This window comes from Rhincodon typus, chromosome 36 (assembly GCF_021869965.1).
Source record: "Rhincodon typus isolate 14 chromosome 36, sRhiTyp1.1, whole genome shotgun sequence".
In the NCBI taxonomy this organism is placed as follows: Eukaryota; Metazoa; Chordata; class Chondrichthyes; order Orectolobiformes; family Rhincodontidae; genus Rhincodon; species Rhincodon typus.
This window is the reverse complement of record NC_063367.1, coordinates 20,647,323-20,773,998: the sequence shown is the minus strand read 5'-3', so window position 1 is coordinate 20,773,998 and position 126,676 is coordinate 20,647,323. Positions and strand designations below refer to the sequence as shown.

Genomic DNA, 126,676 nt, shown 5'->3' with positions numbered 1-126,676 from the left:
AGAGTTAACGTTTCTGGTCTGGTGAAGTAAGGGTCATTGGACCCGAATGTTAACTCTCTTTTTTCCCCTCACAGATGCTGCCAGACCTGCTGAGCTTTTCCAGCAACTTTGTTTTTGTTCCTGATTTGCAGCATCTGCAGTTCTTTCAGTTTTTATTTAGTATTGAGTATAGGATTTGGGATGTCAATATTGCGGCTTTACTGGACATTGGTTAGGCCACTTTTGGAATACTGTGTTCAATTCTGGTCTCCCTGCTATCGAAAAGATGTTGTTTAACTTGAAAGGGTGTAGAAAATATTCACAAGGATGTTGCCAGGATTGGAAGGTTTGAGCTATAGGGAGAGGCTGAATAGCTATTTTCCTTAGACCATCGGAGGCTGAGGGGTGACCTTATAGAGGTTTATAAAATCATGAGGGGCATGGATAGGCTGAATAATCAAAGTCTTTTCCCCAGGGTAGGGGAATCCAAAACTAAGGCTATACCCTTAGGTTTAAGGTGAGTGGGGAAATACATGAGACCTGAGGGGCAACTTTTTCATGCAGATGGTGATGCATGTATGGAATGAGCTGCCAGAGGAAATGGTGGAGGCTGGTACAATTACAACATTTAAAAGGCATCTGGCTGGGTACGTGAATAAGAAGGGTTTAGAGGGACATGGGCCAAATGCTGGCAAATGGGACGAGATTAATTTGGGATATCTGGTTGGCATGGAAGAGTTAGACCAAAAGGATCTGATCCCATGCTGTATGACTCTGATTCAATAAGTTTAAAGCCAACATACTCACCATGCCACGGAGGTTGGGGGGAGGGGGGTGGGAGCCAGGACAACTGCAGTTTGTTAACTGATCATAGTTGACCCTTCTCCATTCCCAGTGGTATTTAGAAATGTTTGTTCCCCTAGAATTGGGGGTACATGTCTTTGCATTCTTCTGAAAAATTGCATATCTTGAGTTCTGCTGACCATCTCCAGTCTGTACCCCTCATTCCTTCAAGCAGTGGTCATCATGGGGAAAACTCATTCTGTACGTGCATTGCTGTATAGTATGGAGAATGATCTTCATATTTGTTTTATTTCCTTGGGTTTGCAACAAAATTTCAGGTCCCTCTCCTCACTGACCCAGCAATCCTTGGGTGAGAGTACAACTCCTTCTAAATTGACAAATTCTTCATACAAGACCTCCATATTAATTTTTTTGATTATATGCTAGATTGTCACAGCAAAAGTTTTCAAAGCATTTTGAAGTGCTAATTGAGACATTCTATTGTTAAAATTGTTTACAGACATGTCATACAACAGTTTAAGAAATAGCAGCGGGAGTAGGCCATTCAGCCGCTCAAGCCTGCCTTGCCATTAACAAAATTGTAGCTGATCTGCCCCAGGCCTCAACTCTTTTGTACCAGCTCCTTCTAGCCCTGTACTCCACAATACTTCAAAAACCTACCTCCGCTTTCAATGTTTTGTGATCTAGCCCGCACAACTCTTGGGTAGAGAATCTCAGACATGCACTGTCTTCTGGGAGAAGAAATCCTTCACATCTCTGTTTCAAATTAATATCTCCCTATACTGTAATTATGTCCCTTAGTTCAAGATCTCCCCACTAATGGAAACATCTTCTCAACATCAACCCTGTCACACTGCCTCAGAATTTTGTATGTTTCAATACGATCTGCCCTTGTTCTCCTAGCGTCCAAACAAAGGGTGAACCTGTTCAGCTGTTCTTGATAACTCACCCCCTTCAACCCAGGGAATCAGCTGTGTGGGAGATAGTAGGAACTGCAGATGCTGGAGAATCTGAGACAACAAGATGCAGAGCTGGATGAACACAGCAGGCCAAGCAGCCTCCCCACCCTTATCTGCTTTCCAGAGGGACCACTCTCTCCATGACTCCCTTGTCCGCTCCACACCCCTCCAGCCCCACCACACCCGGCACTTTTCCCTGCAACCGCAGGAAGTGCTACACCTGCCCCCATACCTCCTCCCTCACCCCCATCCCAGGCCCCAAGAAGACTTTCCACATCAAGCAGATGTTCACCTGCACATCTTCTAATGTGGTATACTGCATCCGCTGTACCCATTGTGGCCTCCTCTACATCGGGGAAACCAAGCGGAGGCTCAGGGACCGCTTTGCAGAACACCTACGCTCCGTTCGCAATAAACAACTGCACCTCCCAGTCGCGAACCATTTCAACTCCCCCTCCCATTCCTCAGATGACACGTCCATCCTGGGCCTCCTGCAGTGCCACAACGATGCCACCCGAAGGTTGCAGGAACAGCAACTCATTATTCCGCTTGGGAACCTTGCAGCCCAATGGTATCAATGTGGATTTCACAAGCTTCAAAATCTCCCCTCCCCTTACCACATCCCAAAACCAGCCCAGCTTGTCCCCGCCTCCCTAACCTGTTCTTCCTCCCACCTCAAGCCGCACCCCCATCTCCTACCTACTAACCTCATCCCGCCCCCTTGACCTGTCCGTCCTCCCTGGACTGACCTATCCCCTCCCTAACTCCTCACCTTTACTGGCTCCATCCCCGCCTCTTCGACCTGTCTGATTCCTCTCCACCTATCTTCTCCTCTATCCATCTTCTATCCGCCTCCCCCTCTCTCCCTATGTATTTCAGAACCCCCTTCCCCTCCCCCATTTTTCTGATGAAGAATCAGCTGTGTGAATCCCTTTTGAACTGCTTCCAATGCTAGTACACCCTTTCTTCAATACCAGGACCAAAAATGTGTACACAATTCCAGGTGTGGCCTCACTAACCGTTAAAGTTGTAATAAGACTTCCCTATTTTTAAACTCCAAACCCTAGCAATGAAGACCAGAATTACTTGCTATACCTGTTTGCTAATTTTGTGTCTCATGCAAGAACACCGAGACCACTTGGTGCTGTGCTTTCTAGAGTTTGTGCATTTAAATAATAGTCTGCTTTCTGATTCTTCCTACCATAGTGTGTAACTTCTCAGCTTCCTACATTAAACTCAAACTATTTATATATTTTTTTAATATCTTTATATATCCTTTTGCATATTCATTCAGGTCCTTAATACAATGTGCCTTTCCACGAATTTCATATGAACAAGTTTGGAAACATTTCACTCTCCCTCCATGCTATTACCTCAACTATTGTGTGCTCCTATCCAGTATCATTCAATTTCTTTGCACAAAAGTCACAAAGTTGGTAACCCCTCACTTTTCTGATTATACCTGTTAGTAATTGCTTTGTGTGGTCATTTGCTGCAAATCTTTTGCGTTCTCTACAGGTTCCTAAATCATGTCACTAGTTAGCTTCTGTACTGAAGACACTGAGCGAGTCGGTCTCAATATGGTCAGTGAATTATTTCTGAGCATTGCAGAGAAAAGCAAAGTAAACCTCAGCCACTTCACTGGAAATCCCCTCATCCCCAGAATTCAGGCCACTCCTCCCTATCTGCACCCTGAAAAGTGCTTGTCAACACTTCTCCAGCACTTCGGCACCCTGCTACTTAGGGAGAAAAGCAATCACAATATTCCTGATAAACCTCAATTAAGTCACACCAGTCCCTCTGCTGTATACAGCTTGCACACAAGCTAAAGCAAGCAATGTTTTCTGCAATAACACCAAGGTTTGCAAAGTACTTGTTGCTTTGTGCAAACTTAGCCAAATATTTGGTTACAATAATGAGCTTTCAAGCATCTTTTAGTTTGTGAATGCTGTGTAACTTTCCATCTTATCTCAGGACAGCGGTTGACATGGGAGGTCATATTACTCAGCTCTGAATGAAAGTAAACTTTTAATTCTGTTACTGCTGAAAGTTTCTTGCCTATCACTGTAGACACCAACAGTAAATTTTGAATCGACAGCAAAACACAGGATGCTGGAGATCTGAAATAAAAACAATGCTGGACAAATAACTGATTCTGCAGAATCTGTGGAGAGGGAACAGAGTTGCTGTGTCTTTTACTCTCACTCTCATGCTCGTGTTCCAGTTTTTGGCCTGCTGCATTGTTCCAGTGTTGCCTATTGCAAGCTGGAAGAACAGCACCTCATTTCTGCTGAGAGATTTTATCGCCTCAAAAATAGAGATGGCTGGAAAAGCCCAGCAGGTCTGGCAGCACTGGTGGGGAGAAATGAGTTAACGTTTCAGGTTGAGTGACCCTTCCTCGGAACAGCAGAGATGTTGTCTGACCTGCTGAGCTTTTCCAGCAATCTCTATTTTTTTGTTTGATTTACAGCATCTGATGTTCTTTTGACTTTACAGCCTTCTAGACTCTGAGTTCAACTACTTCAGACCATGAACTCTGTTCCCCTCCTCCACTCAACCCCCATATCTGTATCTTGTTTCATTCTTAAATAGCATAAAACATTTCCACCTGATCGGTTCCAAAGTCACATTGGACTTAAGATGCCAATGTTGTTTCTCTCTCTTTCTCCATGGATACTGCTAGACCTGCAATATCTCATAACAAAGAAGAAAGAATTTGTAAACTGCCTCAAACACGATTGGAATCAAATCAGTCCATTGCTTTTGTGTATTCTCACCTCAGATACTATGCAGAAGCATTTAGAATGTTCTTGCCATGTTTATGCCTTTGTTTTCCTACACATCAAGGCTTTACTCAAAGAGGAGTCACTATCGATTTCTTTAGGGACTTAGCTTGCAGTCAATGATTCTGTGGCAAGAGTGGTGTCTCAGCATGGTTGACTTTATGTAGTTCAGCAGCAATCGTCCTATGACTTTTAGGTAATTGAAAAGAAAAGAACTTGAAGTGATTACCATCAGATTTGAGGGTTTCCTTTGTGTTTTACTGAGAAGATGTGATGATTTATATCTTCCTTTCCTTGCTGCCTGACAGTACTATCATATTGGCACATCACACTCTTCCTTCCTGCTTTTTTGCTCCAGAATCAAATCCTTTGTCCTTTCAGGATCGAACAGCATATTGATTTGGTGAATAGTGATGTGTGTCAAGTTGCAGGTGTAATGAGGGCAACACTAATATCTTTTACCCCAGCAGGGTAGGAGCACACTGATGACCCTCAAATTTGATGGTATTCACTTCAAGTTCTTTTCATTTCAGTTACCTACTGTGCTAAAAGTCATAGGACGATTGCTGCAGAACTACATGCACAGCACTGTCACCAATGATCATAAACGGGTGAGGTAATGCTGAATCAATCAGGTGATTCTTCAGAGCTGGGAAACCCAGCCTCTGGATGATTTTCTATCCATTTCAAATCGGCACTCGATGCTCACAACATGAGCAGCCCTTCTTCTGGTTGGGCCAAGCATGAGACTGTGGCTGCAGCAGGAAGCTTCAGAAATACACAATGCCATCCAGTACCAGAATGGCCAACTGTGGTGAAATCTGGTACTGTACGCACTGAAATAAAAGGAGGCACGTAAGAATATTAACTCTTCTTCTGTCTCTAGGTGTACTGTCAGACCTGTTGAGTATTTACAATGCTTTGTTTTTATAAAAATGGCCTTCTGAAACAGAAACCTATCCAAACCTTCGCTGTGCTTAACCTCTCGGTCACCAAGTTCTGTTCACCTATCATCATGTGTTCATCAACATACAATGGTTCCATATTCAGGGACAACATGACTTTAAAATTCTTATGGAACATCTAACATCAATGATTTAGATTAATAGTGAGTGGTATAAGATTTACAAATGATATTAAAGTAAGCATACTTAATATTTGAGGGCTAAAAGAAACAAACAAAATGATAGAATGGGCAAGTGAAGTGGCAAATGGAATTAATGCAAGTTGATACATTTTTGAAAAATGAAAGTAATTATACTTGGGCACGTTAGTCTTGTGGAAAATTTGATGGTTGGCGTTCACATGGATAAGGCTGTCAAAAACAAACTAAGAATACTGGGCTTTGAGATAAGTGGTTTAAAATAAAATCCTAAGATACAATGCATGATCTGTACAAAACTTTCTTAAGATCACAGTTTCTGTGCTGTGCAGTTTGGGCTCAGTATAGGAAGGAAGTTGATCCAAGTGACAGTACAGTCTAAATTTGTTCAAGATACTGTCTGATATGAAGAAATTGAAAACTGGGTAAAAATAGCTTTGTTTCAAGACGTGGAGGTGCTGGTGCGGGACTGGGGTGGACAAAGTCAGAAATCACATGACACCAGGATATAGTCCAACAGGTTTATTTGAAATTACCAACAAACCTGGTGGACTATACCCTGGTGTTGTGTGGCTTCTGACCTTAACTACCAAGGAACAGGACAGAGTATCAGTCGGCTTCATAATCCAATAAATGAGTGATCTTGAACAGGCAAACTTTTTTTTTGGGAAGGTCAACTATAGCAAAATTCGACAGGAACTGGGGAATGTGGATTGGGAGCAGCTGTTTGAGGGTAAATCCACATTTGATATGTGGGAGGCTTTTAAAGAGAGTTTGATTAGAGTGCAGGACAGACATGTCCCTGTGAAAATGAGGGATAGAAAGGGCAAGATTAGGGAACCATGGATGACAGGTGAAATTGTGAGACTAGCAAAGAGGAAAAAGGAAGCATACGTAAGGTCTAGGCGACTGAAAACAGACGAAACTTTGGAAGAATATCGGGAAAGTAGGACCAATTTGAAACGAGGAATTAAGAGGGCTAAAAGGGGTCATGAAATATCTTTAGCAAACAGGGTTAAGGAAAATCCCAAAGCCTTTTATTCATACATAAGGAGCAAGAGGGTAACTAGAGAAAGGGTTGGCCCACTCCAGGACAAAGGAGGGAAGTTATGCGAGGAGTCAGAGAAAATGAGTGAGATTCTTAATGAGTACTTTGCGTCGGTATTCACTGAGGAGAGGGAAATGACGGATGTTGAGGTTAGGGATAGATGTTTGATTACTCTAGGTCAAGTCAGCATAGGGAGGGGGCAAGTGTTGGGTATTCTAAAAGGCATTAGGGTGGACAAGTCCCCAGGTCCGGATGGGATCTATCCCAGGTTAATGAGGGAAGCAAAAGAGAGGAAATAGCTGGGGCCTTAACAGATATCTTTGCAGCATCCTTGAGCACGGGTGAGGTCCAGGAGGACTGGAGAATTGCTAATGTTGTCCCCTTGTATAAGAAGGGTAGCAAGGATAATCCAGGAAATTATAGACCGGTGAGCCTGACGTCAGTCATGGGGAAGCTGCTGGAGAAGATACTGAGGGATAGGATCTATTTACATTTGGAAGAAAATGGGCTTATTAGTGATGGGCAGCATGGTTTTTTGCAGGGAAGGTCATGTCTTACCAACTTGATAGAATTCTTTGACGAAGTGACAAAGTTGACAGATGAGGGAAGGGCTGTAGATGTCATATATATGGACTTCAGTAAGGAGCTTGATAAGGTTCCCCATGGTAGGTTGATGGAGAAAGTGAAGTTGCATGGGTTCTAGGGTATACTAGCTAGATGGATAGAGAACTGGCTGGGCAACAGGAGGCAGTTGTACTGGAAGGGAGTTTCTCAAAATGGAGAACTGTGACCAGTGGTGTTCCACAGGGATCCGTGTTGGGACCACTGTTGTTTGTGATATACATAAATGATCTGGAGGAAGGTATAGATGGTCTGATGAGCAAGTTTGCAGATGACACTAAGATTGGTGGAGTAGCAGATAGTGAAGGGGACTGTCGGAGAATGCAGCAGAATATAGATAGATTGGAGAGTTGGGTGGAGAAATGGCAGATGGAGTTCAATCCAGGCAAATGCGAGGTGATGCATTGTGGAAGATCCAATTCAAGAGCGAACTATACGGTAAATGGAAAAGCCCTGGGGAAAATTGATGCACAGAGAGATCTGGGTGTTCAGGTCCATTGTACCCTGAAGGTGGCAACGCAGGTGGATAGAGTGGTCAAGAAGGCATACAGCATGCTTTCATTCATCGGATGGGGTATTGAGTACAAGAGTTGGCAGGTCATGTTACAGTTGTATAGGACTTTGGTTCGACTACATTTGGAATACTGCGTACAGTTCTGGTCGCCACATTACCAAAAGGATGTGGACGCTTTGGAGAGGGTGCAGAGGAGGTTCACCAGGATGTTGCCTGGTATGGAGGGCGCTAGCTATGAAGAGAGGTTGAGTAGATTAGGGTTATTTACATCAGAAAGACGGAGGTTGAGGGGGGACCTGATTGAGGTCTACAAAATCATGACAGGTATAGACAGGGTGGATAGCAAGAAGCTTTTTCCCAGAGTGGGGGACTCAATTACTAGGGGTCACGATTTCAAGGTGAGAGGGGAAAAGTTTAAGGGAGATATGCGTGGAAAGTTCTTTACGCAGAGGGTGGTGGGTGCCTGGAATGCGTTGCCAGCGGAGGTGGTAGAGGCGGGCACGATAGCGTCATTTAAGATGTATCTAGACAGATACATGAATGGGCAGGGAGCAGAGGGATACAGATCCTTGGAAAATAGGCAACGGGTTTAGATAGAGGATCTGGATCGGCACCGGCTTGGAGGGCCGAAGGGCCTGTTCCTATGCTGTAATTTTCTTTGTTCTTTATTTAATATTAAAGAAAGGACATAGGATAGACAATTGAAATATTTCTTGCATAAATGAGAATCTGTAGAATGCATTACAGCCATTTGGAATATAGAGTCACTACACTGGCTTACCTATTATAAAAGCGAAAAACTGCAGATGCTGAAAAGATGAAACAAACAGAATGTGTTTGAGAAACTGGAGAATTTGTAGAGGAGGTGGGAGAAGGATCTCCTGGAATCCTTTAAATTCTAAATGGATTAGACAGATTAATTGCAGGAAGGATGTTCCTGATGACTGGGGAATCCAGAACCAAGTATCACAGTCTAAGGATATGGAGTTAACCATTTAGGACTGAGATGAGGAGAAATTTCATCACCAAAGAGTGAGAGCTTGTGGAATTCTCTGCTGCAGAAAGTGGTTGAGGTAAAAACTAAATGTTTTCAAGAAGGAGTTGGATATTGTTCTTGGGGCTAATGAGATCAAAGAGTACGGGGAGAAAATGAATACATACAGGGTACTGAATTTAATGATCAGCTGTGATCATATTCAACGTCAGATCAGGCTCAAAGGGCTGAGTGGCCTATTCCTGTTCCTGTTTTCTATGTTTTTAATTCATCAGATTCGGCAGCAGCTGTGGAGAGACAAACAGAAGTAACATTTTGAGTCCAATATGAATCTTCACAATGATGTCCCTTTCTGGTCCTGTACTGTTTCGTCTCGTATCCATAAGGATCTATCTTTGGCCTGCTCCTGTTCTCATGTTCATGTTTCCCCGTAACAGCATCATTCTAATAGACATCTAGTTTCACCTGTATCTTGACAACACTGAGCTCTACCTTACTAGTACCGCTTTCAATCCCTTTATGTCTCTAAATTGTTGGACTGATTATCTGCATGAGCAAAAATGTCTTCTAATTAAATATTGGGAAGACAGAGACCATTGTTTGCAAGCCCTGCCAAGAACTCCATTTTCTAACCATTGACATCTGCTAGAAACTGAGGCTGAACCAAAATATTCACACCTTTTCTAGACATATTTGTGATAATTTTATAACATCAACATTATGACTAACAGTATCTGTTTCCACCTCCGTCCTTATTTTTGAATCTCTTCAGGGCCCCATTCTACCATTTTTATAATGATTCTACAATACTTTTAGCAGCACTTATTGAATTCTGATCTCTTATCTCCTATTTTAACTCTTCTGCCATCAGGAAGGTAGTTATTGAGGCCACAAGTTCAAACTCCCTTGCTTTGCTCCTCCTTTAATGTTTTCCTTAAAACTTACCTATTTGATCAAGTTTTGCATTACCTGCCATGACATGCTTCTAGTATTTCCTAATGTGGCTTGGTTTTGTTAAGTGTGTTTGTGAAGAACCTTGGGATACTTTACTACATTAAAAGTTCCATATACAGGCAGAAACAATACAGTGTGGAGCTGGAGAAACACAGCAGGCCAGGCAGCATCAGAGGGGCAGGAAAGTTGATGTTTCGGGTTGGGACCCTTCTTCAGAAATTTTTGTTATAGGAATATTGTGAAGTAGAAAATATAGGCAAAAAAGAACAATCTATGGATCAAGGATCCAAACCACAAGGGAAATTAGGTGACTTTCTAACACTTAGTGTTTGGTTTTTTGACAATTATATCATGTTGACTGCAGTGATTCTCAATTCAGTAGCTGGTCAGTTAGACCTAGGTCTAGGAATGAAATAGAAGTTTTTCTCTTTGCAGAGTCTGAGTGTTATTTAATTTCCATTCTGTGCATTAGAAGGGAATCTGGCTTGTTTGCAGGCTTTTGGAGGTCTGAGAGACCAACTCCTCTGTCTCCTCAGTTCTGTAGCAAATTGTTACTTAAAAACAATCCAAAATGCTGCCGCTGCAGTTTCTCTTCCATCCCAAATCCAAAGGCACCTGATGCTAATTTGTCTTGTGGAAGTATCAAATCTAATGTCAGTAAAATTGCATGTTCTTATATAGCCAATGAGTGAACACCACACAGTTCCACTTTTGTTTTGAGTCATAAAAGAAGCAACTGGTTCTTTCCCCACAGCACTGCAGTCCAAACCTCATTCATATTGCAAATAAAATATGATGTCCTTGCATGCCTCCAAAGCTAAAGGGATGAAATGTCGTTTTTAAATGTGCTCATCACAAGGTAAACATGATGCGCATACAGTAAATAAAACATAATTACATTCAGTAACCCCAATTCATTCAATATGCAGGATTTGTAGAATTTCTTGTTACTTTTCTTCATAACATTTCAACCTGTTCCAGCATCATTGTGTTCTTAATGATGTGTCTGGAATTACAATGACGTGAACTGATAAGCTCCATCAAAATAATCTCTCGTTTCGAATTTTAAATTTTTCTACTAAAGCCAAAGGATTATAGTCAGTGTATATTAATGTTTCTTTGTGGCTGTGACAGACTTAAATTTCAAAATGTTTAAGAGCCAGTAATAATCCCAGAGTCTACTTTACTACTGTTGACTACTTCTTCTGATATCGGTTCAATTTCTTTCAAAAAAAAGTACCTCACTGTTTCTCTATTCCCAATTCTTCATTTTACAGTTAGACTACACCCACCCCAAATCACTAGCACCAATTGCCATTTTAAAAGTTGTATAAAAGTTCGGGGTAGTCAACACTATTTATTCAGTAGAACTGCCTTCAGCTTCTCAGAAGCCATTTGGCATTCTTGACCATATTATCTTTTGCCTTTGTTTTTGTAACAAATCTGTTGGTTGACTTAATTTCAAGTTGCAAATACTGAATTTGTTTCCACCTGAGCTGGGTCAGGTTGATAGCACTTGAGTATGAATTAAAATCTCTTGTGTTTTTAAGCCTTACCCCCAGGATTTAAGCGTATCATCCACGCTGGCACTCTAGAGGAGAAGCTGATGGCCTAAGTGGTATTAACACTAGCCTATTAAACCACAAACTCAGCTAACATTCTGGGGACCCAGGTTTGAATCTCACTGCAGCAGATGGTGGAATTGGAATTCAACAAAAAAAAATCTAGAATTAAGAAACTACTGATGACTGACTGTTGGAAAAGCCCATCTGGTTCACTAATATCCTTTTAGGTCAGAAGTCACATGACACCAGGTTATAGTCCAACAGGCTTATTTGAAATTGCCTGACGAAGGGGCTGCACTTGTGATTTCAAATAATCTTGTTGGACTATAACCTGGTGTTGTGTGACTTCTGACCTTGTCCAACTCATCCAATACTGGCACCTCCACCTCACAATGTCTTTTAGGGAAGGAAATCTGCTGTCTTTGCTGTCTCTGGTCTACGTGTGACTCCAGTTCCACAGCAATGTGGTTGACTCTCAATTGCTGTCTGAAATAGCCTAGCAAGCCATTCAGTTGTACTAATCACCACAACGTATCAAAGAAACAAAACCAGACGGATCACCTGGCATCTGTCTAGGGACCGGAAAAAACAACAGCAAAAACAGCCCTGTCGACCCCGTAAAGTCCCCCTTACTACTGACACCTGGGGGCTAGTGCCAAAATTGGGAGAGCTATCTCACCTACTAGTAATGGCATTGTGGGTCAACCTACACCAGCTGGACTGCAGTGGTTCAGGAAGACAGCTCACCACTGCTTCTCAAGGGGCAATGAGGGACAGGCAATAAATGCTGGCCAGCAGCGACACCCACATCCCACAAATGAATAGATAAAAGAAAAGTTTCAGTAGTACAGTATTATTAGAAATACTGTGTTTTTGTTCAGGAAAGAAATGGGGAAACTCCATTTCTTTGGGTGGACGTTTCACATCATCTCATGTGTCTCTAGAACCACCTTTTTGTTCCTGTTGGCTTATATCCAATGTAATGGTCAGGGCAGCCTCAGAAAGGTCATAGATTAACAACCCTTTATCTTAATGCTGTATTTGGAAATTTAATGCAAATTTACTGCGTAAGTGACTGCATTTCAAAAAAAATTGGTTTGTAAAGTGCTTTGAGACACCATGTGGTAATTTCCTACATAAATGCAAATTATTTTTTTTCTCTCTAAGCCAGAGCAACATAAATATTGGTGTTTAGTGAGTTCTTAATCTTTCTTCCCTTGAGGAATTTGTCTAGGAGGAAAACTTGACAATCTAAACTCACTCCCTTTAATTTTGATGGTAGACCATTGGAGACCTGATGACCTGATTAATTAAAGGAAAACACCAAAGTTTTGTTTATATTTCTAAGTAAAACTGACAGTTTAATTTTTAATGAATTTATTTCTTATTAGAATCTTTTGTAAACAATTCACAGTATAAATTTTGGTGTTCTGAACGTTAATTTAATCTTCGTGATGACCCAAATTCCATTCTTTGTCCAGTTAAAATTTTTTTAAGTATGATAAATCTTTGTAACTGTTGCAAATGCTCTTTTGTTACTTATCACATCAGGAACCTTCAAAATCTTGGAAAAACTTTCTACCTTTAACTTTCAAAATCCTGATGAAATTCTTCCTTTACTCTGACATTTCTGCTCGTAACTGAAGCAAATGATATTTCTCACCACTCCTGCATGCTTGGAAAATTATCTTCATACTGTTAAAGTATTACCTTGGGCCTAGCATTGGTCAGTACACACTGGTTTGAGCTTTTACCTTCTAAACCTAATGCAAGGGGTGATGTGTTCGAGATGTCCAAGGTGACACAGAATAATGACAGCTCACTTGTCTTCTAAAATGGAATAAGTCATTTGTTTATTTATGTTGTTAAAATACCAAGAAAAAGGAGCAACACGAAGCTCCTTACCTTCATGGGTTACCTTCACAACACAAATAGAGACCCAACAACTCTGCCAAGGCCACAAGTGATAAAGATGTGGCTCTCAAAACTCCTAACTTCCTGATTTGAGAACTGCTGTATTGCATATTACTACAGTTCTCTTTGCTAAATCTTGGAATTCTCCATTTTAATCTGCCCAATAGTAGATTCTCTCTTAACTACTTCTAAGTCCCACAGTCTGTTGCACAGCACTGGAAAATGCTCTTCCCTCCAGGCATGTACCAGCAGTAAAGTTTATTTAACTCAACTTCTTAAGTACAATACTTTGGCAACTGTGCTTAGTTCTTGTTAATTCTGCTGAAAATTGAGCTGGAGTCTTGGTGAATGTAGAAGCAACAAAATAGAATGAAATTAATCAGGATTCCATTCTCCTAAAGGTATGCACCTTGCTGCACTCTGGTTTCCTCTCTAGTCTTATATCTTATCTAGTCTTAGTTCTAATGGTATTTTTGGGGTTCGAGTCATGGAGCAACAAACTTAATTTTTTGACTTCATCTTTTTGTCTAAATTTAAAACTGCATTAAGAATATCAATACTACCTTTTTACAACCCAAATCCACTCATCAATTACCTCTACCCCTCCCTTTCCAACTGACCCCATGTCATGTAAGAACAAGAGATGCAGCATCTTCATTTTTACTACTTCTCCTCACTGTGCAATGGTTTCCATGCACTTGTTTCAATTTAATAATAATACTTGCTGCTCACAACATAGTTTGTTGTATGTTCAGTAGACTGAGTGTTTGTTTTGTGAAACACCTCTATTTGGTTTCCAAGCATGATTGCGAGCATGCAATCACTAGACAATTTAATTTTTCACCATGCTTTCGTGCTGAACTCTCTGTTAGCATCCTACAATGTTCCAATGAAGCTCAAGGAACAGCACTTCACTTTCAGTTCACTATTTTACAGCTTTCTAGATTCAACATTGTGTTCTACTCTCATTTAATTTCCTTATGCTGCATGTTTCAGTATTACTCATTTTTCTCTTTTACTTTTGGGTAGCAACTATTGTTCATTCTACATTGACAACTCCAGTAGGCATATCTTCTGTTTCTTTTCTGATGAATAGTCATTTTGGCTTTGCACTAGCAACTCTAGTCATTTCATTTTTCTGTCTTCCACCCTATGGTAAATTGTCCCTTCTGTTCTTTTTCCATCCTCACCATTCCAGTTTTAATATGTTTTAAAAATGGTATGTTTCTAATTTTTCCCACTTCAGTTGGAAAAAGTCACCAATCTGCAGAATTCACTTTGTTTCTCCCACAACAAATGTTGCATGAGCTGCTGACTCCTTCCAATATTTTCTGGTTTTATCCCATACTCTGTCTCCTGTGTCTCATTTTTACCCTATCCTGTGGGATTTCTCCTGTCTCGCTTCTCAGACTTAAACAAAGCTTCTCAACTACCAGTAAGACTGGGCTACATTTTTGACAGACAGATGAGAAGGTTTCCTGTATTTGAAGACTGCCCTTGGTGCAAAAAGCCAGCTGGAGTGGACATCATATAGATTCAAGGGTGCGGAGTAGGCACTGTGTGGGAGGAGGGAGCTTTGCCAACTTTCTGTTTTTCTAGACAATTGTTAGCTCATACCAGTCCTATTAGTGTTGGAACGTTCAGGAGAAATGAGGAAATTGTGTGTCAATGAAGTACATTTCTAAGTCTGATCAGCTTATTAATTTATACTGACATGTCAGCTTAGCTCAGCTGGTAACACCCTTGAAACTGAGTCAGAGGATTATGGGTTGTGTCACAATAAGACACCAATTTAGAAAATTGATCTGTTATATGAATCTGGAAGCAAACAGAATGTTTCACATGATTACTTTCTGCTGGCCTCAGACAGGTTGTGTGGACTCAGCAAATTCATGTCCAGTTTGGAATTTGAGTGTTCTCAACATTACTGTTCTCATTGCATGATTGTCCAGCTGAAGAATTTTAACAACAAGAATTGACTTGGAATCTCTCCCTGCTGTGTCCCCAAATCACCACTTTAAAAAACTTAGATAACAAGGTGTACAGCTGGATGAACACAGCAGGCCAAGCAGCATCAGAGGAGCAGGAAAGCTGACATTTCGGGTCAAGACCCTTCTTCAGAAATTAAAAAACTTTGAAGGGTCTAGGCCCGAAACGTCAGCCTTCCTGCTCTTCTGATGCTGCTTGGCCTGCTGTGTTCCTCCAGCTCTACACCTTGTTATCCCTTTATTGTCTGTTGGGATCAAGATTCATCCAACCATACCCGCACACCTACCCCAGCTTTTAAAATTACCTTCTGCAATCTTTCCTCCCGACTAGATTGCTTTTCTCTGACCACCTAAATTCTGATTTGACATGTCTTCAATCTTTCTCACAACATTCACATGCTCAACTATCAGCCTTGACCTTTCACCTGGGATTTTGAATATTAAAGAGTTTTAATAAGGTGTGGGAACAAGGGAATGAGAAGTTCATTGAATTCCCCGGTACATGATGTCAGTGGGAAGCTGGAAATTCTTATAGAGTCCTCTGTATAAGGATATCACAGAAGCTTGAAACAATTTTATTTCATGTTAGAAGTGGACTGTGTGGGAGGTTAGCTGGTGCAGAAGTAGTGTCCCTACATGTGGGCCAGAAGCTCTTGGTTGAGTCCTATACTATGACTTGTTTGTTGAAAATACATTTGTAAAGTGGCCAAACAGGTTGATTTATCAGCCTGTAAATCCTTCCCACATGCCTGATGGCAAATAGTAAAAGTAGGAGAGTTTCCGAGCTCAGTCATCGTGCAGAAAGCAAGGACTAGTTACTGCAAAGCTTTGCCCATCAGTGTAGCCAATCTCTGGAAATGTGGATGTATAAAAGCCAGATGGAAGTGGCCTGTGAACTTCTCATAGTGAATGTTAGATCCAATTCCACCAGCCTAGCGTACTAGCCATACAGAGAATTACATAGATTTTACAACAGGCCATTCGGTGTAACAAATTTGTAGGTTTGCCCAGTGTGAATCTTCTTCCACCACTCTGCTTCAAATCCTATCATCATATCTTGCCATTCCTTTGTTCTCTTTGATAAAATTTAGACTTTCCTTAAAAGCAACTCAGCTATTCATCTCAACTCCTTGTCACAATGAGTTCCACGTTCTTATCATTCATGACGAACATGTTTCTCCCAAATTGTCTACAGGAAGTTTTGGTGACAATCTCATATTTATGACCACCTGGATTTGGTTTTCAGGTTAATGGGACTGGGACTGGGACTGGTCATGCTAACAACAGAAAGCTGTTAAGACTGCCTCCTCCCACTCAGTACCTGCATTGCATCCATGAATGTGTATTATGCCCACAAGTGGAAAGCTAGATGTAGTTTGTAGTTTTGCTTGGTTTGACCATAGATTGGTCTGAGAAGGGAGTAATATTTGAGCAGAATCACTGACTAATTCTGAGTTTGAGCCTGGGACGTGCTTGATGAAGCTGAGTATTTGGTGACTTTTAGCCCATCTCAGTAGCCTTTAGTCTTTGTCTGCTAGTTTTTGATGCCTCTCATTCCAACAATGGCACAGCTTGAAACCAGAAAGCACAGCTGTCATAAATTCACTTTTTTAAACCTCTTCGCCTCATTATCTCTCTTTCAAACTTCAAAGCCTCTTCTCCATCCTCCTTTGGCTACATATTTGGATGGTTTGTGGTTGAACAGCCACTTGTGTGGGTAACTGTTATCACTGTTTCAATTGACCCCCACTTAATTCAAACAGTGGCCAAGGCCCATTCTGCTTTGTCCATGAGATAATGGACGAACTTGATGTAAACCCTGTGGGTTTTCCTGACCTTGATGTCTTCAACTAGCATGGAGTATTTGCTGACATCTCAGATTAGTATCCTCACATTGTATTTTTTTTCTTTCTTCATTCACGGGATGAAGGCGTCACTGGCTAGGCAGCATTTATTGCCCAGAGGACAGTTAAAAGTCAACCACATTGCTGTGGGTCTGGAGTCACATGTAGGCCAGACCAGGTAAGGATGGCAGTTTTCTTCCCTAAAGGGCATTAGTGAACCAGATGGGTTTTTCCAACAATTGACAATGGATTCATGGTTATCATTAGATTCTTAATTCCAGATATTTATTAAATTCAAATTCTACCATCTGTCATGGTGGGATTCAAACGCAGGTCTCCAGAACATTATCTGGGTCTCTAGATTAACAGCCCAGCGATAATACCGTTGTCTCCCAGCCCCTCCCTGTCAAAGAGCTATCTTGGGTCACATTTCCATTTTGTAGTTGCTAGCAATGCACTCTGTTCCTTTTTTGTGTGTGTTAGCGACATTATGTTCCCAGTTGCAATTAGCATTACAAACAAACATATTCACAACTATACTTCTCTCTCACCCTTCCACCACTTGCGTAGAGAGTAAAAGTGTATTGGTACGTCAATGCATAGATGCAAAGCCCCCATTACTTTCCCACACAGCAATCTCTACTCATAAACTAACTCACAGTATCAGCACTTTGAGAATTGTGCTTTGAAAATGTACTGACTCCTCCCTTCCCTTTCTCAATATCCCTGAATCTATTTCTGGGGAGAGGCTGGCCACCACTATCCATTACGAAGCCACCAACTCCTACAGTTACCTCAACTGTACTTCCTCACACCCTGCTTCCTGTTAGGATTCCATTACTGCCGCTTTCTCCATCACCATTGCATCAGTTCTGACGACACCACCTTCCACAGGAAGGCATCAGAAATGTCCAAATTTTTCCTCAAATGAGGATTCCCTGCTACCACTGTGACAAGGCCCTGAGCCATATCTGACACACATTTCCCATATGTCTGCCTTCATCCCTACTCTTCCCTCCCACAACAATAATAGGGTCCCCATGGTCCTAACTCTCCATCTACTAGCATTCGTATCCAAAGGATTATAAGCCACCGTTTTGCTACCTCCAGTGGGATGCCACCACCGGACACACATTCCCCTACCTCCCTGCATTCTGCAGAAACTATTCCCTCTGGGACACCCTAGTCCGCTCCAACACCTCCTCATGACACCTCCCCATGCAATCACAGATGGTGCAATGACTGCCTGATTACCTTCTCACTATCCAAGGCTACAGACACACCTTTCAGGTGAAACAGTGATTTATCTGCACTTCATTCAATCTAGTCTTCTGTATTCATTGCTCACAATGCAATCTCCTCTATGCAACCCCCCCTCATTGGGGGTTTGAAACACAGACTGGGTGACTGCTTTGCAGAATACCTACATTCTGTCCACAAAAAATGACCCTGAACCTCCAGTTGGCTGTCAGATCAATACACCATTGTGTTCACATGCCAACATTTCTGTCTCGGGCCTGCTGAGTGCTCCAGCAAGGCTTAAGGCTAACTAGAGGAGCAGCATCTCATTTTCTGCTTGGGGATCTTATGGCCTTCAGGGCCTAACATCAAGTTGAACAATTTCAGAACATGAATACCTCCTTCCATGTTTGTTACCCACCCCCGCACCCAAGGTCCTGTCATGAAAAGGATTGCTTTTAGCACAGCCAACCTATCACCACCTTCTCTTCTTCCCTGGCTTACTATCAAAAGTTTATTTGTCTGCTTTCCTATTTTCTCTCTCTGGGCCCAGTCTCCACCTCTCTGCTCATTCCTCCCTCACCTTGTCATCAGCATAAATACCATTTTTACCTAGCTGCTAGGAGTTTTCAAGAAAAGTCACTAGACATGAAATATTAACTCCATTTCTCTCTCCACAGACGCTGCCAGACCTGTTGAGTTTGGCAATTACTGTTTTTGTTTGCCACAGGTCCAACACCAGCTGCCATAGTTCCTGGAGGCTTGCCTACTTACCCATCCTGCCTTTGCTTTGGAGTGGTGCTCCTGACACTTATAGAACTTTTTCGTGTCTCTCTCATGAACAAAGGTGTCTGTAGTAACTAGAACTAGGGAACACATTTTAAAAGTCAGAATATCTCACTTGAAAGATGAAGATTGTATTTTATTTTCCTCTGAGCAGTGAAGGTGGGGTGCATTGAATATTGTTAAAGCAGTGGTAGATAGATAATTCACTGCCACTGATTTGGGGAGGTGATGGCCTAGTGATATTATTATTGGGCTATTAATCCAGAGACCCAGGTTCAAATGCTGCCACAGCAAATGGTAGAATATGAATTCAATGAAAATCTGGAATTAAGAGCCTAATGATTTCTATGAATTGATTGTTTGGGAAAACCCCATATAGTTCACTAATATCCTTTATTTAAGGAAACTGCCATGCCTTTTCTGGCCTACATATGACTCCAGACCCACAGATATGTGGTTGATTCTTAACTGCCTTCTTGGCAATAAATGCTGGTCTAGCCGGCGATGCCCTCATCTTATGAATGAATTAAAAATTTAAAAACCAAAGGGCGTCAAACGTTATTGGTTGGTGGAATGTGGAGTTGTGACCACAATCAGATCAGTCATAATTTTATTGAATGGCAGAGCACAGGCCGAATGACGACCTCTTGCTCCAAACTGGTATGATTCTTCCTGGACTATGGCTACATAACAAATGTGTTCTTGTCATGTCTAATCTGCACACACAATAGCTGCAAGTGCAGTCAATCAGTCTCAATAAACCTGCTGTGACCTGTTTTAACACATCTCTCGGGTCGGTGAGACCTGAACTGGGCCTTCTGACCTGAAGGTAAGGACACCACCACTGAGACATATTACTCCTGTTTGTTATACACGATTAGTCAATGTTGATTTTGGAAAGCCAATGTTTTAAAAAAGTTTTGCCAAAAAAATTCAAAATAATTGATACCATGTGGTGGCAGCTTCTCAACATAACTTCCCTTCCAAAGTCTGTCTAAAAATGTGCGTGAAACATTTTCAAAAATCGATGAACTGATGTTGGTGCAGCACGTACAGGGTTAAGCCGACGTACCGAGGTTGGTTTAAAATTCACACTTTACAGTCGAGAGGAAGGAAACTGGGGCAGTGAGCCCGAGATGCAGCCGACGTACGACACAGAAAGGAGAAATAGGGACAGCAAAGAATAAACTGAAAAGGGACCTTTTCTTTCGAGGGGGTTGGGATGGATACCGAATAAAATATTTCAATGTTTGAGGGACTAACCAATATAACTGATCAGGAGGAAGAATAATTCCCAGGAATTTGGGAGAAACTCGCAGGAGCTGCTACCTCATCAGTTTCAGCCTTTGGAGTTTAATATTGGTGTTCGAACAAGGTTTCGACTGTCAAACTGGATCATTTTCCCCAATAATATTTCCATTTCGCCAATTACTTGAGGAAAAGAGAAATTCAGTGTAACGAAGGAGTTTCCTATTCAACTCTCGGGAATCCATTTCCGGTAACTTCACACGGTTCACTTTTTTTAAAATGCTGCGAGCCAGTCTACCATAAGTTATGAGAATAGGCAGGGCTAAGTGACTCCATGTAGGTTTGTAGCGTTTTATTTTCCCTGATGCAGTCCTAGGCTTTTGTTCAAAATTCTGAAATGTCGAGTGATACAGTTCGTAACAACTTGGAGCCAAAATCCCTGCTCATGAAAATAAGTATTAATTATCGGTGTAGATATAAAGGCTGTCGTTGAACTTACTAGAAAGTCTCTGAAAACATACACCTGGTGCTGGAAATAATTAGAATTATTTGAAGTGACAAGTGCTTGCTGATAGGGATACTTATGTAAAAAGCTCTTTCATATTTTGTTTCAATTGAATTTTGATAAAGTAATTTATGAGAAAGGACGTCCATTATAGGCAGACTGAGGCTAGTAGAGCAATACAAAGCTACGTTGTAATGTTTCGACATGTCAACTAAAATGCAATCAGTGTATATGAAATTTGCACACTTGAATTGGAAGATTAAAACATGGAAATGTTGGCAATATTATTCAAAATGTTGCTTATGTCTGGAGAGGGTATTTTCTGCACTGTTGTCACAGCTGCTGCCTTTCAAATGTGAAATTTCACTCTTACCTGTTCAGGTGGATGTGAAATATCTCACAGCATTACTTAAAAGTAGAGTGTTCTCTTGGTGTCTGTACCAACATTTATCCATCAGCTAACATCACTGTAGACAGGTCAATTGGTCATTCCTCATTATTGCAGATGGAAGTTAATGGTGTAAAATGGCTGCTTTGCTAATGTATAGATGATTGCATTTCAGAAATATTCCAATATGTCTTAAGCACGTTTTCATGGCAATGTGAAAGATGTGAAAAGTATTGTGTATATTTAGAGATAACACAGTGTGGGGATGGAGGAAAACCGCAGGCCAGGCAGCATCAGAGGAGCAGGAAAGTTGATGTTTCCAGTCAGGACCCTTCTTCAGAAGAAGGGTCCCGATCCGAAATGTCAACTTTCCTGCTCTGATGCTGCCTGGCCTGCTGTTTTCCTCCAGCTCTACACTGTGTTATCTCTGCCTCCTAACATCTGCAGTTCTTACTATCTCTGAGTGAATCGTATAAATTTACATTTGTTGTAGTTTTGTTGAGCTGGAGGTATTGGCATATTGGGCTTGTCATCCAGAACCCAAGCTAATGTTCTGAGGAAAGGGGTTTGGATCCCACCATGGTAGATGGTGTAATCTAAATCAAATAGGAAAAATCTGGAATTAAAGTTAGCCTACTGGTAACCATATAACCACTGTTGATTGTCACAAAAACCCATCTGGTTCATTAATGCTCATTAGGGGAAGGAAATCTATTGTCCTTATCCAGTCTGGCTTGCATGTGGCACCAGACCTATAGCAAAGTGGTTGACTCTTAAGTGCATGAAGGGCAATAGATGGTGGTATAACCAGTGAAACCCACAATCTGTGAATGAATATTCAAAGAGGAAGTACAGCTGAGACTTGCCAATGGAAAGGCTGTGAGCTGACAGTGGAGACTCTCTTTTCCACATTGCTGCAAGCCAGCAGTGTAGGGTGAAAATGAGAAGTAAAGGGGTACACAAAAGCGGAAAGCAGGCTAACTCCTTTCACCCACATCCTATTGAACACACCTGTTGTTGAGTCAGAATTGACCATCACAGCACAAACCAACCTCCCCACAAAACTGAGGAAGGCTACTCTAAAACTGGCAATGTATGATGGGGAGTGGTGTACTTAAAATAGCTTTAATATCGTGAAAATTCTCATGTAGTTAATCACTTTTAATTATTCTCTACTCACTATCCATTGTCAGAGCTGAAACCACCAGATTTTTACTGCAATGTTACAAAAACAAACTCCTGTCTTGTTTAGATGATGTCAAAAATCACACAACACCAGGTTATAGTCCAACAGGTTTAATTGAAAACATTAGCTTTAGGAACTCTGCTCCTTCTTCAGGTGTGGGTACTATACCTGAGGAAGGAGCAGAGCTCAGAAAGCTTGTGTTTTCAAATAAACCTGTCGGAGTATAACCTGGTGTCGTGTGATTTTTGATCTTGTCCGCCCCAGTCCAATACCAGCACCTCCACATCATTGTTAAGAAGATGGTTTTTACCCTAATAGTCAACTCTCTGTTAAGAGTTGCATAATAGACCAGACTCTGCCACATTTGCTGCACATGAAGTTGGGTGGTCTGAAAAGTTGCAGTATTAGTCTGAACCGGTCCAGTCAAGACAAGACAAGAGCACGTCTGAGACAGTGAAGTTGGAAACTGCTCGGCCTTTCCCGGTCCCTAGCTTTTATGGTCCAGATCTTAATATAATCTAACATATTAAATAATCCTTGTCCTGTGTAAAACTTCTGATGTAATATATTTCACACATTTATTAAAATTAAATGTTTTTGGCTTTAACTAAAATGTACACAGAATATTATTCCTGTGTAAGACTATTGCTGGGCAGGCATCTTATTTGTAGATATATGGCAGCGAAGAATGTCTAACAACTGATTTCACCTTGTTGTTAAAGTACACCAGCAATACTTTGGGTAGTACTGCAGGACTGCTGCGCTGTTGGAAATGCCTTCTTTCAGAAGGAATGTTATGTCGATATCCTGGCAGTCGTCTTGTGGATGTAGAAGATCCCATAGAGAGCACTAAAAGTTGCTCTCTCAGCATTCTGGCCAAGACTCATCCCTCAAACAACATCAATCAGAATTGACTGGTTTTTATTTCATTGCTGTTTGTGGAATCATATGCACGATTTAGTTGCTACACTTCCCACAGAGTAACAGTGACTATACATCATAAACACTTTATTGGCTGTGAAACACTTTGATTCATCCAAAGGAATAAGATTTATTTTCCTTCCTTTCACGTTGACAGATCTTGAACATTGAACCACTTTGTTCTTTCATGTTCTTAAACTTCCCTAACCTTATCTGGCCTATATATCACTCCAGATCCACATCAGTGTGGTTGACTCTTAGCTGTCCTCTGGAATGGTCAAGTAGGGCACTCAGTTCCAAGGTATATAGGGATGGACAATAAATACTTGGCTAGCCTACGATGCCCACATCCCATTAACAAAGAAAAGAGATAGACGAGACCTTACTTGAATTTCTCATCCAATGGACGGTTCACTGACAACACATTGCATGGAAATGCAAGCTTTATTTATGCATAAATGCTGAAATTAGTTTTGAAACACAACTCATGATTCCAAATCAAGCAACTGACTGGACTAAGCAGCTGATTGTAATAACAATGATTGAGAATTTTTTTCTTTTTATTCATTTATGGGATGTGGGTGTAGCTGGCTGGCCAACATTTATTGCCCATCCCTAGTTGCCCTTAAGAAGGTGGTAGTAAGCTGCCTTCTTGAATCACTGCAGTCTATGTGCTGTATGAAGACCCACCATGCCAACAGGGAGGGAATTAAAGGATTTTAACCCAGTGACACTGGAGGAATGGTAACATATTTCCAAGTCAGGATGGTGAGTGGCTTGAAGTGGAATGTGCAGGTGGTGGTGTTCCCATGTATCTGCTACACTTGTCCTTCGAGACGAAAGAGGTCATGAGTTTCAAATCTGCTGTCTAAAGAGCCTTGGTGAATTTCTGAAGCACAGAAAATGTAGATAGTGTGTATTGTTCCTGTGCATCAGTGGTGGAGTGTGGTTGATATTTGTGGATGTGGTGCCAATGTCACTAAGATGGTCACTGTAACCAGATGTTGATACATTTCCATTCAGTTTGGTAATTGGATTGGTTTTAAGACTAATTTGGGCTAACTTTCATCTTGGTGCTGAGGGAAACTATTTCAAATCATTTGAAACTTTATTGAAGTGTTTCATTCATGAATATGCTTAGTGATTCGACTGAGTGCAATCAATGTTAATCTGAACGTTCCCCAACCGGAAATCATGGATGCACCGGGAGATCCACTCCCTGCTGAAGTCCAGGTCTGAGACTTTCAAGTTGGGCGACCCTGACCTATTCGGGAAATCCTGGTACGACCTTCGCAAGGCTATCAGGGATGCCAAGAGGCAATGCCAAACTTAGTTTGGAGATCCAGTCTAACCACATGGACGCCTGCTGTTTGTGGCAAGGCTTATGACATAACAGGCTACAAAGCAAAGTCGAATGGGATCACAGGCAACAGTACATTCCTACCCAATGAGCTCAATGCATTCTACACTCGCTGTGAACATGAGTGCAGTGAAATGATTTCACCTGTTTCATCAGCCTCGCATGCAGTTCTGTCACCGCCGCAGATGTTAGATCAGCCATCTTAAGAGTGAACCCACAGAAAATGACCACCCTGGATGTGGAGACTCCAGCCATACACACAGATCCTGTGCGGACCAGCTGGAGAGAGTATTTGCACAAATCTTCAACGTCCCCTCACCTGCTTTAAGAAAATCACTGTCATCCAAGTACCAAAGAAAAATCATGCAGTATGCCTCAATGACTACCACTTGGTGGCTCTGACCCGCATAATTATGAAGTACTTCAAGAGGTTGGTCATGGCTTACGTCAACTCCAGCCTTCCAGCTTTCCTTTATCCCTTGTAGTTCACCTACAGGTGCAACAGGTCGACAGCAGATGCCATCTCCCTGACCCTACTCTTATCCCTGGAACGTCTGGACAACAAGGAAACCAATTTCAGGCTCCTGTGTATTGACTACAGCTCCACCTTCAACACCATAATTCCAAACAAACTCACTTCCAACTCTGGGACCTAGGTCTCTGCTCCCCGCTCTGTAATTGGATTCTCAACTTCCTGACCAACAGACTGCAGTCAGTGATAGGAGACAACACCCCCTCTATGATAATTGTCTTTTTTTTTATTTGTTCATGGGATGAGGGCGTCGCTGGCCAGGCAGCATTTATTGCCCATCCCTAATTGCCCAGAGGACAGTTAAGAGTCAACCACATTGCTATGAGTCTGGAGTCACATGTAGGCCAGACCAGGTAAGGATGGCAGTTTCCTTCCCTAAAGGACATTAGTGAACCAGATGGGTTATTCCAACAATCGGCAATGGATTCATGGTCATCATTAGATTCTTAATTCCAGATATTTATTGAATTAAAATTCCACCATCTGCCGTGGTGGAATTTGAACCCAGGTCCCCAGAACAGTATCTGGGTCTATGGATTTACAGTCCAGCTATAATACCACTAGCCATCACCTCCCCCAACCCCCCATCCTCAACACTGGTGTCCTGCAAGGCTGTATACTCAGCTCCCTACTATACTCCTTATACATACGACTGTGTGGCCAAATTCTGCACCAACTCCAAGTATAAGTTTGCTGATGACACCACTGTTGTAGGTCAGAACTCAAACAATAACAAGATGGAGTACAGGAAGGAGATAGAGTGCTTCACGGCAATGGTGTAAAGACAACAGTCTCCATCAACGTCAGCAAAACGAAGGACTTGGTCATTAACTTCAAGCAGTGGAGTGGAGGGCATGCCCCTGTCTGTATCAATGATGCTGAGGTCGAGATGGTTGAAAGTAGCAAGTTCCTGGGAGTGACAATCTGTCCTGGTCTACCCACGCTACAGTCAAGAATGCTGTACTTCCTCAAGATGCTAAGGAAATTCACCATATCCATAAAGACTCTTACAAATTTTTATAGATGCACCATAGAAAGCATCCTATCTGAATGCATCACAGTGTGGTATGACAACTGCTCTTCCTAAGACCGAAAGAAACTACAGAGAGTTGTGAATACAGCCCAGTCCATCACGCAAATCAGCCTCCCATCCATTGACTTTGTCTGTACTTCCCACTGCATTGGGAAAGTAACTAACATAATCAAAGACCCCTCCCAGCCTGGTTATACTCTCTTCCATCCCCTTCTATCAGGCGGAAGATATAGAAGTTTGTATACACTAACAGATTCAGGAACAGCTTCTGCTTCACTGTTATCAGACTTTTGAATGGTCTTCTTCAATGTTAATGTTGATCTCTCTCTATACCTTTCTTGGCAGCCATAACATTGTGTCCTGCACTCTATTCTGTAACCCTGTTGCACTCGTATAGTATGATTAGTCTGTAAAGCACGTGAGACAACACTTTTCACTGTCCCTCGGTACACATGACAATGTTAAATCAAATCAAATCAAATCAATATGGAACTTTAAAGCAATGCAATAAAGTAGTTCATTCAACTAATCACCCAACAACTTCGACTGGCCAGTGACGATCATCCCTGCGCAGCTGGCAGATCTCAGATCTGCAGGGCTAGAACCTGCCTTTTGACAATATTGATGAATCCACCAAATGTGAGCTATTGTCCTTCAGTTGCTGCCAGATTCCTATCATTCCTCCCTTACATTTTCTCTGTTTACTCCCTTGACTTGACTTAATCTGTACTGTTGGACATTTTTCGACTTTTCATCATTTCCTCCTGTTTCTCTTAAGCTCCATATGCTTCATCCTATACACTCCCCTGTTCCTTACATCCTTGATTTGATTAAATGAAGCTTCATTGCTGCATCTCTGACTGTATCCCCATTATCACAACATTGCCTTAATTCTTCACCTCCCTCAATATTGGACATAGAACTTTATGCATTCAAATTGTGTAAGAACATAAAAATAGGAGGAGGAAGCTTTTACCTCAACACCTACCTTGCTCTATTCCCATACCCTTTAATATCCTTCGTACTCAAAAAATATATTGACCTCTCTTAAATGACTAGGCCTCCATATCCCTCCGGGATGGAAAGTTCCATAGAGTCACGTTTCTTGGAGTGAAGTAAGTCCTGAATATCATAGCCCTTTGATGCTGTGCCTCTGGTTTTAAACTCTCCAGACAGAGAAAATAGTCTCTCAGCAGCCAGTCTGTCAACCCCTTAAAACTTTACATGTTCCATTCAGATCCAAACATCATTTAGACTGACACTTCACTGCAGTAATGAGGAAGAGACTTTTCTGCAGACTAGCAATGAAGTTCATGTCCTTGGTCTCGTGCCCCTCTCTGCTCTGATTACCCAGTAGGAGATTAAACATCCAAGGACAGTATTTGATAAGCAAGAAACAAAAATAGGAATTGCTGGAAAAGCTCAGCAGGTCTGGCAGCATCTGTGGAGAGAATTATGAGCTTTTCCAGCAATTTCTGTTTTAGACCTGATTTACAGCATCCGCAGTTCTTTCGGTTTTTATTTGAAAAGCAAGAACTGATACTCAGGCCTTCCTTCAACCATCATTACCCGTAAATAATAGATTGACCAATAGTCAAAAAACAGGAATATTTCACAAATAATATGGCTGACAATATAACAGTAATTTACCTCCCAGCTTCACCCCTCTGTTACCCTGTTCAGCAATGACGTCCAGCTTAAGAGTATCCTGTCCCCCTCTGGAACTTTTTTTTGAATTCTGTTCATTTTTTATTTGCTGAATACTTTTGCAGCCTGCAGATCTGTGCAGGTTGCAATTTCTTAAGCTTAACAAAAAAAGGAAGTGAAATGTGCTGATTTTATTGAAAACTTTTTGTTGCCACTTAGGAATGAGCTTTTTCATTTTAGATTTTAAAATCTTTCACTTTATTCAGCAGATATTGTATCAGAAACAGGAGGTTCAAACTCCATTCTTCTAACCATCTCCAATCAGGTTCCAGTTTGCAGATATGCTACACCACTCACCTCATTTTCCATGTGCTAATTTCCAGGAGATTTCTGGCTTATTCCTCTGGGAAAATTTGAAATATTACATGAAAAATTGCATTGTGTTTTTTGTTAGTTCGTGCACCTTTATACTTCACAATTGACAGAATTTTAATCCAAGAATAAATGACATTTGAGTTTTCAATTGACAAATTAAATGTCATCACTTCCTCAAAAATTGCTCACTCTGCTTGAACTTCCCCTACAATTCCCAGAAGCTCTCTACCTTCTCCAAACACCATTCACGAGTACTGTACATACTGTATCTTTCCCAGTTTACTATCAGCAGTACTCAATTGATAATACTCTCACCACTTTGTCAGCCCCACCAAATTATAAGATTCTAAGTTCAAGTCTCACTCCAGAACAAATGGAAGTGCTGCGCTGTCACTAGACATGCTGTCTTTCTGATGAGACATTAAGCCAATGTTCCATCTTCTCTCTTCTGGATGCAAAAGATCTTGTGGTGCTACTTTGGAGAAGAACAGAGGAGTTCTCCATGGTATCCTAGCCAACATTTATTACCTCAATTAATGTCACAGAAAATAGATAATTCAGTCACCATCACATTGCGATTTATGGGAGCTTGCTGTGCTGGAGTTGTCTTATGAAAGAAGGTTTATCAGGTTTGGCCTATACTCATTGAGTTTAGAAGAATGTGAGGTAATCTTTTTAAAACATAAGATTTTGACAAAGCTTGATTGGATTAAATGCTGTAACGATGTATTTCTGAGTGGAAGAATCTAGAAACAGTTTAAATTAAAAGACCTCTGATTTAAGATTGAGATAAGAAACAATTCTTCCCTCAGAGTGGTTAGTCTTTGGAAATCTCTTCTAAAATGAGCAATGGATGCTGGGTCTTTGAATATATTTAAGGCTAAGTCAGATCTCCAGGGTAGTCAAAGGTTACTGGAGAACTACTTGGAAAGTGGAGTTTAGGGCACAGAATAACCATGATCTTGTGAATGGAACAGCAGGCTTGAAGGGCTGAATGGCCTACTCCTGCTTTCATTTCTTATGATCTTATGTGCTATGTTTTCTGGAGCAGTGACTACATTTCAGAAGTTCCATTTCATTCCATATAAGGCACTTTGAAACATCAGTACCCGATAAGTGTGAAAGGAGCTATGCAATGTAGTGCTTTTCTGTGCATCCTGAACCATTGCCCCCTGCACATTTCCCCAGTGTCAGCAATCACCCCCTCCCCATCAGCCCCTGCAATCCTCTGACCAGTATTACCACCACTACCACTGGCAGGGCATACAATGCAAGGATGGATTGAGGGGGGCACGTTGCTGGACACTTAGTCCCAGTCTGTAATTTATTTTAAATATTTCTGCTTTGTAAAGCTAGACACTGAATGGCTTATTGCAACTTCTCTATACCCTTTCTAAATCCTGCATCAGACTGTTTGAAGTGTGACAAACAGCACTCTTGTTCTGGCCACTGGTTGAAGACACAGGAAGTTGAGTAAAAGGATCTGTATAAGATACCACATGATCTAATAGTGGAGCTGTTGTCTTTCAGCAATTAAGAAAAAAAGAGTGAAGGTAAGGGGCGCCTAGACTTAGTCTTGGAATTTATGTTTTGATATTTATTTTGCTATACCTGCATTGAAAACCAGAGTAACTGTTAAAGAAAATAAATATTTGCATTTATATGGTGGCTTTGACATCTATGATGTTCCAAACCCCTTTACAGCCAATGGAGTAATTTAGAAGTGTAGTCACTGTTGCAATGCAGAAACCTAGCCGCTGGTTTGCACACAACAAGCTCCCACAAACAGCATTATGAAAATGAGAAGCAAAATTTGAGTTTGTGATGCAAATCAAGAGATAAATCTTGAGTGGGACACCAGGGAGAACAACCCTTGTTTTTTGAAAAAGTGTCATAGGATCTCTTGCGTCAACCTGAGGGAGCAAATATCTGAAATATAGTATCTATGACAGTGCTGACCCTCCCCTCCGACAGTGTGGTGCTCCTTGAGCTGATCCTGTGATGATGTAGTCCTCAGTAAATGCAGCAGTTAATTTGTGGAAAACAAGCTCCCATGAACAGAAATGTGATAATGACCAGGTTTCTTTGTGGTGTCCCAGTCCTCAGTTACAATAAAAGGGTCTAGATCAGAGATTCTGTTTTACGCCGTGTAGAGTTTAAGGTAACACAGTGTGGAGCTGGAGGAACACAGCAGGCCAGGCAGCATCAGGGGAGCAGGAAAGCTGACGTTTCAGGTCGGGACCCTTCTTCAGTTCTTACTATGTCTGAGAGAGTTTAAGGGTTTCTGTGTCTCTCCTCCACCCCCAAGTCTCCTTAAAGGAAACAGGAGAAGTTTTAACAATACATTTACTCACTTGCACTTTCTGAAGAAGTTGAATTTGCACTGCATCATATTAAAAACATGTTGAATTACTCTGATCCCGAGGTTTGCATTTATGCAACACCTTGTCACCATAGGTGCTCGTGCCTATGCATTTAGAGACTTACATGATCATGTGTGTTTGCATCATGTGTGTATTTGTGTGTTTGTGACTTGTTATTTTTGTGTGCAAGCATGCTTTGCCTTTTGCCGTTATCTTTGTTTTGTCTTTTTGAACTGCACTGTGTAGTTTTTCAGTTCTGTGACAAGTTCTGTAAGATCAGCTTGTTTCTCCTCTCTACCGATGCGGACCGATCTGCTAAGTGTTTCTGACTTTGCTGTTCATTTTATTTTCTGTTCGCTGGCACTTGAACCCTTTGCACTGAGGAACAAATTACTTGCAACCAATTCACATCACTCAATCTGTTCTAGCAACATGATCACTTGACTATACTCGATTGGAATTCTCTCTGACTTTTCTTCCCACAGTATGAACAGTTGCTCTGTTGTGTATCCAATCAGCAATGTTTTTCTGCGCCTGGGAGTATTAAGCCTCACATTCCTGACTACAGGGGCTGCTTACAGGAGCTTGCACCTCCAGCAAATACTTGTCAAATGAGGAACACCACAATTAATGATGGGAGGCAGCTGTTGAAACAGGAAGGGGCTCGGGATTGTTGTGGTGAGTGTGAGGAGGAGCAATTTGACCAGGTGCAAGCAGCTGGCTGCTTTCCATCTGAGCCATGAACTTTGGAAGCTTGGGTTGCCAAAACTCCAGGGTTGCCTTCAGGAATTGACAATTAATCTCCAGGATTAACCTGCAGAAAGCAAAGCCCAGGAGAAAAATAAATCAGGGAATTATGTCCATATAATCATACCATAGAACCTGTACAGTGTGAAAACAGGCAATTCGGCCCACAGGTCCACACTGACCAAGCCTCTGAAGAGCATCCCACCCAGACCCATTCCCTTACGCTATCTCTTTAACCCTGCATTTCCCATGTCTAACCCACATAACCTAAACATCCCTGGGCACTATGGGCAATTTAGCATGGCCAATCCACCTACCCTGCACATCTTTGGACTGTGGGAGGAAACCGGAGAACAGGCAGAAACCCATGCAGACACAGGGAGAATGTGTAAACTCCACACAGACAGTCACCTGAGGGTGGAATTGAACCCGGGTCCCCGGCACTGAGTCAGCAGCGTTAACCAAGTCAAAATGGCTTTCTCTGAACACCTTAGTTCAAACAGTATTGGAGAGAGATGGCAGACCATAAGCAGTCTAAGCCACAATCAGGATGAATCCAGTTACAGAGTTGCTTCTCAATTTGGCTGGCTGTTCATAGTTGATGCATTGGACTACTGCTAGGATATGGGGATAGGGGGCTGGAATGGCACACGATGAAGGAACATAACCAAGTAGAGTTGACAACCCTGCCAAATGGCCAATGTGAGATTGTCGCTCAACTTTTGGAAGCTGATCTAATGGTCCCGATTTCGTCTTTGGGTCTGAATTAGTCTGAGTAGGAGCTGGAAGCCAAGGACCCCACCTGCATATTGGAGAATCATGAGCATTTGAGGCCAGGCCCCAATATAAATTGAAGGTTTGAGGCTCCTCATCAACAGATCTCAGAAATGCTCCGATTGTTGACTTTAAGGCATATACCTGAAAGGATAAATGGCCTTCAATCTATTGAGTACATGCTTTCCCATGTAGCATGCTGAACTACCAGGAGTCACAATAATGAGTTTCGGAAGGGGACCCCTGTACTTATTTCTCCAGATTGGTGATCCTGGGGTTAGCTCCGTTACCCTACTCCCCGCCCCCACCCTCCCCAATATTCCCCCAGGTGTAGGTGTGCCTGAGAGTTGGTACAAATCAAAAAGTAGACTGACTTGAATTTCCAAACTGCCTTTCGCTGCCTCTGGGTTTCCCAATACGAAGTCAATGAAGTGCTTACGGAAGTGTAAGCGTTCTTGTAAGTTCAACTTGTTGTAAGCGTTCAAATTCTGCTAACTACCAAAAACAGATACAAGAAAAATCAGCAATTTTTGTCTTAATCATGTTTGTTGAGAGGTAAATATTAGCCAGTATTCTGGGAAGAACTCACCTGCTTTGAATAATATTACAAGAATTTATACATCCACCTGAGAGGGCAGAAAAAGCCTATGATAGTTTGACATTTCATCCAAAGGACAGCACCTCTGGCGGTATTGTATTGACTACACTTGATAGTCAATTAGTATTGGTACTGGGAATGCTGGCTTAGATAATGGAGGTCAAAAGTAAGTGATGGGAGGTGAATGCACTTGAAAAGCTGATATTACTACTGACTGAACTGAAATCTAATGAACAGTAGAGTCATAAGCCATAGGCAATACCACATCCTATAAGTTCCAGCCTAGAGGTGAACTTCATAAAAGACTGGACAGTGCCTTTACCAACTGGGTCTTTGTGGAGACATTTTCACATTTTTCTTAATTTGATACAAGATAACACAGTTAAATCAGTGCAGCAACAAAGCTGTGATGTTATCCTACATCCTGTGACCAGTAGCTCTTTTGTGTCTGAGGGGTTGTGACTCACACTGAGTCACAAACAGTGACATGGGGACACCGTTTGGACTGAAAGGAAAAGCATTTCCAATGCTTCAGGAGTTTCTTTACATGATAAAATAGAATGAAATGCTTGCCCACGCCAGATGCCAGCTGCTGTTGGAGTGAACACTGTTTGGTTCCAGTTTTATCTGATCCCATCCTGTATGCAAATTTAAGGTCACTGGATAATGATGGTCCCAGGGAGATTAAGATTGAGAAATAGTGAGGTAAGCAATTTAACACAATTATTTCATTGATATTCTGTCATTGAATCTCTATTATTTGGTCTTTAACTCTAACAATACAGTACAACAGTATAATTATAAAGGTTAATTACAGCCTGTTCCATGTCAATTTTGCATATGTTTACACTGATATTCACTGCAGCACCAAGCTGGAGACGCTGTTGGTGTTTTGGAAATGTGGCTCCTTTCATCTCTTGCAGACAGTTGTGATTCAGTGAGTCGCATTTACACCTCTGCTGAGACATAGGTTTGCAGGTTCAAGTCCCGCTTCAGAGACTTGATGGCCAATACCTGGGTGTCAAGCTAGATTCTCACTCTCTACTGCAGTATGGAGGAAGTGCTATGCTAGTGGAAGTGTCATCTTTCAAATGAAATATTGGACAGGGTTCCAGTTTGCCATCTGAGGTAAATGTAATCAATCCCACGATTTAAAGAAGAGGTGAGGAATTCTCCTCAGTGTTATGTCTCATAGAACATCACAAGAACAGATGATCAGTTCATTATCACATGGCTATTTGAGAGTTCATTGTACACTAATGGGCTGCCACACTTCCACAGTACAGCAATAACTACAGTTTGAAAGGTAACTCATTGGCTAAAAAAATTATTTTCGGACTTTACGATTATACAATGTGCTACATAAATTCAAGCCCTTTAGATTTTATGGTGAAGATTGACAAATGATCATGGAAGTTACTTCTTGCCATTTCCTGTTGAGGTTACTTAAATTCATCTTTGTTAGTTCTGCAAATGTAACAGGTGTGTATCCAGCATTCAGCCACCAAATAGCTAGTTACTAAGGTTGTCGACTTGCTCACCGAGCCAGTGGGCTTGGTTGCAAACGTTTCATCACCCTGCTAGGTAACATGCGCCTCCGGTGAACCGTTGGTGTTCTGTCCCGGTTGTTATTTATATGTCTCTGTTTGCTGGGGTGGTTTTTGTTTCCCAGTTTTGTTTCTCAGTGGTTTGTACAACAGTTCAATGTGTTTGTTGATAGAGTTCCGGTTGGAATATCAGGCCTGTAGGAATTCCTTAACATGTCTCTGTTTGGCTTGTGTGATTATCGATGTGCTGTCCCAGTCAAATTGGTGTCCCTCATTGTCCGTGTGTAGTGCGACCAATGAAAATTAGTCGTGGCTCTTGGTGACTAGTTGTGTTCATGTATGCGCAAATGCAATGTATGATAAAGATTACGTTACTATAATTTGAGAACTTGGATTAAAAAATGGAGGAAAGATAGATTTTAGTTTTGAGTGCGATAAATGTGACTTGGTTTTATTAACAAAGTTCAGGAAGACATTTGGAGCAGTGAACAAGAGGTGGTTGTTTTATGATACATAAACATATGGTCAGGGCTAATGACATGTTCTATTCACAAGATGAAATGTCATTAAAGTAGGAGATCAGTTTTTAATTTGTAGGAATCTACAGGTTGTGACAACTGAAAAGTCCAGGCTGTCAGGACTGGAAAGAAGTGTCAGTGCCATCAGAGCTGGAAAGAGTCAGTTGAGTAAGAAACAGAGTTAAGGGAGGAGTGATGCTTCATTCTGATTGAATAACTGTAAGGGATATTTCTGGGAAAAGGGTTGAATCTTTCTAAATTGTCATATGTATGGCATTCTTCCACACAACCCCCCACCCCGACTTTTGGATAATAAATTTGTGTACTTTTGTTAAAAGAACATTGACAGCCTTGTGTGAATATGTTCAGTGACTAAATCATCCCGGTAACCAAACTGCACAAATCTCCTAAGTCAGGTTTACTTTATCTGTAAGTCTCTGGAGTCGGACTTAAACCCAAGAGTATTGCCCACTGAGCCATGACTGATACCTTAGAGATATCAGCTTATTTAGAAGGCTCGGTTTCAGCTGAGCTGCTGAAAATATGGAATTCTTGTTGGGACAGTGATCAGTGATCCTCTCAGCTTTTCCTGTCTTCCTAAACTGTGTTTTATGTACTTCTTCATGTCAGGTCCAGTTTCTGAAACAATGGGGTTCAGCTCTGATCTCTGGTGTCCCCAGGGACACACCATGCTACTACGATTACAGGATTCAGAGGTCCGGTTGATGGAGACCATGAAGAAATGGATGAACTATCGAGTGAGGAGTGACAAGGAATACTCAGGGTTACTTCATCAAATGCTCTCTCAAGTCGAGAAACAAGAGAGCAGCCAGCAGGCTGGAGGACTTGATTACATCAGTCAGGTCAACAAGGTAGGAAGGATCCAATGATCTAGGGATTTGTCTGGTTTACAACAATGACCGGACAGTGGCTTGGTGGGTGAAAGCCATGCCTGCTGTGGTACTGAATCAAGCAAGCTACAAACTTCAGCTGTGGCTGAATAGCTATTAGCCTTGTTTCAGATTTATGAGTTTCTGGGTTGAGCACCATCCACTAACTTCAGCACAAAAATCTTACTTGGCATTTCAGTGCAGTACTGAGAGAGTGCTGAACTGTTGGGGGTGCCATCATTTAGACAACATCTTATAAGGAGACCGGGTCTAGCCTCTCGGGTGGATGTAAAAGATCCCAGGGCACCATTTCAAAGAAGACCAAGAAGCTTCTCCCCAGTGTCAAGGCCAATATTTATGTCTCAAACCATGCCATAAAAACAAATTATCTGCTGTTTTACGATGGTGAAAAATTTTCTGGCCTCTTTCACCTACCTTGCTGCACATTGGGCCCTGATATTCACAAATAAATCAGCACAGGGTTAGGTACAGAGAAACTCACTCTACTCTTTTAAACTGAAAGTAAAGCTCTCTAGACACCGTCCCCACTAAACACTCTCAGGGCAGGTACAGCGCAGGGTTAGTCTAAGAGTAAAGCTCTCTCTACACTGAACCCATCAAACATTCCCAGGATGGCACAGCACAGCACGGCACCAGTCATTCAGCAAAGCACCGTCCACACCATCCCCATCAAACACACCCAGTTAGGGACAGTTGATTAGCTCAGTTAGTTGGATGGCTGGATTGCAACGCAGAGTGACACCAACAGTGTAGGTTCAATTCCCTCACTGGCTGAGTTTACCATAAAGGCCTTTCCTTTTCAACCTCTCCCCTTGCCTGAGATGTGGTGACCCACAGATTAAAGCACCACCAATGTCTGTCTGTAATGAGAGAACAGCCTTATGGTCTGCTAAGACTATTACGATTTACCTTTTGACACAGAGTAAAGCTTTCTTGAAATTTTCCATCAAACACTTACAGGAAAGGGGTTAGATACAGACTAAGCTAGCTCTACCCTATCCCCATTAAACATTTCCAGGCGAGGAACAGCACTGGATTAGATACCAAGTAAAACTTCCTCTATACTGTATCAACTTCCCCTCCGCTGTCCCCACTCACCCAATTAAGCTTCTAATTGTTTCTTCTCTGCTTTGTGTTGAGTTTTATTTGTGGTTTTTCTTCATGCTGTTTTTTTTAATGTCATTTTCATTGCTTGTGGTTTTCAGCACCACATTTTGCAGGGAGAGTGTGAGGTGCAAGAGTCACTAATGTTAAAAATGTGTGCTCTTTCAGTCCTGGTCAATGATTGTTAATCAGACTGAGGTTTTGAGCCGAATGATGCGGAAACATTCAGAGGATCTGAACTCTGGGCCAATTAACAAACTAACACTTTTAATCCGTGATAAACAACTGCTGAAGAAGAACTACAGTGAACAGTGGCAGCAGATTAACCAGGAGGTGATCAAGGTAAAGAAGCAGGCCATTTATCATCTTGTCAATATTTTAGAACTGTGAATCAAAAACCTTTCCGTGTACGTACCTTTAAACATTCACAATATTTACCTGAGACAACACAGTGTGGAGCTGGAGGAACACAGCAGGTCAGGCAGCATCAAAGGAGTAGGAAAGTCGACGTTTTGGGTCGGGACCCTTCTTCAGAACTCCTGCTGTGTTCCTTCAGCTCCACACTGTTATCTCTGATTCCAGCATCTGCAGTTCTTGCTATCTCTGAATGACAATATTTATCTGATCTTCTGTTTCCTTACAAATATTCTCTTCAACATTTCCATATGAAATTGTTCTGGCCCCTTGGTTAAGATGTTTGTTTTGTTTGATCCCATTCCAAGATTCCCTATAAAACCCCCTTTGGTTCTGTAACCCTCACCTCAGTTGTCTAACCAAAAAAATTCAATCTACTCATGTTTGAAATTATCAATTGACCCCAGTCTCAGGAACTTTTGGACGAAAGGGGTCCAGATTTCTAATCCACCTATGTGTCAAAATCCTCGGGTAGACCCCGAATGGCCTGGTTCTCATTTTAAGGCTCTGTTACCTTATTCTGGCCTTTTCCATCAGAGGAAATAGTTTACCTCTGTCGAACGTTAACTTCTTTAGTTATCCTGAAGCAAAACAAAGATGACAAAAATTTGGAGGCTTTGATTGACCATGTTGGGTTGTTCCTTTATCCAGTAAGCCAATATTTGTTTTTAGATCTGGTCAGTGTCTGCCTATGATCACAGTCTTGCCTTGTTGAGAAATAGTGAAAACATTAATGTTTTCAAAATCATTACGATATCTGACTTATTCAATTTTTTGTTGCTTGGTCTGTTTGTGTTTCCACTTTGTCTTTAGTCATTAATACTGAGGTACTCCCAAACCACCATCAGATGGTTGCCACGAAAGACACCCAGATTGGGAAATACTTTTGGCAGGGAGGCAAGGTGCTGTTGGTACGGAGGAGTTGGGTGGAGGGAGTTGTTTGGAGGGGTTGAAGAGACTTCAGAATCAGGACAGCATTTAGCAAGATGAGAGTGAGGGAGACTGTCCCTCAGAGGCAGACCTAGGTGGAACAGAGAGCTTGCCCACAAGGAGTTCACGTTGTGAAGCCTGTAGATGTCCTCATTGTGGCAGTCCCTAAGAACCGCAAGGAAGAGTTAAATACCAGGGATCTTTATCATCTAGCTGCAGGAAAAGGCAAATTTTACTTTGATTTAACAGCCAACTGAAGGATGTGACAGAGCTGTACCTCCTAGTGAACCTTCTCTGAGCTGCTTACAATGAAATAATTCTTTCCTTAAATAAGGGGACCTAAACTCCTCACTCCAGATATAGTCTCACCCGCACCTTATATGGTTGCAGTAAGATGTCCCTACTCTTATACTCCAATTAAGAGCCAACATTCTATTAGCTTTCTTAATTACCTGCTGCACCCATGTGCTAGCTTTCTGTGTTTCGTGTATAAGTCGCCCCAAGTGCCTTTGTGTTGCAGTTTTTTTGCAATTTTGTCACCGCCAACTGGAAAATGAAGAAACTTTTTGTTATCCCATTGGATAATCCTTGACTGTCAGATTTGTAATGATTCCTTCTTTTGTAAACTTTTTTTATGATCGGAAATCAGAAATCTCTGAATTGTAATATTCAGACCACATGTTATCAGAAGATGTGCCAGTGAATTCTGCCCAGTGACAGGGGAGGGACTTAGTCCAAGGTTTTCAATAGGACAGTCAAGATATTTGGATATCAGTGAAGAGGTGTTCAAAGGCTTACATGCAATTAGAGAACTCAGTGATTTGATGAAAGGGTGAGAGAGATGTTAGGGATACCTCAGTTAGCTGTATTGTTGTGAAGGCAACTGAACTGCACAGATTTTGTTTAGTGGACTCAGTGACGAGTCAAGAGCAGTTGGATGGGCCTATGCTGTTCTAATTTAGGTAGAGGTTAGAGGAATTAGACATGAAAGAGTCAGTACTCAAAAGAAGTCTTGGGTTTCTGAGAAAGTAGGAAAGTGTGTTGGGGAAGCTGCAAGAGACTTGGAAGAAGAGTACAAGCATTAATATTGCAGTGCAACTGGTGTATGTAAAGTTCACAAGCATTACTTGCTTAATGCAACTAAGCAAAACTGGAACCGAGGGCTTGGGAGAGGAGAGGGTACTGGCTTGGTGAAGTTAGTTGTAGATGAACAGCTGGGATTATACTTCTGAGGGGGCATATTTTCAGAGTCTGGGGAGCTTGCATCAGGAAAGGAGAGTGATTGACCAGAATGTGAGCAGTCATTCAGGCAGTCTATGACAGAACAGCTCACAAAATGGAATTTCAAGGCCAAATTGGCAAAAGTGATGAATTGTGATTGCTTGGGAAGTTTAATGAGATTTGATAACCCACTGTATTATTTAAAACTCTGGACTCTTGTGGCTTTATTCACTTAGCAATTCCCCTGGATTCCACCCTGTGTCTACATTAAAGTTACTGGTCTGGTCCCAAGCCAGATTGTAACATGAATTTGATGGTCTAGTCCAAGATTGGAACAAGTTTTCTCCAAAAACTGTTAGAATTTGTAAAATTAGTGATCAAAAAATACCTAAAAACACAATTTTCTTTGATACCCCATGGGGAATTAAATCCATGATTATATTAGAAATTGAGTTTCAATTCTGGAGACTTCAGGAAATCCTGAAGTGTTGGCAACCCTGTTCACTGGCCACATTTTAGCATCCCATTTTCAAACTGGACAACTCTCTCTCCTGATGCTGCCACAGGGAATGTGTGGGCAAGATAAGTGAGTCTTTAACAGTCTTACAGTTCGCCTGCACTGCCCTCACAGCTCTTAGTTCTGTTCCCCAGCTAACTTGATCTCTCAGCACTGCTACTCTCTTCATTTTCGCAAGTCTTGAATGTTTGCCACTTTGGTGAGTATGCCAGGAAACTTTGAATCTGGGTGTGTAATTGAGCGCAGATACCCTGTGCGATCAGCTGTGCTTTTAGCAAGTGACAAAACATAGTAATTATAGTTACAGGAGAAATACTTCCAAAACTGGTTTGATGAGAGCATAGCCTTTTCCAGTATTTACAAGTACATTAATTATGTTAATCTGATCATCACTGTTCAGATGGATGTTGATAAATACAATGAGAAGCCTTACAACATTAACTCTACTAAACAAAGACAATTCATTTTTTAGCATCATTGAATCATACATTGGAGGAGGCCATTCAGCCCATCATGTCTGTGTTGACTTTTTGAAAGCATTGTCCAATTAATCCTACATTCTTACAAATATTTCCCCTTTAGATGCTTCCTCCCCCTTCCCCCAATTCCATTTTACCTCTCTTCCCCTCTGCCTACAAAAGTGGTCATTCTGTCCAGTTAGTTAGAGGAGGTATTTTTACCATGCAATCCTTCTGTTGCACCTTCAGCAGAGCATCTTTCCCGCTCCCCAACTTGCTATTCTGAATCCTTCCCCCTACTGCCTGTTTTTTCATTGTTAATCAGCTGTAAACCTCAGTGAGCAGCAGTGGCAAACAGAGGATTTTATAAACAATCAGTGGCAAGTTCTGGGAAAGGTCAGAGTACTTAACAATCCCTACAGAAAGAATTGTCTAGACTGCTCAGTCTGCACTGTCTTTACCCACCTATTTAATCCCCTCCCACAGCTCCACGTACACTGTTCCCCAATCACTGACTCTACCCATTGTTTTGACCTCTGTAATATTCTCGCCATTGACCTTAGTCTTTCATCAGAGTTTTGCACTAAAATTAGATATTTCTTAAATAGCTGAGTTTAACAATATTTGAGTCAGCATTTGACTTTGTGTTGGTGCGTTTAACTAAAGCTGCTGTGATTTGCAGAATACACAGAGCGAAATTGAGAAGCTGAAGTCACAGTATCGGCAACAAGCCAAAGAGATGAACGCAGCAAAGCGGAAGTTCCAGGAGGCCAGTAAAGGTGAGGATCACGATAAGAAACAGGAGAAAGTACTAGAAACCAGACAGGTAAAGCACACATGGAACACTATATTGCAAGCTCAGACAGTCAAGTCATTCACACCTCAGGACACTACTCCTTAAAAACAATCTCTGTCACTAAGCTTTTAGCCACCTGCCCCAAACTGACTTGGGCTGAATCTGAGTTTTTTGAGGATTTGTTGCCACGAGGCCAAGCAGGTTCTCACTATATCTTACCAAATACACCTCATTAATTATCTACCAAATCCATATGGTGTTTCTCACACTCAATATGCACCTCATCTTACCGTGCGTCCTTCCCAGAATAACTCACCGCTCAGCAGATACCTGCCGAAAGTCCGGCTTTACTTGTCCCCACACCGTCTTGGGCACCTGTACAAGCACTGTCAGTATGGAGCTGCCCTGCACGGATGTTCACGTTTGCCTTGGCCGTGACAGAGAGGGGAAAATTGGCACCCCACCTTATGGGCATGTTTTTGGAGGTCCTGCTGGATGGGGTGATTTCAGCGTGGGACGTTCTCCTCCTCCAGGACTAGTAGTGGAGGCCACAATACCAGACAATGCCAGCCTTGCCTGAGATTGACGCCCAGGTTAAAGAACTCTCAGCCATCTCTGAAGGAATGCTTAGTAATGTTGGAAGAACATCAATATCCTTCTCCATTCCACCAGGGTAAGTGCCACCATCTTTACCCTGCTGGCTCACACTCATTTTATCTCAGCTACAGTACCCATCTCCAACCAAGGCTCATGGTCTACCACTCTCTGTGTTGCCTGCAACATCTTCCTCACTTGATCTCACCGACTCCAACCCTGACATCACCACCCCTGCATGCCCTCTGCACTGCCGATTCACTCACTCCGGACACCACCTCACCTGCACCAACAATAATAGCTATGTCATGCATTTTCACTCCTTTAATACCTACCTCTCCCTTATATCATGAAGAAAACAGCCCACAACAGGGCAGAAAGAGTCAAGACAGGTGGTGGGCTGCCTGGCATTCAGCTCCTCACCCTTTGAGGCAAGCATCTGACTGTGACTGATCCAGGCAGGTCCTGGACTGATAGTGGAGGCTGTCCTTGACTTACTGTGCAGGAAACCCTGAGTGAAGGCTATACTCTTTAACTTGACTGAGACCTGCTGACAACTATGACAAGCTTCCTGGCTTTGTGTTTGTGCTGAACAGCAAGCCAAGTCAGCAGTAATATGAAATAAAAACAGAACTGCTGTAGAAACTTAGCAAATCTGGTGCATCTATAGGAAGAAAGCAGAGTTAACGTTTTGGGTCCAGTGACTCTTCTTCTGAACCTGATTCATTAACTCCTGCTTTCTCTCCACAGATGCTACCAGACCAGCTGAGCTTTTCCAGCTATTTCTGATTTTGTTTCTGATTTTTAGTATCAGTACTTTGTTAGTTTTTTATTTGCAGCAGTAGTATGAGTCTGGTTTCTCTAAATAAGGAGGTAAATCACAAAAAGACAAAGGAAAACAATGTAAGGCAATAATGCTGCGAGCATCCAGTGTCTATTGCAAATCTCTCTCCTCGCACCTTAAAAATGTGCCCCCTGGTCTTGAAATCCCCTATCCTAGGGAAAAGACAAGTACCATTGACTCCATCTATATCTCTCATTATTTTATAAACTTCTATCAGGTCACCTGTCAACCTCCTATGCTGCAGTGAAAAATGTCCCAGCCTATCCAACCTTTCTTTATAACTCAAACCTTCCATAACCGACAACATCCTGGTAAATCTCTTCTGAACTCTCTCCAGCTTAATAATATCTTTCCTCTAACTAGGCAACCAGAACTGGAAACAGTATTCCAGAAGAGGCCTCACCAATGTCCTGTACAACCCTGACATGACTTCTCAACTCCTACACTCAAAGGTCTGAGCAATGAAGGCAATCATGCCAAATGCCTTTTTAACCACTCTGTCTATATGTGATGCAAACTTCAAGGAATTATGTACCTGCACTCCTAGGTCCCTCTGTTCTACAACAGTACCCAAGGCCCTACTATTAATTGTATAAGCCCTACCTTTTGTTATACCAAAGTGCAATATCTCACATTTATCCAGATTGAACTGCATCTGCCATTTTTTAGCTCATTGACCCATTTGATCAAGATCCTCTTGTAATCTTAGAAAACCTTCTTCACTGTCTACTATGCCACCAATTTTGGTGTCATTTGCAAACTTACTAACCATGCCTTCTATAGTCTCATCCAAATCATTTATATAAATGACAAACAAAATAGGATCCAGAACCAATCCTTGTGGAACATTGCTGGTCACAGGCTTCCAGTCCAAATAGCAACCCTCTACTATTACTCTGTCTCCTGCTGTTAAGCCAATTATGTGTCTAATTGGCAAGCTAACCCTGAATCCCATGTGACTGAACTTTACTAATTAGTCTACCATGCAGAAACTTTTGTCCTATCATCCAATTGGAAATACTGAATGACAAGCCTCACTCATTTTGATATCCCTCAACTCAGAAAGCTCAATAATTACCTTCAAAAATTTCTGATTGTATGAATTTCTGTTTAATTCCAGACAAAGACCGGGACAGAATGAGGGACAAATATGTCAAAACGACCATGAAGATGCACCTACTCCACAATCAGTACATACTTGCTCTCAGATCTGCAGAGGCCCATCACCAGCACTATTACCACCATGGTTTGCCAGGACTGCTCAACAGTCTGCAAGAACTGCATGAAGAGATGGTTTACATTCTGTAAGTACCTTGGCTTGATCCTTGGTACAGGTCACTTGTTTGGATTCATTGTTAGAAGCGATGAGTTGAGCCTCAGATTCTGAACTAAAGAAACCTAAGTCAATTGGGATGAATTATGTTGATGGAATGTGTGATGGACTGGAGGGGAACATTCCAAGAAACGCTGACCCTGGTAGAATCTGTGAAACACTCACTGTTTGCATTATTTCTTGTTTATCTGCTGGTTTTAATATTTGACCCTCTTCCAGTTAATTTCCATACTTATTTAGAGGTGGCTTTCCTGAGATGAATTTGAAGTTTGAGTAAAGAGATCTATTAATGTTCAAAGTTAACATTAGTCTTTGTGGGTGTTTCTCTAGCTGTCCCATTTCCTTTACAACACGTTGCTTGCTGCATTTTCAAAACTATTGAGTTCTTCCACTTGACGATTTGATATGGTCACTTCCAGTCATGTTTTTTTGCATCAGTCAATGTGTCATAGTGACACTGCGGAAACATTGAACACAACCTCCTTTTCTCATAGTACAGAACTTGAGTATTACTGACATGTTAAAATCTTTCATCTTTTACTCATCAAAATATTTCACAAGAATACTAATTTAAGGAGAAGACTGATGTTTATATACTGCATGAGAGGAGGGTGCTGATTGGTTGGACTCTGGTAGAGGTGTTCCCATGGAGAAAGCACCCACTAATGCTGACTGACCATTAACGACCAGGATGTTTTAAATTTCAAGCCAGGCAGGCCTAGTGGGGCTCCCATGGCAACATCACCTATTTGGGCATTAAAAGTATCAACTGTGATTTGCTGAATTCATAAGTTCAACAAACATGAATTCACACCATGGAGGCTGTCTAAATAGACATGAATATAGTGCTGCACTGCAAATGTCTTTGGCTTCTTTGAATGGTATGTTGATGAATAGGCAAACAATGTCAAATAAGCACATGGAGAACTGCATTGCTATCAACATGTAAGTCCTTTGTGGTCTTCGCAAATATATTTTGTTGAATTCCACCAGAAACATGACTTATATGGGATGACATCTATCCTTCTACCTCTTGCATATTTCCAATATGTATTTGAATCCACAGCTGTAAGAATTTCCTTGTATGTCGTCTTAATCTCCATCCTGCGCTCAAATGTTTTTAAATGGAACAGTGAAATGAGTTCCCTTCCCTTGAATTTCTAGTTGAGAAAACAGCCGGAGGCTACTAATGACCACCACAAAAATACTTTCACTGTCAGTTCACACATTGGGATTCCTACAGTTCCACACATATCAACTTACTTACCAGAAAACTTGTGAATAGGTCCTGAACCATTTGTTCAGTGTACACTTTATGTTCAATTACAGCTTATCAAAGCTATTCTGCAGGATAATGGTTATTGTGAACATATCGTTTTTTGCCGTATATCGCGCAAACTCATACAAGGTCATAAGGCGGTCACTCTGTTTCTGTAAATTGCCCAGCCTACCTCAAATTATCCCTCAAATTAATTAAGGCATCTAAAAAGCTTGAGCAACAGGTGAAGCTAGCTGTTTCAAGCTACTATAATACAGTAGCAACATGAGTGGTGTTCACCACTAAAAGGATGTTGATGACAAGCAAAACAAATTCTTTCTAACACACAAACGTGTAATGTGGTAAAGGAATATTAGTTCCAATGTGATGCCAGGTATGTGGATTATGTCCCAGAGACTGGCAGATCATATCAAACAGCATATGCCTTCACTGTTTGCAACAAGCAAGGCATTGACCACACCCACCCATCCCATGCTTGTAAAACTGGTAACAGTTTCTGACATTAGATGTGTTTCTGCGATTGGACAAGATTTGCTGGATAATCCTAAATCTGTAAGGAATTACGCAGAAAACCAATTTAGGATTGTCAGATGGGCTTGCAGTATGGCACATTTGTGTGTACTGGAAACTATATATTAATACACAGGGTGTTGTTCTTGCAGACAGAAAGAACATGTACACACACTGCGCACCTGTTTCAGTTCAGTGAATGAGGTGACAGCTATTCACTGGTTCAATTCTCAAGGAAAAACCTGATCAATCAGTGTTAGTATTGCTAGTTTAAAATTTAAACACTACTGGCTTTTAACTGTCAATCAGCATTAATAGATTCATTCTCCATGGCATCACCTCCACAATTCACTTGGAAACCATTTGGCGTTGTTGCCTCATGCAGTAGAAATGTTGGTTTCTTCCTTGAACTTGTGAAATGTCCTGATGAGTGCAACACAAAACCTTTGACAAAATGTGTCCTTTTCCGAGTAATATGAAAAAAAAGCCGTGAAAATGATACTGTGTTGATCTCAACTGAACCAGTGTTCATATTGCAAGAAGGGCCTGAACACCAATCCCAACCTCTGTTAGGTTAACTTATCTCATCAGATTTGAATCATTCCTAAGTGGCTCAGCTCAATTATTAAAATAAACATCAGCTCAGCAGTAGTTAAAAGATAAACTCAAGTTAGAGATATTTTAATACTTCAATACAGGTCAGTGACATAGTTGATTTATTGAATATGGGGGGGGACATTACAGTCTGTACTTAAATCTTCCCAGTATTGGAACTGGGAGCACCTTTCAGGAAATTAACTTATTCTAAAACAAGTGCTAATATGTTAATAACATGATGTACAACATAAAACTGACATCAGGAGTCACATTCTTATAAGACTCTGAGAAGAAGATGGAATACAGAACTGTATTGCAAAGACCAGTAATAGTGCTTTAATTAAAGAGTTGCTGTAATTCCTGGGAGTTGGCCTATAGCTATTCTTGGGTAAGGCAGAGACCGAGAAACAGCATATCCAAAACGAAGACAAGACAGGGAGTCCAAAACCAGAGGATAAACCAAGGTGAGAGGAGAAAGATTTAAAAAGAACCTGAAGGACAACTTTTTCACATAGCGGGAACAAGCTGCCAGAGGAAGTGGTGGAGGCAGATACAATTACAACATTTAAAAGACATCTGGATGGTCACATGGATAGGAAGGGTTTAGAGGAATATGGGCTAAATGCTGGCAAATGGGACTAGGTGAGATTGAGATGTCAGATCAGCATGGATAAGTTGGACCAAATGGTCTATTTCCATGCAAAACCCAAACCTCTTACTAGTCTAACCCATAAAGACAGAGCAGTTACAGGTTGTATCAGTAAAGACAGATCAAATCAGAAATTGTGTGCGCTTTCTGGAGTGTCATTTTTCAGTGTGTTATGGCCAGTGCTGGGGGTGTGCAAATGGAAAGAACTCTTTTGAGCTTTATGCAATTCACATGAGAATGTAGCTGCTTGCTCACTGCAACATTCTCTGTCAAACTGCTCATTATAATGAACCCAATCACACAGCTCCCTCTGCTGTACCATCATGACATTTCCATTTTCCTTAACGGCATTCCCATCATTACGATTCATTTTGTGCTGTTGGCCCCTCCTCCCTGCATCAAATCAGATAGCAAATGATCATCCACAGGTTTCCTTAGCTAGGGAGGTTGATTGTACTGTGTGTGTGTCTGAGTGCGTGCATTTTTGCGTGTTGTGTGCCTGGCTGTGAATATGTATGAGTTCATGGATGTTGTTTTATACATGTAGGTGATTGTGCGATGTGTGTATGTGTTGAAGAGGGTTGTTTAGGCAAGTTGCTGTACAGCTGTATTGCAATGCAGAGTGACACCAACAGTGTGAGTTTAACTCCTATACTGGCTGAAATTAGCATGAAGTTCTCATCTTTGCCCTTTGCCTGAGGCATGGTGATCCTCAGGTTAAACCACTACCAGCTGACTCTATTGAATGAAAGTAGCCTATGGCTCAATAAGACTTTGACCACTTTATCTATGTGTGTATATACATATGTGTGGTATCTCTGTTGGGGTGTATGTTGATTATGTGCTGTGTGTGTGTGTGTATACATATTTGCTTTGGGTGGTGTGTGTTGTGTGAGGATATTTGGGAATTATGTGTATTTTAGGTTATGAGAGTGGGTGTGTGATTTGCATGTCTGAAGTCAGGGTAAAACTAATCGATTTTATCTAGCTCAAATTTTCATACACTGGAATGCAAATTTATGAGAATTCTTTGAGGAGGTAACAAGCAGGATAGATAAAGGGGAACCAATAGATGCAATATGTTTGGATTTCTGGAAGGCATTTGATGAGGTACTGTGTATATGGCTACTTAATAAGATAAAAACCATGAGTTGTATATTAGCATGGATACAGGATTGGCTAACTAATGGACACAGAATTGGATAGAAGGGGCATTTTCAAGATGGCAACCTGTAACTAGCTGAGTGCTAACAGGATCTGTGCTGGGGACAAAATTATTCACAAAATATTTGAATAACTTGGTCAAGCTTTTAAAAAAAAAGGTAAAGTCACCACTGTCCCCCAGAGGATCATAGGACTGCTTTCTCATTAGAGAGAGATGATTTGGTGATGAGTTTAACTTGATGGTCACAACGCCTCAGTCAAGGGGCAAGGTTGAGAAGATGGGGCCTTCATTAAAAATCTATCTCAGCCTGGGATATATTTAACAACTGAGCTTCCATAGCCCTCTGCAGTAGAGTATTCTACAGATTCACTGCCTTCTAAGAGAAGAAATTCCTCCTCATCTCTGTCCTAACTTGGTGATCCCTTACTCAGATTATACCCTCCAGTCCTGGACTCAACCACAAGGAAAAGCAAACTCATGGTAACCTCAGCAAGTATAGGAATTTAACCCACACTGTTGGCATCACTGCACCACAAACCAGCTGTCCAGTCAACTTGAGGTATCAGCCCCCTACTTAGCTAACCAACTTGGATGAGGAAAGTGAATATACAATCACCAAGTTTGCAAAAATAAGTGGGAAAGCAAGTGCTGAGGGTGATACAAGCAATGTGCAAGAGATTATATACAGGCTAAGTGATTCAGCAAACACTTGGCACATGGAATATAATGTGGGAAAATGTGAGATTATGCAAATTGGCAGGAAGAAAAGAGGAGCTGAATATTATTTAAATGGAGGAAGAGTGTAGAAAGCTGTAGCAAGAAAGATTTGGAAGTCCTCAAATTAATGGAAGCATGAATCACAAAAAGCTAGCATCCAAGTTCTGCAGGTAATGGGGAAGGCAAATGGAATGTTTGCCTTCATTTCAGAGAGAATGGAGCATGAAACTATACAAGGAACTAGTTAGACACACTTAGAATAATTTGAACTTTTTTTTGTCTCCTTATTTAAAGATTGGAGGTTATACAGAGAACGTTCACTGAACAGCTATGAAAGGAGAGGGTTGAGTAGGTTAGGCTTCTACGCATTAGAGGTTAGAAGAATAAAAGACAATCTTACTGAAATTTTAAATTTTTACAGGGCTTGACAGCGTAGATCTGGGGAGTTTGCTTTTCCTTGTGGTTGAGTCCAGGACTGGAGGGTATAATCTGAGTAAGGGATCACCAAGTTAGGACAGAGATGAGGAGGAATTTCTTCTCTTAGAAGGCAGTGAATCTGTAGAATACTCTACTGCAGAGGGCTATGGAAGCTCAGTTGTTAAATATATCCCAGGCTGAGATAGATTTTTAATCAGTAAAAGAATCGAGGATTATGGGGAAAAGGCAGGAAAGTGAAATTATACAGCATACAGCATGGAAACAGACCCTTCGGTCCAACCAGCCCATGCCCAACTAAACTATTCCCACCTGCCTGCTCCTGGCCCATATCCCTCCAAACCCTTTCTATTCATGTATTTATCCAAATGTCTTTTAAACGTTGTAACTGTACCACTTCCTCAGGAAGTTCATTCCATATGTGAACTACCCTCTGTGTTTAAAAAAAAAATTGGCCCTCATGTCTTTTTCTAAATCTCTCTCCTCGCACCTTAAAAATGTGCCCCCTAGTCTTGAAATCCCCCCTCCCAGGGAAAAAAACAACTACCATTAACTCCATCTATATTTCTCATTATTTTATATAACTTCCATCAGGTTGCCTCTAAACCTCCTATGCTTCAGTGAAAAAAGTCCCAGCCTATCCAGCCTTTCTTTATAACTCAAACCTTCCATAACTGGTAACATCCTGGTAAATCTTTTCTGAACCCTCTCCAGCTTAATCATATCTTTCCTATAACTGGGCGACCAGAACTGGACATAATATTCCAGAAGAGGGGACAATACAGTATGGAGCTGGAGGATCACAACAGGCCAGGCAACATCAGAGGAGCAGGAAAGTTGACGTTTCGGTTCAGGACCCTTCCTCCAGCTCCATACTGTGTTGTCTCTGACTCTAGCATCTGCAATTTTTGCTACCTCATTCCAGAAGAGGCCTCACCAATGTCTCGTGCCACCTCAACATGACTTCCCAACTCCTATACTCAAAGGACTGAGCAATAAAGGCAAGCGTGCCAAATGCTTTTTTGACCACTCTGTCTATATGTGATGCAAACTTCCAAAGAATTATGTACCTGCACCTCTAGGTCCCTCTGTTCTACAACACTATCCGAAGCCCTACCATTAATTTATAAACCCTACCCCTATTTGTACCAAAATGTTGAGGATTAGTAGATCAGCTACAATCTCATTGAATGGTGGAGCAGACTCGATGGGCTAAATGGTCTACTTCTGTTGCCATGTCTATGGTCTCACGGTCCCTATCTAGTGAATTGTAAGGAGAGGGGGAGCACTTACAAAGAATCAAAGTGGTGTGATTTGGTACAGAAATAGGTGTCATACAATCACAGAAGACTCACAGGTATAGACATGGCCATTATCACATGTGAAACAGCCAAATGAGCCATCTTGCTTAATCTTCCTTGGGTCTGTAGCCTTGCAGGTTACAGCATTTGAAATCTGGACATCTTTTGAATGTTCATAGTTTCTATCTCTCCTGTACTTTTGGGCAGTAAGTTTCAGCCTTTCATCGCTCTGTGGGTGAAAAAAATTTATCTCCCCTCTAATCCTTCTACCAAATATTTTAAATGTAAGACCCCTAGTTACTGACCTCTCTAATAGGTAAATAGGCCCTTTTCATTCACTTTATCCAAGTTATACATTTATACGTCATAGTTGAATATTCAGGCTTGTTGCATTTGCTGGAACTAAGTCTCAGGAGGAGTCCATAATATATGACCCAGATGAATTTCTACCCCAAAATTTTGGCCAGGACCTAAATTTAAATGGGTTAGCAGTTGGGGTTTATTGGCAAAAGTTTTGCAATAGGGAAAGATGTTGTGGTAGTTTGAACCCTGTTGGAATATCTTTGAACAGATAACAATGCACTTACTGTATTCTGTTCCCATTGTTACCCACAGGAAAGAGATTTTGCAGGAATATCAGGAGATCAGCAGCCTGATCCAGGAGGAAGTGGTGACTGTTCATCGGGAGATCAGTGATGCTATTGAGGCCATCGACCCACGCAAAGAATATGACAGCTTCATTGAGCAAAACAGGTTTGAGCTTCTAGTGCATACAATTCTCAGTGCTCGCATCTCTGATTTGATACAGCTACAAAACTTTGTTCCCAATACCTCCAATATTTACAGTAATATACATGCTGTGAAAATAATGCTTTTCAGGAGCTTCCTCACTCCTCTCCTGAAGACAATGACTGGGTGTACTAGTCTCTGCTCTCCAGTAGTTTTCTTAGTGACTCCACTTCACCTGACAGTCACGACAGTTATTGTCAGTGCTATTTGACCACAGAAATCATGGTTGCTCAGACTAACATCCACATATAGGGTTCCCGTAGCCATTGTAAGCAAGATCCCTGGCTGATTTTCATTCTTCTCCACAATTCAATCCAATTGAACTGCTGTGGTCACTGTTAACTCCACTGCCCTCATTGACTAAGAATCTGATTCTGGTATCTTTGCGGTCCAAATAGCTCAACTCCACACCCGGCGAGAACTCCAAAAATGATTCACTTCTGAACAAGACCTGCCGTCACTTTGTTCCTTCCTGAATCCTTTTTTTGCCCCCAACGGACAGGTCTGTGGCTGAGGTCCCACCACTTGCCAGCTTTGACACTAGCCTCCTTGAGGACTTGGACAATTTGCAGGTGGGAGAGTTGGAGCTCAACGATTTGACCATTGAATCAATGCAACACAGGTAAGTGGCTTTCCAGCACTATTCTGCATCTGTTAGCGTGTGTGCATTGTCAGTGTTGGTACCTGTGTGCAAACAAGTGCTTCCAAATTTGGTGTGAGCACAGGTACTATGTGTATACATGCAAACATGATGTGGGTGTGTGTGCACATGCACGTGCCTGTAGATGTTTTTAGTCACCCTATTCAGATATGCAATGACACACCTCTTGAGCAGGTGGGGCTTAAACCTGGCCTTCTGGCCCAGAGGGAGGGGCACTACCACTGCCCCTCAAGAGCCCTGAAAACAGGCGGTCTCCCATCCAAATACTACACATGCCTGAGTCTGCTTAGCTTCCAAGATCAGATGTGATTCTGACTAGTAAGCCAGAGGCTAAACATATTATATGTGATAGAATTACCAAAGTATTCTGTTGTAGATATTTTTAAATCAATCTATTCAAACTTGTTATGATACATCTCTGGGACAGATTGAACTTGAACCTGCTCCTCCTCACAATAGAACAATAACAAATAACAGCACAATTTTCATATTCCTGGTAGGTACTGTACAGATTTATTTTCTTTATGCCCATAGTCTAACATCTCTGGAGGAAGAGTTGCAATCTCTGAAAGAAACCATTGATAACCGACAGGCAACCATCAGACAGATCTCCACAGAAATAACAGCAGAGGAGCAATCAAGTGGCTGTAGATCACGGTGAGAAAGTCACATGTACTGATGAGCAGGTGGAAGAGTGCAATTAAGTAGAAGATCAGCATGATCGTGCTGAATGCTGGAGGAGTTTTGAGGGGTCAAATAGCTTACTCCTGGTCCTGTTCCTTATATATCTTTTTGTTACTGATGTCTCTTTTTTTTCTATTAAATGCTTTTCAATTGGTCAATTGCAGTGTTTACATCTTCAGCAAGAAATGTGCTTTGGAGGAGAGCAGACAACAGGTCCAGGTCCTTCTGTGCAACAAGGGGAGGCTGGAGGCACAGCGTCTGATTCTGGTGCAGAAGCTGAAAGAGCTGGGAGATAAGGAGCCTCCACCAGCACTGCAGTTGGAGGAGGACAGATATTCCAACTCCTCAGTTGTGAGTTTCGATTGCCATCTACATGGAGAAAAAAGTTTGAATTTCCTTGCAGTAATTATGTGTCTTCGAAATAACTCAAAATAACTCAGCACAATTTACAGCCAATCAGTTACTTGTGGAGTGCAAGTTTCTCTTTATTAAAAATAGTATATTCAGCTACAAATTCCACAGCTCAAAGACTACAAACTGCTATGGCCTAGTTTCTAATGTTCCCCGCCTCTGAAGCGTGGGAATCCACCACTTTCTTTACAGATACTGACAGAACATACTGCATATTTGCAGCATTTCTGAGTTCTGATTTTGTGCTAATCTGTTTATGTTTCTTTGAAAGGGAAAAGATAGTGTCAAAGCCTCATCTTTGGAAGCCCTGAAGACACATTTTTCAGGACTGTTCAAACCAAAGTTCAGTGTAAGTGGCATTTTCCCATGAATTCTGAAACATAAGTTTTTTGGTAGATTTTTCTACACTGAAATGTGACTGAACCAAGGGTAGGTGGTGTTATAAATTGAATAGCGGAACATGGCTTCCTCCTATTCTCATAAGCTTAAGTGGTTGACAATGTACAAAACTGAGTTGTTCAACTTCCCAAATAACCCATTAATCAGCCTGTTCAGGGGGTCATAGAGTCATACAGCATGGAAACAGACCCTTTGGTGCAACTTGTCCATGATGAGCAGGCATCCTAAACTGAACTAGTCCCATTTGCCTGTGTTTGGCCCATATCCCTCTAAACCTTTCCTATTCCTGTACCTGTCCAAATGTCTTTTAAATGTTGTAATTGTACCCACCTCTACCACTTATTTTTGCATTTCATTCCATGCACACACCACCATCTGTGTGAAAAAGTTGCCCGTCAGGTGTCTTTTAAATCTTTCCCCTCTCACCTTAAACTTATGCCCTCTAGTTTTGGACTCTCCTACCCTTGGAAAAAGACCTTAGTTATTCACCTTATCTACGCCCCTCATGATTTCATAAACTTCTATAAGGTCACCCCTCAGCCTCTGATGCTCCAGGGAAAAATGTCCCGGCCTCGCCTTATAACTCAAGCCCTCTGGTCCTGGCAACATCCTTGCAAGTTCTTTTTTGACCTTTCTGGTTAAACAACGTCCTTCCTTTAGCAGGGTGACCAAAATTTTAGATAGTACTCCAAATGTGGCCTTACCAACGTCTGGTACAGTTGTAACATGACATCCTAACTCCTGTACTCAATGCTCTGACTGACGAAGGCAAGTGTGCGAAACGTCGCCTTCACCACCCTGTCTACCTGCAACACCACTTTCAAGGAACTATGAACCTACACCCCTAATTCCCTCTGTTCGACAACAGTCCCCAGAACATTACCATTAACTGTGTAAGTCCTGCCCTGGTTTGCCTTACCAAAATTAAACTTCATCTGACACTTCTCAGTCCATTGGCCCATCTGATCCAGATCTTGTTGTACTCTGAGATAACTCTCTTCACAGTCTGCTGTACCACCAATTTTGGTGTCAACCGCAAACTAATTTACCGTATCTCCTATGTATTCATCCAAATCGTTGACGTAAATGACAAACAACAGTGGACTCAGAACTGATCCTTGCGGCACACCACTGCTCACAGGCCTCCAGTCTGAATAACAACCTTCTACCACCACCCTCTGTATTCAACCATCAAGCCAATTTTGTATCCATTGGTTATCTCTCCCTGGATCCCATGTGATTTAACCTTACTAACCAGTCAACCTTGTCTTCAAATACATTTAGCTGATATTGATTCAGAACCTAAAATGCTAACTGTGAATGGAGCAAATCCAGCCCACTGACCACAGAGAAATCTTGTACAATCCCAAGAGAGTTCAGGCTGACTTTTACCTCCCCATCACCACAAACAACCTCCTCACCCCACCCACACATACACCAGCCACCTACCAGCTCAGGAGCCCTGGGGCAAATGGTTATCATTCCCCTTACTCCCAACCTGCTTCATAATTTTAGTGTTGGTTACATATACATTTATGGGATTATGAGAATTGGAATATGGAAACATCAAGATATTACTCGGTTGCAAATGATTCATCATTTGATTGCTCGGAACTGGAAAGCCAAAATATTAAAAGACACTGTGGTCTACTATATTTGCTATTTGCTATTTACAAAACATCTCGTGACTTTGGACAGCAGTGTCCAAGCAAAGATTTGTGGAGAGAGATATTGCTTTAATTGTTGAGCTAACAGATCTGGAAAACCCAAATGAATCTATGTTCCTATCACTAGCAACAGCCTCTGGACTGAGGTGCTGTGTGTTTTTCAGTGCACACCAGAGGTTTTGGGCATTTGATGAAAATGTTTACAAGGATGCAGTACTGTGTCTGTCTGTCTGTCTGTCTGTCTCTCTCTCAGTCAGTAAGAGTCAGACCTTGAAGCTGAAAGTAGCACTCTATCTTTCAGTGAAGTGGACTGAAAAAAAGCTGAAAGTTTCAAATATCTGGACTCCTAACTGTTTCTTAGCTACATCTGAAATCTAGTCCAAAGACTTTTTTTTATTATTCTGTTACCAATAAATCTTGTTAAAAGGAATTCAAAGGAACTGTAAGAAATCAATTATCTAAATTCACCCCTTGACCTGCAAGGGTGGTGTTTTTGTTTTCTTTTTTGCCTAATATTTTCCCCACCCATAAAAGCTCTGCATTGTCACAGATGTGTCTTTTAGGGATTCAGGGGGACATAATTTAATCGGGTGATAACCAGTTTGTCACTTGTTTAAAAAATGTCTGTCTGTAACAAACAAGTCATTTTTGACTTTGAAAAGCCTGGTGAAAGTCACTTTTGATCTGGTTGATAATAATGAAAAACAATTTGACCATATTTGGTGATTGATCCAGATGTTTTCACTTTGGTATGGCTCATACTTTGGTTGGGTTGGATTTCCAATGCACTCCTCCTACCAGAGTCATAACAGGGTAACTACCCTATTGGGAGTTTACTCCAATCACTAACTTTGCACAAAGCTTTGGGTATGTTGTAAACTGTAATCCTGTGCTTGAAGGCTACTTCCACTCTCTTCCAAAGACACCATTCTGCCCTTTTATTAAATGATCCTAATGGGATTTATGCTCTTCTTAACAGCTCCCTCCCCTCCTGCCAATTGTACCAGCTGTTCAGAAGCCTCTGTGCCAGCAGACCTGGTATCATGGTGCTATTCCCCGCATGGAAACTCAGCAGCTCCTGATCAATGAAGGTGACTTCCTGGTGAGAGAGAGCCAGAACAAAGGAGAGTACGTTCTGTCCGTGATGTCTGCTGGACAGTGCCGCCATTTTATCATTCAACATGTAGATGTAAGTAACAGAACACTGTAGGGCAACTAGGGTGGTGATCTGTAAATTCCCCTAGAACTTTTTCTTCCCAATGGCTGATGTTAAGTAGTTGCTTGATCCTTGCTGTATGGTGAATTACTGCAGCTCTGTGGTCGAAAAGTCATGATTGGAATCGAAATTCCTTGCATAGAAGAAACAATCAATTGTGGAATTGGGGTGGAAGATGCCTACTCCACCAATCCTTTTCCATGCCATTGGGATGTACATGCATACGTGTGCAGTCATTGGGTGAAGACGTGGATGAAAAATGGACTGTTTGGGTGTTTTGTGCCTGTGGAGCTGTCAGCCAGCAGGAGTCAATAGGAGGTGTTATAACTTGGCTGAGCAGTTTGAGATGCTGGATTTTAGTTCCTCTGTAGAGATGTGGCTTTGTATTCCAACGCTGCCAAATTCATCAATCACCGTTAGTGCATGTCAATCGCATAATCTGAAGGCTGAGAGTTCAATTCTTACTTGGGGCACAGAAATTTTTATCAAGGAGATCACAGGTTATTGGAGATAGGTGATAATGTGCAGTATTTAAATCAGCCGTTATCAATTTGAACGGAGGAACAGTCTTTATGGGCTGAGTGACCAACTCTTGCTCCTAATTTGCATGTTCAAAGTTGGAGTTGAGATGAAATGGACATCTACTTTCAAGAGTAGAGGGAGAGAGAGTGTATTTAGTGAAGAAAAAGAAATATTACTATAGTTAAATAATCAGTAATTGTTCTGTGTCTTTCCTGTTCAACATTAAGTGTGACATAAATGTACAGTAAGCAAAGTTTTCTGCTGTGCATACTACACCATGTGCACTGTATGTTATGAACAAAATGAGTGTTAGCATGCAATTATAGAGATGTCAATGTAGAAACATAGCATTCAGACCGGTCTTCATTGGTATTTAGATTGCAATAGAAAGATTATTACAATCATTTTATGAGTTAATACATACTGTGAAAAAATATTTGACAAATTTCAACTAATGTTTATACACTGAAAAGCGCTGACTTTTGAATATGTGAATGCCATTCTCATCTTCTGTTTCTCAACAGTCCCAGTATCGATTTGATGGTGAGAGCTTTCCCACAATCCCTCTCCTCATTGACAACCTTGTAAAAACGAGACAACCTGTCACCAAGAAAACTGGAGCTGTACTAATCAAACCAATTGTTAAGGTACGGGTTAAAATATCATGCCAATTATAAACTCTTCCCCCCACTCTGTTTACCCTGACCCCCCTCCCCTCCTCTTTCTCTTACCACTCTCTGTCACATTTTCCGTCACTCTTTCTCTTGTATTCTTCCCGCTCATGTGCTCTCTGTGTCTGTCTCTCCTATGCTTTCTCTGTCACAATTTTTCGCTGGTACGCTCTCTCATGCTCTCATGATCATATTTTTTTATCCAACCACCTCCTGGGCTTTGTCTCATGCTCGCATGCTCTCTCTTTCTCATTTTCATTTGTCCTGGATCTGTTGCTTTCTCACATTTAACCTCCTTCTCATCGTAAATACATCTCTCTCACTAATTCTGTCCCTGTCTCTATTTCTCAAAGAACACTCTCCTTCTCTCACAATGTCCATTCCTCACTCTTTCTCTTGTTCTCTGTCCTTTCCCTTCAGTCTTGCAGTAATGTACCTTACTAGTTATAATCATTTAGAACTTTCCACATTAAATGAAGAGATAAAGGAACTGTCTGGTGTAGCAGTCAGCCAAACACACACACAACTTCCTGATTTGCTTAACTCTGCACAGAGGTAAGTGATCTCAATTTGGACTAATGGTACTGAATGGAGATTACAATTGGTTTAAATGATCCTGCATTAGGAACAAGAATAATCTCACAGTGGCCCCACTCCTAATCATTGTCTTACAACAGTAACTTGGGCAAAATGTTATGGTCTTTGCAACTGACAAATTTGGAGATCCTCACTGCTTAATCTTCCATATAAACACTTGAGTAAAGCACAGGAGTAACAACAGCTGGGACCTCTGCACTGATGTACATTTTGTTACAGGATAAATGGGTACTGGACCATGAAGATGTCCTGATAGGAGATCGCATCGGGCGAGTAAGTATCTACATGACTGATAATACTTACAGAATCCCATTCTCCTCAGCTCCTCCATGGTCAAACTGTATAAAATTGATGTGTGTCTTCCTTTCCCAAAAGGTCAGCTACAAATTAATGCATAGCTTTACAGATAAGGAAAGACCCAACAATGATCCCACAGTTGAAATGCCTGCTGCTGCTGCTCTTTGTCCAGCTTCACACATTGGTACTTGGGTGAAGAGAACTGTTGTTTTGTACGGAGCTGTCATGTACACGCACTTGTGCCCCTGCACACTCTCTTGATACCTCAGAGACTGCACCATTACGGGGCTGTTTGGAAATCATAGGAACAGAGTAGGCCATTCAGTCCCTCAAGCGAGATTATGGCTGATCTATGGCCTAACTCCATATACCTGGTTTTGGCCCATATTCCTTAATACCTTTTGCTTAACAAAATTTTATCCATTTCAGATTTAAAATTAACAACTGATCTAGCAAGCACTATCATTTGTGGCAGAGAGTTCCAAACATCTACCAAGCTTCTTAACATCTCTCCTGAATGGTCTGACCCTAATTCTCAGACTATAATTCTTAGTTCTAGAATCTCCAGCCAGTGGAAATAGTTTATCTTTATCTACTTTTTCTTAATATCCTGAAGACTGAAAAAGGAATAAGTTGTGTAATCTTTCCTCATAACTTAGCCCCTGAAGTCCAGGTATCATTCTTGTAAACCTACACTGTCCTCCCTCCAAGGCCAATATATCCTTCCTACGGCGTGGGACCCAGATCTGCTCTTAGACCCCACTTGGAGTACTAACTGAAGTTATGTATAACTGCAGCATAACTTCTGCATCCTTGTACTCCAGTCCCCGAGATGTGAAGGCCAGCATTCCATCAGCTTTCTTGATTACTTTCTGCACCTGTTTATGACATTTTAAAGATCTATGCACTTAAAGCCTTAAGTCTGTTTGGACATCTACCGTATTTAACATTATACCATATAGAAAGCATCCTGATCTATCCTTTAATGGTCCAAAATGAATAATCTCTCACTTACACTGACTGCCATTGTCTTGCACAATCACTTTAACTATCGATGTCTCTGTGTAATTTTATATTGTCACTTACACGGTCTACAATGCCACCTAATTTTGTTACATCAGCAAATTTAGATATGATTTTCTATGCCATTATTTAAATCATTAATAAATAATGTGAATTATCGAGACCCTAACTCAGATGTAGGACAAGGATCACATCCTGCCAATATGAGTAACTACCCATTTTCCCTATTTTCTGTTGCCTGCCATTCAACCAATTTCCCAGCCATGTCAGTAATTTACTCTTAATTCCATGGGCTTCTATCTTTGTTAACAATCACTTATGTGGGACTTTATCAAATGCATTCTGGAAATCCATATAAACAACATCTATAGATATTCCCTTGTCTATTACCTTAGTCACCTCTTCAAACACTTCAGTGAGGTTTGGAGGCATAACCTACCTGTCAAGAATCCTTGCTGGCTCAACCTGATTAATTAAAAATTTCAAAGTGTTCAGTTACCCATTGATTATAGACTCCAACAATTTCCCCACCACAGACATTAGACTTACTGGTCTGTAATTCCTTCAATTTCCTGTTTCATTCTTCTTTTTAAAAAAAGTGGCATGTGTGCAATTTTCCAATCCAGAGGGATGACTTCTGTATCTAGGGAACTCTGAAAGATTATAGTTAGGGTGTCTACAATGTGCTCCCCTAGTTCCTTTAACATCTCTGATGGAAACCGTCGGGTCCTGGGGATTTGTCACTCTTTAATTCCATTAACTTCCTCATTATCGATATTTTATTTTATTTAATTTTATTCAGTCCCTGTTCCTGATCCACTATTAATTTATACAGGATTTCCGGCAAGCTATCCTTCTTTTCTACTGTAAATACTGAAGCAAAGTAATTATTCATTATGTCGGCCATTTTCCCACAGTCACGGACAATATATTCACTTTCTTTAGTGAGTCAACATTGCTCCTGACCACCTGCTTTTCCTTGACTATCCTCCATGACTTGATCTCATCTTGAAACCCTGCTGTCGCATATCCTAATACGCACCATATTCCCTTCTCCCATCATCCCTGTGGTCTCTGACCTGCACTGACTCTGAGTCAGGATCCTCAATATTAAAATTCCCATCCTTTTTTTCAATCTGTCCATGGTTTCATCTGTCTCGCTAACCTCCTCCAATCCCTCAACTCTCTGAGATCTTTGCACTCATTGGCAGGTATACCATCAGTAGTCTGAGCCCCTCAAGTTCCGTCCTTTAACCTCATCTCCTCCTCTAAATTGCTCTTTAAAACCTACTTCTGTGACAAACATGTTATACCCATAAGAATGCCTCTTTATGTGGCTCATATATTAAATTTTGTCTCATAACAATCCTGGGGGAATTTTTACTGCTTTTAAAGTGTGATCTAAATGCAAACCATTCTTGTTAGTGGAATGGACGTTGCTGCCTCTGAATGCATTATTTTAGGTGGTGGTGGAAGGAAGCGTGAGTGGTGGGTGTTGATGGCTTTCACGCATCTTTCATCAGCCATAACAAATAGCACCAGAAGTAGAGCATTCGGCCCCATGACGCTGTTCTGTCATTCAATAAAATCATAGCAGTAATGCCTGTTTCCTACCTGTCCACTCTTGATTCACTTGTAAATCAAAAATCTATCTAAAGCAGGCTTGAACATATTGAGTGACCCAGGCTCCATTGTTTTCTGTGGGGGAGAATTCCAAAGATTAGAGAACCAGGGGTTCATTTCTTCAAAATAAGGGATCGCCCATTTAAGACCAAGATAGTGAGAACGTGAATCTTTGGAATTCTCTTCATCAAAAGACAATGGAAACAGATCCCTTGAATGTTTTTAAGGCAGCAGTGTTTAGACTTTTGATGATTAAGGAAACGAAAAAATTGTGAGGACAGGCTGGAATGAGGTGTAATCAGATCAACATTATCTTATTGAATAATGGAGCATGCTTATTTGTAACAACTCTCTTGAGAGATTAAATTTCTTCTTAGCCTCATCTTAAATGGAGGACTCCTATTTTTAAACTGTGCCCTTAATTAAACTAAACTCTTTCTGATGCAGGGTAACTTTGGTGAGGTGTTCAGCGGGAGGATGAGGAATGACAACACTCTGGTGGCTGTGAAGATGTGCCGTGAAAATCTGCCTGCTGATCAGAAGAATAAGTTCTTGATGGAGGCCAGGTCAGTGCTAGTGTAACTACCACAGGATCATAGACTGAACAAACAGTGACACAAACAAAGCCAAAGTGACCAAGCTACTTCCTTGATTGACCCTTCACGCAGTGCAGTTGTCAAAGATGTTACAGTAGTGCCTGATTGAAGATGTTATAGTGACGTTTAAATACATTTTAGAACAAGAATCGCCAATGTGTGTTTACCACCAATGGTTTGGGGCTTTATGGAAGACTGGGTTCAACAGATCAAAGGAATCTTTTACTGTCCAGCACTGAGAGTGACCATTCATTGGTGTCGAGCACTGAGAATGACCATTCACTGTTGCCCAGCAAAAATGTGAGTAATTTGAACTCTTTAATCTGAATGGGAGACTTTGTAAAATCTACCAGATCACTATATAGAGGCAAAATGAAACAGTCTATTTACAGTCATCAAGGGGCCTACAACAAGAATATCTTGATACAAGACCAGACGTTTAGCGGAGGGCACAAGAACCTTCCTTAGACAGAAATGCATAGTTAGTGATTGAAACTGAGACTATGTCAATATTGAAGGATGATGATTGAGAAAAGGAGGAATGAAGGATACACTTGTGACTCAGTAGGTAGCATCCCGGAGTCAGAAACTCTGGGTTCCAGTGCCACTCGAGCACTTGTTGGCCATGAAAGGAGTGTTTGTGAGGTTGACAAGCCCAGGAATACTTCCAACATTTTCCTAATGTTCCTTTAAAGGGAAATTAGTTGTGTGAAGACAAAATATAAACAAACAGTTCTGACTGACAGTTCATTTCTAAAAGCTGTTAAAGAAAACAATCATCTCTTAACATTGTTGCCATAACTTTTTTTCAGAATCTTGAAACAGTATGATCATCCGAACATTGTCAGGCTGATAGGAGTCTGTACTCAGAAACAGCCCATTTACATCGTCATGGAGCTGGTGCAAGGTGAGAAAGTCAGGCACTGGCTAACTACAATAGAAAGTGGAGTAGATAAAGACATTTCGTCCATTTCTCACAGAGATTGTCCACAATCTGCTCCATCACCTCTGACATCATAATGACATATTAGAACACCATTCGACTCTCTCAGCAGTCCAATCTATGCTGAGCAGTCCATATTCAAATGCAACAAAACCTGAACAATATCCAGGTTTGGATTGAAAGCTGCAAAAAACATTTGTGCCACACAACTCCCATGCAATGAATTTCTCCCACAAGAGATAATCTAACCATCACTCCTTAACATTTAATGGCATTGTCATCTCTGAACCCCCACTATCAACATCTTTGGGTTTGCCATTGACCAGAAACTGAACTGGCCTAGTCATATAGTCAGAGGTTAGAAATCTTGCAGCGAGTAACTCACCTCCTGACTCCCCGAAGCCTGCCAATTATCTACAAGGCACAAGTCAAGAGTATGATGGAATACTTCCCATTTGCTTGGATGAGTGCAACTCGAACAACACTCAAGAAGCTTGACACCAAAACAAAGCAGCCCACATGATTGGCACCATATCCACAAACATTCACTAGCTCCTTCACCATCCACAAGATATGCTGCATAAATTCACGAAGGCTCCTTATACAGCACCTTCATTTCTTCGGTGTTGCTGGGTCAACACTCTCCTTAATGTCATTCTGGCTCTATATACATCAAATGAACTGTGGTGGTTCAAGAAGGCAGCTTGCCATGTTCTCATGGCAACTAGAGATGAGCAATACATATTGGCCCAGCCAGCAATATCCACATTCCCTCACTTTTCCCAGTAGTGCAACAATTTTATTTCCTTCAAATGCCCATTCGCTTTCCCTCAAAATCATTTATTGCCTCGTCTTCCAATACGGTCAGAGGTAGAGGGCCCCAGGTCATCACCATTCACTGTGTAAATATGTTCTTCACATTTCCCCCTGCACCTCTCGCTCAAAACCTTCAATCTGTATCACCTTACATCTGTACAGTCAGCTAACGGACAGAAAGCAAAGCTTTCCCTTATCAAACCTGCCATCATCTTGTATTATCAAATGTCCCCTCAATCTCCTTTGCCCCAGGGAGAAGAACCCCACTTCTCCAACCAAACATTGTTGTTAAAATCCCAGTGCAATGTGGTTGACTCTTAATTGCCCTCTGCAATGGCTGTTCAAGGGGAATTAGGGATGGACAACAAATGCTGATTTTGCCAGCAATGTCCACATCCCCTGAAAGAATGAGGGGAAAAGTGGTATAAAGAGTTTGTCTTTTGAGGAGAAGTTGAGCCTGCATCCATTAGCGTTCAAAAAAAATGACAGGTCATATTATTGAAATATATGAGATCCTGACGGGTTTTGACAGGGTGGATGCTGCTCTTTATGGGATAGATTAAAACTGGGGGACACAGTTTAAAAAATTATAGGTCTCTCAGTTAAGATAGCGATGAAGAGAAAAGTTTTCTCTGAGGACTGTTTGGCTTTGGAATTCTCTTCCCCAATTAGCAATGAAGACTGAGTGAATGTCTTAAAAATATTCAGAGATCAATAGATTCTTGATTAACAAGGTGATGAAGAGATATCAGATAATAGACAGGTGTTGAGGCCACTATTCGATCAGCCATGATCTTATTGAATGGTAGAGCAGATTTGAGAAGCCCCGTGGTCTATGCCTCCTAATTCATGTATTCATAAACTCAATGGCCCAGATTTTCTGATGGTTACTCATTCTTCCGGTGTCAATGGGAGTTGTGCAGGAGGACACCATAAAATTCCCATTGTATCAGGCTCTGAAGGAACAGCCTGGGAAATTGATTCTGCTGGGCTTTTACTTCATGATTGAAATTCTCCTCCATTTAAATCAGAGCATTCATAGATAAATACTCTAACTCTTTACTAGCTATTCAAATGACCCCCAAGGTAGCTCTCACTCTCCCAAACAAACCTTCTGCCAAATACACCTACATACCCCAGTCCCTGACCTAAAATTCTCTACCCCGGGACCAAATACTGTTGCCCTGCCCCAGACCCAACACCTCAACCCTTCCCTTTCTGAACCCACTCCCCACTTCCCCCATTTGGACCTGCCTCTGCCTCTGCCTCTGCCCCTGTGTGACTTTGCCATTCATTGGAAAATTTAGCCTATTTGTATTGTAAGCAGTAAAATCTGAAATAAAATCGGACCATGCTGGAAATACTCAGAAGATCAGGCAACAGTGATGGAGAGAGAAAGAGAATTAATGTTTCAGGTCAATTACCTTATCAGAATTGTAAGATGTTACAGATGTAATCAAAGTGTTGATTATACTAGCAAATCATTCACACTTCAAGAAAAAAAACCTTTTTAACTGGAAAATTTCTCAATTCAGGAGGGGATTTCTTGACATTTTTACGCAACGAAGCAAATCATTTTAGCACAAAAGACCTGATAAAGATGGCAGAGAATGCTGCTGCTGGGATGGCCTATTTGGAAAGCAAGCACTGTATCCATAGGTGAGTTCAGAAAAATCTTTGAAAACCGCTCTGACTATGAGGTAGCATGGACTCATGGAATGGGTTCATTGGTAATTTGATTGTTGGTATCTGTCACTCTGTTTATTCCTTTATCCTCTCCCACTCCTGAAGATAATGACCTGATAGAGAAGGTTGATGGGTAGAGAGTGAATTCAGCTAGATCCCCCACAGTACTTTCCTCATAATGATTATTTTTCATCGAAGATATTTGACATTCAAATGTGGGCTAGCTGTCCAATTACTGTAAATTTCACAGTCAACACCAGCCCTGCTCTCTCATTTGACTGCAGCCTGAAAGTAGGAGTGGAAATTTAGGCAAAATCTCACTCCATTTTCATACTCCCAGGACAGTGGGGGTCAATTTTAGTTTATACATGATGTGGAGGTGCCGGTGTTGGACTGGGGTGGACAAGGTCAGAAATCACATCCTTAGCAGTGGAGTGACCCTTTGATCTTTTACTTATAAATTCTGTGCCTGATACTACCTCTCTCACTACCACCTGAAGAAGGAATAAGACTCCAGAGGCTTGCATTTTCAAATAAACCTGTTGGACTATAACCTGGTGTCGTGTGTGATTTCTGGCCTTGGTTTATACAGCCACTTTGTGTTGACTAGCTAACTGAGTGTTGTTCACAGGTTTCATCTCAATGTTAAGAAAAAAGATATAGAGGCATAAGAGAAGGACAATTGCTTCAACTGGGTGGAATTCATTAGACTTCAGAATCTTGGCTGACACTGCTGGGGAGTATTTTATGGAGAGCAACATTTGGAAATGCCATTTTTTTTTTAAGATGTGGCGTTAAATCTAGGCCCTGCTGTGCTCTGACGAGTGAATATAGAAGATCTCACAGCATTATTCTGAAGAAGGACAAGGGAATTCTCCCTAATGTCCTCCCTCAAATTGGTATCACAAAAACAGTCATGGTCCTTTATTTAACAGGTGTTTGTGTGACCTTTCTGTGCACAAACTTAAACTAAAGTTGATTTTGGATTATATTACAGAGATCTGGCAGCCAGGAACTGCCTGGTTTCAGAGAAAAATGTTCTGAAAATTAGTGATTTTGGGATGTCTCGTGAGGAAGAGGATGGAGTATACTCCTCAACTGGAGGAATGAAACAAATTCCAATCAAGTGGACGGCACCTGAGGCACTCAATTACGGTACATCCTGGGTTTTACAGTTCAGCAAAACCAGGGCTAGTTTATTTTAATGAGTGTGGGAATTACTGTGTGAAGTAAGGTATGTTAGTCTGACACTGCAAAGTGTGCTCAGAAGCTAACCATCCATGCAATCTGGAAAAATGATAGCATAGTGGTAATGTCATTGGACTAGCAATCCAAAGATTGCTACCGCCAGATAATATTCTAGGGACATGGGTTCAAATCTCATCATGACATGTTACAACACATCTGGGGCATGTGGGTCTTGAATCATGAATTTCTGACCCACTGATATAAATTCCATTTAAACTAATTAGCAATATCTGAAGTTGAAAATTTAACTTGCTAGTTTCCATTAAAAACCCACACTTTACGCTAATATCCTTTTGGAAAGGAAATTTGCTGTACTTGATCTGTCCTACATGTGACTCACCACTTCGAGCAATGCATAGGGCAATTAAGAGATCAGTAACAAATGTTGGCCTTGCCAGTGACGTCAACATCCCAAGAGCAAGTAATGAAATATGTCAAGACCAATGTTGTCTGCACATCAGTGAATGCCTAGAACTGACCAAGAGTCCAAGTTGATATTTTTTTCTCCCTCTCATTGGAGCCTCTCATACCAATAAAACATTGTGAGAGTGACTCAATGCCACATACACCATCGAGGGATCAGGGTGACCGTTCCTATGATACTTATTTAGTTTCTTATGCAGCTAAACCTGGAAAATCAGAGAAGGTCATTGTGTTTCCCATTATTTTGTTTATGTTTTGGGAAAAGGAACACTTACAGTCTGGGGGGCATACAGCCTGACTTCTTGGTGCAACAGTTCAAAACGGGTGACAGAAAACCAGCAATTGATAACATCAGTGGGGATGGGATGTAAAATTGCCTGCCAGCTCACTCCAGCTGTGTGTGTGTTTGTGTGTGTGTGTGTGTGTGTGTGTGTGTGTGTCTCTGTCTGTCTATGAATGTGTGCCCAGAACAAGGGGTTGAAACCTTAAAATTACAGCATGACTAGCATGGGTAATATTAGGAAGCATTTCTTCACACAAAGGGAAGTGGATTGAAATCTAGAATCTCTCTCTCTGCAAAAAAAAACTCTGGAGGCAGGTGCAATTGAAAATTTAAAAACTGAGATTGATAGATTAGCTGAGGAGATTTAGTGTTAACGGAACCAGGATTGATGGAGTTAAGATGTAGATCTCACATGGCTTAATTGAGGGCTGAACAGATTTTAGGAGTTGAATGACTTTCTAATATTCCTATGTTCCTAGATCAATCAACATTTGAAGAAGCAAAAGAGAGTTCTATCATTGAAACTTTGAGCTTTACTGATGATAGTTCATGATTCTGGAACAGGCCTGCTGTTCTAAGACAGATTGTGCACCATATAAATCTCTGCTTCTGTTCATTTATCACAGGACGGTTCACGACTGAGAGCGACATCTGGAGTTATGGGGTACTGCTATGGGAGACATTCAGTCTAGGTTCAACACCATACCCAACCATGACAAATCAACAAACTCGAGAGGAGGTTGAACAAGGTGAAAGTCAACGCAAAATGATATTCAAGCAATAAGAATACGTAAAAATACACTGGGCACAATAAATAGGTCTTCTCCATTTAATAAAAAAACAATTTGCCTGGTTCCCTTCACACTTTCTCCTTTCTGGTGTTTTGGACAATATAGTGGCTAATTTACTCTGTATCTAACCCCATACTATCCCTGCCCTAGTGTTTGATAGGACAGTATAGAGGAAACTTTACTCTTTATCTAACTTCTACCGGTTTTGGGAATGTTTGAGAAAAGATACTGGGAAGCCCAAAACAGGAATTATTCCATTTTCCTGTGTTATTGGTGAGGAATGTTGTCTTCTAGTCTCAGACTTGGAGGATGTCTGTGAGGGATATGAGCTACCAAGTTTGCAGACCCCAGAAATAGCTCCTTAAAGACAAGTGGAAAAACATTGGGAGATGGGGAGATCTATTGCTGATCCACTAATTGATTTATTCCTTGTCTCTAGGCTATCGACTCAGTGCTCCTGATTCTTGCCCAGATGAGATTTACAGTATTATGTGTCGCTGTTGGCAGTATGATCCAAAGAAGCGCCCAAATTTCAGCACCATTCACCAGGAGCTTGTGGCTCTCAGGAAAAAATGGAAGTGAAACTGAAAACAATTTCTTTTGTAAACCATGTTCCAACTGCCCTCAGTGTATCGACATTAACAAGATTGGGAGTAACACCATATGTTTAACCTATCACCTGAGGGATGGCTAGCCTCGTTAGCTATGCTCATATCCAAAGAATGAATTAATAAAATATTTCCATCATGTTTTTTTTTTAATGTAGACCATCCAAACACTTCCTGTTTCAAGTAGGCAGCATCAACTTCACACAGGGAATGGAGAGAGACTAACACTCCCTTTACGCTGACCTAACACTTTGTTTCTGATGAAATGCCAATGACACTGGCTTGATATTTGGCCAGTCTTCCATCCCTAGTAGGAACTGGAATGAGACCACCTACACAAAATGCTCTTAACAGACAAGGGGAATTTTTTAAAAAATAATTCATCAGATGTGAGCTTTACTGGCTGGGTCAGCAATTAATGTTCATCCCTAATTGCCCATGGAGGAGGTGGTGGTGGTGGTGAGGTGCCTTCTTGAACCACTGCAGTCTATTTGGTTTAAGTAGCCATGCAATGCTGTTAGGGTGGGAGTTCCGGGGTTTTGACGTGGTGACACTGATGGAACAGCAGTATATTTCCAAGGATGGCGAGTGGCTTGGAGGGAAACTCTTCCCCCCCACCCCATGTTCCGATTGAAGGGGTCGTGGACTTGGCAGGAAAGATTACTCAGTGTATACACCAACTGATGTTGGAATAAGACCACATAAAGATTCAGTCACCAATTAGCACTGTACAACAGTGTCTCTCAGGGTTGAATTTATTAATGATAGCAAAAGAAATCTCCTCACCAATGTTTCCATTCCCCAGCATGAAGTCTTTACTACAAGAAGCAATTGGATATAAATAAAAAAGGATTTCTTATTATTTTGGAAAAATTTTGAGTATTATGGTAATTTTCTTCCCGTTTGCTAACACAGAAAAGGCCCAAGCAAAATAGAATCACAGAATTGTTACAGCATAGAAGAGGCTGTTCAGCCTATCATGTCTCTGCTGGTTTTCCAAATGAGCATCTCACTGAATGCCATTCTTATGTTTTTCTGTTTAATGTCCTCCCTCCTGCACTTTTATCCAAACTGCTTTTTCTACTCCTGACTGGGAGCTACAGGTAACAATCCCAATCTGTTACCTCATCCTGATTGGTCACAGGGCTTCACACTTAAAGGCTACTTAACTCATCTACCCCACTGCCCCATTTAACAGCACTGGTAGTCAATGGGAATCACTGGGCTAATGGTCAAACAGCTGAACCAGAGACAAAGTTTATCATTGGCACACAGGTGCGTGCACACACAAACACGCCCATTGCTGTATCACCTGTTGGACTGCAGTTTGAGCCTGGGATCTTTCAGGTTTACCAGCTCGCACTTGTAAGCAGCTGAACCACTGTCCTTGGGATAATTAGTAGACCACCCTCATTAAAATGGGAAAGGTTTCCCATTGCCTAACCTGGCTGCAGACAATTCTAATGTCCATGCTAACTGAAGATGAATTATTTTGGAACTAATTATCCCCTGTGTTTGAATTGAATCCTTTAAGGGATGTTGAAACTATGGCCTCAGACCAATTGCCACCCTTCAACCCTAGCAAAGCAATCCAAGCAGCTTTGTTAAATTTGTGCTTAGGTTGCTTGAACTATTTGGATTTTAAGGTGCTGTAGGTTTGAAAAGATTAGTTCTTAATTCCATTTAGCTCATTGATGTTAAAATCAGAACATAGATCTGTTTGTATCTATTGGAGTTTTATGGGAACATGACTGAAACTTGGTGGCGTCCTAATTATTTTTGTTCTTTCGTGGGATGTGACTTTACGTGTTGCTGGCTAGGCCAGCTTTTATTGCTCATCAGAAGGTGATGGTGAGCCACCTTCTTGGAACTGCTGCAGTCATGTGGTCTCTGGCATGCTCTGTGTCAATTTGGGATATGGTGACAAACCTCAACTGCCCCTGCCATTGTATTCTACTGTGAAAATGTACCACAGAAATATCTATCAAGTACTGCTGTTTTAATGAAGCTTAAATTGGACTATAAATTATTTAGCTTTTACATGAAAATGGTTTTTTATAGTGTAAAGTGAAATAAACAGCAATGGTCTAATTAATTATCTTGTTCACTAAATTGGTGTCTAATGCTTTTGAGAATTGAGTCAGGGGTTATTAACGTCTGCTTCAGAGTGGGCTTGGAGTCTCCACTTCAGTGATCAGATACACTTCAGGGAGACCATTCAGCCCATCCATCACAGAGGTGCTACATTTCTGTATCAGGTTCAACTCTCTATTCAAGAAGTTCTAGAACATCTACCATGTCCTAATAAACAGTCCTTTCATGAAGGCTAAAATCACCTCCAATAAACTGCTTCATCAATTTGTTTCACTATAATCCAAAAAGTAATTTATTGTCCATGAAGTGCTTTGGACAGTGCACACGACAAGTTAATGTGGCAATAAAGCAATTTAGATTTTATACTATTGCTAAACTACCAGAGAATAAATTGAGTATCAAAAACAAAACTTAGGTAATGCTAAAGTGAAGCAGAACAAGATATTTCCTAAGAGGTTCTCTCTCTCTGTTTGTCAAATTGGTTGTGATACCAGTTTCAGGCTATTTACAACATTGACCGCAGGAGGAAAACCGAAAATGAACCACCGAGTTCGCCTAAGGGGTCTTGAATGACTTCTCTATGCATCTACAACATATTTTTAAAAGTGTCATGTCTATATACATTTCTTGTTGCCATTTTTCATCCTAAGTTCTTATGTTCATACTGATAATGGAAAACACCTATGTAAAATGTCACATTGTAACTTTGCCCTCCATTGGTGAGAAGATATTGCAGAATCATTATAATGGGAGTGTCATTACAATCAGACAAAATACATCTGCAGTTACCCTTCTAAACAAGATCATAAAACTTTATGATAGAAATACAAAAATATTACTTTAAAATGATTATTGAATTAGATAGACTCAGCTTGATCCAGATATCTTGGAACTGCTATATTAAAAGACAGCACTTAGACTGGTGTGCATTGGTATGGGAAATTAACTAGCACGTGTGTTAACCCAATCCTCAGCCATTTACAAACAACATCTGAGTGTTTGTCAACAAACGTCTCTGCAAATCAACAAAAGCAACAGTGAACAGGCCTGGTGTTATCAGCACACTCCTGTACTACAGTGAGACCTGGACTGTGTGTTAGTAATACATTAGACAGCGAAAGAAATTCCCTCAGCCACATTTCCGCTGGATCCTTCCAATTCAATGGGAGAACTATTGAACAAACGCTAGTGTCCTTCTTGAAGCCAGCTCTATAAGTAATCAGGCAAAACTCCTGCAAAATCAACTGGACAATGTGTCCAAATGGCTGAAAGGTATCTCCCCTGCTAGGATAACAAGATGTAGAGCTGGATGAACGCAGCAGGCCAAGCAGCATCAGAGGAGCAGGAAAGCTGACGTTTCAGGCCGAGACCCTTCTTCAGAAATGGGGGAGGGGAAGGGGGTTCTGAAATAAGTAGGGAGAGAAGGGGAAGCGAATACAAGATGGATAGAGGAGAAGATAGGTGGAGAGGAGACAGACAGGTCAAAGAGGCAGGGATGGAGCCAGTAAAGGTGAGTGTAGGTGAGGAGTTAGGGAGGGGATAGGTCAGTCCAGGGAGGACAGACAGGTCAAGGGGGCGGGATGAGGCTAGTAGGTAGGAGACGGGGGTGGGGCTTGAGGTGGGAGGAAGGACAGGTTAGCGAGGCAGGGACAAGCTGGGCTGGTTTTGGGATGTGGGGGGGGGAGGGGAGATTTTGAAGCTTGTGAAATCCACATTGATACCATTGGGCTGCAGGGTTCCCAAGCGGAATATGAGGTGCTGTTCCTGCAACCTTCGGGTGGCATCGTTGTGGCACTGCAGGAGGCCCAGGATGGACATGTCGTCTGAGGAATGGGAGGGGGTGTTGAAATGGTTCGCGACTTAGAGGTGCAGTTGTTTAGTGCAAACCGAGCATAGGTGTTCCGCAAAGCAGTCCCCCAGCCTCCGCTTGGTTTCCCCGATATAGAGGAGGCCACAACGGGAACAGCGGATACAGTATACCACATTAGCAGATGTGCAGGTGAACATCTGCTTGATGTGGAAAGTCTTCTTGGGGCCTGGGATGGGGGTGAGGGGGGAGGTGTAGCACTTCTTGCAGTTGCAAGGAGAAGTGCCGGGTGTGGTGGGGCTGAAGGGGAGTGTAGAGCGGACAAGGGAGTCACAGAGAGAGTGGTCCCTCCGGAAAGCAGATAAGGGTGGGGAGGGAAAAATGTCTTTGGTCGTGGGGTCGGATTGCAGACGGCGGAAGTGTCGGAGGATGATGCGTTGGATCCGGAGGTCGGTGGGGTGGTACGTGAGGACGAGGGGGATTCTGTTTTGGTTGTTATTGCGGGGAGGGGGTGTGAGGGATGAGTTGCGGGAAATGCAGGAGACACCGTCGACAGCGTTCTCGACCACTGATGGGGGGGAAGTTGCGGTCCTTGAAAAACGAGGACATCTGAAATGTTCGGGAGTGGAATGCCTCATACTGGGAGCAGATGCGGCGGAGGCGAAGGAATTGGGAATAGGGGATGGCATTTTTGCAGGAAGGTGGGTGGGAGGAGGTGTATTCTAGGTAGCTGTGGGAGTCGGTGGGCTTGAAATGGATATCGGTTTCCAGGTGGTTGCCAGAGATGGAAACAGAGAGGTCCAGGAAGGAGAGAGAGGTATCAGAGATGGTCCAGGTGAACTTAAGTTTGGGGTGGAAGGTGTTGGTGAAGTGGATGAACTGTTCGAGCTCCTTGTGGGAGCACGAGGGGGCGTTGATTCAGTTTTCAGTGTAACGGAGGAAGAAGTGGGGTTTCGGGCCAGCGTAGCTACGGATTATTCCACGTAACCTACAAAGAGGCAGGCATAGCTTGGGCCCATTTGGGTACCCATGGCCACCCCCTTTGTCTGTAGGAAGTAGGAGGAATTGAAAGAGAAGTTGTTGAGGGTGAGGACGAGTTTGGCTAAGCGGATGAGGGTGTCAGTGGAGGGGGACTGGTTGGGCCTACGGAACAGGAAGAAGCGGAGGGCCTTTAGGCCATCTGCATGGGGAATGCAGGTATATAGGGACTGGATGTCCATCATAAAGATGAGGTGTTGGGGACCAGGGAATTGGAAGTTTTGGAGGAGGTGGAGGGCGTGGGTGGTGTCACGGATATAGGTAGGGAGTTCCTGGACCAAGGGGGAGAAAATGGAGTCGAGATAGGTGGAGATAAGTTCAGTGGGGCAGGAGCAGGTGGAGACAATGGATCGACCAGGGTAGTCAGGTTTGTGGATTTTGGGAAGGAGATAGAAGCGGGCGGTGCGGGGTTAGGGAACGATGTGGTTGGAGGCTGTGGGTGGGAGGTCACCTGAGGTGATGAGGTTGTGGATGGTTTGGGAGATGATGGTGGTCGGGGGTGGGAGAGTTGGCCCCTGGCCTTGGCGATGTAGAGGTCAGAGTGCCACACTACAACTGCACCTCCCTTGTCCGCGGGTTTTGTAATGAGGTTGGGATTGGAGCGGAGGGAGCGGAGGGCTGCATGTTCTGTGGGGGAGAAGTTGGAGTGGGTGAGAGGGGTGGAGAGGTTGAGGTGATTGATGTCTCGACGGCAGTTGGAGATGAAGAGGTCGAGGGAGGGTAGGAGGCCTTGGGGTGGTGTCCAGGAGGAGGGGGTGTGTTGGAGGCAGGGGAAGGGGTCAGTAGGGGGAGGGTTAGACTGATGGTTAAAGAAGTAAGCGCGGAGGCGGAGGTGGCGGAAAAACTGTTCATCCAAGCGTGAGTTGTATTCGTCGATGTTTGGGTGGAGGGGGACAAAGGTGGGCCCTTTACTGAGGACTGACCGTTTGCCCTCAGTAAGGGGGAGGTCTGGGGGTATGGTGAAGACCCGGCAGGGCTGGGTGCTACTGTCTCCTCTGGAGCTGCTGGCTGTGGAGGCGGTGGGCGGAGCGACGGCGGCGGTTGGCGGAGTGACATCGGCGTCGGCAGTGGGCGGAGCGGGGTAGGCGGTGGCAGCAGCGGTGTCGGCAGGTGCATCCTCAGCGTCTGTGGTGTTAGCCTCGGAAATGGAGGCGGTGGCTAGGTCCTGTTTTTCAACCCTTGTGGACAGCCTTCTGGGGGAGAATAAAGAAAATGTTTCAAGGACAACCCTGATGCCATAATTTCCCTTAATGGCCAAGAGGAGCTTGTTCCCAATCTTTTAACTCGGGGACAGCTTGTCCTTAACTGTATTATGCTTTGAATGCAAACACCTTAATGATAAGGCAGAATGGCAGCAGAGAAGAAATGGAAATAAAGCAAATCCTGCATTCTGCTGTCAGATCAAGGACCTCAATGGATTTTCCGTGCTGTGTGTCCAAAATCTTCAGGTTGAGGATGGGCTGGTCAGTTACACAAAGACCCAAGGCAGAATCTCATGAGTCATACAGTCATAGAGATGTACAGCACTGAAACAGGCCCTTCGGTCCAACTTGTCCATGCCGACCAGCTATCCTAAATTAATCTAGTTCCATTTGCCATCATTTGGCCCATATCCCTCTTGATGTATTCATGTACCCATCCAGATGACTTTTAAATGTTGTAATTGTACCAGCCTCCACCACTTCCTTTGGCAGCTCATTCCATACAAGCACCACTCTGTGTGAAAATGTTGCCCCTCAGGTCCCTTTTAAACCTTGCCCCTCTCACCTTAAACCTATGCCCTCTAGTTATGGACTCTCCTACACTGGGGAAAAGACCTTGACGATTCACCCTATCCATGATTTTATAAACCTCTGTAAGGTCACCCCTCAGCCTCTGACGCTCCAGGGAAAATAGCCCCAGGCTATTCAGCCTCTCCCTATAGCTCAAACCCTCCATCCTCAGAATGAGGGACAGCTGCAGATTCATTCAGTTCTATACTGTGGGCACTAGCCAAGGTTCAGTGGGTAGGAATCCCGCTCCCCAGTTAGGACATCATGGGTTCAGAGACAAGGACAGAAAATATTCCCGGTGAAGTACTGAGAGCATGTTACACGGTCGGAAAAGCCATCTTTTCGATGAAACATTGAATTGAGGCGCCGTTTGCTCTATCTCGGGGTGATGTAAAATATTCCATGCCACTGTCATCAACGGCGAGTTCCTCTTGTGGCCTCGCTGTAATTATATCCCAGGAAATAAAATTAAAATAATTACCTAGTCATTTTTCATTTACTTGACGTGAAATTTGCTGTACGTATATAGGCTACTTCGTTTGCTATAATAATTACATATCAAAAAAAATTTCAATTAGCTGTCTCATCGTTCGAGATAACTTGAGGTGGTGCCTGGCGCTAGGTAAATGCATGTCCTGTCACCTAAGGAGAATCTCCTTCAAACCGGTAAGGGCGCGAGGCTGGGTCCTTAGTGCGCAGACTCGCTGCCGGCTCTTCCCAACACGCAGTCTCAGTGCCGGGTCTACCAGAAGAAGCGTCGCTCAGGCGACGAGGGTGTGCGGGTTCTCAGGCTTCAAGGCCGCGTCTGTCCTGAGAGCGGCCGCGGTGACCAAAGGAGAAGCCTGGTGTCCTGGTTTCCAGCTGTAGGGGTGCACGGGGGGGGGGGGTTGCGGGGACCATGTTGCTGCGAGGCCGGGTACTGACATGCGGCCCCTGAGACCGGCCCCGCGGGGTGGCGGCGGGAGTGCGGGGAACCGGGATACCCGCAGGATGAAGCTGAAGAAGCAGGTGACGGTGTGCGGCGGCGCCATTTTCTGCGTGGCCGTTTTCTCGCTTTACCTGATGCTGGACCGCGTACAGCACGAACCGGAGCGGCGGCAGAGCGGAGTTAGCTTCCCTCGGGTAATGGCGACCCCCCCCCAAACACACACCCCAAAACACACACCCAACAGCCCCGGGGAGGCGGGAGGCCCGTGCGGGGAGAGGAGAAGAAGGAAAATTAATATCCCCGCAAGAAGGAGAGAAGAGGGCGACCTGTGTTGGGGGTGGGATTGTGTACGGGAGGGAGACACTCAGGGGAAGGAGACGATAAACACCACCCCCAACCCCGCCACTCAGAAGGGAGGGAGCCACAGAAGAGGAGTGGGAAAGAAGACAAGATCCCTGGGGGAAGAGACCAATAAAGATTCACAGGATGAGGGAAAGATTGGCTCCCGTCTCCAGGAGTAGCGTGTGAGTGAGAGCCCGCCCCCCTCAGACGGTGTGTTACAGAAATCAGATCACTGTTTTGGGGGGGACGGAGGAATGTTGGGAGAAAGGTGCTGAGAAAGATGGAGTGTGAGACAGGAGGGAAGCTGCTGAGACAATAATGGAGTTTGGGAAGGGGGAGTGATAGAGAAAAAGGAGCTAGGTAGACCTAGACCTAGCTTTTCTGATGAAGGGTCTAGGCCCGAAACGTCAGCCTCTCTGCTCCTATGATGCTGCTTGGCCTGCTGTGTTCATCCAGCCCTGCACCTTGTTGTCTAGGTAGACCTAGGCTGGATGGGAGTTTAGATATAGGGGTTTGGGGACAGGAAAAACCTGCATGGGTGCAGTGTGGCGAGATAACAAGGAGACCTTGGAGAATGGGACAAGGCGATCTGTGACCGCTCCTGTCAGTGTCCCAAGATGTATTTAGGAGCAGGACTGGCTCATCATTCAGGATGTTTTCAACAGCATGGTGTGCAGTCAGTCAGGGCAGTGCTGAATAACACCATTTGAGTATGCATTTTTAAGCAATTGATTAATATTAAAAATGTCAACAATATTTTGTGTAGCTACCTGTTGTCATTCGCATTGGACTGTCTAGAAGGCACTTGGACACAGATTCAATAGTACTGTATTTTTCACAAAAGATTTGGATTAATAGTTGCCGCGGAAAACTTTCTTTGGCAATGGGAAAAGTCCAAGTGGAATTTTGGCTCTCTGAGCTGGCGAAGACGTGGTGGACTGAAATAGCTCCTGTGCTGTATGATTCTTGCGATGCAATATTTGGTATGTTTACAGTGCAACATCTTTCTTATTGGGATATTAAACAGCTGAAGTTTGTAAATATTCTGTTATCTGCTTAGTGAGAATCGTTTGTAGCAATTTCTTTTCTTTTAAACCAAAGTTGCAAATGCTGTAAGACAACTAATGTCACCTGGAGAGTAAAACAATTCTGTTTTCCTGGAGTTTTATTTGGAGTTCAAAGGAATGATGGCTTTGGCAGCGCTCCATGCAGCATTCCTCAGATAAAGCAAAAGATATCCTCTTTTCCCATTTACTTCCTCTTTTGTTCCACCTTTCCCTGAAGTTTCGAATGAGTTAATACACCATCTTATAACTCTCAAGTGCTGGTTCTTTTGTGACTCTCTTTTGAGCCTGGTGGCCATTGTTGTGTCTGAGCCCCATCTTGCTGCTGGTGTGTTATTAATAATTATATATATCTGTCCATGGCACCTAACAATACAACACAAGAATTGAGTCAGAGATAGAAGGAACTGCCAATGCTGGAGAATCTGAGATAACAAAGTGGAGAGCTGGATGAACACAGCAGGCCAAGCAGCATCAGAGGAGCAGAAAAGCTGACGTTTCGGGTCTGGGTCTATCCAGCTCTACACCTTGTTAACACAAGAATTGAAATGTGCATGACTCATTGCCCCGTTATGTGGACCATTTATCCTTGAACTTTGTTAAACAGTGCAGCTTTGCTACTGTATAACTAAAAGAGTTGTGTGCCTGCATCAGTGAAGGACCAAACAGTAGCACTTGAAAAGATATTCTGGTACAGGATATGCTTAAATAAAAATGGTGTTCTTTGATAGTTTGTAAAAACACTCTTGTCTTCAGTGTGTCTAATACAAATCTGTATATCCAGTGTTACACTGTAGTAGTGCAATACGAGCCTTGAGTTTCTATCTGCCACCAATTCTTGGACAATTTTCTCCCATCTTCCACCCTCCTATACTTTGTCTAAGTGAACACTGTGATCTGACAATAAGTTTCGACGGACTATGTAGAAGATATTACAACTTGGGAGATACTGAATTGTTTTTTTCCAGAGCGAGCTGAGGCTAGTTTTCATGTCAGATTGATGCATCACAATCGAGGAATTGAGTTGCGTTCCAGTCTGTATAGTTTTCTGCTGCATCAGACATGACTTTACCAATCAGGTGTTGATGCTGATGCCCAGTATTATATTCCAGGTTCTGCATTTCGTACATTGGATGCACAGTGTTCATCTGTGTAGACCTCTCTCAAGGTTCTGTGACTTTGGAACACCTATTTGCAATTTTCCTCTCCCGGGGAGTATGTCTGACCTTTTTCATTTGTATTCATAGTTAACAGATTCTGTGTTCTTCAAAGTACTGCCCACTTGCTGAATCAGAATAATACAGCACAGGAGGCCCTTTGTGCCTGAAAACACTGTGCAATTAGCTGAGTTGATGAACCAATACCCATAGTGCTAAGGGTAATTAAAAGTAGATGTTCAGAATATATGTGTGCCAGTGGGAGGGTTGAAGCAAGATGAGGAAGCATTTTAACCACAGTGGGTGAGTGAGCTAATACAAAATGCAAGACAACAAGGTGCAGAGCTGGATGAACACAGCAGGCCAAGCAGCATCATAGGAGCAGAAAGGCTGACGTTTCGGGCCGAGACCCTGCGATAGGGTTAGGACGTTTGGAGCACAGCAGGTCTGAGGGAGGGATTGGAAGAGGGTATTGATCATGGTGTAGGTTACCATGTACTACAGTCAATGAAATTCAGTTAGCATTCCCATAATGTGAGCTGCCCCACCAGTGAATAATAACCATGCAGTCAAGGTATTGGTTAGTAGTGGGCTCCTTTGATTAAAACCATTCCTTTTGTCTTTTGCATTTTGAAATGTAGCATCTCATTGAATAAATAGCCGTTGATGTTTTCTATGCCAGTTGTGGCCCACTGCCAAGTGTCAGCCAATGAATTTTTATTTTTTTTAAGACTTTGAAGTAAATTGTCAGGCTGCTGACATGGTTTACATGGACATAAGTGATTAAACTGCGTTTAACTGTCAGTAACTAATTCTAAAATTTGTTAACAGCAAATCAATTAAGTGTCAAATCTTTCGAAGTAAATTTGTGTGGAGTCACATTGAATAAATTTTCATTTTAAAGTAGATGATTTATTGCAAAAACTGACTGGGCATAGATATTTCTCGGGCCCAAAAAGTGTAAATGTGGTAACTTTGGACCTTGTTGAATTTGAAAAACTGATGGAGGATGGGAGAAGAATATTACTCTTAAAATTTAAAAAAAAAGTCAACTAAGCAGATCCTGCATTGATCGTTTTTGGTGATCTGAATGGACGAAGCACTGAATGGGAGGAAATATTGGATGAAGATGATGTGTCATATCATGGTGTATTTTGAAGTAGACCAAAGTCATTTTAAGGCGACAGAATTTAATTGGTGTGGAGTAAACAGAGTGGCAGGTCACTTAGAGTTTAATTGTTATCTCTGAAATAAACCATAGATTGGGAAGAGCTTGTGCATTTCGGGTACCAGCTGGGACCGTCTGTATATGAAATATTAATGTAGAATGCTTGGAAATTTAATGAGTATCTTGTCTGATCTTTAGATGTGAAGTATTAGATCTCTGCTGTGAACTGACACTTGAATAGAGCTCTGCCACAGAATATTCCCTCCACTGTTATATCTTGGGTCCATTGACTTTGCAATTTATTCAAGACTGAGACAGATTTTTAATCAACAGGTGAATTAAGGGTCATGAGATAAAGCAGGAAAGTGGAATTGAGGGTTATCAGATCAGCCATCACCTCATTGAAAATGGAATATAACAGATGGGCCGAGTGGCCTACTTTTCAACATCTCATGGCCCAGGGACCTGAGCCCAGTAACTATTATTGGAACGTTTTGGGTAGTTGTCCAATAGATTTTCTTTTCAGCCATTCTGAATGATACCAAGCTGGGAGGGTAAAACGGAGGTAAAATCCCCTAATAATCATTGCTTTCCCTTTTTGGTTTTCCATTGCAGAGTCAAATCTCAGTGCTGCAGAATCGCATTGAGCAACTAGAGCAGCTTTTGGAAGAAAATCACCAGATAATCAGCCACATTAAGGACTCTGTGCTGGAGCTGACAGAAAATGCTGGAGGTTTCCCTGGACTGCTCACTTACCAGGGGAATGGTTCCTGGGCTATCCCTGCAGGCAATCACCCAACTTTCCTGACTGTGTTGCCGCAGGATTGTCAGTTTGCCCTTGGGAATAAAGGACACAAAACGGACCTGCAGGTGGGGAAGCCTGATAACATGTTAAGGCAACATATTTCTGTTGGATTGTATAAATTAATCTGCATGGATCAATGATATTGTCTTTTAGTTGAAGCCCTTCTGACATGATGAGATTCCAATTGTGATGAAGGAGAGAATCACCTTAATGTAAAACTGCCAGCTTTCACCGTGACTGCGATATTTCATCCTGGTTTCATTATCCTTTAAGATTTCCGGCATTCTATCCCCCCTACTACTACCATAAACCCTCATCCCACACCCCTCTTAGGCCTCCCTGAGGGTTTCATTAATGCTACTTGCAGTGCAGTTTTCTGGTTCAGGCACCCTCATGTCCCTGGCAACCCGCCACTGCTGCAGATGAAACTGTGTATGTCAACTTCATAAATATGCAAGAAATGGTTTGAGTGGGAGCCTTAAATGCCAGCTTAGTGCAGTTGGTCGCGATTTAATTTAATGAAGGCCATGTGTTCAATCCCCACTCTACTCTTTGTGGTTGGTTTGTAACCAGATACCTGACTCAAGTGATGTAATCTCTATATGACCCTCTCGTGAGATCTATCATGTTTCATCTGGTTATTGTTCTTGTGAGATCTGGGTTTATGGCTTGAAGTTCTGCATAGAACAGCATATTCGTATTTACTGAAGTGTTATTCATGTTATACTTCTGTCAGCAGTGATTTAAAATAAGATGAAGTGCAGTACATCTGAAATAAAAGCTGTCAATCCTACACATTTCCAGCATGCCCTTCAGCATGCAACCAGTTCTGCTGAGGTTATACAGTTGTCTTTTTTACCAATTTTGAGTTGCTTTAATTTCCTTTTTTTTTTAAATTTCTAGAATGTGAAATTTATTCATTAATGACGAGCTCAAGATAAGATATAATCCATAGTACCACGAATGTATCCTTAGGGAAGCAGAATCTTCAAAACTGTTCAACCTTTTCATTTTGAGTTGTAATTAGTGCTGCCTTCCGGGTACTGCTTTTATTTTGAGTTATTATCTCTGTATGCTTGAAATATGCATTCAAAATAAACACAATTAAAGCCAACCTTACAGTGTTCAGAGGACATGTAATCATATTGATAATTGGTATTAATTATCTCACTCAGTAACCAGATCCTGTTGGAACGTATGACGTTAGGTTAGAGGAAATGATGCAGTGCAGTGTTCTGCAGTTGACTGTTTCGGTTTGGTAGTGGTCCAAAATTGCCCGCATGTTTTCTTTGAGATCCTTGGTAAATTCTTGCTGTTTTCCTCTGACAGATGCTGGATGTTTACTCACTTTTGAAGTTTGATAACTTGGATGGTGGTGCTTGGAAGCAGGGCTTTGAGATCACATACAATGAACACGAGTGGGACAATGACCCATTACAGGTTTATGTTGTCCCCCACTCCCACAATGATCCAGGTTAGTGGAATGCTGCAAACCCGTGTTATTGTTGGTGGGGAAATAGGCTTCAAGGCTCAACTAATTTTGCGACAACCTGACTGTGGCTTTGCTTTGTAACGTATCTGTTGACTTTATATTAAAAAAATCATGCTAGAACATGGCTAATTCTTTCTGTTTTGAGCTGATATCTGAAAGTTTGATTTGTGACCTGTAAATTTTGCAGTCAGTTGACCTGTGTATCTGCAGCTGTATATTAATCTTAGTTCTGTTGTTTTGTCAAACTGCTGGCAACACCAACCTTGTTCTGCTTCATTCACAGCAGCTAGTTGCTAGGGAGACCTGTCCTCTTTTGACCTCTTCCTGCATCTAAGTTCATGGATCCAAGCCCCATCTCAGGATCTCGGCACAATCTCTGCAGTCAATCCAGTACTGCACTGCTTGTCTTTTAGCTGAGATATTAAAATGAGGCCTCTCTGCCTACTCTGTTAGTTACAGTGGGTGTCAGATGTTTTATGTTATTGTATATGGAAGGGATAAATCAACCAGTTTTGGTCCTGGGCCATTACAGATTAGTTGATTGTTCATCTATTTGCATTTTACAGGATTTGCAGGATGTTTGTAAGTGGGTTGCTGTGTGTAATGTTATAACAACGTTACTGCACTCCGAAGTAACTTTGCATGTAAAATAATCAGGGTTATTTCTGAAAGATTTGAAAAAGTGCTAAGAACCTGATAATCATAACTCTTGTTTCTGAATAGGCTGGATAAAGACATTTGACAAATATTACCAGGACCAGACACAGCATATTCTGAACAACATGCTGCTGAAACTACAGGAGGACCCCAAGCGCCGTTTCATCTGGGCAGAAATCTCCTTCTTCTCCAAATGGTGGGATAACATAGACTCTCAGAAAAAGGCTGCTGTCCGCAGGTACGCTCTGGAATTTGGCTATGCTTAAATTAATTCTTTTGGGTAAAGGTACTGATGTGCCAGCAGAGGTTCCACAAACCTGAGCACCCCCTCCCATAGTGTACCCTGACAAGCAATCATCAAACCAAGACCAAGTGGCCGACTGTTGACCTACATAGATCATCTGGGTCCTGCCGCAGCAGAGGTTACTGGAGGCTGATGCAAATCTTTGCATTCTTTTCCTCATCTCATCTCATCTCCTGGGTGCTAGGACCATTTGTAATCAGAATTAATTCATTAGAAGCATTATCAGCCTGTCATCTCGCTGAAGTAAAATGGGATATCGATGCTGTTTAACCTCAGCAACTAGCTTCTAAGAATGAGCTTCTATTATTCCACTTGTATTGGACAGTTCTTGAGTTATAACTTGAGTTTAATGTGTGTTGCTCACTGGACTGACATTAATTTGAATGTGTTGCTTGGTTTGGTCACCAGATTAGCAGCTAGTGGTCAGTTGGAGTTTGTGACAGGAGGCTGGGTAATGACAGATGAAGCCAACGCGCACTATTTTGCAATGATTGACCAGCTAATCGAAGGACATCAGTGGATGGAGAAAAATATTGGTACGAGTCCACACTGACAAACCACGCGGATGACATAGCGGTACTTTATAGACTTGAGGCTTTTTGATGTGAAATTTGCCCATGTTGTCGGGTATTAATTCTGAAATGAAATGTTTTCCCATTGTCAACTTTGATCTTTATATGGTAAAGTATTGTCTGTACAGCCAGTAAGACTCACTGCACAGTCCCATCAAACAGTGAGTGGGCAGAAATAATGTGGGGTTAGTTCCAGAAACCTCCCTCTACACTGTCCCCGTGAAACACTCCCAAGAAAGGTACAGCATGGGATTCGGTACAAAGTAAAGCTCCTCTACACCACCCTCCTTAAACACTACTGAAACAGCTACAGCAAAAGTTAAATATATAGAAAACCGGAGCAAGAGTAAGCCATTTGGCCATCACGCCTGCTCCCCTATGGAATATGATTATGGCTGATCCTCTGTCTCTGTGCCGTACTCCGTATTGTCTCCATATCCCCAATGCATTTAGTGTCTGGCAATCTATCCATTTCTTCCTTAAATATATTGGTGACTTGATCTCTACCACCTCATTGCGGTGGAAAATTCCACAGGTTCACCAAACTCTGAAGAAATTTCTCATCATCTCAGTTCTAAATGGTATACCCTGTACCCAAAGACTGTGCTTTCCCTGGCTGGGGTCATAATCCCTGCATCGAGTCTGTCTGGCCGTGTCAGAATTTTATAGGTTCCCATTGAAACATATCTCCTTATGAATTCCAGTGAATACAAACATAATCAACTCAATCTCTCCTCGTTCAGTAAGGCTGAAAGCCTAGGAACCTGCCTGCTGAACCTTTGTTGTGCTCTGTCAACGGCAAGTTTGTTTCCTTGTGTGAGGAGACCAAAACTCTATGGTACTTCCAGGTTTGGTCTCAACAAGGCCCTGTCCAACCCAGAGATTATCTTTTCCTTCTGAACTCAAATTCTCTTGCAGTGAAGACCAGCAGACTATTTGCCTTACTGACTGCTTGCTGCAAATAAATTCTTGTATTCAGTGATTGGTGTGCAATGATACAGGTCCCTTTGCACATAAACAATTCCCAATCTATCACCATTAAAAGTATTCTGCCTTTTTGTTTTGTCTATCAAAGTGAATAATTGCATAATCGACCTGTCACATATTTGTCCTCTCACTCAAAGTGTCTAAATTGTTATGAATCACCTTTTCAATGGGATGTTTGCTTTAATTATATGTTCCTACGCTTTATATTTGCAGGAGTGATTCCAAAATCAGGCTGGGCAATTGATCCTTTTGGACACAGCTCAACCATGTCTTACCTACTCAAGCGAGCGAATCTAACTAGTATGCTTATCCAGCGAGTGCATTACTCCATCAAAAAGCACTTTTCGGCCACTAAAAGTCTGGAATTCATGTGGAGACAGACTTGGGGTAGGTGATAGCAGTGTTGTAAGGAAGTCCTGTGAATGATAACCTGAAATAGGCCCAGACAAGTGGAAACACACACTGGGTCCATAGCTTCTGGCAAAGGGTTTATCTGTTTCTTTTGCCTCTATGCACTTCCAGCATTCTGCTTTTCTTTGCTTTGTCTCTGCAAAGTTGCATAATTTACGGGAGTGGGAGCCATCCTGTTAACATAGACTTGTGAAAAAAAACATTTAAAATCAGTTTCTGTCTAAAGTGAGTATTTTGCTTTGTTCCCCACATTATCTTTTAGACATTGACTCAAGCACAGATATCTTCTGTCATCTAATGCCATTCTACAGTTACGATGTCCCTCATACTTGTGGGCCTGATCCTAAAATTTGCTGCCAGTTTGACTTCAGGCGTCTCCCTGGGGGGCGAATCAGCTGTCCATGGAAAATCCCACCAAAACCAATAACTAGTATCAACGTAGCAGAAAGGTATGTATTAGCAATGTGGACATTTGTACTGATCTATCTCTCTCCTCTCGTACCACTCGTAGGATCAAGCACTAATTTTGACTTTTGAGGGAAATGCTTAATCTAGGTCCCCACTAGTCAGTATTTGCTGGTGTGTGTGTTTTCACCATTATTTGAGCTGGACACCAGTTCATGACTGTGAACACTTGTCTATCTATTTTCACTAGTTGGATGGAGTTAGAAATGCTAAATGGTCCTCTTGTGCAGTCTTCATCACAAAAGCATTGCATTTTTTTTTCTAAATTAATTTGTTTGAAAATACCTGCATCTTCTATTGTTGAATTTCCTATGCTGTTGTTTGGTACCCTATTGTGTTGGGAAGTTCTTCACGTGATCAACTTGTAAAATAGGTATGCTAGGTACAGGAAAGGGTGGTATTGGAAGTGAAATTGCCTGTCATAATTGAAGACCCAGTTGGATGTTGTGATGGACTGGCTAAATTTGTGATGGAAGTGCTAGAATAGTTTGCTTAAGTTGTCAATCTTGTGCAGTTTTCCTGCTTGTCAACAGATGCCATTGATAATAACCTGAAGTAGAAACACAGTTTGGTTATTGGTTATTCTTCTTGATTTAAATCCAAGCCCTTTGTGCCAGTTGTAGAATTCTGCTACAAAAACAGAGTGCTGAAGAAACTCAGGTCAGATAGCATCTATAGAGAAGAAAATGTTTTAAGTTCAGTGACCTTTTGAGGTGTTGACTTGCTCGCGAGCTGGCTTGTTTTTGTTCAGATGTTCCCTAGCATGGTGACAAAACATCATTAGTAAGGCCTTTGATGAAGCGATGTTGTTCTACTCCGCTTGGAATTTATACTGTCTGGTCCATTATGGTGAGTAGTGTCATTTCCGGTTTTGTTTTGTATGGGTTTGTATATGGGGTCCAATTCTGTGTTTGTTGATTGCCTTATGGGTGGACAACCGTGCCTCTAGGAATTCCTGTGCATGTCTATGTTTGGCTTGGGCAACAATGGTTATGTTGTTCCAGTTAAACTGATGGCATTCATTGTCCAAATGTATTGATATTAAGAGAAGTTCGTCGTGTCATTTTGCTGCTAGCTGATGTGTATTCTGATGGCTAGTTTCCTTCCTGTCTGTTCAATGTAATGCTTGTACCATGTTGGTTCTGCATGTTGTGGGAATGGGGTCTTAAATCCTTCTGAGTGATTGTCGTAGAGTGCCTGTGGACTTGTCACTGACCAAATCCTCAACTTCCATAGCAACCACCCCAACGTCCACCAGCAAAGCTGTATTAGGACACTGTTTAAACGGGCCACCACTCACTGCATCCCACTGGAACTATGCAGGAAAGAGGAAGAGCACCTATACAAACTCTTTGCTAAGAACGGATATCCCCACAACTTCATCGCAGGTGCCTACTAAATAGACAACAAGAGGACACAATATGCCCTAACACACTGGCCACACTGCCCTACATCGAGAACATATCAGAAATGACGAGACTCCTACGACCACTAGGAATCACAGTAGCACACAAGCTCACAGCCACTCTACGACAAATACTCTCAAGGATTAAAGTCCCCATTCCCACAACCTGTAGAACCAACGTAGTTTACAAAATATCATACAACGACTGCCACAAGCATTACATAAAACAGACAGGAAGGAAACTAGCCATCAAAGTACATGAACATCATCTAGCAGCAAAACGACACAACAAACTTTTCTTAATGTCAGTACGTTTGGACAATGAAGGCCATCAGTTTAACTGGGACAACGTAACCGTAGTAGCCCAAGCCAAACAACACATGCATGGGAATTCCTAGAGGCATTGTTCTCAAGGCAATCAGATATAGAATTGGACCCCATATGTAAACCCATACAGAACAAAACCGGAAATGACACTACTCACCATAACGGACCAGACCGTATAAATTCCAAGCGGAGCAGAACAACAATGCATTATTGGAGACCTCACTGATGATGTTACCTAGCATGGTGACAAAACGTCTGATCGAAAACAAGCCAGCTCAGTGAGCAAGTCAACAATCTCCCCTACAACCCAAGCTACAAATCTTTGCTAAAACCTTATCCAGTGACCCTTTGTCAGAACTGAAAATATCTGGGAAAGGTAGTACTGAGGAGGCGATGGCCTAATGGTATTATCTCTGGACAATATTAATCCAGACACCCAGATACAGTTCTGGGGACCCGGGTTCAAATCTCACCATGGTAGATGGTGGAATTTGAATTCAATAAATATCTGGCATTAAGAATCTAATGATGACCGTGAATCCATTGTCGATTATCGGAAAAACCCATCCGGTTCACTAATGTCCTTTAGGGAAGGAAATTGCCATCCTTACCTGGTCTGGTCTACAGGTGACTCAAGACCCACAGCAATGTGGTTGACTCTTAACTTCCCTCTGGCGAGGCAGTTAGGGATGGGCAATAAATGCTGCCTGGCCAGCGACGCCCTCATCCGATGAATGAATTTTTAAAAAAAAACTTATTCTGATGACAGGGGTGTTTGTGTTGTGGCGGTAAATAGAGTACATCGAGATGGGGGCCCAGAGACAGTGCGGTAAAAACGAGAGGTAAACAGATTGCTAATGAGCTGATGCTGCTATCCTAGTTCTGATCAGCTAACTCCACATTGACACGTCAGATCTGGAATCTTTCTGCCCCAGATAGCATTGACTCATTGTGGTCTTGTATTTTTCTCCTTTTGGTTTACTGCTGTACTGGCATACAAGCAATCTCGCCATGATGGCACAAGCTGTTCAATTCAAACATCTCCAAGCATGCTGTCGAGACTCCTTTTGTAGGAAGCTAAGGCTTTAGACCTAGTCTGAAGAAATGAAAATATGGAATTTTGAAAAAATATGACCTGAACACAGTAGATTATGGGACAACATGATTGAAGTGCTTTTAAAAGGAAGTGGACAGGATAGATAGCAGATGATTACACGTGGTTGAGAGTTCCAGGAAACGGGAGCATTGGAAAAAGTTAAATGGAAGACATGAGCTCGATTTCTTGAGTTTATAAGGCTGTGAAATTCAGTTTGTGGCTGAGGCAAAAACTCAGTTTTAAAGATGGTATTGGTTAGGTGGATAAAAGAAAATGCATTGTAGGAGTTTGGAAGAATGTGGACAAATATGATTAGAGCAGTTATCCCACGAGAAGGGTAAAAGTGGACATGTTTGGTTGAGTTAAATGGTAAATTCTGTGTTGTAACTTCTCTGCATTTCTGTGAAAATGATGTTAGGTTAGAGGGCGTGGATAATTAGAAAAGGTTGTGCAAGTGTTATTTAGTCTGTAATTTTATATCCTACACGTGTTTCCATTATAAATTTACATGTACACAGTCACCTTGGAAATAATCTGTCTAAAGTTGTCCAGCTTTAATTACTTGCTGATGCTGGTCACTATAGTACTCCACTAGTGGGAAATTTATGTATGTCATACCAATGAACTTGGCAATTTATAATGAGAAAGGTTGATGGAAGTCTGTGCAGATGTATATAGATTGCTTATTCCTTGTTTTCATATCCCAACTTTTATTAGCATGGTGCTGCTTTATGGAGGTAAGTTTCCTTTCCTATGAGGGAATGCTCAGTGAATTAACATGTCATTTTCTTATTGCTAATAAGAGAATATGCTTGCTCTTGTTCTTGCCTCCTTTTCACGCATGTTTGTTACACGCTCTGCAAATTCTAATCTCCCTCCTCTTAGGGCAAATTTGCTCCTGGATCAATACCGGAAAAAGTCCAAGCTGTACAAGAGCAAAGTGGTCCTGATTCCAGTTGGAGATGACTTTCGTTATGACAATGCTCTGGAGTGGGACCAGCAGTTCCAGAATTATGCAAAACTTTTTGACTACATGAACTCTCACCCTGAGCTTCATGTGCAAGTAAGTTTCTGTGTCAAAGGTGAAATATAGCTATCTGGATTCCAACGGTTTACCAGTTGTACAGACCAGGCACATCTGTCCTTTGAGCAGTCTGCGGAGCTAGCTAGCTGGCCAGCCAGGGGAACAAGTGAGGAAAAGGTTGATTGTAGCAGGTCAGGCAAGGGAAGGTTCTGAGGTTTCTGGAAAAACCTGGAAGTTTGAGAGCAAATTCAGCTCAGCTGTGATTTCTTCCATGTTTAAATATCAGACTGTCATGTAAATGATGTTTGTTGGAAAAGATGCTGGAAGGGTGTCTGCAGTAAAGTGCAACTAAGTTGGCAGTCTCAAATGTCAAATATATAGGTGTCTGTCATTGCTTGTGTCCTGAATGTCCATTTATTTACCAGGTGCAGTTTGGAACGCTATCTGAGTACTTTGATGCTGTCTATAAGAAATATGGTGTTAGCCCGGGTAGCAGGCCTCCAACCTACCCTGTCCTCAGCGGAGACTTCTTCACCTATGCTGACCGTGAGGACCACTATTGGAGTGGATATTTTACCTCCCGACCCTTCTATAAGAATCTAGACAGAGCGCTGGAGTCGCACCTCAGGTAAGGAGCCATGTTTGTAAGCAGTTGTACTTGGAGCTCTTAGATTTTATAGTGGTAGAAAAGTGTAAAAAGATATTATTAAACTAATAATTGAGTCTTGAGGGAGAGACAAGAAGTGACAATAAAAATCTAAGAGGACGGAGATGGGTGGACATGGAGTGATAAAAAAAGCTTTTGAAAGATGGAAAATCACGACTGGTTTTGCTTAAAAAAAAATAGGAATTTGGGCCTTGCAATTTAGGAACTACATCAGCTCGTTGAAAGTCTGCAAGGGAGCTTTATCAGTGAGAGATTTTAGTTGAGTAGGCACAGAAGCCTGGACTGCTTTTCATAGAACAAAAGGAGAAGTTTTTAAAAAAAGAAATTATGCAGAGGACTTTTAGAATGGTGGAAGCAGCGTAACTTTCAAAGAAGGAAATGGATAAATATGTTACAAAGGGTGATGCCCAAGGTTGAAGGGGACAGGATAAGGGATTGGGATTAAGCTCTGAGAACTGGCTCAAGTGCTTTGAGCTGAATGACTTGCTTCTATAAAATTCTGTGTCAATAAATGTACACTGGCATTTTTATTAAATAACTCAAGCTAGCCTTCTGTAAAAACTCTAATTTTATTCCAGAGCAGCTGAGATCCTCTACAGCTTGGCCTTGAATCACGCTCGACGCTCTGGTGCAGACAGTAAATACCCAATTTCTGATTATAGCACACTAACAGAAGCTCGTCGGAATATTGGCTTGTTCCAGCACCATGATGCCATTACTGGCACCTCAAAAGAAGTGGTGGTCATTGACTATGGGATCCGGTATGTGTCACTGTGCACCTCAGAAATGAAATAAACATCCATTTGATATATGCCAGATAATTATCTTTATTTAGGTCACTTTAAACTTAACCAAGTTATCCATGTAAACTGGGTCACTGCTTGCCTGGTATGGAGAGTGAGCAAGCTGTCGGACTGCAAAAGCTGAAGGTTGAGGACCTCCACATTTAAAATGATTTGCTTTTAGTGTTTATTTTCATAAATGTTTCTGTTGCCAAACCATAACAAAGTTATGTAGACCACTGAACTTCAGTGTTAGCAGCTTAATGCTGCCAACTAAACACAGCTAAAGTTCCTGCTCCTCATGCTAAATATGAAAAACTTGGAGAGATGGAAATCTGGAAACATAGAAAGTAGGAGCCGGAATAGGCTGTTTGGAACTTTGGGCCTGCTCTGCCATTCTGTGTAATCATGGCTGGTCATCCAAATCGGTATTCTTTTCCTGCCCCCCACCCTTGTACTGTTTGACCCTTTTAGCCTTAAGAACTACAACTTCTTGAGAGCGTTCAGTGACCTCAACCACTTTCTGTGGCAGAGAATTCCACAGGCTCACTGCTCTCTGGGTGAAGAAATTTCTCCTCAGTCTTAAATGGCTTACACTGTATCTGTAGACTGTAAACCTTGGGGGTCACATGGCATTCACGAGCTGTGATGGAATGTTGTATAAATGCTGAGATTTCTGAAACTGTTATGGGACATTGTATAAGGTAACGACCTAATTAGTAACGTGCACTGATTCTCAAGCCCAAAACTTGCTGATTTACCTGTCTGTTGGAATCAAATTAACAAGACACTGACCTGGTTTCTGTACTTAAAAAGAATTTTTGTTTATTACAAATAAGTAAATCTGAATTACAAGTAAACAGCTGTGAGCTATCAAAATATTTTTCAACGAGTTCAAACTCTAACTCCCTTTTTAAAACACCTACACTCTCTTACAGACATACAGAAAAATTGGTGTTTCTATTTGGAGTGGGGACAAAATCGGGGGAAATGATTCAATAGCAAGAATCTACGTGGTTCATGATGTTTTTTATGCTTCTAACCAGCTGTCTTCATGTTTCAGGTGCTTTTACGTGCAGAGAAAGTGAGAAACTTGCATGCGCGCAAACGCACTTCTGTGTTTCATTCATGATCACAAACTGTTTAGCTGCCCAGGAAACAGTTATCAGGCTGATGACTTTTAGCATCCATGAATAGTCACATTTGCACAAACCAATCAACTACCTATAGCTTGCTGTATGCCCATACAGCAGTACAGTGCCATTTCCAAGCATTGCTTTTTTCTCCCCCCCTTTTTCTCTGTTTCTCTCCTCACCACCGCCCAACAAAGCAGCAGTCAGTGTAAATACCACTGTCAGTGTCACAACTTTACTGCATAACGCTGTCGAAGTAAGGTCGTCAACTATATTCAAGGCAAAGATAGATTTTTTTATAATCGGTAAGGAAACCAAAGGCTGTAGGGAAGAGGCAGGAAAGTGGATTTGAGTGTTACCAGATCATCCATGATCTCATTGAATGGTGGGGAAGACTCGATGGACTGAATGGCCTACTTCTGCTCCTATTTCTTATGTTCTTGAGGTGTTTCAGTAGCTTATTTTTAAGTGCAATAATTCTTTTCATGGTGCTTAATTTTGAACTGTCCTTTTTTCTATTTTAATCTACAATCAGGAATGCACAAGATAAAATGATAGGTCTTTCTTGAAAACCTAGAATTTATTGTGATGTGGGGGGACATCTTATGAACATAGGTTTTCAGAGGCTGTGATGGATGCTATATAAACAGAAGACTTTTTCCCCCCTTTTCAGATTGTTTCACTCCCTTATGAACTTGAAACGAGTGATAATTAATGCAGCTCACTTCTTAATACTATGGGACAAAAACGACTACAGATATGACCAGTCATCACTTTTCCTGCACATGGTAAATTACCTTTTGATCTTTATGAAGTATAATTTTATCTCTAAAACCAAAACTAAGATGAACATATATATTTCAGCTCAGAACTGAGCAACAGGAGTCTATCCTGCAGCCAATATATTATCCATTCTTAGACTGAGTGCAGTGCCTTAGAATTCAGTGTAGATTAGTCATTAGAGTTTGAAATGCGTCAGTGCTTTACATCATCTCATTCTTCAAAATAGCATAGCAATTTTGTGCACTCTGTTAAACAGACTTCCATTCAGAGGCTACCTGGACTGGAGCCTGGGTTCATTATATTGTGCAACAGGTGGGTGTGGCACTTGGATATCTTTACTGGCCAGATCGAATGAAAGCAGGCAGGTGATGAATGCAAACAATTTCTTTTCAAATTTTGGGTTGCTCTGTCTTTTGTCGGAGGTCAGCAATCTCCTGGGCAATTGTTTTGACCCACGAGATATTCTGAGACCAATCTATTGCATTTAATCTTGCATAGAGTATCCAGTCCTCATTGTGAGGGCACCAAAACTGTCGTTCAGTGGTTACAGTGATTTCAATGATGCAATATATGTAATTGCCCACGTAAACGTGTTTTGTATTTGAAAGGGTTTTCAGTTTTTGTCTCCCTTCATCATGCTCTGTGTTGAGAGAAAATGTCTGGTTCCCGGACATTTCTATCTATTGGATAGCCTGATATGTCATGTATCTTTTAGTTATAGCTAGTGATTGTTAGACTTGCTCTCTTTGTGAATTATATTGTTTCAATCTTAACTTCAGGATGATAAACGACAAAATCATGACACATTGCCAGAGAAGGTGGTAATAAAGCTGGAGTCTCTTCCCAGGTATATCAGTTATTACAGTAATTCACCCAATGAGATCTCCTATTCTTGTATGTTAAAATTGTGTTCTTGATGTATGTTCCTTGTCTTTTTCCTAGATATGTGGTCGTACTTAACCCCATTGAGCAAGAACGCCCCTGTGTTATTTCTGTTCTCGCTACCTCTCCCCAGGTCAGGGTTACATTAATCGATGGAAGCACTCTTCCTACTCAGGTCAGCGCTGTGTGGAAATCACCAACCGATATGGTAACCGACATATATCAGGTACTGAACTGAATTCTGGTCCATGTGAATTTGAATCCAATTCTGGGTTAACAGAAGAATTTCAGTAAAGTATAACGTCTGAGATGTGAAATGTTTGTGTTGTGTCCATTTGGGCATAGAAGTACAGCTATTGATTCCACCCTTCCAAACTCTGATTCAAGAGATTCTTCATTGGTACTAGGGCAAAGGACTTTTTGATGCAATTCCCATTCAACCTCTCACTCATGAGTCAAAGTTGGAAATTTCACTCCAGATTTGAGCATGGTACTAAGGCTGATGCGTTTCAGCACTGGAAGAAAATTACATTACATTATCCAAGAAACCTTTACATCAGTTCTACTCTTTCTTTTCAAATGAATGCTTTTTAAAAAGAAACCCATGGCAGTACTTGCAGAAGAGTAGTGTGTTCTCCTGGAGGCACGATTGGATATTCATCCCTCAGCTAACTATGCTATAAACAGATTATTTCATCAGTTATTTCTAGTGTTTGTGAAGCCTTGCTGTGTGTTAATTGCCAACATAATTATGCACCAGAAGCAATTACTTGACTGTGGAGAACTTTGGGATGTACTGAGGACATAATACATAATAAAAATGCAAGCTCACTCTTTGAACCTGTCAATCTTACATTAGTTCAGAATCCAATGTTAGTTTATGCCACAAATATATTCCTTACTTCTTTTCCTGCTCTGTGAACAGTGACACCACTGAGTATTTACACTGTATGGCGTAAAGTCAACTTTGAAAAGTGATGAATATGCTCCTTTGTTCAGTGTAGTGTAACATGAATTTTTTTTCTTCAAATAATACCTGCTATGACATCCAATCTCTCTTCCAACATAGATCTCCTTTGTCTCTCGACTGTCTGCCCTTGGTCTTGCTGTGTTTCAGCTGACTGAATCATTTAACTATCGTGCGTCAGTAAAATCCAATGTGGTCATCTATCTGCGCAACAGAGATGTGACCGTGAGTAAGAAGGAGCCATTCAGTGTAAAGATCCTAGAGTCATCAACTGATGATTTCTTTATCGAAAATCAGCACATGCAAGTATGGTTTAATGGAGTGACAGGATTAATGGAGGTAAGAATGCCAATATGATTGTAGCACAAGTTACCAAAGAGCAGTCCAACTTATCTATATCCTACTTGTATGTGGAGCTTTGTAGAGAGCAGCTGAAATGTCTGAGTTTGGTCCATTTTTACCTGGATTAAAAGTGCTGGTGACCATTATTTCCTGCATTCAGAGTTACATTGGTGCATGGAGTAGCTTGTGTTACAGAGCTTATCTGAAAAGATAGGAAATGACAAGTTTACGCAGTTGCAAATTGAGGACAGATTTGGGATTTGAATAAGGTTAAACCTTCGTATAATTTGCAATTTTATGTTTAAAACTTTCTTTTTGAGTAACTGTTATTCAGGTACGTTTTATTCTCTCCTTTTCTGGTATCGGTTAGAATGTGGAATGTAACCACGTTGGTTCATATGTCTCCTTATTTTGCTCAGTAATTGCTGTTTACTTTCAGACCATCAAGCGGAAAGATGACCAGCAGAAGCAGAAGGTGCGGGTGGAGTTCATGTGGTATGGGACACGGCCATTTAAGGATAAGAGTGGAGCATATCTCTTCCTTCCTGATGGTGAAGCTAAAGTATGAGACTTTAAAGCAACAACTTTCAAACCCTACTGGATTGGGCAGTGTGTGGAGGCTTGTGCACTTGCTTGGATATTTTGCAAACTCCAGGAGATCTCCTATCCTAAACCTGAGCAATACTGTTCCCTATCCAGAGCAGAATGCTGCCATCATTATGTGAAGCAGGTTTTTGTTTAGTACAATAGCGCTCGTAAATGTAATTTTATGTTCACTCGACAAAAAGCTGATGATTTAATGGATCTAAGAAGTTCTATAGTTGTAGAAAAGAAAAATCACGTTCCATCGTTTTAATACAGGAAGTCTTTACTTAAAGTGGTAGTCATTTTCCAAAACTTCACAACATTAAGTGAGGGTGTGAAGTTGTGAAATCAGCATTAAAACTTGCATTAGGTTTCATAAGGCCTTCCTTAGCATAAAATTATACCTGTACCTTCTAAGTTGAAATACAGTACCGTACTCCATCAACAGCACCCTCCTCTCTGGTCTGTAATGTATGTTTATGGGTCTCTGTGGCATATAAACAACAAGGTTGTCTCTTGTGTATGTACTTTGGCTACTACAGAGGCTAGGAAATTCAGAGTCAAAAGGTAGGGATCTTGTGGCTACCTGCTTTACTAATGAAAAGTGTGTACCAGCTGGGTTGCCCCTCGCTTCAGTAGCCCCCCTCACTTACAGTCAAGTCCTGTGCTTGCTTAATGGGAAAATTACTGGAATTGTACTTCCAATAAAAGAACCTTTTGTGGAGTGAAGATATTTGGTGAAATGAATCTGAGTGTTTCCCTTCTGTTTTTTTAATGGGGAACGGCAAAGTTACAGCATTATACTAATTCAAATACAGAATAATACTTTAAAGAGCTGGCGAATAACACAAGGTATTGTAATATCATTCATATTTTGTGTAATTTGTTTCATAAAGTGGTTGCACGTGTTTGCTTTCAGGCCTACATTTCCAAACAGGCTGCGATCACCCGTGTAACCAAAGGTCCATTGTTCTCTGAAGTTGTTACTTTCTATCAACACTTCCACCAGATAGTTCGTCTCTACAATCTGCCAGGTAACAGCAGTTTTCCTTGCCCTTAGGTTGCACTTTTGTCAAAAGCCCTCCAGGATGCACTAGTGGAGTAAGAGCAGTGAATACTGAGCAGAAAATTGTTGACTACATTTTCCATGAGACTGTAGACGGGAGCCATGATGCTTGAAGAAGAGAATTTTCCAATGGATTGAGAAATGTGATTGCCTGTGCACTGATAGGGCAGTGAGGAAAGTGGGCCAGACTTGCAGAATGTTAGAGTCAATGCAACAGTGGATGGTTTCAGAGTTCCGTTGTTGACAGTGCAAGGATTTGATTTTCAGGTTTTGAACTAGATCCATTCAACAATAGCAGGCTGGGCTTAAAACATAGTATGCAGCTCCATCTATGGGTTCTTGACTATCAGATTATCAGTAACAGGCTTGCACCACCTTTTTCTATTCAATATGTGGCTACATGCTGAGATTCTTGCTGGGTTTGACACTTCTAATAATTAAAGTATTATTAGCATTGCAGTTTGGAAGTCTACATAACAACAATGGCTGCATTGAGTATGAAGCACTGGGGAATTGCATGTTGCTGTATGAATGCAAATTTTTTTCTCACTACTGGTGAGTGAGATTATTGCACTTAGCCTAGTCAGTTTCACTGTGCAGTATCTGCTTGTAAATTCAGGAACCAACTGTAGTTCAATGGATAGCATCCTCTCTTGATTTAGAACGTTGTGGGTGTGAGCCCCACTCAAAGGACCTTGCCATGGAAACCTGTCTGATGTTTACAGTGCCATATTGAGGGCATGCTGTACTGTTAGAGGTGCCAATCTTTGGATGAAACGTTAAACTGAGGCCTGGTTATCCCCCTTTGTTAAACATAAGATCTGATAACACAATGTTGAAGAAAATAGCTGGGGAGTTTTTTCTGATGTCCTGACCAATATCTATTGCCCAACCAGTAGCTTAACCAGTAACCATGTCACTATTTGTAGGAGTTTGCTGTGCACAGTTTAGAAGCTACGTTTGGCAGTGACTATGTTTAAAGATACTATATTTAAAGAAGCACTAAGGTGCTTTAGGATGTTCTGCGGTAGCACTAGGTGCTATAGAAATGGAAGTCTTCATTTTTGTTTGTAAACACTTGACAAGAAGCGTGATCAGGGCCATCACGTAGTGGGTGTTAATCTTATCCTTTTTTAGGTGGAACTGCCCAAGCAGGTTCGAGCGATGGCTATTCCATCTGCAGCAAGAACTAGCAATGATTGATTTCTGTAGGCATTCCAGTGAAATTCCTTCTGGTCTGAAGACAGCAGCATAGTGAAATGAAACATGTTGTACTGTAAACACGTCCCTGATCTCTGCTATGTCCTAGTATTCTAGGTCAGTGGTATGTCCCTTATTTTAAAAGTTGCAGATTTAATACTGCGCTAGGTTGGGAAATAGTGCATTATCCAATTTTTTTATCCATGTTTGTAGGGAAACATGAATGCCCATTTGTTCAGAGCAATGTTCCATTAGCAGCAGGTAATATAAATAGCTGCTTAGTGTGTTTATGTGGGATTGGCTGATGGAGGAATATTAGCCATTTAATAATGCACTGACACTTTTTGTATCTGACAGATGGGCTGGGCTTTAACATTTCAGCTGGAGGGCGGCATGTCCAGTTGTGTAGCATAGAGATGTCTGCCTAAGTTATATACATTCAACATGTACTGCAGGATGTATGTTTGTCGATTGGTGAGAGAGTTGCTGTTGAACTGCACTGTTACTTTATATAAAAATTAATATATTAAAGATAAATCAAGAAACTGGTTAGGCATTGTCAAACACGGTGTTTAAAAATCTGTAGTACAGCTGACTGTGTGTGTGTGTGGTGAGTAGTTCATAGTTGTGAAATACAATGAGTTGAAGAAGGAGATGGCATGATGAATCCTCATTAATGAGGATAAAGGAGGGAGTATGTAGGTCTGAGGATTTGGGAAGCAGGAGTGAGGTTAATTCAGCAAGTGAAGCATTCTGTCCCATAGCCTTTGCAATGAACAAATGGAAAAAAAAAAAATCTTGCTTTGTAATCGATATCCTGTTTGTTATTTCTCAGTCTTGAGGTAATACCATTGACAGTGCAGTTTACCTTGCATTAAGTCATATTTATATCTAGCCTTTGCATGTTTTATTTTTAATTTTCTCCCATCCCCTATTCCTTCTATGATTTAATCATGGAAACGTAGAAAAGTTATAATTCAGAAGAAGGCCATACAGCCCATTGTGTCTGCGGCAGCTGAAGAAACCTTGCCTGTTATAATCACATTTTCAAGCATCTGGTTGTTAGCCTTTCAGGTTAGAGCTCTTCAGGTGCAGTTTCAAATTCATTTTAAATGAGTTGAGGGTTTCCACCTCAAATACTGAGCTGGGCAATGAAATGCAGACATCCACTACCCTCTGGGTGAAAACATTTTTCCTTGTATCCCATCTGATCTTTCTATCAATCATCTTAAGTTTTCTGTAGCCCCTGGAAATGTACTTCTCCATAGGGGCAATGGGTCTTCCCCCTCCACTATATCCAAGTCTCCCATTATTTTGCGCATCTCAATCAAGTCAACCCTCGAGCATCTCTGTTCTAAAGAAAACAATTGTAGCTTTTCCAATATTTCTTCATAGCTACAGTTTTCAGACCCTAGCAACATTCTTGTAAATCTCCATACTCTTTTTGCTCTCCAGCAATTCTGACCTTCCTTTTAATGTGGCGACTAGAACAGGCCACAAAACTTCAACTGTGACCTAACCAGAATCAAAATAGTACCCTATAACATCCCTGCTGTTGTCTTCAATACCTCCCCCAATAAAGGAAAGTATCCTATGTGCTGCCTCTACCATCTTATTTACCTGTTCTGCTGCCTTCAGGGATCTGTGGATGTACACTTCAAGGTTTCTCGCTTCTCCTCCTAATCCTCTCAAACCTCCCATTTATTCTCCAAAACCTTTCGCATTTTGTCTTATTCATTTGTGGGATATGGGTGTTGCTGGCTAGCCAGCATTTATTGCCCATCCCTAATTGCCCTTGAGAAGGTGCTGGTGAGCTTCCTTTTTGAACTGCTGTAGTCCACCTGCTGTGGGTTGACCCTCCATACCCTTAGGGAGGGAATTCCAGGATTGAATCTCCAGATTGAAATATGTTTGTCACTTTCAGGCCCAATCACTCCTCCTCTTGAAGATGGCTACCTGTCTGTATACATCTGTGGAGTGTGCAATATACTGTGTACCTGTTTATGTATAATGTGCATTTTTTTGATGTGTGATGCTGAGGTGTGATCTAGTACTTATTGTCTATCTTCTGTTGACCTGATGACTTAGCTTGTTGGACCATGGCAATGAGTGTTTTTCAAGAGCAAAAGAATCTTATGCACTCCATCTCAGGGTGGTGAGTTCCTTTCCCTGAAGAAGAAACTACACTTGACAGGTTTTAAATTCAGTCAGGCATCTTTTGTGGTAATTTTTCAATTGTTAAATCCTTGCAATTTTGTTTCACAAATTGGTTTAGCAAAGCACATTGATTTCAACACAACAGATCCTTCACTACTTAGCTTGATCTATTACACTTAGACAGTTATTCAGAGCCCTCTTTGCAACGGGCACTGAATAGTGGCAAGGTGCAGAAGGGGACAGTTTTAATACCATTGTTGCCGGTGGGAGTAACAATTCTTGTGTGTTATCATGGCAGGCAGTTAATTTCACTGTGGTGATCCACTTCCACTGCTGGGTATATCTAATGAAATACTGAATATAGAAAGTGAATTTGGATAGAAAGGTGATCCAATGGTCTGTTCTGGAAAAGGTCTTTGCTGGTTTAAAATGATGTCTCTAACTCTCATTCCTGTCACTTGGTGAGTAAGTGTGGATCCATTCTGGCACTGAGTCATCAAGTCCGACAGTCCTGCACCAAGTCTACCCCAAATTAACTGCTATCAGCTGGCATTTGAACAGAATATAACAAAATTAAGAAATTGATTCCAGTAAATTGTTTCTAAAGTGTGAAATGTGGCACAGTGATAATCCACCTGTGTGCTCTTGTACTGACAGGAGTTGAGGGACTTTCGTTGGATGTTTCCATTGTTGTCGACATTCACGACCAGATTAACCGAGAGCTGGCGATGAGGCTGTCCACCAGTATTGAAAGTGGAGACACGTTCTACACAGATTTGAATGGCTTTCAGGTAACTTGGCGTAAAATTACTTCACAGACGTTTGAAGGTTCCCTTCCCTCCATGGAGGTTCGGGGAGGGGACGGACAGAGAGGGTAATGTTTAAAGTCTCTTATGCAGTGACCTTTAGAGGATGTATAAAATTCAAAGTTTTGGCAAAGATCTGTAGCTTGGGTTGTGGGTGAGGTTGTTGACTTGCTCGCCAAGCTGGCTTGTTCTCGTTTAGACGCTTCGTCGCCATGCTAAATGAAGTGGTGTTATTCTACTCCACTTGGAATTTATATTGTTTGGTCTGTTATGGTGAGTAGTGTCATTTCCACTTTTGATCTGTATGGGTTTGTATATGGGGTCCAATTCTATGTGTTTGTTGATTGCATTGCGGTTGGAGAGCCATGCCTCGAGGAATTCCCGTGCGTGTCTATGTTTGGCTTGGGCTACAATGGTTACCTTGTCCCAGTTAAACTGCTGGCCTTCATTGTGAGTGTACCAATATTAAGGAGAGTTCATTATGCTGTTTTGCTGCTAGTTGACATTCATGTATTCTGATGGCTAGTTTCCTTCCTGTCCATCCGATGTAATGTTTGTGGTATCGTTGCGTGGTATTTTGTAAACTAGGTTGGTTCTGCATGTTGTGGGAATGGGGTCTTTAGTCCTTCTGAGTGTTTGTCATAGAGTGGCTGTGGGCTTGTGGGCCACCACGATTCCTAGTGGTCTTAGAAGTCTTGTCGGTTCCGATATGTTCTTGATGTATGGCAGCGTGGCCGGTGTATTAGGGCGTACTGTGTCCTCCTGTTGCCTGTTTAGTAGGCATCTGCAGATGAATTGGCTGAGATATCTGTTTGTAGTGAGGATTTTGTATAGGTGCTCTTCCTCTTTCCTACGTAGTTCCATGGTGTTGCAGTGTGTCCTGGCTCATTTAAATAATGTCCTAATGCAGCTTTGTTTGTGGGCATTGGGGTGGTTGTTGTGGAAGTTGAGGATTTGATCAGCATGGGTTGCTTTTCTGTATACTGAGGTTTGGAACTCCCCATTGGCCATGTATAAAATTGTGGACCAGCCATCTGCTTTCCTGGACATTATTAACTAATACTAACAAAAACAAATCAATCATTTTCTCATCTTGCTGCTGTTTGGGGCTATAATGTATTTATATTTTCATTCATTCATTTAAGACATTTATGTGGTAACATTACATATATCCAAGTGTAGTTGTTATTTTGTAGTGGGTATCTGTTGGGTCAGGATCAATGAAAATCTAAGAAATAACAGTAAGGATAGACCATGTGACCACTTGAGCCTACTTTCCCATTAATCACATCTGATTCGAAAGATCTTCGTGTTCTAGTGCATGAGTGACAAAAAGTTAATACACTAGTACAGCAGGTAATCAAAGGTGCTAATGGAACACTGTCCTTTACAATGAGAGGGATTGAACATAACTGAAGCCAAACATTCTTGGATTTATCCTGTGCACTAGTGAAATCACAGCTGGGTGCAGTTTTGCCATCTTATTCAAGGGAAGATGTAAGTGGAGGTGGTTGAGAGGAGACTTGCTAGGTTAATTCCTGGAAAAAGTGGGTTATCTTCTGAGGAAAGGTTGGACGGATTGGGTTTGTTTCCACTGGAGTTTAGAAGTGTTTATGGGTGACTTGATTGAAGTGATATGATCCTGAATGGTCTTGACAAGGTGAACATAGCAAGGGCATTTCCTCTTGTGAGTGAGTCCAGAAGCAGGAGGCACTGTTTTAAAATAAGGGCTTGCCCTTTTAGGATAGAGGAGAATTTCTTCGAGCCACTTTGGAACTCTCTGCTTTCACGATGTTGAATTACCCCTCCTCCTTCACCTCGAGGCAGAGATGGATAGATTCTTGTTAGTCAGGGAAGCAGAGGTTATCTGTAGTAGATGGAACTGTGGAATTCAAAACAAACATCAGGTTCAGGGCCAAATGGCCTTATGTTCCCATTTCATTTGTTTGTATTTGGTCTTGGGAAATGTGCCATATTTTTAAAACAAGATAATCTCCGTACAGCAGTATGGATCAATCTTAACTTGTTCATACCTTTTCAATTGCTTCCTGTAGATTCAAGCTAGAAAGTATTTTCAGAAGCTGCCCCTTCAGGCCAACTTCTACCCGATGTCGACCATGGCCTACATTCAGGATGATCGATTCCGCCTGACGCTACACACGGCACAGTCTCTGGGTGTGTCAAGTATTCGCAATGGTGAGCAAACTGTCTGCATCCTACTTGACTTGGTAACAGTGCCTCCTGCAGTAATTGTCCTCCTCCAGTCCCACAGCATAAATACGATCCTTGCAACTTTAGCACTGCCCTGTACGGGGGAAAAGCAGGCCAAGCAATGCCAGAGGAAGCTCACGGCATTCTATTCTCATTTTGTCTAATCATGGGGTTTGGCATGATTGATAATTACACTGAGATTCTACAAACTTGCAGTTTAGACTGTAACTGGCATGTTTTATTTTGGAAGGCTTTTTTTCTGTCTTGGGCAGGAGTTAGAGGTGAAACAGACTGGAACATTTTGGGGAGAGTTTATCAGTTTTAGTTCCCCTCTGCCTCAGCACTTCTTGCCAGCATCTACCTCCTCCACATGGACCACCGAGGCTGCAGTTTCCATCTGATTTCAGCCGTGGCTGAGTGCAGCCAAGATGTAAGGAAAAGGACTCTCTGTAGAATGTTGCAGGCTCCCTACTCTCCAGTAACTTGGTCCTGAGAGTACATGTCTGGTTGGATATTGACTAACAGCAGGATTGGACCTGGGGAAACCCCCAAATTTTCCATCTCCTGTTTCCAAGGATACAAGGAGAGCCAAGGATTCAGGGTTGGAGGGGCGTGGTTTAGTGAAGAATGACCACTGCTGTTAGGGTTAAAGGTAAGGAATCCTATGGAGAAGATTGCTAATAAACCCTGAGGCAAGAAAACAAATTCGAAAGAAAAAGAAGCACAGCCTTCATTTACTTCTGCCTAATGCTGAATGGATCTCCTGTCCTGTCATTCCCAGGTCAATTGGAGGTAATTTTGGATCGTCGTCTCATGCAGGATGATAACCGGGGCTTGGGACAAGGGCTGAAAGACAACAAAGTGACCTGCAACAGATTCCGTATTTTGCTGGAGAAGAGATCAGCATCAAACAAAGTACTAAATTGTTTTTAACCCCTGCTTGTATGTGTCCTGTTGTCTGTGATTTACATACTGGAGAAAGTAGGAGCTGTAACTTTGAGAGGAATGGTTTCTTGCAGTGGCAGTCCAGTTGAAGGCGCCACTGTATCTGCTGCTTCACCGTTGCAGCTCAGGGATCTCCGATTTAACCCATGTTCTGAGTTAGGGTATAATTTGTCCAGGTAATGAAGGGGTGAAGTAATATAGCCAGGTCCTGCCTTCCAGTGACTCCCATGCAAAAGTTTGTATTTCAGGTGAGGGCAGAATTGTGTTCAAGTGTAATGCCTGCTTACAGCCAGATAGACTGCCCTTACTGAGTACTGATGCTTGCAAACTCTGAGGGCTGAAATACCCAATGAACTATCTCAGCAAGAATCAACAGGACTAACGGAGGACACTGGTGAATAATAGGTAGTGTGGTTAAGGAAGATTATTGTGCGTTGATGATGCGCAGTCTGTGGGTATGTGTGCTGCACGCATGTGCATGTGAGAGTAAGTGTTGTATTGTGCACAGTGTCTGTGTATTGAGTGGTGGGGAGACAGGCAGGCCAGGGGTTAGTGTGTATTATTTGGTGCGCATTGGGTTGGGGTGATGCTCAGTGTGTCAATGGATGCTTTGTGCTTGTTGCTTTCTCACCACGCTGCTCACCCGACAGGGTATGTGCTTATTGCATGACCAGAAAGGAAATTTACAGGGGTGGGCATGTGAGTCTGTGATGTGTTGCATGTATGTGTACATATTGTGATACCATTGGTGTTTGGATCCTTATCTGTGGGGTGCGAGTGGCTGGTGAGTATCTGGTGGAGTGGTGCAGTTGTGCGTATTTTGTGAGGCAAGTGTGTGTCAGTGTGCTGCAGTGTACACTGATAGTGTTGGTGCAGTATTCTGCCTGTGGGATTGTGTCCATGCACATTGAGCTGAAAGATGTGTGTGGGGTTGCAATGAGTGGTACCTGTAGTGTTTTAAAGCAAGTATACATATGTAATTATACTATGCCTGTGGAGTGTAAATGGATAGCTGTACTTGCCCATTTGCTGTACTACATGCCTTCATATTCATCATTTTCTCCATTCCCATTGCTCCTCTTCAGCACATTGGCTTTCTGTCAAGGCTGCACTCCATGTTACAGGCATTTTCAGCTTCCATCCTTTGCAGGACCAGCACCCATGAGGTAACCTTTTAGACAAGAGGCCAGGTCAAAGTGTAATCTGTAAATTAACTTTGACTGCCTCTGTGCTCTGAGTCATAGCTGCAGTATGAAATGTAGCTAGTAGCTGTTGTCTCTGTCTGTTCGTGTGAAAGCTCTTTAATCTGTATTGTTTCATTCACTAACCAGAAATTCACCCGGGCTCGAGAGGTTAAATCAACCAGGGTTGCAGTCTTCCAGACCCTGATTGCTGTTCAGTAATTCTTCCTGAGAAATGTATGAGAGAGACAGACTGATAAAGACAGTAGTTGGTTCATCTGTGGTCTAGATTGAGAGAGTTCACACCTTAAGACTTTTTCCAATTGAACATTAGGCCTTGCGGACCCAGAAGTGTACTTCAATAATGAGCCATTAATGAGGGGAGAAAGCTAGCAAAAATTAAGCACCTCGCAGTACATTCTAGAACTCTCAAGCTGTTTATATGTTGTCTCAGTGCACCCTGCTTCTTACCCACTTCTGACTCCCTGCTGCCCATGTATCTTTGGGCATTGGAGCTGGTGGAGCACAACGGATGTGATTTAGGCAAGGAAACCAAACAATGTTGAAGTGTTTTCTGAGAGGTTATTTAAGGATGGGTCTGCAATAGTACTGTGTTACGGCTTATTCTATGACCCAGAGGAGTATTAGTGAGCAGATCCATCAGTGCTCAAAGTAAGGTTCAGAACTAGCCTGTGTTATGGCACAATGCCTGACAACAATAAATCTGCCTTGCATACTGAGCAGTTCTTTCAACTAGATTATGCTAGTCAGAATCCATGCTACACCATTTAGTTTCTGTTTGAGTATGCCCTACTTTCAGTCGAGTCCCAGCCTAGTTAAGTCCCCATTTTCTTTGATTAGAACTGGCTGGTTCCCTGTTCTGGTTTGTTCAAAAGGCCGATGCATTAGTTCTCCTCAGTACTACAGTAGGTGACTGCAGTTACCAGTGTAGTTTGAAGACGCTCGTGCCAGAATGGCCATTTGTGCTGTGTAACATGATCTTGGTCTGTTGTTGCTTGGCCCACTTTAATTAGTTCTGTCAGAGATAGTAAGAACTGCTGATGCTGGACTCGGAGAAAACACAGCATGGAGCTGGAGGAACACAGCAGGCCAGGCAGCATCAGAGGAGCAGGAAAGTTGACGTTTCAGGTCGGGACCCTTCTTCAGAAATGAGGGACAAAGAAGGGAGTTCAGAAATAAAGAGAGAGAGGAGGGGTGGGGTTGGGGAAAGGTAGGTGGGATGGTGATAGATGAGTGCAGGTAGGCAGTGGTGGGGCTTGGTCACTGACGTGGGAGGAGCCGATAGGTGGGGGAGAAGATGGACAAGTTGTGTCAGGTCAAGGAGGTGGGGATGAAAGGGAGGGTTGGTCAACTCCCCCTCCCACTCCCTGGGCGACATGTCCATCCTGGGCCTCTTCCAGTGTCACAGTGACTCCACCCAGGAACTGGAGGAGCAGCACCTCATATTCCACCTTAGGGAGCCTAAAGCCCAATGATCTCAATGTGGACATTACCAGTTTCAAAATCTTCCCACCCCAGGCCTCATCCCATGACCAACCCTCCCTCTCATCCCCGCCTCCTTGACCTGACAATCTGTCCATCTTCTCTCCCAACCGTCCACTCCTCCCACGCACTGACCAAACCCCACCACTGCCTACCTGCACTCACCTATCACCATCCCATCTACCTTCCCCAGCCCCACCCCTCCTCTCTCTATTTATTTCAGAGCTCCCTTCCCCCTCCCCCATTTCTGAAGAAGGGTCCCAACCCGAAACATCAACTTTCCTGCTCCTCAGATGCTGCCCGGCCTGCTGTGTTCCTCCAGCTCCACACTGTGTGTTATTTCTTAATTAGTTCTGTGTCCTTCTAAGCCAAGGGAAGGTAAAACATCAGCCAAGGCTTCTGCTCCTCAACTCTATCCTATGTATTGTATGTGGACGTTGAATGAAGGCAAGATCGGTGGTGGCCATGTTTAAAAGTCTTTTGGCATTTACTTGAAGAATTTGAGTGTCTAAACTATGTCTGTGAGCCATGCTGTGGCCCATCAGACCTGCCAATCCAGACATCAAAGTTTGGGCTATTCCTCCCTGTCTCTCATTATCTATCCATCTCGCTCGCGCTCGCTCTCAAAACTTTGGAAATTCACAGATGAACACTCTCTTGGTACTGTTCCCTCATTAATAGGTAAAACTGAAACCAAAGCCTGATATCTTAGTGGCAGCAGCTTATAGAATTGATGGGGGCATGATGATTTATACTTCTGAGTCGTCTCCCCGGGTGCTTTGATTTGAGTTTAGCTGCCCCAATCATAGGTCTGGACTCGTGCTCAGATGATCAACTGAATGAGATAACCCATGGAACCAATTGTCTTCCGAGAGTCCCCCAGTGGTGGACTAAGAGTGGATTTGGTGAAGCAGTTCAGAAATGTTAAGTTGCTTAGATTCGCTTTTATGTCAGTCTGTTGCCTAACCAGGTGACCTGAGATCAACAGCAAACTGAGACTTTCTTATTTCAATTCCTACAATTTCAGGACAGTCAGCCTGTGAGCTTTCCCTCTCTGCTAAGTCACATTACCTCAATGCACCTCAACCATGAGGTTCTGGCGATGCCGATTATACCAAGGCCACAGAATGTTCCACCCGTCAGAAGCTGGCATCCACTTGCGACTCCTATACCCTGTGACTTTCACATGCTGAATATGAGGACATTACAGTCTGAGGTGAGAGGTTACGGTGGATTGGCATCATAGCATTAGTGCTGTCACTTAACTAATTTCTCTTCTGCCCAATGTGCTCAGTGCTGTTGGCTCTGCAAATTGGAGATTTTGTCCTCCGAAAGTGCAATTGTGTTCAACACCAGACCCTAGTTATCTGGATATGTGACTTTGTACCTGGCTCCAGTTCAGCGCTGTTAGTTTCTGCAGCAGTGGAACTAAATTGATCTCATAATTTTGCAACAGATCTCCTCATGCTGTTGTACATTGAAATGTGAGTCAGTTGCTGAATGATCCTCTTTATCATCTGTATTGCAGGTGGTTTCTGCCCCTGGGTTAGAGATGGCGCTAATCCTTCATAGGAAAGGATTTGATTGTGGGCTGGCGGCCAAGAATCTGGGCTTCAACTGCACTACCACCCAGGGCAAGGTATGAAACACGGGAGCATCTGACATTGAGCTTTTCACTCTGCTTTAGATATTAATGGTTTTTATTACATGGCTTGGTTAAGGTTCAGCTTTATTCATGGATGCCATTCAGACCATTAAATCTGTCACAGCTCTCTGTAGTAATCCAGTGTGTCCCATTCTCTCTCCATTCTCCCTCTTCCCCTCAGCCTGATAAGGATGCTGGAGTTGAGAAAATGGGAAAAAAAATTAACTAGAGCACCCTGCTCCCCAAGTATGTCAGTTCTGCTATCTGAAAATAGGCATCCATGAGATTTCACTGAGAACATGATCTACTCCAGTGCATTTGTCTCGGCTTGACATGAAGGTGGTGGGTAGGTGATGGTCCGTGGCAGTGTGCAAGAGATGGTACTGTCAGGAACAATAGAGGGAGAATTTTTTTGAGGGAGTTTTGCAACTCATAAAACCTCACCAATACATTTTGTTTGGCTTGTGTAACTTAGTATAATTTCTGACTCGGTGCTTGACTTGAAGGAAAAGTTGATTGCAACCTTACATGCCTCTTCTCTTTCTGTTCCAGCTATCATTGGAGGGTCTCTTTCAGGGCCTGGACATTCGGAGTGTGCAACCGATGTCTTTGTCCCTCCTGTACCCTACTGAGCCCTTCAACAGCAGCCTCGTATCCATGAGGCCGATGGAGATTTCCACGTTCCGCATCCGGTTAGTTTGAATAATTGTCTGACAGCGCTTCCAAGTTTGGAGCTAGGAATTAAGATGCCAACCAGCTACAACATGAACTGTTGGTCTTTCATTCCATAAACCCCTGGGTAGGGGGGCGCGGTGACCAGAGTAGTGGGGCTGATGTGGTTAGCATTACGAAATGTGGAACTGAGGACACATTTACTGGAACTGAATTTGTGACTTATGGACTTAAGATTGCATGTGCAGTGAAAGCACAGCAATAACACCTGTAACCAATGCACTTTTAAAAGAAAAAAGATGTAGGTACAATTTGTGCATACACCACTACAATGTGTGAGTTTTACTTTTATAAGCAGCCCTGATTTCATTGTCAACTCATAACCTTAACAATGAAATAGAATCCTTGGCATTTGAAAGGGGCAGGGGCTTCGCTTGTAATGTAAAAATCAAGCAATCCAGAACAAAGACGAGTGTGAATGTAACACTGGTGTGCAAAGGCATTGAAGCAGTCTGCACATTCATAATCAGTCGATGGCCAAGTCTGCCAACCAAACTGAGCAGGTGAAGAAAACCTGTATTCTGATCTGACTGACATGCAATTAAACATCACAGCAAGGCTGGCAATGGATTTCTCGAAGAATCATAACACTTGAAAGCGAGACAGGGTAGTCTTTATAAAGTACTTTTTCTGTTGCAGGTAGATGTAACAGCAACTGAACCTAAACTCATTATTAGCCAGAGACTGTTGCTTTCTGATGTATTGTAAATATCTTGGAGCCAATGCGGTAGGCAGTTAACGTTTAGTTGATCCTTTTAAGACTTGTCTCCCAAGCTTTGACTGAACCTGCAATTGTTCTGGGACACTTGAACACATCGGCTTCATTCATACATATTTCTTAGGGTATTTGTGCAATAATCTCTAGTTTTGCTGCGTGTTCTAAACTTAGTGGTGGGAAGAGTCACTTTGAAATAGGGATGTTACAATATTTACTTTGGAGAGTAATGATCTGCAGAAATGAGTGGAGATAAAAACAGAAAATGTTATAAATGTACCACGGACCTGATTGAGGGACCGCAAGTCAGTGTTCTGGAATGGCTATGCCACCGCTATCAAAGTTCTCCACCTAAAATACTCCTTCAGAATGTTGAAGGAGCCACTGTGTGTGTCCTGTCAGCTTTTCTATGTCCTGTTTTCCACATTCAGACATTCTTTTAGCACAGTGTGATCAAATTCATCTAACTTGTGCAGTAAACTTGAAATCAACAGAATTAATTGCCTTGTGGCATTTCTGAGGATCTGTCTTTTGAAACAAAAGGGATTTGAATGCTTTGGAGGTGATCAGTTGGTTATCTTGAAAAGACAGCTACAGTGGAACATTTGGATAAGTGGCTGTTGGAAATTCCCAGTATAAAATGAGAAAAATCCTATGTTAACATTTTGGAAAAATCATGAAAACAGTTAGGCCTGAAATTAAAGTTACTATGTTGAACAATTTTTTTTTTACATTGTAAAGTTATCATGTTCTGAGTAAAATGTCAGTGTCAAATGCACTTGTGTTTTATTGAAATTAATTTAATCCAGCAATGTGAAACAGCTTTTTCCATGCACTGATCATAACCGTTAATTAAGTTTAGGTGTGAGCAATTGTGATGTACATACTTGAGCTGTGGGGGAATACCAATGAGACAGCCAGAGACTCAGCCCTTCCAGGTGGACGTGATGTTTGGGGAAAATATTGAGGTATATAGCACTGGTGGTACACGAGGAAAGGGGCAGCAGGGCTGTCACAAGTGCAGCATGCAATTATGAATTAAGATTGTGCTACAGAGCTCTTGGGACACTGGTAGTACCCCCTACCCCTGGGCCAGATAGCTAGTTCAAATCCCATCTGCTCCAGAGCTGCATCTTGACATTTCTGAACAAGTTGATTTGGAAAATATCTGCAATTATGCTACTGTGACACTATGCATTCAGTGTGTAAACACTTGCAGACTGCTTTTGTCACTTGTTCTTATTGTGACATCCTTAGTTATGGGGGTTATTTTACAGAAAACCAGAACTTTGTTTAATAGTACATGCTCCTGACATGCATCAGGTTCACCTTTTGATCATATGTAAAGGATTCCGTGATCCTGATGGGATTAGACTTGGCATGTCTTCAGTCTGTGTCCTACAACGTTGACATTGAAGAATTGTCCATTTGTCAGATATCAGAATTTCTGTTAAGAGGGTGAGAAAAACCCAACTGCTGTAAGTTCTAAACTCAAAAAGTCATCAAATAAAACATTACAGAAACTGAGCTCTCTTGTAAATTGTAAGCGTCCATTCTGTGTGTACATGTTTGGAGGCCCTTAGAGCAGTCACTTGAATAAAAAAAAACAAATTACTGCAGGTGCTGGAACTCTAATAAAATCCTGGGACTGTTCACCATGTGCAGAGAGAGAGACAGTTAACGTTGCAATTGCTGATGAAAGGTTATCAATTGCTTTCTCCATAGATGTTGCCTGATCTGTTGAGTATTTGTAGCATGTTGTCGTTGGAGTAATTTGTTGCACAGTTGACACAGGTCAGGAAAGGGACTGAGCTGCATCTCAGTCTACTCTCCATCAGCGGACTGCAAATCCAACCCAACTATTGTTCCCCTCATTCCCCATATTGGGAAGGTGGAGGAAATCAGCTAGCATTGCTCTTGTGCTCAGTATCCAACAACCTATTGCAATCTATCTATTTGCCTGTTGGGCAAAAACGTGGTTCAGTTTAATTGCAACACCACCTCTGCAAGCATCGGTGAATGAATACACTGGGACGCAGCAGCATTGGCATAATGGTGATGTTACTGTTCTAATAATCTAGGACCCCTGGGGAGAGGAGTTCATCAAACGTCACACACACATACAAGTGCCTATCAGCTGCTCCTTGAATTTGTTAAAAATCTGGAGCTGAAAGAGTGACAGCTATCATTGATCGTCATAAAAACCTGTCCTGTTCAATGGCGTCCTTTAATGAAGGAAATCTGTCTTTGCCCAGTCTGCTCTACATGTGATCAGCAATGTGGTTGACTGTTAATTGTCCTCTGAAATGGCCTAGCAAACCACTCAGTACAAGGGACACTTGGGGATGGGCAACGAATACTGGCCGCACGAGTGAAACTCACATCCCACGAAATAATGAAAAGTTGAAGCAAGCATAAGTCTAGTTTGTTAATATTGCATTTATTGGTGAATATTCAGCAGGCATAGCCTAATTCTTTCTGCAGACTGCTTTATGCTTTTGTAATTGTCACCTAGAAAATGAATATCCATTTTTAATATGTTTGCAGTAAGCAAACAAGAGCCAGTATAGTGCCAGATTAATATTTATGGTTCCTGCCTGAAATATTTCTCAGCATTGAGCTGATTGCCAGCCTCTTGTTCTTAATAATCCCTTAGTGATTGATTGGGCAATATGGATAGTAGTTAAATCAACTCAATGCCTGAACACAGGTCCCCACACAAACAAAAAAAACAAAACGTCAGCATTGCATTGATTTGTAGCATACTTGACAGCTCTATGTCAGCATTGATATATTGGCTAAAATTTTCATCCATCTCTCTCAGACTTGCCTCCATGTTCACTGCATATCAATGAGCAGAGAACCCAGCGTGGTGATATCCTTGATTAGAGGTCCTGATAGAGCTCTTAACTCATTAAATACCAGCATTTATTATTGGGAGGGTACTGCTTATTCAGTGCAGCACTTGACTGCTACAGATCTCTGCCCATAAATAGTTACACTGTATAGCTGGTGGTGTTTTATAGCAATACAGCAAATGCCAATTGGAATGGTGTTTAGCTTTTTTGTAAATCTGGTGTGGAAAGACTCTCATAGGAATCTATTCTCCCCAATCACTAGCTCCTGTCCATTGATGCCTGACCTATGAATATTTCCTCCAGCACTTTGTTTTATTACTCCTGAATGGCTTTGCATCTCCCCCTTCCTGTACTCGGGTACTTCCTGTACCATCGGGATAATTTTTCTGACAGTCTAGCTGCATCTTCAACCCATTATTTTTGGTCTCTGTTTATACTATTATTAGTTGAGAGACTTATCCAACCCTTTTTAAAAATGAAGAAACTTACTTTGCTAGTGTTGAAATCCCGAGCACTGCCACACGCCCATCCACAGACGGAGATGCACACGCAAAACAACATTGGGGGAAGAATTCATTGTGTCACTATACCTTTTCTTTTTGAGAATGGGGAAATTCAGAAAAACGAGTTGATAAACTGCCACCTCTGAGAATTTTGTTTTGGATTCATTCGGAGGTTACCGTATCTCTGTCAAAGCTGGCCATCCCTACTTCCCCTTGACAAGATTGAGATGAGCCTCTCTACTTGAATTCCGACAGTCTGTGCAATGCAAGCATGCTTTCAGTGCTCCAGGATTTTGACCCAATAATAATGAAGAAATGGTAGTATTGTTCTAAGTCCAAAAGCTGTATGGAAATTTGTTGTACGCCTACTTCATTGCAATTTTCTCCCCAATGGACACCACTACTGACCCAGGAAATTCCCCATTCCTGGCATCCACTAAATTACCTGATATGAGGGATCTCTAAGGTTGACTGGATTGTTGGGAGAGAACAAATCAGTTAGGTTTCTTGGTCAAGTTCCTGTGTAGGAATGCTGGTGTTTGCTGAGGACAATAAGGAGAAATTTTCAAGTGCTCAAAGGAGTAGCAACAAGATGTTTGAGGTTTATGGTCTTGACAAGTGATTTAGAGGCGGCATGAATTATTTTTAACACAGTGCATTTGCACGGAGTGGAGGTTTCGATAGGTTTGGAGAAAATCATTTTTGCACCAAGTTATTACAATCTGGATGGCACTGCCTGAAATGGAAGTGGAAGCAGGTTCAACAATAACTGTTTCCCTGTCTGGTGCTCTGAAAAAGAGAGAACATTTCCTAAGAATAAGGGATCGACCATTTAAGACTGAGGTGAACAGACTTCTCAATAGACTATGAATGTTTTGAACCATTTAGGCCAGAGGGCAGTGGGTGCTCAGTCACTGAGTATTTTCAAAACCAAATTGAAGTTTTGGGCACTAAGGAAATTATTGGGTTATGAGGTGGGACAGGAAAGTGCTGATGCAAAAGATCAGCCATGACCATTGGATGGTGAAGCAGGCTTGAGGAGTCATATGGGCTACTGTTCCTTTTTCTGATGTACTCACTTTCAAAAGGGAATTGGATAAGGACTTGAAGGGAAGCAAAGTTACAAAGCCACAAGTGAAGAGTATGCTGGTGTGGCAAATAGTTGTTACAGGAACAATGGGCTGAGTGCCCTACAGTAGTGTATAATTCTGTTCCTATGATAGGGTTGGCCTTTGCTGTACTGCTGCTATGGTGGAATATCCTGATTCTCACTATCTTGCATCATCCGTCAATGGTGGCCATTTGGGTAAGCATCTGGAAAACCTGACCAGTGAGAACAGCAATGACAAAAGAGGGAGATACCTGTCTGAGGTGTGGAGAAAAAAATCTGCGATGATCAAGGTCTTCTAGAAAAAGAAATCACTTCCAAAATCAAATCTTGATTGATTGAATTGATTTATTGTCACGTGTACCTACGTACAGACAGATTAAAGGGTGCTTGGACAGAGTAAGACATACAGGTTGCACTGCACTGGAGATATGTGAAGCAAGATCAACATTAACAAGATCAACATTATTTGAAGTTAGACAGTCCATTCATTAGTCCAATAATGGCAGGGAAGAAACTGATCTAGAACCTATTGGTGCGTCTGTTCAAGCTTCTGTATCTACTGCCTGACAGAAGAGGTTCTAGAAGAGCATTATTAGGGTGGGAGGGGTTTTTGATGATGTTGGCAGCCTTTCCGTGGCAGTGAGACGAGTAAATGAAGTCCGTGGATGGGAGGTTGGCTTTCGTGATGGTCTGGGCTGTCTACACAACTTTCAATAGTTTCTAATGGTCCTGGGCAGAGAAGGTGCAGGACTGGGCCATTTTGCACCTGGATAGTATGCTTTCTATGGTGCATCTGTAAATCTCTTTCCTTGGAACATAAGCTTGGAGCAGCTGAGTACTGGTACAGAGGAGACTGGAGGCTTGGAGTGCAGCAGGGACGGCTGTAGGACTGGGATCTGGCGCGGGCGGTCAGATCACTTGTGGAGGCCCTGCACCGAGCTGCGACAATGTAATGTTTATTTGACATTTTTTACCCGACTGCAATGTCAATCCTTTAACGATGTCTTATTTCTAACTTATTTTTTAAAGTGTGGGTAATGCAACTACTTCTTATTCCTCTTTTGTGTCCATAAGAAGCAGACATTCTAGAAATTTTTCACTGTACTTCTACAATAGAGTAAACGTGACAATAAAGGATATTCTATTCTTTTCTATTCTGTTGTGGCTTTGTAACTTTGCTTCCCTTCAAGTCCCTATCCAATTCCATTTTGAAAGTGAGTATATAAGAAATAGGAACAGTAGCACATACGACTCTCCAAATCTCAGCAAATGATCCAACATACCTTTGCTCGAAATTACTAACAATGTAAATTAACTAGTCATCTGTGGTATTTTGTTGGAACCTGCAGTTGAAAGAAAGTTAAATACATAACTTAAATCTCATTTCTCTGTTTTAAATCAGCAGCTATACTGTGAGCCATTTTAACTTACAAATTGGGCAGAGCAGTTGCTGTACCAGGCCATCATGGATTATTACAATGGATTAGGTGGACATTTAATGATGAGCTGGAATTCTCTAAGGAAAATAAAGGCTGTGGGATCTAAAGAGCACTTCTGAGTGTTACATGGAATCTACATACATAAGTGGGCTATTCAGTCCAAATGATTTGTGCTAATTTTAATACTCAACAAAAGACTCCATCCACACTTTATTATCTCCCTCAACAGTCCCTTATCTCTCTATTCCTTACTGTTATGTATTTCTCTCAACAGTAACTGCTTCAACCACTCAGTGACAGAAAGTTACATAATCTCATCACTTTCTATGTAAAGAAATTCCTCCTAAATTCTTTGACCCATTAGTGACATTTCCCTTTTTGCGGTACTCAGTCACAAGTGAAATATCTGTATGCTTGCTTTATTGAACCCTTCCACAACTTTAAAGACCTCAGGTGTCAGATTTTATTTTCAATGCTTTGTCACATTGTTTAATAATCTAACGTGTTTTATCATCTCAGGGTCAGCTTGGATAGTATTCTTGGTTCATGTTTCACACAAGGACTTGAATATTACAATCTATTCTGACACTCCACATCAGCACTGAGGAAGTGTTGCTATGTTACAAAAACGGAAATTGCTGGAAAAGCTCAGCAGGTCTGGCAGCGTCTGTGAAGATGGTCACTGGACCCAAAATGTTAACTCTGACATTTTTCTTCACAAATGCTGCAACACCTGCTGAACTTTTCCAGCAACTTCTGTTTTTGTTCCTGATTTACAGCATCCACAGTTGTTTTGGTGTTGCTAAGTTGTCTGTCTTTCAGATGACACATTAAACAGTGGTTCTTTCTGTCCCCTCAAGTGAATGCCAGAGATCCCTCGTACTATTTTGAAAAGTAAAGGAGTAATCCAGGGTCCAGACCATTATTCCTCACAACATAGACTGTCTAGTCATTATCTTTGTTATTTGTGGGAATCTAATGTATGCAAATTGCCATGTTTCCTACATCACAATAATTACTCAACCCTAAAAGTGCACCATTGGCTGTGGAGAGCTTTTAGATGAATGGTGTTGGTGGAAAGCATGATATAAATACTGATTATTTTTTTTTCTTTAATAATGAATTTCTTTCTGAAGTGTAATTATTTTTGTCAAACAAACAGCATCCATTCTTTACAGGTGATAACTCACTGAAAGCAAATTGACGAATGACCAGTCAACCTTTTGTTGGTGCTCATTGTGGGAGGGCCATTGAACCAGGGGAACATCACTCTTTACATTTTCTGTCAGCAAGTAAGCAATTTGTGGAATTCTTTATAGAACAGGACTGTTGAAGGCTGGGTTATTAAATATATCCAAGGCTTAAATAGACAACTTTTTAATCAGGTAGGGGAATCAAGGGTTTTGACAAAAGGGCAGGAAAGTGGAGGTGAACTAAATGGCACAGCAGATTTATGGACTAAATGGCCTATTTTTCCTATGTCTTATGTCTTGAAAAAGAGGTTAATATTGCCATGAATATTTTAAAATATTAGCAACTTGTTAAAATGGCAAACGGAGCAATTTCACAGAACAGTGTTTTTGTCGTTGTATGCAGTCCCTCAGGACTGTTGATGACTTTCTCACATGCAGGAGTTGTAGGTCCTGAGGTGAGGGAACAGTCAGCTGCGGGCTCTGTCCACCCTGCCTCAGGAGGGGTAGGTGGTGTTCAATGAGAGAGGCAGGTGGGTGGATCAAACCTTGGGGTTTCAACACTCTCCAGTTTGTGTTTGATTGCCACACAATAATGAGGATGTCATTGCACTGGAAAGGTTGAGTGAAGATTCACCAGGATGTTGCTTACACTGAAGTGCTTCAGCTTTGAAGACACACAATAGGCTGGGGTTGTTTTCGTTAGAGCAGAGAAGGCTGAGGAGGGAGCCTGATTGAGGGATGCAAAATTATGAGGGGCACGGATAAGGTAGATAGCAATAATCTTTTCCCCATGGTAAAGGGATCAATAACCAGGGAGCATAAAGTTAAGGAAAAGACAAGGGATTTAGAAGGAACTTCAGGAAGAATTTTTTTCACCCAGAGGGTGGTAGGTATCGGGAATTCTGCCTGAAAGGGTGGTAGAGGGAGGAATCATCACAATTAAGTAGTATTTGGATGATCACTCTATAGCGTACAAGTACTGTAGCATACAAGGCTACAGGCAAAGTGATGGGACTAGAGTTGATACACATTTGATGACGCATGGACATGATGGGCTGAAGGCTCTCTTTCCATGTATAAAACTCTCTGACCTAATCTAGAGATAGTAAGAACTGCTGATGCTGAAGTCAGAGATAACACTGAGGAGCTGGAGGAACGCAGCAGGCCAGTCAGCATCAGAGGAGCAGGAAAGTTGACGTTTCAGGTCAGGACCCTTCTTCAAAAATGTATTCCTCCAGCTCTGCACTGTTATCTATAACCTAACCCAGGCCTGTTGGAGATGCCCAAACTGGTTGACTCCTTTGCAGAAGCTGCTTCTCCAGTTTGGGCTGTCTGGGTTAGAGATTGTCACTAGTTAGAGGGGACATTGCATTTCTCAGTCAACTTTCAGGATGTCCTTGAAGTATTTCTTACACCATCCTGGTAATTGCTTGCCAGGACAAGGCTGAGAGTGGAGAGCTTGTTTTGAGAGTCTCATGTCAGGCATGTGGATGATGTGGCCTGCCTAATGCATCTGTTTGACCTCGATCCTGGAGATGTTGACAGGACTCTCATATAGGAGTGTCTGTCCTGCCAGTGGATTTGCAGGACTTTGTGTCATATTTCCCACCAAAATATTAATGTAGGCGTTACCAAAGTTCTGCGGGATGAGTTTTTTTTTGTTCATTGACCAGATGGGGACATTGTTGGCTAGGCCAGCATTTATCACCCATCCCAGAGGGCATTGCTCGGAGTCTGCAGTCACATGTAAGGATGGCAGATTCCTTCCCTAAAAGACATTAATGAATCAGATGGGTTTTTCCAACAATGGGCAATGGTTTCATGGTCATCATTAATTCCAGATTTCTATTGAACTAAAATTCCAACATCTGTACATGACAGAATTCAAACCCAGGTCCCCAGAACATTACCTAGGTCTCTGGATTAACATTCCAATTATTAATACCAGGTGGCCATCACCTCCCCATACTGAGGTCCACTCAGATGTTTTCCACAACTTGGTCACATCCGTCTAAAGCTCCATTGTTAACTCGTTCTCCATCTGTTGTGCCCTTCCCTCTTTGTGCCCACCATGTCATGAATGATTGATGATGCTCAAGGCTAGGGATGGACTCTGCCCCTCCTACTTGCTGGTTTACACGTTGTTGAAAGGAAGTCTGGGAGTGAATTACATGATGGAGTAATGGTTTAGAGCAGATGTGTACTTTCATTTGAAGGCCAATCTCAATTTAATTTTAAAAGTGCATGAAAATTATTATTAATAAGAGTTTTACATGGAATTGAAATCACTTAATGTCTTCACTATTTGTACAGAATATAAACTACCGCCAAATTATAATTAAACTCAAAACATTCAAATTTCTGATTAATTTCTGCTCAATTTAAAACAAATACATAATTTTAAATAATAACTGCACTCCCTGAAATGTTTTGTGTGTTTCAGTTATTTGTGTTCTGGTGGGTGTTCTTTAGGTAAAATACAGAATGTGGTTTAATACTAAATGACCATAAGACATAGGAACAGAAGTAGACCATTCAACTCATCGTATCTGCTCCACTCTTCAAGGAGCTCATGACTGGTCTGATAATCCTCAACTCCATTTTCCTGCCTTTTCCCCATAATCCTTAATTCCCTTCCTGATTAAAAATCTGTCTATCTCAGCCTTGAATAGACTTAATGATCCAGCCTCTACAGCCTTCAGCAGTAAAGAATTCCACAGATTCACTTTCTCATGGGAAAATAAATTCATGAATATCTCTGTTTTAATTGTGCAACTGCTTAATCTGAGATTATGCCTTGTAGTCCTAGACACTCCCACCAGGGGAAACAGCATTTTTGCATCTGTTCTGTCAAGACCCCCAAATCAGAAGTCACATGACACCAGGCTATAGTCTAACAGGTTTATTTAAAATCACAAGCTTTTGGAGCACTGCTCCTTTGTCAGGTGAAGAAGAGGTGAAGATCCAAAGAGATCATCTGGGATGGAAGGAGAGGGAGTGACTGATGCCTGTGAAATTGATGGAGAGAGATGGAACGAGTGATGGTGGTTTGACTTTTTTAAAGATGAATTCTCACTTTGTAGATAAAGACAGTTGGATAAAAAATGTGAAGTTTAGTCAAAGCCTGTTTCAATTCTTCCATTGCGTGACATTTGTCTCGTTGATGCTTGCAGTGTAACCATTACTGACACACAAGCAGATGTAAGGGACAGTGGGTTTGAGCCATAATCTACAAAACATGATTTCACATGTTGAAACAAATTAATTTCATGATCACAATCAACTCATAAGTGACAGAAGAGAAATGACATGGAAAGAGTCAAATAAAAAAAATGTGCCAAATTCCTGGCCCTAGGAATCAGGTGAGGCATTTTGAAGGTGATTAGACTGTGAAGCTCCTGTGGTCGAAAATCATCTACCAGTGTGAAGGGGCCCTTTGGAGACACAGGGTTGGGATTAACGTGCTCCCCAGCCAATGTTTCTGTCTCTGGCTCGTGCAAACTTGAAGAGCAGCAGCTCATTACCCACTTGGGGACCCTACAGCCTTCAGGGCTCAATATCGATTTCAATAATTTGAGATAAAAAACCAAAAGAACTGTGAATGCTGTAAATCAGAACGAAAACAGAAATTGCTTTAAAAAAAAAGCTCAGCAGGTCTGGTAGCATCTGTGGATAACTCTGATTTCTCTCCATGGATGCTGCCAGACCTGCTGAGCTTTTCCAGCAATTTCTGTTTTTGTATCAATAATTGCAGATGCTGAAGTTTCTCACTCCCACATCCTTGGCCCTGTCATCACATAGGCTGCTTTCATCACAACTAACCCATTTTCACCCACTAATGGTCCATTAGCAACTTTTCTATCTCTTGGCTCATCATTATCCATCTCTTGGTCTGACCAGTGCTAGTTTCTTTCTCTTTCTGGGCTCCATCTCCACCTACCACTTACTCCTTTCTCTCACCTACCCCCACTCCCTGTGTGCAGCATATGTATCTACCTTTACCGAGCTATAGTCAGTTCTGAAGAGGGGTCACTGGACCGGAACTCTGTTTCTCTTTCCCCAGATGCTGCCGGATTGCTGAGTTTCTCCAGCAATTTCTATTTTGGTCACGAAAAGTTGATTTTTTTGCGGAAAGGATTGGGAACTCAGACATTGCTTGTAGAGAGGCGTCACTGTATAATGGCTGACATGGGAGTAATTAAATAGAAAGGTGATAAGAACACACCCTCCCGGAGGGATCTTTTAATTAAACATCACAACAAATTAAAAACAAAATTGCCCAGCATCGATGCACGGTGCACGCAGTTCGATCAGCGATTTGGACCCAGAACGACAAATTGAAACAAGCACCACAGAGGCAGAGGGCAGAAACAGTGCGGATCTGCAGAATTCGGAAACTGCAGATTGCCAAGTTAAGGCGAAAATGGAAAGGGAATATTCCGTTATGTGGAGCAGTGCTGAGACAAGCAAACACTCCGAATAAAAAAAAAAGCAGATTGCGTTTTCTCAGATGCTTGAAGCTTTCCTTGACAGAACTGCCGGGACCTGGTTGAGGTCCTCACCTGAAGCAGGTAAGTTTCACCTCTGGGGGAACTGCCAGCTCTTGTCATTTCACCTCCTTTGTTCCCTCTTGGGTGTCTTTCTTCGTCAGTCTAGACATGAATTTGGTGAATTTTGTCTAATATTTATTCTACGACACGGCAAGAACCGTGTCTTGATTTATTTTTTCAGATTCAGTGTAAAATGTTAAATCCCTAACTCGAGTGGCAGGGATCGCTGTGACCCCAAGGTCTATTTAAAATAATCCACTTGCGGGCCTTTGTCAACATTCGAACCCGAGTCTGTCCAGGAAACATCTATAGTCTAGGATGTCCATTCCTGATTCAGAGACTCTGCTGGGAGATGCAGATGTGGAAAGTGACGCTTCTCAAATCGAATAGCATACGCCACCCATGAATTATTTTGTGATGAATGGTCATTTGAAATTGGCCTTGGCCTAAATTTTAGTTCCTTTAACTATTTCCCGTCATATTCTTCAGTGAACTAATTCATTTGTAGATACCATCTGCAAACAATCCAAATGCACAAATGCTTTTCCTTTCCCTTCTCTGTTATTCAATTTACATTTCTGAAAAAAATAATTAACTTTCCTTATTGCGACTGTTTGGCATCAGAGATTTCTCCAGCAGCCGATTCTGAAATGAACTCTGTTACACTGGGAATTGCATTCAATCTGAATCAATGTAATTGAGGTCTTACAGTAATTTTAAAAATGGTTTTAGGCGATAACTTTTTGTTGTAACTTTCAAACTTAAATAGTGACAGGTTCAGTCTGCATGGAAATTTTGACCTGCTTTATATATTTATGAAATAAATACTTTTGAAGTATTCTCAAGTTCCTGCTCGCATTAACAATGGAAATTACTGATGTAAACATGTCATGCTGTATAAAAATTCACCAGAGGAGGTGCTACAGCACCAACAGTGGTTGTGGGGTGCGTATGGTGTGGTGGGGGGGGCTTTACATAAGTGGTTTCCATTAGAGAAGTAAGAACAATAATTTATATTTACATAAATATTAAAAATAAGGATAGATCATATGACTTTAAAATGAATTATATCTACATGCCCTGGCTATTATGTACTGGTCTCTCACATCAACACTTTCAGACTGTACAGTTTTGACTCCCCAAAAGGAATATATAGAACATAGAACAGTATGGCACAGTACAGGCCCTTCGGCCCATGATGTTGTGCCAAACTTTTACCCTAAACCTAAGGTCTACCTAAGCTCCACCCCTACCTTATACTATCATCCATATGCCTATCTAATAGCCGCTTAAATGCTCCTAATGAGGCCGACTCCACTACCCTCTCCGGCAATGCACTCCATGCCCCTGAGTAAAGAACCCACCTCTGATGCCTCCCCTATATCTACCTCCACTCACTTTAAAACTATGCCCCCTTGTAATAGCTACCTCCACCCTAGGAAAAAGTCTCTGGCTGTCTATTCTATCTATACCTCTGATCATTTTGTACACCTCTATCAAGTCACCTCTCGTCCTTCATCGTTCTGAAGAGAAAAGCCCTAGCTCTCTCAACCTTACCTCATAAGACCATCCCTCCATTCCAGGCAATATCCTGGTAAATCTCCTCTGCACCTTTTCCAACGCTTCCACATCTTTCCTGTATTATCACAAGAGATTAACTAGTGATATACCACTGCTTTTCAAACCTGTTGTGACTGTGACCACATATCAAGGCTTGGCAATTGTTGTGATCTCTTCAGTCAGAACTGAGACAGTGGGTTCAGGAGGCTGTGAGGGCAGGGGTCCGTTAAAAAAGGTGTAGGACTGATATAAACATACAAGTTAACTTGGTCAGAGCCCCATGACACCTATTGCTGCCTCAGAGCTCAGGACACTAACATTTCAATTTGAAACCTCACTTGGTTTCCCAACCCCGATTTTGGGAAGTTCTGCTGCAAACTAAAATTACCAAGGGTCACCAGACTCGAAATGTTAACTCTGATTTTTTCTTCACAGATGCTGCCAGACCTGCTGAGCTTTCTCAGCAACTTCTGTTTTTGTTCCCGATTAACAGCATCCGCAATTCTTTCGGTTCTTTAAATTACCATTGGTCTGGAATGTAGTAGAAAGCTCCTCAGACTGCACTGTACGTAAAATCCATTGGGAATGATTCCGATTTTCCTATTTTTCCCCAAGATTTACTATTTACTCAAGTACATTCTCTAGACACCAGCCTTCTTCTCTCCCAACATCCTTTTTTTTCATGTGAACTGAAACTGTGGTTATTGAAAGGCTATTTTATTAGGTTGTTAGGGAAAGAAATTACCTTTTCAATATCTTTTCTCTCTTCCTCACTGTCCTTTAGTTGTCCCTCTTGTTCTTTTTTTTTTACTCTCCCCCCCACTTTCTCTGAATTCTACTTTCATCCCTCTCTCTCTGTCTCTTTGCCCCTCTCCTTCTCTTTGTCAGTATGACTCTGGCCAATGGGAGGATGTGGCCAAATAAGGGAAAGCAGCAAGGTGTAGGTCCAAGCGGAGATCATAGTTAATAAGAACAAGAACAAAGAACAAGACAGCACAGGAACAGGCCCTTCAGCCCTCCAAGCCTGCACCAACACGTTTTGCTGTTCCATATGAAAACTGTCTTCACTTATAGGATCCGTATCCCTCTATTCCCTTTCTATTCATGTAGTCATCCAGGTGCCTCTTGAATGCTGCTATCTGCTTCCACCACTTCCTCTGGCAGTGTGTTCCAGGCACTCACTACCCTTTGTGTGAGAAACTTGACTCGTACATCAGTTTTAAACATCTCCCCCCTGCACCTTGAATCTGTGCCCCTAGTAATTGACCCCTCCAGCCTGGGAAAAGGCCTCATACTTTCCACTCTACCCATGCCATTCAACATCTTATAAACATCTATAAGATTTGGAGTAGTAACTACAAAACAGCTATCACTTATTCGAAATACTGTTTACAACCGGGGAAGCTTACAGCAGCTTCCAAATTACTAGCATCAACACAGATCGATAAAGAAACAACTTTATCTTTCTACAGATCCCTTTACAACTTTACTACAGCTTTACCAAAGCACTTGCCTGCCTGTGACAGCCACTGTTTTAATGTTTGAAATATGAAAATAGAAACAAGAAGGAATAGGCCATTCAGCCCCTCGAGCCTGCTGTGCCATTTAATAACATCATGGCTGACCTGATTGTAACTTCAATTCCACACTCCCATTTATTTGTAATAACTTTTCACCTCCTCTCTTAACCAGAATCCACACACATCTGCCTTAAAAATACCCAAAGACTCTGCCCCCATCGTCTTCAAAGACTTGTGAAAATAATTGCCTCATCTCAGTTTTACAGTGGTGACCCCAGATGTTAAAAGTGGCCCCAAGTTCCTCTCCAAAGAGGAAGCATCCTTTCCACATTCACCCATTCAAGTCCCCTCAGGATCTTTGATTTTTCAATCAAGTCATCAATGACTGTTTTAAACTCCAAACCTGTCTAACCTTTCCTCATGACAGACAACTCTCCTATTCCAGGTATTAGTCCAGTGAACCTACTCTGATGTTTCATTAACTGAAGAACTGAAGAACAGAACTGCTTCTGAGGAAGGGTCACTGGACCAAAACATTAACTTTGATCTCTCTCCACAGATGGTGTCAGACCTGCTGAGCTTTTCCAGCAATTTCTGTTTTTGTTTCAGATTTCCAGCATCTGCAGTTCTATCGGGTTTTGATTTAAATAAATGGTGTACTTTGTTTTAAGGCACCAGCAACATCCTTTAGGGTGACAATTAGAGATCCAGGCTTTGGATGCCACCATGTCACGTTTCTGTCAACTCCTGGCTTCACTGCTGCTCTGTGAATTACTGGTAACAGGTATGTGAAGAAAGAACTGAAAACACAAAATGCTGGAAATCACAGCGAGTCAGGCAGCATCTGTGGAGAGAGAGCAAGCTAATGTTTCAAACCTGGATGACTCTTCAGCAGAGCTGATGGATACTGCCTGACCTGCTGTGACTTCCAGCACTGTTTGTTTCCATTACGGATTCCAGGATCTGCAGAAATTTGCTCCTACATTATGTAATTGCATGTGTATGGAATCTTCAACAATCTCAGGTCCCAATGTGCTGTACAAACAATTAAGAACTTTTTGAAAAGTGTAGTTACTGGGACAATGTAGGAAGTGCAGCAGCTAATTTCCACAGAACAAACTCTCATGAGCAGCAATATGATAAATAACCAGATAATCTGTTTTAGTAATGTTAGTCAAGGGGAGATATTGGCCAGTGTTTTAATGCAGAAAGCCAACTGGTGCAGATAGTAGTGCACTAATTTTTACACAGTTAAATGTATTTACAGAGTTCCATATTATAAGCATGCAGCTCCTAACTGAACAAACGTAGTTTCAGTCTATGTCAACAGGGATCTAGGTAAATCATCAGTCAATGACCACCAATTGCATTTAATTAAGTATAATTAATACACAGTTAAGAGCCGGGACCCATGGGAGAACTTCCTTGCCTTTGTTTAAAATGTCTCATGGAAGCTTTTATGTCCACCTGAGAGCGTGATCAGGGTTTCAGTTTAATGTCTCATCCTAACAGTGTGATGACTCTCTCATAGTGCACTGTCAATGTAGACTCACTGAGCCATGGGTGGCACTCCCTGTCTGTCTCACCTCTGTCCATTCACTGATGCTGGGATGTTGGTTTGGCAATGAATCAGGACAAGATAGGGGCCATTAATGATTACCTTGACAAGTTAAAAAACTGTTGAACTTGCTGTCTAGACTATTGCATTAAAAAGAGATGTTTGGGTAAAATACTAGAGTAGGTCTGTGCACTAACTGTCATGCTTGTGAAGAGGAAGGGCGGTTTTTGAAGAAGTAGGAAAAGGACAAAATAAAGTTTTATTCCTGACTGTTTATGGATTATCAAATTGCATCTGCCATCTGTTGGCCTGGTTTCCTGAAAACATTCACAGTCTTCGATTTCTGGTTGTGTTGTTGCCCTGAATTCCAGTTGTGTTGTACCTCTGTTGAAACCACAACATATGATCACCTGACAATAACATCTCGCTTTTCAGTTTCTGCTTCTAAATACAGGATCTGTGAGCCGTATCTGGATGCTGCAAAAAAGTACCACTCTGGATTCCACTGTCCACGGCTTAATGAAGATCAGAGACAAACCCACTGCTGTCATCAGAGCAACCAAACCTTGAAATATTGCTGCAATGAAGCTGAATTTCAGAGC

General features: G+C 41.9%; 3 protein-coding genes across 8 annotated transcripts in view; all 3 read left to right on the top strand.

Moving 5' to 3' along the window:
- Positions 1-20,206: 20,206 nt before the first annotated feature.
- On the top strand, positions 20,207-70,660 carry fes (FES proto-oncogene, tyrosine kinase). Its single transcript, XM_020529923.2, has 19 exons — positions 20,207-20,592; positions 35,467-35,708; positions 37,020-37,193; positions 41,074-41,170; positions 43,746-43,929; positions 51,227-51,364; positions 51,903-52,022; positions 52,596-52,718; positions 52,910-53,096; positions 53,428-53,505; positions 56,202-56,411; positions 57,485-57,607; positions 58,448-58,501; positions 61,619-61,737; positions 62,580-62,674; positions 65,062-65,185; positions 66,210-66,367; positions 67,793-67,915; positions 68,397-70,660. Exons 2-19 carry the CDS (start codon positions 35,484-35,486, stop codon positions 68,537-68,539), a joined length of 2,475 nt encoding a protein of 824 aa, XP_020385512.1. The 5' UTR covers positions 20,207-20,592; positions 35,467-35,483; the 3' UTR covers positions 68,540-70,660.
- Positions 70,661-75,887: 5,227 nt separating this feature from the next.
- On the top strand, positions 75,888-111,309 carry man2a2 (mannosidase, alpha, class 2A, member 2). Of its 5 annotated transcripts, XM_048617099.1 has the most exons (23): positions 75,972-76,398; positions 80,551-80,805; positions 82,070-82,214; positions 82,956-83,127; positions 83,602-83,729; positions 84,966-85,139; positions 85,426-85,612; positions 89,342-89,519; positions 89,906-90,108; positions 90,726-90,908; positions 92,736-92,850; positions 93,625-93,692; positions 93,788-93,953; positions 94,797-95,033; positions 95,476-95,598; positions 96,541-96,655; positions 100,702-100,835; positions 102,905-103,046; positions 103,843-103,976; positions 107,390-107,465; positions 107,710-107,906; positions 108,219-108,329; positions 108,888-111,309. In XM_048617099.1, exons 1-23 carry the CDS (start codon positions 76,201-76,203, stop codon positions 109,035-109,037), a joined length of 3,591 nt encoding a protein of 1,196 aa, XP_048473056.1. In that variant the 5' UTR covers positions 75,972-76,200; the 3' UTR covers positions 109,038-111,309. The 5 variants fall into 5 exon arrangements, with proteins under 5 accessions (XP_048473054.1, XP_048473055.1, XP_048473056.1 ...); XM_048617097.1 differs by lacking the exons at positions 75,972-76,398; positions 107,390-107,465 and adding an exon at positions 75,888-75,942 and having other exon boundaries at positions 107,718-107,906; XM_048617095.1 differs by lacking the exon at positions 107,390-107,465 and having other exon boundaries at positions 75,974-76,398; positions 107,718-107,906.
- Positions 111,310-125,190: 13,881 nt separating this feature from the next.
- The window catches only part of LOC125487090 (protein shisa-like-1), a 3,790-nt gene continuing 2,304 nt past the window's right edge, over positions 125,191-126,676 (top strand). The window contains exons 1-2 of one of the 2 annotated variants that reach the window (XM_048617094.1): positions 125,191-125,300; positions 126,510-126,676. The exon at positions 126,510-126,676 is cut by the window's right edge and continues 41 nt beyond it. In XM_048617094.1, the coding sequence (XP_048473051.1) occupies positions 125,243-125,300; positions 126,510-126,676 (225 nt within the window). In that variant the 5' untranslated portion in view covers positions 125,191-125,242. Of the gene's footprint in view, positions 125,301-126,043 lie in introns of those variants that run through there. The other variant, XR_007265641.1, reaches the window with a different exon arrangement.

Excerpts from the sequence above, each read along its gene's own strand:
- fes (XM_020529923.2), top strand. The coding sequence starts at position 35,484 with ATGGGGTTCAGCTCTGATCTCTGGTGTCCCCAGGGACACACCATGCTA. Across the intron at positions 41,171-43,745 it reads GTTCCAGGAGGCCAGTAAAG|ACAAAGACCGGGACAGAATG; the intron begins GTGAGGATCACG and ends GTTTAATTCCAG. Across the intron at positions 67,916-68,396 it reads TCGAGAGGAGGTTGAACAAG|GCTATCGACTCAGTGCTCCT; the intron begins GTGAAAGTCAAC and ends CCTTGTCTCTAG.
- man2a2 (XM_048617099.1), top strand. The coding sequence starts at position 76,201 with ATGCGGCCCCTGAGACCGGCCCCGCGGGGTGGCGGCGGGAGTGCGGGG. Across the intron at positions 85,613-89,341 it reads AGTATCAACGTAGCAGAAAG|GGCAAATTTGCTCCTGGATC; the intron begins GTATGTATTAGC and ends CCCTCCTCTTAG. Across the intron at positions 107,466-107,709 it reads TTCTGAGTCGTCTCCCCGGG|AATTTCAGGACAGTCAGCCT; the intron begins TGCTTTGATTTG and ends TTCAATTCCTAC.